Raw genomic sequence first — 124,731 nt, forward strand, 5'->3', positions numbered from 1 at the left:
CAACAATTAGATAAAAAGACTATAGAGCCAACAAGAGAGAGAATAAAATGGACTAAATAAAAATGAGGGAAAAACATGAGGTCGAAAACGAAAGAGGGAGAGAGGGAGGGAGGGAGAGAGAGAGAGACAGAGCAAGCCATTAATGCAACTTGGAGTGCTGTGATGTTGCAGTTTGCTTGCGGAGATTTCTCAGCCAATAGGAGCGCAGCACCTGAAAAATGGGAGGAGCAAAGGTCCATTCACAAAGTCAGCAGCAGCTCAAATAATGGCAGAGGGGTTTAAAGCTATCTGCTGCATAGTGTCGGCTTTATTTCATGATGAAGCCATGCACTGCAGACAGACATATTTCATTTGTATACATTCCAAGATAAACAAAATTTTATAGTATGGTCTGTGATGACACATGAAAAATATGTAATCGGACTGCAAGGCAGTAGCCTATGGGCATTAGCAACTATATTGAAAAAAACAACCCTGAATCAAAAAATCTATACACAAGGCAGATATAGCCTGCACAACATAGCTTAATAAATTGCATGAATATTTATACAAATATATTCTGGTGTCTATGTGTCCATGGAGACATATCTGACAGCTTGATGGGGCTAAATTGAATTTTCCAAGATTAGTCTACGGTCCAAAATACATCAGCGAGTTTGGATATAGCTATCAGTTATTAGTTACAACAGGTCAGCAGAGAAGGTGTGTGATTCAGTCATGCATTCCTCCAAACGCACTCAATGAAAACGAAAAGCAAATAGACAGATACCAGCCGGTCCCTATACTCTCTCTCCCCTGCCTGAAATATACACTGTTAAACTATTCCTGGATCCGAGTCACCACCAAATTTATATCCACCTGGGTGAAAATAGACTCTTCAAAAATAGAGTGCGTATTGCGTAGGTTCATTTTCGACTTTGCTCAGTGCAGACACACTCTCCTTTTTCTTTTTTCGTCTTTCCGTTTCTTCACTGCTGCAGGGGGAAAATGTGTCAGATCCTCTTGCTGCCAATGAGAGAAAGCATCAACGCTTTCTCTCCCGTCTTCATTCTTCCATAAAATTATGAATGAGTGCATTTGCTCCGTTGATTTCATCCTCATGTTAACTATGTGTGCTTTTCCAGTAGAAAATTGAAATTGTATCGTCATTTGAGTATTGCAGATGTTTAATAGCATCCAAAAATAATTCCTGCACAATATATTATTTACAGTGTTATATAAAAACCATTGAACTACTGGCTTTATAAAGTGCACTAAGTCGCTATATTATTGTTAAAATGTCTGAAAATGCTGTGTCAGAACCTAAGCTGGTGGTTCCTAGAACTTAAACAGCATATGGATTTTATGCATATTAAAGTGATAGTTCACCCAAAAATTTACAATTTACTCACTCATAATTTACCTGTGTGACATTGTTTCTGCCGCAGAACACAAAAGAAGATATTTTGAAGAATGTTGGTAACCGAACAGAACTATTGTATGGACAAAACCAATGCAAGTGAATGGGTGCCGGGTAACAACATTCTTCAAAATATTCTTCTTCTTTCTTGTTTTGAGGAATAAAGAACGTCATACATGTTTGAAATGAGAAGAGGGTGAGTAAATGATGGCAAAATCATTGCTGGCTACCAATAGCATAAGTGCATTTTTTCTCAAATGACACAAAGCCCACAACGGAAGGTGTCTTAGTGTATTATGACAGCCATCAACTAGCACTAAAAAATGTTGAACATTCCTGTTTAAACTAATACAACACGCATATCTTTGTTCTGTTTGAACTTTAGTTAAGTGAAACTTCACAATTTGATTTTATGATAATTTATGTTGTGTATGTGTCTGCATTACCTTTGGTTTCTCCAGGGGGTTGGTACTGTTAAGTATAGGTGTGAAGAGAATGTAGTTTGCTATGGATAATGTGATCATATGTAACACTGTCTTAATGATATTTATATATACAGCATATAAAAGGAGCAAGAAGCATTCCAAATATGGAAATCAGATATTCCAAGACAAAACAAATAAAACCTTTGTCTTTTTTGCCCTAACGAGAAGACACAGACATTAGCATTCAGGTGGGCCACTAACCACAGCCTCCCCACAGCGCTGAAAGGTGCAGGGAAAGAGAGGGAGAGTGTGCAAGTTTTCAAGAGACAGACTGAATAGGTGACGAATACCAGGTCTGTCGGCACGGCAGAGCCTGTGACATACGACCATTGGAGTTCTCCTGAAATATTAATTGGGTGAAACAATGTTGCATGATAAGCTCTCCTTGCAAAAGACTGAGAAAGGAGGCAGATAAAGAGAGGTTCAAAGAGATAGAGAAAGAGACATTTCCTCACATTATTCTGTCAGTAAACAACAAATCTGGAACAAGAGGTTCATGTGAAGCTCATGGATAAACTCATGTCATGGTTCAAAATCTATGTTCCAAAACATACCCTACACAAGTATAAGAATGCAGCTGCTTTAGGCTATAAGCTTTACGAGATAATTCAAGATAAAGTCTGTCTTCATTGACTAAACTTTTCTAAATCACAAAAGAAGATTTTTTTTGAACAACGTTTGTAACCAAACAAAGCTGGCTCCCCTTGACTTGCATCTTATAGACACAAAACATTTCTTAAAATATCTTCTCTTGTGTGTAAAGACACCTTTACAGGTTTGAAACAGTTCGTAGATGTAGGCAGGGAAGCAAGGAGGCGGGAACCGGCGAACATTCCACAAAACTTTAATTAAATAAAAAAATCACAGAAGTAAAAGACCGGCAGCCACCTCACGGTAGACTGCCGGCCATAAAACATAAACACCAACTTAACACATGTCCGGGCCCAGTCCTCTCTCGTCATACACTCCTGTCGCTCCTCTCTTATGCTTCCTGAGCTCCTCCGTGAGAGATGCGAGACCGGTGCACACACAGCTGACACTCGTTATCACTCACGTGACCGGCCTCGCGCCTATCCCTAAGGGCTCTTGTCCCACCCTGCTCGCCACAAGGTTTAAAACCACATGAGGGTGAATAAATGACAGATTTTAGGGTGAACTATCCCTTTAATATCACTTGTCCTTGCATTCAGAAAGCACTCATTGTATTCTATGTACTGCCACAAGGGGCAGTATAGTGGAAACATACATTCATTGGCACTTTGGGAAGGGGACGCACATTGAAAGTCATTAAAGATAAATAGAAAGTGACACCGTTTCATTGTAACTGCAGCCAAGTGTAAAATGACAAAATTATGGGAAACAATTGAGCTATTCCTCCCAAAAGTTACACATCAAGAGCGCTGACCTTTGAAGAGAGTATGGATGTTCACTTCCGATTTGAAATCACCCACTGCCGTGAAAGAATAACAATGTAGCAAGTTCATCACAGATTATGGTACCTGTCTAAAAGCAAAGAACTGAGACTTTACAATAAATAAGACAGAAGATTGCAAAGACAACGCGATAATGTCGATATGCCTTATTCAACATTCGAAAGGTTAGACCCTATCTCACTGAGCATGTGGCACAGCTCCTTATCCATGCCATGGTAATCTCAAGGTTGGACTACTGCAATGCTTTTCGTGCTGGTCTTCCTGCAAAGGCTATCAAACCACTCCAGCTGGTTCAAAATGCAGCGGCACGCCACATCTTACAACAGCCCAAAAGGGCTCATGTGTGACACCCCTTTTCATCTCTCTCCACTGGCTACTGGTTGAAGCCCTTATCAGATTCAAGTTGCTAATGCTTGCCTACAGGACTATCACTGGATCTGCACCATCATACTTCCACACCCTCCTACACCCCATCAAGAACATGCGCACTTTATTCCCTGGTCAAAAAGAGAAATCTGGCCCTCGATGCTTGTGGTCAATGCAAGATTTCATGACATTCTGACGTGAGGAAACACGTCATTCATTCTCACACGCTTGTGCAGTGGTGTTGACTCATGACCAGAAGGCAAAGGTTTCAGGACATTGAGACGGGTACGCATTTTCCTTTCATGAAGCAATTCCAAAGAGGAAACACCTGTTACAGCATGAGGCGTAGCGCAGTAAATCTGCAGGAAGTCAGTCACAGTTGTTTTCCATGGTGCTGATTGATATCCCTCTCTTTCAGGATTGCAGCAAAGTCAGGGTAAGTGAACTAAGGCCCATTATCACTGACCAAAGAGTTAAAACATTTAGTAACCTATTTTGTTGCAACAGACGTAGTAAAGGCTACCTCAGTACATTTACTATAATGGTCAGTGAGGGTCAGAGCATATCGACAGTCCCAGACAGTAGTCTCGAACGGGCCCACAATGTCTATCGCCAGTTTGTCCCATGGTGCAGAAGGAAAGGAAACAGGCAGTAGTGGGACAGCAAAGGTTTTCGCAGTTTGTCCAGAGAGAGAGACATAACTGAAATTTTCTCTGTCACAAATGTGTCCATGTTTGGCCACCAATACGTTTCACGCAGGCGTTGCTTTGTTCTCACAATTCCCTGATGACCCTCATGTGCAATACGGAACAATTACTTTTTTTCAGGCACAACAAATCGAGATCCTCCAAATACAAACTCAGCTTGCACACTGAACTCATGTCAGAGCTTGTAGTACGGACGAATCACAGGATCCACAGCAGCGGAAGATGAAGGCCATCCACGTAATGTGTGTGCACAACGCAGAGAGTTCAGAACATTGAGCAGAGGCAGTAGCAAACTCATCCTGTGATATGACTATCGAACAAAGACAGTAAAGCAACAAACTCTGTTCTGGATACGATACTCAACTGTGTAGTAGAAACAGAGCAACCGAGCAGCCCACAAAGCAATGCCCATACCATCTCTATCAGTACGTCGTTAATGCTTGATGGACAGTCCACAAAGTATATCTGCGACCCAGCACGATACTCAACTGTGTAGTAGAAACAGAGCAACCGAGCAGCCCACAAAGCAATGCCCATACCATCTCTATCAGTACGTCGTTAACGCTTGATGGACAGTCCACAAAGTATATCTGCGACCCAGCACGATACTCAACTGTGTAGTAGAAACAGAGCAACCGAGCAGCCCACAAAGCAATGCGCATACCAGCTCTATCAGTACGTCGTTAACGCTTGATGGACAGTCCACAAAGTATATCTGCGACCCAGCACGATACTCAACTGTGTAGTAGAAACAGAGCAACCGAGCAGCCCACAAAGCAATGCGCATACCAGCTCTATCAGTACGTCGTTAACGCTTGATGGACAGTCCACAAAGTATATCTGCGACCCCACAAGTAAGTTCTCCATTTTTCCACCCCCCAGACACACAATGCCAATTTGTGCGAAGACAGCACCTAGTCCTTAAGCAGACGGGTCAGTAGAAATGTCCACGGGCATCTCCGAGTTAAACAGTATGAGCGCAGTACTGTGAACCATCAGCTTCTTCACATCATCCAAGCTTTGTTGAGAGTCATCAGACCAGCGAAATCCACTCTTATCTTTCAAGCACTCATGCAGAGGCATCACCTCTGAAATTAGGAATGATTTTGTTGTACAAGGAGAGAAGTCAGAGCAAAGAACGCAACTGAAAAGCATCCGTTGGTGCAGGTGCATCTATTATTGCAGATAGATGTTCCGGTACAACTGAATAGCCTGCGACGTCACCATGTGGCCTAGAAACTTCAAGCTCTTTTTTCTGAATTGACATTTTGACTTATTCAACACCAACCCAGCATCTTTGAGACGTTACATCACCTTCTATAGTGCTTGATCATGTTCTTGAAGCGAGCGTCCCCACACGATGATGTTTGGTGGTCCAGATTTGCAGATAATTTGCAACGTTCAGGAATCTTTAAGAATGATGACCAGCGGGAGCAGACTACTATGGGCAGTCGTGGACTAATGGTTAGAGAGTCAGACTCATGACCAGACAGTTGCCTCAGGGCCGGCAGGTAACGACTGATGTGCCCTTGAGCAAGGCACCTTACCCCTACTTGCTCCCCGGGCGCTGCAGATAGCTGCCCACTGCTCTGGATGTACGTGTGTTCACCAATCTCTGGATGGGTTAAATGCAGTGGTCACATTTCAGGTATGGTTCACCATAACTGACAAATAGGTCACTTTCACTTTACTATAAACTGCATTGTTGGGCCCTCGCAGGTCCACACACATGCGGATCCAGTAAATTGCAGCTGAAGTCCCTAAATCAGATCCATGTCTAGCAAAGAAGTGTCATTTTCAACAATGAAGTAGTGTACAGGACAGGTAATGCCATATTTAGTTACCGTAGCAGATACATCCTAGTACTGCAGTAAGTAACTAAGCGAGCAGCAGGCACTTGCAATGGCACAGTGGCGAAAATGCACTTCATACAGTTGCTTACCAGAGTCCACGGTAAGTAGAAGAGACACAGGGTTAGCAGCAGGTGAGGCATGTATGGTCACATCACACATCAAACGGTCAGTTGCTCTAGGCAGATGGAGAACACAGACCTTTGGCAATTCAACTGAATGCACTGAATGAGTAGGAGCAGAGCGACAGACTCGTGCAAAATGTCCAATCTTATTGCAATTGTTTCATTTAGCAGATGCTGCGGGGCAGTTCAAATGTCCAGCAGAGCCACAGCGAAAGCATGTTCGAGCTGACGGACACTGTCGTCCAGAAGCAGGAGTGGCATGTACTACTTGTACCGGAGTGAGGTTACTCTTAGCCAGCGATTTCGCCTGAGCATCAGCGATCTCTAACGGTGTGGCACTTGTAATTGCAGTCTCCAGTGTTTAGATTCCACTAATAATCTTTTACGAATGCGAGGGTTAGCAATATTTTCAACAAGCTGATCATGCAGCATATCGTAAAGATTGTCAGCAAATTCACAAGTAGTCGCCAAATCTCTCAATGCAGCAATGTATTGCACTACCGTTTCATCTGTCCTCTGTATGCGTTTCCTGAAAGCATGTTTTTCCACGACCACATTTATTTTCGGAACGAAGTGCTGTTCCAAAGCCATAATAGCATCAGCCAGATCGTCAACGGTATTAGGCAGTGTATAAAACAATCTCCGACCTTCGGTTCCGAGGCAGTGGAGAAGCAAAGCTTGTTTTCTGGCTTCTGACCATAAATCCCCAGTAGTACTGATGACTAGCATGTAGTTCTGGAACATCTTCTGCCATGCGACTAGCGGTACAGCAGGCTCACCGGAGCAGAAGCAGATGGTTTTGATGAGGTACATGCTTTAATTTTGGCCTTTGGACGCTGTCGGGGTTGGGAAAAAGAGCACTTACTGAAGCCATCCTCAGAAAATCTTGCAAAAAAACATCCTCGTCGCCAATTTTGTTAAGTCTTAATGTAGACAAGAAGCTGGAAACTGTAGATTCCTTTCAGTATCTTTATTAACGGCTAACACATTCAGGATAACATTCATGCACAAGCTCAGCATATCTAAACTTCTTCTTCTCTCTTATCTCTGCCTCTCTATGCAACTCAAGTAGATCGAGTGCCACCTAGCGGTACATTAATGTACCAACACCACACTACTCATTCTCCTTCACAACTCCTTCCTGGTGGAACATTCTTCCTAACTTGGTCCGGTCAACCACATCTCTCACAACATTACAAAAACTTAAAACCCTGTGAATACCTGACAAACAAATGCATTTTTTTTAATGTACACTAACCCTCTCTCTTTCTCTCAACAGGAAGTGGCCTAGCTTTTGTTGAAACTAGTAACTTTGTATTAGCACCTATTGTATTATTACTCCTGTATGACATATCGCTTATTGCTCCGTGAACACTTATTGCTCCCTGAACGCTTATTGCTCCCTGAACTCTTTGTAAATCGCTTTGGATAAAAGCGTCTGCTAAATGACCAAATGTAAATGTAAAGATTGCCAGTTGAGACATGTTCGAAACATTGTTCCTGTGAGGATTTGTTAAGTAGTTCTCACCTTTGCTGAGGAAATCTTTATTGTCATCCTTTCTAGACTCAGCAGTTGTATCAGACTAGACTGTTTCTTTCTTTTGAAAGATATTCAAGTGCAAGTTTGGATTCACTGCATACATGACCGACAGCTGCAATCAAGTTACTCCATAACTAAACTTGTGTAGAGTAGTCTGACACAGTAAAGAAAAGGTTTTAGAGAACCCATGATCCGGAGATGTGTGTAAAATAAATATATTTACCTTCACGAATTATGGGGCAAGTTGTCACATCATATGTTAGATTGTATGATAATTTGTCAACATGTGTTAAAAAACTGTGTTTATGTTTCCAGGCAACAGTGGAATTATTTTAATTGTTTTTTGTTGCTGAGGGTCTGTAGAAGGACTGTAGTAAAAACAACGTTTAGAAATATTTACCAAAGTAAAAATGTGTGACAACTACATCAAGAGTGAACAACACTTTGCTCCTCACAACACATGCTAAAATTGTTTTGGATTTCAAACATTTTTATAAATAAGGTATATTTACTCATTCCACAAACAGTTCACAAAAAGTTTTCTATACAAAAGTTTTGCCATCACAATCGGAGCTTACTTCAGAGTTAAATTCCTTTTTTAAAGTAACATGCTAAATAAAACGAGCCTTCTTACAGTGTCTATTTTATGTTTATCTCATTTTATTGATATGCGAATACATTCTCCTTTCTATTACAGACTAACCATCTGACTCTAATAGTGGCAGAGGATAACTCTCCCTGCTAATCATGTGCAATTGAACACAGACTACACAGGAAATACCCCGCAGGTTACCGATTTACTACTGCAAATTTGTCTGCTGGGCCTGGGAATAGCTCTCATAAACAGTCTAATTTGTACTAGCGGTTCTGATAAAACAAGGAGATAGAGACATCTTCGACACAGACCATCAGGCAGGTTTATTATCCTTAAATAAATAGAATATATAAATAAAGCATTTTTTACAGTTACACATTTTACAACCATATTAGTTTTATGAGAGCAGCTACTACAATGATGTAAGAACCCAACTAAAGTTCTTTTCTATTTTTGTCCAATCTGTGAACTATCTGAAGACAGTATATAATGCTCTATCAATATGCTCTATAAACGCTCTATATAATGCTTGATCGAGGGTCACATTGATTCAACATGCACAGCCTCTCAACTTCTACTGTACATTTTATCAAAGTAAGATTGTTTTGAGGCAAGATTTTCAAGACACAGAGATGACATGTGCTTGTAATTGTTAGCATGCAAACCTTTCCATTTCAATTGAGCATTTCGACTGCAATCACATTCTAACCAGAATAATTTCATGTGGATCTCAAGAGATTCTTGACAGTCAAAAGCATCCGTAGTCAGAAGTTAAACAACATTTCTTCTCTAATCAAGACTGAACATTAATCACTCCAAAAGCAACACTTGAGAAAGTCATTGGTAAGAGATTTGAAATGCATGCAAAGTTAAGACAAACATTAAACACGGGTGGTTTGTATAGGAGGTTAAATTCTTTCCATAAAATAAATCTTTTTTACAGTGAACATTGCCAGTTGTCTTGTTGGCCAAAAGCCACCCAGATGATTCGAGTAGTAATTGGAAGAATGTGCGGTAGATGTATAAAATATAACAGTGCAAATTTTTGTCGAAAATTGCTTTCCTTTGGCTCAGTGGTTGGAGCATGGCACTAGCAACGCAAATGTCATGGGTTCAATCCCAGGAGATTCCACATAATCAGAAACAAATCTATAGTACAATACAATGTATTTGGTGAAAGCGTCTGCCAAATGCATATATGTAAATGTAAGAATTTCATACCGGTATGAAGGGCGGGAATTTCCAATGGAATGGAACAGCTTCTTTAAAGGAACGGTTCAGTTTTGGGGCACCACTGACTAGTCAAGGCAAGGCAAATCAAGTTTTTTTATATAGCACATTTCATACACAAGGGTAATTCAAAGTGCTTTACATAGAAGAAATTAAAAATATACCATAGTTTGAGAGTATATGGTGCCCCAGACCTGTTTGGTTACAAGAAATCTTCCAAATATCTTTCTCTGTGTACTTCTGAATAAATCATATGTATACAGATTTGAAACAACATGAGGGAAAGTAATAAATTACAGAATTTATGTTTTGGGTGAACTATCCCTTTAAAGCACATCACAACTAATGCTAATACATTCTGTGGTAATGGTCTGATCATGCTCACCAGACAAATCCTATCAAATGTATCTCAGTCATGTTAATGGTTGCTCTTTTTATAAGAAGATTTTCCAGATAGGGCAACTATGATGCTCATCATCCCATTCTCTTAACCTGTCTGGATGTCTCAATCAAAAGAGAGAGGGGAGAAGCTGTACATGAGAAAAAGTGAAGAGAATGAGGGAGGCGGTCACGGAAGCAATCCCTTCACAAAGCCTTCCTGAAGGACAAATCAGCAAGGAGCATCAAAAGCAAAAGAGTTTCTAATCCCGCTTCAGGCCTCCACGCTCCTCTCCCCCATTTCACATTCATTATTGATAATCAATGGCTAGCTGGGAGATCATTGTCTGGGGGCTGCGCGTGTAGGGAACAGAGTGTAAATGTTAGCGTGTGCATTTCGGAGACGGGAGGGGTGGCTGATGAGTCGACATTTATGTGTCTTGTCTTTGAAGCAAGCCTAAAATGTTAATGTTAATGATGGGTGAGTCACGATTAGCCCCATCTTCTCTCAATCCAGCCTCTAATCAAAAGTAAGACTTAATGAGCTGAGTGTCAAGTTGAGCGGCTCTCTGGTCAAACCATGGCTTAATTGTTACCTAAATAGCTTCATCCACATTATCTATGTCAGAAATGGAGGAAACAGATCAAGTTAATTCAGACACCCTAAATGAGGAAATAAGTAAACCACAAGGCGCTGATGACGCAGTTTTTACGTGGGTACGCGTTAGAGCACATGCCCAAGGGCAATCTAATGGCTCTCGCCTTGGTCAATCAGACTGGATTAATACAACCTTCACAAAGTTCAACTGTAGTTTAAGGGTGAATCTGCAAGCGTAGCTACTTATCCAAGGGTTAATTTTCTTTCAAAAGAAGGCACAAAGAGCGAAGCAGAAATTAGTGATTTTAGAGTTAGAACATGACAGAAACCTTGGTTTTGTGCCAAAAACTGTGCCATACATGGCATACAGAAAGAAAGAGAAAGAGTGTGTGTGTCAGAGAGCGAGAAGGACTTTGACAGGAAGAACATGGTAAAAGCATCAGTAGGTTAGACAGGTCACAGACGCAGTTGGGAGCTCAGGAGCAACACCTGACAGCTACAGAGGCTGCGTCAGCAAAGATTCAACCTCCCTTCACCACACAAAAACTTTACATGCAGTTGCAGCCCGATATAAGCTACATTAGTCCATGATACAGTAGATATAATTTTATGCGCAAACATTAATTACAAATTTGTCGCTACAAAAAGGTGGGCTCGAGTTATTTGCTATGAAACCTGGTTTTGAGGGATTCTTTGTAAACAGCTTTACGCTCACAACAGAATAACAAACAAGAGCAGGTGGAATGTTTCACTTGCCATTCATACCCCGCACCCCCCAGCTGTGAAATAACAGGTGTCAAGAATTAAAATGGCATTACTAATAAAATGTGACTCATTCCTCTAATGCTGCTCGCAGAGTAACTTTTAAACAGTCTCTCTCAAGATGAGTGTTATTCGACCATCGTGCAGAATCTTTTCCGTTGATTAATTGTTGCACTCCTTGCTGACCCATGTCAGCCGGTACATAAATGGTTTCATTTTCCACCGCAGGGCTGGACACAAACGCGTCACATGCTGCCTTGGTAACAAGAGACTGAGCTATAACACCTCTGCGTGTATTCATTACATTTAGTCATTTAGCAGATGCTTATATCCAAAGCGACTTACAGAGAGTTCAGAGAGCAATAAACGATATGTTATACAGGAGCAATAATACAACAGGTGCTAATACAAAGTTACTAGTTTCAACAAAAGCCAGACCAATACCTGTTGAGAGGAAGAGAGGATTATGTTTTTTTTTCATTTGTCTGTCAAGTGTTCACAGAAGAGATTTTTTAGTTGTGTTTTTATGTTGTGAGAGATGGTGGATGTTCCACCAGGAAGGAGTAGTGAAGGAGAATTAGGGGGAAAGCGATTTACTGCCCTTTTGAGAAGGCAATACAAGATGCTGCTCGTTTGCTGAACACAGGGTGCTTGATGGGGTGTAGGAGTGTAGGAGCGTGTGAAAGTATGTGCAGATCCAGTGTAAGTCCTGTAGGCAAGCATTAGTTGATACAGGCTTCAACCGGTAGCCAGTGGAGAGATATAAAAGGGGTGTCACATTATCCCTTTGAGCAGCTGGAAGACGAGGCGTGCTGCGGCATTCTGAAACAGCTGGAGTGGTTTGATAGCCTTAGCAGGAAGACCAGCAAGGAGACCATTGCAGTAGCCCAACCTTGAGATTACCAGGGCCTGGACAGGGAGTTGTGTTGCATGCTCAGTGAGAACGGGTCTAACCTTTCTAATGTTGAAAAAGGGAAATCTGCATAACCGCGTTGTCTTTGCAATGAGATCATTGAAGGACAGCTGTTCATCAAATATGACTCTGAGGTTCCTGGCTCTTTTGGAAGGAGTAATTGTGGTATTGGTAAGTTGGATGGTGAGATCGTGAGATCGTGTCGCACCATAGGGTGTGGCGGAAATACGAGTAGTTCTGTTTTGGCAGGGTTCAGCTGGAGGTGATGCCCTTTCATCCAAGCTGAGATGTCTTTTAGGCAGGCTGTAATGAGAGCTGCTACAGTGGTATCGTCCGGGAGAAATGAGATGTAAATCGGGGTGTCATCAGCATAACAGTGATGGAAAAGCCGTGTGCCCGTATGATGGGTCCCAAGGATGTTGTGTAGATGGAAAAAAGCAGAGGTCCGAGCACCGATCCCTGAGAGACCCCAGTGATCATGTACTGAGCAGTGGACAAGGAGCCCCTCCATGACACCCTGAAGGATCTGCCGGAGATGTAGGATTTGAACCAGCGGAGAAGAATGCCAGGGATTCCTAGAGAATCATTTGCATGATTCAGCACGTTAAACAGTTTGTAATCTTGACGTGTCGAACCAGGCTCACATGGAAACATAACTGTATCAGTTTCAGACTGTGCTTAGAATGGTTCGGCGCAATGGTGGAAAGCGCTCAATACATTCTCTCTCCCAAAGTCTCAATGAACTGCACTCTCCGAGGAATCACAGGGGTCCAATTTTTTAACGGAACAAAAATTGGATGCTGTTGTATTATTTCCTTTAGCTTGTTGGATGAGATTAACAGGCTCATTCACAGGAGTAAAGACATTCTTTGAGTGCCAATTGTCAAGCTTGTTATTTATATTTATATTGTTTGTGTGGATTTTTTCCATCCTTTTATCTCCTCCTGTTTAGCAGAAACGGTTGAATGAGCCATTCATGGGCCCGGCTGCTTTATTGAGAGACCTATTTGTGAGTAATAGCCTCTGTCACAGTGGTGTTAGCCGACACACTGCACTGACAGAATCATTGAGCTGTTGGGGCAATTTGTCCCTCAATGCTGCACTTTTATCAGGAGATTGTTGGCCCTGGTAGAAAGGAGGAAAATGAGGGGGGAAGAAAGAGCGAGAGAGAGAGAGAGAGAGAGAGAGAGAGAGAGAGAGAGAGAGAGAGAGAGAGAGAGATGACTATCTGAAGGAGGCTCTGTGCAGGTAATACCAGAGGCAAAAAGGAAGCAAGATTGCAACCAATGAATTCCTGGTAAGTGATTACTCAAAAACATGTGCTTAGTAGGCTATTCATATATATACATGTTTAATGCAGGATTTCATCTCAGTGTACATGCAAAAACTTGACCACGGTCCATAATGGCAGTTCGGTAAGGTATAAAGGTTGTATACTCATTGGTTGTATAATTCATTGAAACCTTTATGATTTTCTTTCTTCAATGGAACACAAAAGAGGATATTTCAAGAAATGTCTCAGTGGTTAGAAGTCAATAGGGGGCCAACATGGTTTGGCTACCAACATTCTTCAAAATATATGAATTTGTGTTCTGCAGCATAAAATAATTCATACAAAGGTTTGAAGTAACATATGGGCAACTATCCCTTGAATAAATCATAGAGCTCTTATACACACAATATGTTCAGGCTCTGTTTAATGTCATGAGTCACAGATATTCTCTCTCTGTTTGTCAAGATTGAGATATTGGTGATCTTAATGCACCACACACAAAATAAACCGATTGGAGCCACCGGACTGAGAAGAAGTCTCAAAGCCTGAGGGCCTTGTATCGCAGATGCATCTTATATTGCAAGATCAACAATTCAGGTGCAGCAAAGTACCCATGAACCTGGCACATTCCTTTGGATATTTTTAACATTTGCATGTATAAATGCAGCATAGGAGCATCATTCAGGGTTTTTTTTCCACACAGGACCAGCATTACATTCATTATTACTAGCACATTTACACTTTGATCAAAGAGAAATTAATCATTAAATGTAAATTCGACAACCATATCCATATTCGACATCCATAAACAATACAAAAAAACCACTGCAAAATTAACTTATTTATCATTTGCATTTAATTCTTGGTGCAACCCAGACATCATGTGTATATGTAAACACACACATATAAAAAAATAAAAACACCTGTTAACGTACGTCATCACCAACAGACTCTTAGAGGTAATTCCAGCCGTTATATATTCCAATTTACAAAATTTCACACCTCTTTTTCGCTGCCTCTGTCTCTATTTCTGTCCCTGTGTTGGGCAATGAATACAGATTTCCCATGAGAACGGCCAATGAAAGAGAGAACAAAATCTAGCCGAGCTGGGCCAGATGGCAGTTCTAATGGCCACTTGGCAAGCACCTGCCTCTGCCTTGCTACCTCACTTCTTCCCTACAAGTCTGCATCTCTCCAAACAACACAATTCAAGAGCTGAATCAGATACAGCATGCATAACTCAGACGTACGCTTTGACAAAGCCTCAGGTAGGGCTTGCGCAAAGCCATCTGATAATGATGACTAAAATCGCAAATTTCCATTGCCTGCTTCTGTGGCATCTGTGCTGAGTCCTTTGTATGTGTCATTGGTCTCATTTATGGGTTCATGGGCGACAAAATAACAAAATTATATTTAACAGAACTCATTCTAAATTAACTATAAAACAATGCCTCCAGCATGCTAAGCTGAGAACCTGGAAAACTGGCCTTGAAGAACAAACAGTGTGTCTAGTATGTGTGTAGTAAATCTTTAATATATTCACTAAAATATTATAATACAGATCAGGTGAAAAAAAGTCTCCCTCCACATCCCCACCTTAATTACAAAACTAATATAGCATAAAAACCGAAACGCAAATAGGCAGAAAAGTCGACTAGTCGAGGTGTATTGAGGAATGCAAATGCAGATATTTGTGTGTGACGCTGGTAAAGCATTGCAGCCGCAGCCCTGTTTCTGACTCAGCCTCCTCCCTGGAGACCCCTGTACTGACGTCACTTTAGCTCAGCGCCAGGCCAGGCAAAGCTCTTGCCACCCAGAGAAAAACAGGTAGACTGAAGATTTGTCACAGGATCTGATCAGATCACCTCGCAAAATACTAGACATACATCTGCAGTGTGTGTTTCGTGCTATGGGTAAAATGTTCAACCGAACAAGTCATCAAAGCAAACGCATAGCGCAGGTTTATGCCGACAGAAGGCTTTCATAACAAGTATTTATTTATTAATTTCCATTTCAGAACAGACTCGGGGCCTTGCTCACGAGACCGAGCATGTCAGATCGTGACCATCTTATGTTTAAATAAGGCTGAATCAGTGGCGAAACAGTTTTGTGCTCTTTAAACAGATATATACAGCCAGACCTGGTGCTACTGACTCATGTTTTGGCTCGATATATCAGCCCGAGTGATGATATAATTGATGCGTTAGCATAAAATAACACAGAAAACGTGACCTTTCTCCATCCACACAGGGCTGTTATGCACATCGGCAAAAGCATCATCTAATATTAACAAAAGAACGGGAGAGGTTTACGCAGAGGAAAGTTGAACAGTAGCATTTCCATATACGGTAGCATTTTCTTTGTGTGGTTTGCAAATGTAAACCAAATGTAAGCAATATCCTAAATTTCCTGTCTGAATATGAAAATATGTGACTTAAGAGGCATAGCCAATAGAAAATAAGCCTTTACATTCACATCAAAACTGTTTTACATGCTGAAATGATGCTCTTTGCTTCAGTACGTAGCTGAACATATTTTCATTTTGTCATTTATTTCCCATTGAGAGAATGACAACAAACAGCATCGCGAACATGTGAAGTTATTGTAATATCAACTGGATACATCGCAATCTGATTTGCTAAAGATGTTCTAGACAGAACGTATCCACAAATCAACCATAATGTCATCCCATTGAGAACCACAAAAACTCCCATACAAATACTAAGACACTTCGAGATTTTTTAATGGACTGTCTATTTAAACTGAGAACAAATAGCCCGCCTTGTTGGCAGACACTATTTGAACTAGCTCCGCCCACCAATTTTTGATTGGAAAAGAGATAGTATAAGAACGACGCCATTTCAAACAGCGACTTCAGTGGTGTAAGGTTTAAAGTGTCTATAGCTTTGGCACCGGAGGCTGGGGTTTGAATCCACCTCTTGCTGAAAACATGCTTTTTCTTTTCTATCACATTGCAGATGATAAAGGCGCTTGTTTTCAATAAAATTGATTGAAGACTTAAAATTCATTTTGATTCATAAAGTTTAGGTTAAGGGTAAGGTTATGGGTAGATATAAGGCTTTGAAATCTCAATAAGTTGCCATCCTTTTATTAATTTTGATAAATTTAATGAATTGCACTATGTTGTTGTTGCATAATGTTTAAAGCACAACAATAATGAAGTGCAAATAGTAACGTTATCTGACATTATTTATGAGTACTAATAGCATCTAACTTCTATTTCTACTTAATCCAAAGAAGCTTAGCGAATCGCTAAGAAATGCTGCTATTTTCACTTGGTGTAAACAGAATCTACTGCTATTTTTACTTAGAAAATTGCCACTGCCTTTTTTATTTTGTCAAATAGGACAAACGACACTAATCACAAAAACAACTCACACTTTTTCACAATTTAAGAATTTTCACAATTAAAGACTAGAATCTCGAGAGTTGTTTGCCGAACAAGCTCTCCTATCTCTAACCAATGCTTTCCTGTCAGCTCTTTACTATCCTGTCTGAATAAAGGTGTAAAAAAAACAGAGATTTACATTTTCACAACTTTTTCAAATAAAATATAATACCAATGTACTAATGAACTGTTTAAAACTGGTCATATTCTGGTCATAACTGTTGTTTTGTGTCCCTTGCTTTGGCCCTGTTAACAAAGATAATATTAATATTAGATATTTTGAGACAACGTCATAGAAAATAGTGTATCATGCAGTCAGAATTACCAACTCGAATCTATATTTGTACACCACCCAGCCAATGGAAATGAAGTTCACGGGGTCATGAAGCTCAAGAACAGATGGAAATATTAAAGAAGTTCAGCATCAAGAGGTCACATGGTCCCACATGAGGTTTGAATAACTTGACATTGTGGCGGTGTGTGGTGTGCAGCTTAAAAAATCTGAAAATGTTGTAAGTGTCCAGAATGTAACCCAGACTAAAGTTTTTATTTCTCTTGATTGTTGACTTTTCAAAATATGTTTTCTCTCTTTTCAACAAACCTTGATAATTGCAATAATATTCCAATAAGAAAAACTTTATAGTTAGCTTTAAATGGTTTACAAAGCAGGGTAGCCATTGATATTGTAATCATGATAGTTAACAATATTTGTTTTGCCATAGTCTTATAGGCTACACAATTTATGAATGAGCATATTAATTGAATTTTTGCATTTTTTGTTAATCTTTCCAACCTTGTTTGCCACTTTGCATCTTTAAAAACTGCTCATATTCATAAACTGCTTCATATTCATTAATAACCTTTAAATGTCTAATAAGGGGTTAGTGCTTTTGTTGCTTTATCATTGTGGGATTTCATTGGCATACATGTTGCAAATTGATTGTCTTTTTGAGATGCTTGCTACTGCCAATCCAATGAATGTAGCAAAAGCATTTAAAGTTCTTTAATCATAAGTTACAATGGTGTTTTCTTCATTGTTGTGACGAATAACTGAGTAATAGGAAATGAGAAAAAGGATTGGCAGTTGGGAATTGCTTGGGTTTGTTAAACGTTGGAAGCCTGACCATTAATAGGACCATCAACATAGCCCTACTCTCTTTTACTGATAAATCATTTATAATAAACACTGCAGTGTTCCATAACAAAATGGTCAATTTAGGCAGCATTTTCTGAAGGAATGATCCGAGATCAGATCAAATCTACCAGCAATGTGTAAACATTTTTTAAAAAGTTTTTTTAACACTGACTTATGAACATAGAGACATAAAATTGAAAATTGTTGTGCCATTCATCCACGACCATCACCTCATGTTGCAGCATGATAATGCATAGCCCCATGTTGCAAGGATCTGTACACAATTCCTGGAAGCTGAAAACATCCTAGTTCTTGCATGGCCAGCATACTCACCAAACATGTCACCCATTGAGCATGTTTGGGATGCTCTGAATTAGCAGCGTTAATCCAGTTCCTGCCAATATCCAGTAACTTCACACAGACATTGAAGAGGAGTGGACCAACATTCCACAGGCCATAATCAACAACCTGATTAACTATGCAAAGTAGATGAGAGGCAAATGGTGGTCTCACCAGATACAAACTGGTTTTAGGTCCCCAATACAGTAAAACTGCACATTTTAGAGTGGCCTTTTATTTGTGGCCAGCCTAAGTCACACCTGTGCAATAACGATGCTGTCTAATCAGCATCTTGACATGCCACAACTGTGAGGTGGGTGGATTATCTCGGCAAAGGAGAAGTGCTCACTAACACAGATTTGTGAACCATATTTGAGAAATAAAATGGGGCAAAAGTGTTGCGTTTATAATTTTGTTCGGTGGATATTGTAGTAAAATCTAATTTCATTATAGTAACTTACCAGCCATTTTACGGTTATCTCTCTGATCCAGTATATCCTGCATCAAAAGTTTGGATTCGATGTGTATATTTGCACTCGGGAAATCATACTAAGGATTTCTAAACACGCTCCATTAACACAACACTACAGAGTAAAGGCAGAGGGTGCCGGTTCAGTGGCAATATTATTATCAAATTCAATAAGTAATCCCCTTCAGACATGAAAATGATATATAATTATCCTCCCTGTGCAATTACCCATTAGATGTAATTGCAGTGGCACTTGCAACTTGTCTTTAGCAGGCATGGTGCACAATTATAAACGCTTTCAGGCAGTATAGCTCGTGATACTTAATAGCTGCATTCGCTGGTATTTGAGGAAAATATAACAAGCATGAGATACGTAGTTTCACCCTCCCCTAGCTAATTACTCGACATGTTAAATTATAAAACAAATATGCCCCAGGGTTGGCTGAAGGTTTCTGACTTTAAGTCAATAAGAATAACTGATTTTATATTAACTTATTCTTTAAAAAAGCAATGTTTCAGTTTGCTGAAAATCAATAAGCTGATGGCGAGTAATTGGCTTTCTTTCAGAATGGCCAGTCTTTAATTTAAGTGTGCAATGAAAAGATGACTGTAAATCCTTTAAGATTTCAGTCTAGACCGGAGCTCAGTTTACGGAGTAAATTTAGAACCCAAGCAAACTGGATGTCTTTGCTGGTGCATTGCAGCAAAACACATCGTTCGGGCTGTTTGGGGAAGTCAGGTACACCCCATTCATTGGAGGTGAATGAGGCCTAATGGCACTCCTACACTCTGACTCACCCCATGCAATTTCCCCCTCCTCCATCGCTCACTGCCCTGTCTTTGGCACTCTCCCTGTTTCGAAATGTCAACCATGAGGTAAAATAACTGACTGGATGGTAATTGTATTGCTTAATAATTGATAGGCTGAGTGTTGATGCTGCTGCTGGGCTGGCAGAGGGAGCACCTTGCTGGCCTTTCACTGTTCACAGGCAAATTCCTGTAAGACACTCATCTGAACACCTCTTTACTGCGCTGTCCATGATGCTGGTATAAATTTGTGCCCTGAAAAACACCTTAAAGCCATAATGCTGAGGATAATTATTGTTTCATAGGCTATGATTACTTAGCCATAGTGTGTTTGGATTTTACATCCGTGTTTAGGTGCGAGTCAATCTGTTCTGTATATTTAACATCTTACGTCACCATGAAATCAAACAGGAATATTCTAACAGTATTGCAGTGATTATTATAATTATAGTTTTAATTTATCTGTGTACACCTTTATTATTCATTTGCACTTGTAATCTTTAATCAAAAATATTAAGCTTATCTCCCCCTCTCAACAAAACTTTTCACCATTGATGCAAGCAACAAAAAAGACATAAGGATATACTCACTGTCCAATGGCCAGGCATTTTTATGCTTTGGATAACAGCGTCTGCCAAACGCATAAATGTAAACAACAGGCTGCCTGTAGATTATCCTTTACTTGTTGCATTTCCATCATGCAATTCATATATTCATGGATAGATGGAATGGAATGACTAATTAATTAGACTATACTGTAAAAAACAGTTTTACAGCAATGTAAATAAACCTTTTTACTGTTTTTTACAGATATTTTTTGAAAAACGGTTAAATAAACTGTCAAATTACAGAAAAACTATGTTACGGTATTTTTTCCAACAGTGCAGGCCACTAAACAAATAAACAAAATGGGTATGGAAGCACAGGCGGGATACTTGTCACAATGCTATGTGCATGAATGGTAAAATAACACAGTGTTCTTCTGAATTCATTGCTTCTGAGAGTCCAATTTATCTATAAAATTACAACTTGAAACAGGCTGCATGATCTGCAACATCATTGGCAGGCCTGCACTGTCAAAAATATTTACTTTATTAAGAAATAAAGAGTGATTGTACACTATAAATCCAAGCATTATGCTATACAGTAAGATTTCTTTTTAGAAAGCAAAATATTTTAAGAACAAATCTATCATTTATGCTAAACAGCTCTCTGTGTTTCTACATTCTAGGATTCCCTATGAAATTTACATTCTTAATTCAGTTGAGTAAAAAAATTATTTATTTACAGCATTATATTTGAGAATTAATGAGAATTGACCTAAACATGATCGTCCACAGCACTGGCTGCTAAACTAGAGTGATGACATGCAGCACATCATGCAAAAGATGCTACAATAAAGTAGCATAGTAGATGTAGCATCATAGTAGCATCTGCATAGCAGATGTAGAACTTAAGGCAGGAGAGATAACCAAAGCCATGCGAGCAAGAGATACATTAGGTTGGAAATTAATAAGGAACTAGAGAGTGTGAATATATTCCTCTGGGTGGCTTTTGGTGAGTGTGTGGCTTCCGGCTGGACAGCTGTTTAATTGTGGAATGACTCAAGCCTCTGATGCTCTGAGGTTGGGTGGCCATCTGTCCAAGCAAACATGGTAAACAACAGGGAAATGCTGGCCACTGTTTGTTTATGCCACAACTCAACCTGACTGCCAGGCCACACTGTCCGAGTTGTCAATCTGGCGACAGGTTATAGGTTATTTGTTTTTTGTTAATAACTAAAAGATATTAAATATTACTTTTGTTTTACATTATTTTCTAGAATCACAGCCATCACATACAACGCCGCCCCTAAAAATTCCTCATTAATGTTTTGATTGACACATATCCTGTCCTCTTTATATTGCTTCATTCAACCCTTAAAGGTCCCTTGAGATGTAACAATCCATTCATTGGTCCCTAATTTCATTTACCAATCTGTCAAAGGACGCCGTGTTTTCCGATACTGCTCGGGCCTGGTAGCAGTTGTTACCCAGATTAATATACAGAGGGAAGTGGACAATTGCACACCTATTAAGAGCAATTGATTGGATGTACTTGCACGGCTGCCAAGAGCACCATACCTCTTCGAGCAACAGAGGGTGGGTAGAGAGGGGGGTCAGGGGTTTAACAGCCGATAATGGGAGCCAGGTCAGCCATTAAAAACCCAGCTGGCCGTCAGCCAGGAGGAATCTGCCTGTTTCCGCTACTGCCCTCCATCTCTGTCGCTGTCTGCAAAGCTTTAATGTGCTAATGCACAAACACACAAATGGGTCTCAGGGTGGCACTGAGCGGTTTACCGGATCTAGGAGGTGGGTGGATGTGTACTGGAATACCACAGCAGACTGGGGAAAGTATGGGATCCAGATTAGTGGAAAAGAGAGTCACAGGCAATATCCGGAAATGTAAACTCGACATAACTTTACCATAAGCATCTTGAATTCCCTGAAAAGGAAGTCTTTGGTTGGACTGGATGACTGCTTGAACGGGAAATCCAAAGAAGTGTAATTTGTGTGAAGTTGTTGTAAAGTTATACTGAGAAAGTCTAGTTGGAGGTCTCTGGTCGGTAAAGGTTAAAAAACCCTAAAAGAGTGTTGAACCCACCTTAACAATTCCTACGAGAGTCCTTAAGGCCATAATCTCAGCCTCTGCAGTTTCATCTCATCTAACAGCGAGATTCATCTGCCGCTGTCCTGGCTATGTTTCAAATAGAGCTGTTACTGCTCCCCCCCCCCCATCTCCCCAATTGCATTAGTGCTTAACCAGGCAAACCCTGAGAGGCAGCAGCGATAACCATTACTGACAGTCGACAGGGCCCTGCCTCGGCTCTGTAAGTAAACCACACAAGCCGCCTGATAAAACATCCGCAACTGCCGTCCCCCTGCCTCGCCCATGTGAAATACAGCAAGTGAAGAAACAGCTCGATTCAGCCGGCCTGCTCGCATCTTCGCTTGAGCGAGCACAGCAATACGAGGGGTAATTTACACCCCGGCCAAACCTGTCATTACCAGAGGGCACTTGTTATGGCTGCACCCGATGTTTTTCCAATTCACCTCCAACCACTGTGACTGTCAATCTCCTGAGTGGATGTAGCGGGGTGGGCGAGTTGGGGGGGGTGGGAGAGAGGCAATTTTCCTCGACGGGGGATAATGGAAGTGAAGTGGCAAGAAACGTAGGATTGTTTCAATGAGCAAGATGACTCAAAATGAAGTGCTGGTGTAGTTTAAAGTCTTGGGGACTAACAAATTGCATCTTACTGACACACACACTCTCTTTTAAAAAAGCTCACACAGCACAATTCATTTTATCAAGTGATAAACATATTCTGTGTACACTTGCATTACACCTGCTGGTTCTTTTTATAAGCTGGAAAGTGCAGATGGATGTGAAAATCGCTATGTGCAGTGAATCCTGAGATCAAAGCAGCAGCAGCAGATTCACCCACAAGAACACACACACAACCCGAAACAACACAAAACAGCTCAGCACAGGTCTTCCTCTGACGTCGCTTTGGGACTCCCTGAGGTCTCGTCCTCCAGAGGTGGGTCCAGGCTGAGTGTGTCTTTTTCTCTCTCAATGGATGCTCTGCAGAGGAGGTGTAGCAGCCATCAAAACAAATGAGAGCTTACACACGTATATAAGATTAAGCTGTCATTACAAACACTTCTGCAAGAGTAAAGACTAGAAATGCATTTGAAACAATGCCAAAGTGATTCAGACATATTAGCCGTGATATATCTTTGTTGGATGCCCCACCTCCTCAAGCTTTGAAATCTGATATTTGAGCCGCTGCTACGTGCTTATGGGAACGTGAAGCTTGACGGGTTTGTGGAAACCTTCGAAGCATTATCGCAGCTGTTTATCATAAGTGACAATGATCTAGCTGAATGAATGAGTTGCCAGATGGACAAACATCAAAGTGACATTGGTTTTTAACGTCGGATTGTAACTACATTTGTAGTTACAACACATTACACGCTACATTTAACACCTTTACAGAGGATATATTGATTCATTGACCATCCAGAAGTGGCGTAGTCATTGTAAACCATACTGACTACAAAATCAGTATTTTCAGCTAGCAATCGAAATATGTTTATTGCTCAAACAATGTACCTATAGCTTTAAAATATTCTATTAATAGCATATTCTATTAAAAACTCCTTAAGTGCAGCACTTGTTTTAATGCTCATTTACTTCCCAGAAAAAGAGCATTAGAACAGTATGTATGAGTGTTTTAATATTTATTTATTAAGAGCTCAGTACATTCTGTACTGTTTATATCAGTATATGTCTGAGGGGGGGGTTTCGCCTCAAACCTCCGACGGTTTGTTCTATAAAACATTATATGCAGAAACGCACAGCGAGTGCTGAGGCTCCTGCATGACCCTCGTTCACAAACTATAAAAGCCCTCTTTTTCAGATTTTTTGCTTCATTTAGTCTTCTTCCTATTTTTTCCTTCTCCTAGTTATCAAAGTTTTAATTGAAAGTCAGCGAAAGGTGGCCGGGCACCCAGCTGAGCTCTCAACATAGCCGTCTTATCATCCGGGTTTGATCTTCCTCTCATGAGGCTACGAGCCCCTGCGTCATTCACAAAAATCATTCAAATAGCTCCGACCTCAAAGCTTCGTCTTCATTCAGAAATCTTTTTATAGCACAGGCTGTGCCGGGGAAGGGGTGGATTATGAGAACGGTTGGCTGGAGGGGGAAAAGAGGAGGGTAGGAGTCTGTGCGTATGTTTGTGTGTTTGCTGGACTGTTTGGGGTGGCTCATGTGTGTAGAAACTGGCTGTATTTCGCTGCCTCACCTGTCTGTTTAATCTCAGACACGTTTGCGATTGGTGGAAATGCGAGCCGGTGCTGTGACGGACTGCTGTGAATGTCTGATCCAGCAGTGTGGAAGTTCATTGGCCAACAGTAAAGACGTCACAGCACCTTGTTAGAAAGAGATGCTGCAAACAGAACAGCATTGCTGAGGAAACAGGACTCGTCACCGAGAGCAACCTTATTCACAGATACAACACACCCACAAACACTCGATCGGTAAATAACTTTGAATTATGTTGGGCTGCAAAAGCTTTAACTGATAGCTAAAACTGTATACATATAAACAGTGAATACACTCTCTATACATGTATTTATTTTTAAAGCTCAGTCAAGAAAAAAAAACTAGTCTGACGAGATCTGCAGAAAATTATTATATCAAAGATAGTCATCTTACAGTTAGCTGGTTAAAACTGCGTTGGGCACATGCATGTGTCTCAACATTGGCATCATTCAGAGAATGGGAGGTATTTAGGATATTCACACAGATAAGACTGCTGGGAAATTGGTGATGTGGCACTAATCAGCCCCTGTGTGTTTGTTGGGGGGGCATTTAAAACATTAGTTGTCTCTAACATGGGCACATTCACTTACGTTGACACATTATTCGCAAGCAGGGTGTATCCACATGCACGCACGTCCCTATATCCTTCACATCCTCTTCAGTGTGTGTCCCATTCAGCTGCGACTGCACACAGTCAAATTGGTTTGCGGTGGGAGGGGTATTGGTGTATAGACGTGGTTTGTAGTCAAAAGCAGCCGGGCGAGTGACTGATTGTCAGATAAATCAGAGGAGAGATAACAGCATGCGTTATACCTTAGTACTGCACACATGTACTTTTACTTTGTGCATTCTATTTACCCTCCAAAAATGTGTATTGGCTTATTTAACTGTATGTGTCCTTGTTTCAGTTACACTTTTTATACTGCAGCAAAAGGCTTTTAAATAAAAGACAATGCTTTCAAAACGCTAACAAAACTTCTCATTTACAGAATCTAAACAAAGCACCACTGTGCACTTTATGCATGATTATTGTTCTTTAAAATTCAGCATTATGCTTTTACCCATGTATTGTGTTTGTTTTATATGCTAATATTAGGGATGTAACAATATTATCGATATCGTGTCATCGCAATAGCAAAATTGTCTCATAGGTGTGTTCGACCTCATGCTACACAGACCAATTGGTGAGATTATCCGCTTCCAGTCGCGGGAGGAGTTGGAAAAGGAGCAGTCAAGTCAGACACCTGCTGCTTAGTGATGTTCGCACATTGTTTCCTTTTCAAAGCGTGAATGAAGAGGCTCAGGTATGACGTATTTTTGTATGCAAAACCCGGAAGTGACTTAGCTTTTTAGGACTTAAGTTTATCTTTTCACCTACTTCCATACTATAGAGTAGGTGAAAATCAGCTTGAGTCATGAATAGTGGCTGCGACCAAATACCCCTAACTTGCGGTCTTGGCCACTTGAGAGCACGTGCATGCAGGAAGTAAGAGCGCAAGTCTATCCAATGTCTTAAAAAATCCAAAATGCAGATAATTAGAAACACCACATTAATTAACGTTTTTAATTAATGTCCGAAATGTATTCATACTACTTCCACTCATACTACAAAGAGCGTACTGTATATATATATATGATTTCCAACGCAGCCTATGGGTTTCATTAATGGGTTTTTGGTAGATTGCCCAAAATAAGTTCCCAAAATAAAACCTATATATATTTTCACATTTTATTCTATGACATAAAACCCACCAATTATAACCCACTTGTGATTTAAAAAAAGACTATGATATAAAGCTCACATATAATGCTTCATGGGCACACATATCTTAAAACATAGATGCAGATTCATTCACAGTCATTACAGGGAAACATCTTTTTATCAGTTTGAAAGATTTGTCGGAGGCTTGGTGGTGGTGGTGACGTTGATATCGAGGTTCCTTAAGTGTAGTCTGTTTATAGCGATTTACTTCTGCCGATTGTATTTCGGCTTCAATAGTAACAAATGTTGTGTTGATTGTGAAGATTATCTTGATAGGGAAAAATGTGTAAACATCATAAACCTTTATTAAATCACAGAGCTATGGGAAAAATGCATAGGCTAACGGTCGAGGGAACCAGCACGACACTTACTTCCAGGTTAGCCTACAAAATACATAATCTCTGAGCCTCTCTATGAAGTCGATTATATAGTGAATTTGTCCAAAAAACAAACGTTTCAATAAAAAAAGAAGCAACGATAAACACTGCATATTGTGTGTGTTTTGTGCTGCTTAACAGTGTATGCCTAAAAATAAAAAAAGATATATATATTTTTAATATATTTCAATAAAATATTATGATTATACAAACAGAGTTTTAAAAACATGTATTAGTTGAACTGAAGGTGTTAGAATAAACCAGAAACACACGTGATCTTTGTCAAATAGCTACCATATAATGATACCCTAGAATGCAGTTACATTCTCTCAGTGTCTCATAGTGACATCACGTGGAAACGTCCAAATTTGACGCGTGGTTGACTGGAATGCATTGAGGTCAGAAGTCGGATATGTTACGTCATAATATCCGAAACACGAGTTGTCGCGAATGCAGCATAAGATGCTGTGCCGGCTGAGATAGAAACTTTGCTTTATGTATATGGTATTTTACAAGTAGAATAAGAATTTTAAGAATATTATCTATTTCCGATGAACCAGTATCACAATCCAAATCAATTTTTTCAGTAGTATAAATAAACTTGGAAAACGTCTTAGATCAACAAAATGTTTTTCTATAAGAGTAACTGAAAAATAAATGTACAGTTGTTGCTCTCGTGGTACTTTGATGCCACATGTAAAAGTCACGTGGCATCAGCGCTGGTCTCTGTTCTGATGAACACAGAGAACTGTTTGGTTCAAGCATTCTTCCAAATATCCGTGTACATCAGAACAAACGATATAAATAAAACTGAATTGAACTTTCATAATCGATTTAGTAAACATAGAAAAAAGTCCCATGACCAAACTTCACGCAAAAGTTACGTTTTACTATACGACAGAACAGCAACTGTCCGTCTTTTTGTCTCTCTCTACTGTATAATGGTGGACGTGATGCTGTTACTTTTCTCACTTTAAACGGAAACCACCCTTTATCAAGGTGACTCCAACTCCACAAATAGCCTATCACCTGCTGCCAAAACTATTCCCAACATCCGAGGAGGTTCCAGGTAATGGACAAAAAAAAGCTGTAATTATAAGAAATTTGCAGGAGTGTGAGTGTATATGTCATTAACTGTGCTGTACTTCTGTTGACTGAGATTTTTTATTAAATAGATGAAGAGTTTTCCAAAGTCTCTATTCACTATCGACAGAAAATTCTGATGTTGAGGCTACTGTTAGCAGACAGCAAATAGGAAGGGTCAACGGGTCAACACCTACTTGAGCCTTTCCTGATGTTCTCTGCTCCCTCTCTCAGACACGTCAAGCAAAGGAAAGTTTTTTGATCTGAATGAAAAGTTTTGTGAAGTGAATTATGGCACACATGCACGTGACCGTACAGTATCAGCGCTGCCAACGCACACCCCAGCCAGAAGGGTTAGCTTGAAATAAACTCGCACCAGAGCCAAGAAATCCTCTCCAGCTCACTTTCTCAGTGAGAGCTCAATCACAGCTCAGAAACTGCTTGCATTCGTTTTTAGCAAACTGTTTCATTAAAAATATGCGAATGCGTGCAGCTGTGGTGTGATAGCGCTCAGGCCATAACAGGTGAGCTGAATTGACGCTGCTGGGTTGCACAAACATAAGGCCTTTACACCTATATTTATGTTTCCTTCATAACTTTACAGCTGAGAGTAAAGAACGTTTGTAAGAATCAGGGTTTGCACGTCTCATTCTACAACAGCTTTATTGATTCGAAAAAACTAAGAATTAAATATGAGTAATCTGAATTCCTCAGCTCGCTCTACCGATCTTCACGCGGTATCTTTTCGCCTCTCTCATCTCACAGCAGGATCAAAGCTTCACAGTTGACACGTATTAGCATGCAGGCAGCTTGTGAGTGTCGGCGTGACGTCAGTAGAGAAGGAGAGGCAAAAGTGTCTGAGGGAGAGTGGAGTCTTTGGTTGATCACACCATTATTAGAACAGCAAACACACTTAAACACCATTAAGTTCAACATTACATGTGCGTTTAGTTTCCACGGTAACGACAGGGCGGTGTATATTTAGAGCTGACGGAATAAGAACGTGAAGTAGAGCTAGGAGATGGAAAATTTGTGGGGGGGTGGCACACGCAATTATCATCATAAAGACTTCTGACATGTTTTAGTCATGACATGTTTTTATCCATTTAAAGTGATTTAAGTGTGGTTGAATACAAACCAAATTAAATTGAGTTTTTTTTGTTTTCTTTCTGACCTTTAAATAAAGTATTATAAGAAACTCATAGAAGAATAGAATACCTCTTTCTTAATGTTTTGCTTTGTATGTGAATTTGCTTTGGGTCTGTCAATCCTGACCAGTTGGAGGCAGCACTTACTACAGTCAATGCATTTTAAAACCTCATCTCCTTACTTTACTGTAAAGACTGAGTAAGATCAATGGTTCTGGCAACATTTAAATAATACATACTGGAAATCATTTTCTGGGAAAATAGTCATTAATGAATCATCTTATGAAGGAAATGTGATGTGTACAGTACCTATGACATATTTGGCAAAGAAGAAATTGAAGAAAAACCTTTCCTTTGTCTCATATATTATTTAAGTTAATATTTAACAGCTAAAAAACGTATATATTTGACTCACATATGGTTTAACTTTGTATTTAACAGCTAATTCCTATTCATTGCATCCAGTCCTTCTAATGAAATTACATTAGCAACATTCTTGGCGCATCTCTATTTTTTACCATCGTAATTTGATTGGTGGAATGACATGGTATTTTCGACATGATATTTTTCCAACAAAACAGTTTGACATAAACTTAGCACTCTACAACTGCTTACATTGTCATGCAGAGTGAACCGATATACTTTAAAGAGGTGTTAAAACAAGAGGCTGCGAGCTCAAAGAAAATATTTTCATCCTGTTCCATGCTACCGGGGAGGTGTTTGGGTATTTGATTCAGATCTGAGCTCAAACTCAGGGGCCGGCGTACAGTACACGAGGCGATCGGCATTACCATGGCAGCGGAATCCCACCCAAGTCCTGCAGGTGTGTGACTCACCCCCACTAGCTCAACAAAGGGAGAGAGGCCGCCGCATTGAGATGCAATCTCTTCGTCTCTTTCTCTCTCTCCACGTCTGCATTGGCTCTTAAGGTGGCCATGCGGGCACCTGACGCGTTTTTGATGTCCACTCTTTAATTGTGTCAAACTTGTTGCACATATTTCATCTGAGATTAAATGTCTTTCTCCCACACTTTAGAATTGTCTTGACCTCTCGTACGGCTGCTGGGGAGGGCTACGACTGCACACTGGCATATTTGAGCTGTTAATAGAAACTTCACAGGACGCAGTCGGACATCAGCACTTTAGTCATGAATGCAGCAAAACGAGTCGGAAAGACGTGAGAGTTGGATGAAACCCACGTGTGAAGTGATACTTCATTTGGCTATGAGCTGAAGTAACAGAGCCAGTAATGTGGTAAAGTCTATTTATTGGTGTAATTGGGTAGCAGTTACTCAGCAGGTAGGCGATGAACTCAACCTTGAACACCCCCAGACCATTCAGGTCGGTAGTTTCTCTTGAATTGTTTTAGGAGACTTTGGGTGTGACTTTAGGAAATTTACAGTACATAGAGATCAGTGATCGTCAATTTTATTATTGTTTACATGAACTTATCACTAATTTTATCCCATACAAAATGTCTTACTTTGTGTACTTTTAAAACGACGGTGAACCCAAACATGGACACAAGTTTCTCTGAGAGAATATCTGATCTCAATTGTAACAATATACAATTCTCTATCGCCTTACAGCCGTTCTTAGCTTAGCCGACCGCGCTCTCGGGTTCTCCTGCACTTCTTCTTCACTCGGCTTCATCACCTTCTTCTGAGGGATGACCCAATAGGCGCCCTCTTGTCCCTTCTCCTCTTTACTTTCTTCGTCCTCCTCACCTTCCTCTTCCACTGCCTCACGTCGAGCTTTGGCTCGCTGGCGAACGCTGAGGCGCGGAGGTTCTGCCAGGTCCTCTCCACGGATGAAGCGTTTGGTCAGCCGATCCTCCAAGGAGTGGAAGGTGAGAACACAGAGTCGCCCCTTGGGACGGAGCAGGGTCTGCGCCGTACGCAGTCCGGCATGCAGCTCGTTCAGCTCATCGTTCACAAATATCCGTAAGGCCTGAAAGGTTTTGGTGGCCACGTGTGAAGGTCTCTGCAGCCGGTCTCGGCGGGCAAACAGCGCGCTGGCTGGAAATGCTCCTAGAATGGGGGAAAAAAGATGAAAGGATCACTTTACAGTTCAAGAGAGATCGTTCTTTTGCAATGATTTCATATAATGTTGAAGCTCGAAATGTTACAGCCACGTTTAGAAAAAATGGGATACAAAGGAAGGGTGTCTATAAGATGTGGCTCTGAGCTTCATGTGATGTTCTTTTTGTGAAGCTCCATTTAAGTTTGTAGTTTCAGTTTATGTCTAAATATGAACTGAATAAAACCTATACAAAAGACTAATAACTTCGCAATTTACATGTTTTTGCATTTGATCATTTTTAACACAGAAAGAAAAAGCCTGACGAGGCAATGTTTGAATCACTAAAACTAAAAAAATTACATTTTTATGTTTACATTAAGGTTAATAAATATCAAGGTCCAACATTCAAACAGACATCACCATAACTTGTGATCAAGTGATGATGCTTTTCTTTATTAATTATATAAGAGATAAAGGGCATAAATAGGTGCTTTTTGTAGGAACAATGAAGATAAAATGTTGATATGAAGAACAAAAAGGTGCAGTGCACTTTAATACAAGACCAGATAAACAAAAAAGACAAAGCCACTGAAAGATGCACACTGCTGGGGACACACAGGGGCTTATTTCAGATCACTGTGTGATGACACAGTGGTTTTGAAAATAAACAGGCTGTTATACAAAGCTCATGGAGAGATGGGTCCGTGCTGTATATTGTAACTTAAATTTGGTTAGCTGGTTAAAAGAGTATTCAGGATTCAAAAAATATTTGGGAGTAAAATTACAGTGATTTGCTTGTATTTTTGTTTTAAACGCTTGAAAGATTCTTAAGTTCTTAAAACATAAAAGGAGCTATAAGGCTGTTGAAATTGTACTTTTTTTCAGTGGAACTATTGTTCTGGGCAGATTTTTGGTTAATGTTCTACCAACATGATTAGCAAACATAATTCCTCTATATACGATTATATATTCATTTGATTATATCAAATGATCACTAGTTAACTCTTGCAAATCCTTGTGACTATGTTTTTGGTTTATCCAAGAGCCCCAGAGACTTCTATTGTGAGTTTAGTACTTAAAACACAATTTGTACTTGACTTTACATATAATGGGCCATATTTTAACAATCTAAGTGCATGGTGTAATGGGCTCAGCGCAGGTGCACACAGGGCATGTCCGAATCCACTTTTCCTATTTAAACCAATCAGAGTCTCATCTCTCATACCCTTTCAGAGCCAGTTGCGCTCGCACCATGGCAGATTTGCTATTTACATAAATAATGGACGCTTCTCCAGAGGAAACGCATCTGCTCGTGCATGAGGTTAAAGCGCGCAAGCTAACCATCTACATGACAAGCAGGTAATTTGGTACGTCTGCTAAATGACTAAATGTTAATGTAAATGTTTGTGTGGTGCTGAGCTTCTCTCTGTGTAAGAAGTGAAAGCGCGTTGTGGACCCGCCCAGAGGCACATCTTTTAACATGCACTTTAAATAACAAACAAAATTGCACCGGGTCATAATTAAAATGCTATTTTAAAAAAATTCTAACGTCATACATTTTTTTAAAAGTTATACAATGCTAATTTGAATAAAACTTTTATTTTATTTTAATTAATGCTTAAAAATAATACAACCACACAAAACTGTGTGACATTTTTCTTTTTTCGGGTATTTAATAAAATAAATAAATGTTTATGGCTGTTTAGTATTGCCTATAGTCCTTGCTCATATTAAAGCACAGGTCTGCTGCCTTTGATTTCATATCATGAATTTTTATTCATGCCTCTGAACTGCATAATCACATATGTTGAATAAAATACAGCAATGCCTCAATTCATATTCTGTTGTCGTGTGAACCCGGACAGTTTGCTGTTGTGCAGGAAATACATTGAACAATATTTTATAGTATTAATTGTTTAATAGTATACAGTAGTATTAATTAGAGATGCACCAATTTACAGACCAACAGTCGGTATAGTTTAATAAAAGCATTTTTTTCTGATGAACGGGCCGATATATCCTGTCAATCAAAAAAAGGACAAGAAAATGCAATTAATTTGTGCTCTGTATATAGATAATGTTAAGAAACATCACCGCTTTGATGTTCTATACAAATAGTCATTCGAGTAAGGTCCATATAGATTAATAACATTAAAAAAATAAAGAAATATTAATTTAAGCTTCTGAATCAGTGTCGGCAGATATCACTAATAATCAACTATTTGTATCAGTGCATCTCTAGTAATAACATAATTCTTGCTATCATGATTTAGTTATAATTTATAAAAAAAAATATATACATTTATAAATTAAAAATAAATAAATAAATCTGTACAACTAAAAAAAAATAATAATCTTTAACAACAAAGCCAGTTGATAGAAAATCACAGTATCAGTGGAGCAGCTCTCTAAATGACAGTTTAAATTCTTTAACCTTTGTGTTAGCCTGTTTAAAAAGTAATTTGACTGAAATTATGCTAGCTGTCAAAAACTAAGATTTTTTATTTTTGTGTGTTAACCGCTGCTGTTATTCCTGAAAATGACTGAGTGCAGGAGATGGAGAGACATATATTTGTAAGAGAGGTGTTGCATCTCACAAGTCTTGCACTTCTGGACTTTGAGAGTGAGACACCAGCCAATCAATAGGACCACATGCCTTACCCAACAATCCCAACCAAGATTTGACGAACAGCAAAATATGAAGAAAAATGAAAAGACATAAAAAAACAAGAAAAGAATGAATAGAAAGATAAACAACACTAAGACTAGAAATAGCTAGTCATAGGAAAATCTGCAAAATATACACATAAAAACATAAGCCAATAATGCACAAACAAATAAAATCAAGTTTGAGTTTAGCAGACACAAAAAATAATAATACAATTTTATTTTTCTTTACGACAGCAATACAGAAAATGAAAATATCCTCATTTTGGAAGAGTGTCAAATAATGACATTTTGCACTACAATAAAAGCCTAACAGATACTGTGTCAATAAAAACACCAATGAGTTTTTTTCTATTACCTCAAGGGTGCTCTCATCACATTCAGGCGGCAATCTCTATTGATTCTCTGGCCTTGAATCCTGACGGGTGTGACAGTGGAGACAGCCTCTGTCTAATTACCTATAAATTTACAATGAACTCCCTGTGTTAAAAAAATTGTTAACATACAAGCCTAATGGGCTGTATATTGTACGAGCCAATGTTTTCTGTCAATTGTCATTTAAAAAAAAAATCAATCAGATAATTTACATTTTTACACCAACCTTAATGCACAGAAAAAAAACACTTGCTTTAAACCACAGTGAATGTTTTACACATGGTAAGTCATACAACACATATATTTGTTGAGTGTATGTAAATGAATGTAATTGCTTGTCAGTCTTTTATGACGGGAAGGATTAGAGGGTAACACCCAGCTGCTCATGGATTTCATAATGGCAGTATGTCTTTGTTTGGATGTAAGTGATTACTGCATGACACCCGTCTGTAATCATGAGAGAGATTGCTCTTCAAGCAGTCTCTGCACAAACACATTTCAGTTAGAATAGAGGGATAATTCTTTGTCTGGCCGTGAACTGAATTACAGATTTCCTTTTGCAATCCCTCTCTATTAATGAAAGCTCAAGAATGAAGCACTGTATGCAGAGTTATCATTTAAAAATAACCTCTGATTTGGCAAATCCAGAAGTGAGATCTTTAAAAGTATGTTTAGCAGAGAAATAACTGCAATCTTGTATTACAAATACCAAACACTTTCTGATAAAATACACATTTGTTGGATGTCTTACCATTTTTAGCAATACATTTTAAATCGCTATAGCAGTGTAGTTTTTTTTTGGTATCATTGCAAATTCTCTTTCCGCTTATGTTCCAGCTGGATGCCTGTTAAGATTTTTATTTGCAATAATACTATGTATTGTATATTATTCTTATCTGTATGCATTAAATACATGTACTGAAATAATTTTCCACTTTTATGATTACTTTTTGTGTAAAGCTGCTTAAACAATGCAACCATGTAAAAAATATCTATATAAATAAACCTGAATTGAATCCATCATTCTTATTTATAACAGCTAAATGTTTTTATTTACAATATCCTGTATTTCAACCCTGATTTCTTTAAACGCTATGTCTGAAAAGTAAAATCTATACTGCTTCACATGTAATACTTGGCCACGAATGTCCTGAATCCTTAACCCTTGAGCTCTATTTTAGCACAGGAGAACACATGAAATCTTGCCCTCTGCGGTCATGATCCTTTTAACAATTCCAAATGCAATCCGCTGTGATCAAATTCTAGTAAAGATTGATTAAGACAGCTAAATACTTTATTAAATTTTCACGCCCCATGTTTGAAAATGACGCAGGACGGAGCTGTGAGTCAGTAGATGGTTTATTCCTTTAATTTATTCCTCATTTGTCATGAAACACTGTTATGGTTGAAGGGTGAATATCTTTTGCAAAAAAGACTCAATCCTGTATGCGCTATGACAACAAGATGATGACTCATCTTCAACAAATGTGTCTCACGGACACTTACATATTTCTCCTTGTTCACCTCTGGGAAAGAGAAGAGCAATACATACAGAGAGAGAGAGAGAGAAAATTAAAGCCTTCCATCTTCTTGTTTACCCTGAAGAGTTAACTAAAATTTGCAAAACACTTCCCAATCTGTGCAGACAACATCAGGCGTCCAGTAAAAAAGCTTATAAAGTGCTCTAGATTATTATAAAGAGCCAATTTATGCTGTTTTCTTTAGAAGGGCTCAGAAAGGGCCATTAAAAAAATCCTATGTATCTATGCTAAGTCTAAAAGAATGATACTTCATTATTACACAGTAAATCCCCTTTATAAAACCAAGAAGCCGCATAGGGACACTGAACATCAGGACTGTTATTTGAGGTTTAAAGGGCAGTGCTTCTATTGGCTGGTGGAAAACAGAAAAAAGTCTGTTGACTGTTCACAAAAATGACTCAAGGCTGCCGAGAAACATATAAGATGAACCTTTCGCTAAGGTTCAACATCTAGGCCACTATATACTAAGGTTGCAGGTTCAAATTTGACCATGGTAGAATTGGGCCGCTTTCATATGATAACGCTTAAGTGTTCTAGGGCTGAATCGATGTGTTAAAGCTATTTTCCAAACTTAAGCATCAAGCAATGTACCTGAAAAGGTATCTGCGGATATCTTTGTGTGAGATCCCCTGTGGTTTCCAGTAGATGTGAAATCTCATCTGGAAGTCCAAAAAAGGATTACAGTTTTCACGAAACTACAATATTTTATCACTTCCAAATGAGTGTCAAAAAACCATGGCTAATAAACAATCTAAAGATTATTCATGTCTAGTAAAATTCATACTGTATGTTAAGCAAAATCATTGCTAAGTTTAATAAAAAGTGCACAGTAAAGCAAGAAATTCTGAGACCACTAGTGAAAAGATATTCTATTTTGTAACACAACTTTATATACAGACATATACACATAATATAAACTATTGTTTAGGGTAATTTACTCACACGTTCAGTCTAGTCACCATTAGGGATGTACCGATCCGATACTCTGGATCGGATTTGGCTCCCATCCATACCTTTTTGAAAGGATCAGGTATCGATCATGCGCAAGTCAGCACGACCGATCCAAATCGGATACCAAATTACCAGCGATTGTTGAACGGGGAGCTGTATTTAAGTAAATAGAAAACGTTCGTTTATTTTGAGAAAAATGCATTTACTTAAAAATAATAATTAAATACTTAGATTTTTTTTGCGTAATTGCCTGACAGGCGAGTTTAGCGGGGAGACCTTTCAGGACCCAACTTTATGCCTATATGGAAATTAACTTCAGCGCGTCGTAGATGTGGAAATATTTCACGCTTGAAACAACAGAAAGCAGCACTGGAAGAGGTGGAAGTACTGTTGCGCGTTACAATACGACACATTTAATCAAACATCTTCAGAAGCATCACGGAAAAGATCACAAAGAGTTTGTACAAGCGAAACGCAAAAAGGACGAATTAAAGCAGCAAACCTTGCAGGAAGTATTTCAAAGGCAAGAAAAACTTCATAAAGACGACAAAAAATCTGTAAAAATCACAGAAAAAGTTGTGGAATTTATTTAACTAGATGATCAGCCTCTCTCTGTTGTGGAAAATGTAGGCTTCCGTCGCCTGAACCGCGTTAGTTTACCATCGCGTAAATACATTTCAGAAACAGCTTTGCCCGAGTTATTTTATAGTGTCGTCGCATGTTGCGGATCAGTTAAAAGATGTAAAATCTTTGAGCTTCACTACTAATATTTGGAGCTCCGACGTGTGTCCCATGTCCCTTTTGAGTTTAACCGCGCATTAGATGGATTCTGGTTACGCATTGCAGAGTGCTGTGCTACATGCTAAAGAGTTGCGAGGGTCACACACAACAGCGTGATTTCAGCTTCAATCAAATAAATGCTGAATGGTTGGAAAATACAGATTGTCATTTGGATGACTCCATAGCTTGATTAAATTTAATTTATTTCAATTACAAGTTTAGCACAGTGTTCTTAATAAAGATGTTAGTCATACTGTGTATATTATTTATCTAAGTTTTGATGTATTTCATGAATATACAAAGCTTGACTTTAAGCAGATTAATGTAATGACTGTGTGAGTTACAGACATTCTAAAACTTTAAAAGGTCAACAATAACTAATATCGGATTTGGATCGGTATCGGCCGATATTTGTAAGTTCAGTATCGGAATCAGATCGGCAGAGAAAAACTGGTATCGGTGCATCCCTAGTCACCATTTGCCCAAAATATGCAGTAATGTTAGCTTGGAATTATATCAACCAGCTTCTTGAGATCTATGCCATGCTTCTATTGGCTGCTTTAATTTATCAGCCATTTATCAGTCAAACACTTCTTCTTCAAAAACATAATATAAATATATTATTCTAAATTGTTTTTGTTTACAAAAATGATCTCAGACATTTAAGAATATGCCTGCAGATCAAAAGATTTGCAGGGTCATGAGAAACCCTTAACCCTTTTTTAAAATCCCTTTGAATCGGCATTGCATTGCGAACGTTCGCTGCAGTTTCAGACATTTCGATAATAAAGGAGCAATTTTGCCATTTCACCCGTTTGTGGAAAATAGTTCTGTTTTTACAGCATCACGCACTAGCCAGTCCCCCTGTGAAAAGTTACCTACAGTATCACCAACACGTCGAGACCCATCGTGACTTTGTTCCTCATATTTTCATCATGTTGGCTGAATGTCAGAAATGTGTCGCTGCATGGAATTATGGAGCTGAATGAGACACTAAATCCCAAGTTACACAAAGAGGACAATTGACAGTTTTGGATGAAAAGCTTCCGCTAAATACTAATTGAATAGCTAGATGCTAAGCTCCACCAGGCTGCATTCCCTCCACTCCTTAAAGACGACATTTATAATCTGCATGCTGAATGCGAAAAAGAAAGAGATTCTCACACACATCCCCACACAGATATTAAGCAGAAATCCAAGTTTGGTTTTGTTTAAAACAATCAGTAAACAAATCAATTAATAATACAAACAAAGCTAGGTCCCGACTCAAGTCATTTTAGTAAGTCACTCTTGAAACAATGTGTCAACTGTAGTAAAACACTGCCAGATAAAGCTAGAGTGCTACGGTGGAGGGAGAACTCTAACTAATAGGAGTACGGACTCTAAGGACAGCCTTAATAGTAAAACTGTGATGTGGGCCTGAGGAAATTCTGAAGAAAAACCCAAAGATCAATTTTCATCAGAGCTCCAACAAGTCTGCAATTCAGCCAGTAAATCAATAACGTGCTAATTAATGTCTCTTACAGTGATATTAAAGCATGACCGGCAGCTTGAGCAACTGTTTAACAATACTGTCAAAACCTGTGAATCTCACTTTGATTTCAAATGAATGTGAATGTTGATGCAAGATTGATAGGTTGACAGTCATTTGGCCGGCTGGGGTCGGTGAGGTTGCGAGTGTCTGGCCTTAAGCCAGTTTTGTGCTGATGCTCATTATGATTCAAACTGGTATGATATGTAGAAAGCTGATCTGTGCATTGGGACCCAGGCACGCTTTCCTTGGGGAATCTGTATAATCTTCTGTCACGCCAGCTGGGTTCATACTGATGAGCACATTACACCGGCATGACCTCGGCTTTTCACTAATTTATTTCAACAGTACTGGCAAAGGACCATGGTCGGGATTCCCTGTTTTTTTATGGCTCAAAAAGAACCCTGATCGAGTCTTCAGAGGTGTAGCTGAAAGCCAAGAAGTCAAACAAAGCAAACATCTTCATAAAGAGCGCCGTGGCCATTGCAAAGAGAGAGAAAACGGAAAGTAACGACCAGCGCAACTAACAGCAGAGATTCATCTCCTGAAAAATTTGAGAAAATAAACATGGGGGCAAATGGAGTGATTGCTCCGTCCCCAAAACGCAAGGGCAGAAAGGCATTGTGGGGCTCATGTAAGGAAACAAAGAGCTTATAAGAGAGAGAAGTCCCCTGATAGCCATTGTTATGCCGTCTAAACCCCTCCCATTCCCTCATCATCACTTCCAATAAATACACAAGTATACAAATCCGCACACATCATCCCTCCCTCCGGCTCCATCAATCGCTTCCCATGGCAACGGTGATGCCAGCAGCCCACCGCTGACCCCAGGGACCCTCGAGAGTCAGAACCTTCCCGATTGATTGGAATAAACATTGTTGTTGACTTGCTCTGCTCTTCAAAGAAGATCAAACAACTGCCCTTAGTCACACCTGTTCTCCAGGCATGACGCATGTGCTCGCCTCGTGCTACCGTCATCTGAACTGACTCTCGATCTGTTTCTCTCTCTCTCTCTCTCTCTCTCTCTCTCTCTCTCTCTCTCTCTCTCTCTCTCTCTCTCTCTGTCTCATTGGCAGCATTAGGCTATGGAAACAGCGACGGCAAAAATAAAACTGCCGATAAATATATTATCAAAAACCATCGAGCTGCCGCAATGTGGTGCATGCGTGATGCATGTTTTTGGAGTAGCGTGTTGGTGGGGGTGCAGAGAAGGGCACGGAAAGGGAGGGAGCCGTGGATGGCGGGGAGAGTGAGAAACAAATCAAAGCATGCGGGGGGCGGGGGGGAGACGATGGGAGTGTGAGTCTAAATACGAATTAAGGGGAGAAAAAAAAACACACGGCACCACACCTGCATCTTTCACCCTCTCGGTTCTCTTCGATTAATTTTTTTTTAATACTAGCCTTTTCTAATGCGAAGGATGCGCTGCTGATGGAAACTCAGACAGATGAAAGGGGGTTCTGTTTTTCCAGAACAAATAGGTCGCGTAGGGAGACTTTGCATTAATATCTCTCACTCTCTCTCTCTTTCTTTCTTTTTTGTATTCCTCTGGGGAGGGAGATGGTGTAGGGAATTAATGAGGGGGGTACCTGCTACGATGCTGGCCAGTTGCAGGGTCCGGCCGATGGGGTAGACGCTGCGTGCTTGTGCGATGGCCACCGCAATTTTCCTGGTGTGCCGCTCCTCCCCGTACGCGGCTAGCACGGATACAAGTGCCTGTTGATCTAAGGCGTTGACCACGTCAGTCGCGCAGGGCATGTCGGGGTACCTACGCACAAAGAGGAGCCCAATTAAGCAGCTTGACGTCACAAGTTCCTGGCTGACAGAAGCCAAGCCTGACAGCTCTAAGACACCAGCGAAACCCCTCCCACCTTCCCACTCTGGGTTTGAGATCTATAAAAAGAGTGTGTGTGTGTGTGTGTACATACGAAAGAACTGGAGGGAAAAACGCTTGGTGACAAATATAAAAACATCACTCAATTATGCATTCATCTTTGCTCGCTTTTGGAAAACATTTATGTGTGCTCTTGGAAAGAAGTGGGATCAATAAGACAAAGTTAAACACAGATAGAGACAAATCCCTGTAAATATATAAACCTGTTAATATAAATAAAACATTTAATGTGAAATGAAATATTAATAAGCAGTGGCTAATTCAGTCGGGAGGTTTTCAATAGACGCATGCAAAGTCGATTATACTGATTTATATGTTCACTTAATATCATGATACACATCTGAATATGATTAAGTATGAGCATTTTTTTCCCTGATACTTCAACTACATTTATTCGCATCTGAACAACCTCATATACTTTGAACCTTACCAGCACTGATAATACAAAACAGCTTTCGAAATCGAAATGAAGGATTTACAGTTAAAATGGATAGTTTAAACAAAAATAAACATTTTCACATCCTTTACTAAGCCTCATGCCTTTCAAACCTGTATGACCTGCAAAAAAAACCTAAAGAAAATATTTTGAACAATGTCTGTAACAAAACAACATTGGTCCCATTGACTTCCATTGTGTGGACACAAAACCCCTAAGACATTTCTAAGAATGTCTTCTTTTGTGTTCCACAGAAAAAAAAGAGTCTCATATATTATGAATGACATGACGGTAGATAAATGATGACAGACGTTTTATTTTGGGTGAACTATCCCTTTAAGTAATTTATCATAGTATCTTCTGAGTTTCTAAGATATCCATTGCAATTTACATTTACGCATTTGGCAGACGCCTTTATCCAAAGCGACTTTTATTGCATTATCCTATACATTTGTTTCTAAGTATGTGCAATCCTTGAGATCGAACCCACAACCTTGACGTTGTTAGAGCCATGCTCTTACCACTGAGCAAACAACAAATTCCAGCTGATAAAGAAAAATCCATAATATCTTTTGCAATTGATGTCATTGAGGATTATCCTTGAACAATTATATTTCTAACTGTTTTTTTTATTATGTGGGCACAACAAAGCGCACAGGATGAGTAACTCAAACGGAGACATTGCTGATTAATGCAAAGTATGTTCTGTTCGTCTTGAAGGCCCACTAGAGTTGGCTGACTGCGTCATGCTGTCGTAAAGTTTAATTCTTGCATTGGTTTTAGTGACAGAATGAGGATAAAGTGTTTTCAGATACTGTGGGCTGGACCTGGATCGACCTGCTCTACATCGCGCCCTTTCTCTTTTTCCTTTGGGTCCCTCTCACTCCCTCTCTTTCTTCAACCATTTCATCTCGCCCCCAGAAAAGTTCACAGTCAGTTATGGTGGGTGGGATTTCCACCTCATTATCACACTGAAAACTTTGACAAAACTTCCTAATAAGAACCTAAAGCCTCTCACTTTTCTTTAAATAAGAAAACATATTTGTAATAGAGGAGAAGAATGAGAGTTAATAACACAGACAAAACACTATGCTAGGAAAACAGGGTAGGAAGGTGTTATCAAATATTCCCAAATCAGGCCTAGCTGCTGTCACAGTCTCGTCTGCTCCCGTGCCTGTTTCTCCTGTTTCCCCCCATGGACTCCATTCCCCATCATCCTCCACATTCCCGCACCAGCTCCTTGTTTGCCATCATCACACCAGCCAGTCCTCCCTCATCAATAGGCTCTATATGTACTCACCTCTGTCCCGTTTTCCTTTGTCTTAATTGTTGTTCACGTATGTTTTTAGTCCTGTTTATCCTGGTTTTGTTTATTAAAGTGTATTTGAGTTTAAACCTTCTTTCGTCCTTGTTCCTGTGGTGAGTTTCGTGATAGAGGACTAGACCTCCTTAATGGATTATTACTTCTGCTTCACCTCTCCAGAGGAAATTTTCCAGTTCCAGCTCTGCCAAGACAGCCGTCATTGTGACACAACATTATAATACCATCTTAAAGGGACAGTTCACCAAAAATGAAAATTCTTTCATCATTTACTCCCGCTCGAGTTGTTCCAAATCTGTATTTTTGTGTTCTGATGAATACAAAGAAAGATATTTGGAAAAAAATGCTTGTGATCAAACAGTTCTTGGCCACCATTGACTACCATAGTAGTCAAAAGTGCCCAATATCGGTTAATTTTCCTACATTCTTCAAAATCTCTTCTTTTGTGTTCAACAGAACAAAAAAAAACGATACAAAAATTTTTCCTTCTATGGTAGTCAATGGTGGCCAAGAACTGTTTGGTTTATTTATCCTATAGACCGAGAGGAGCCCACTGTCACAGCGCTGTACTCACAATACACAGACCCTCAACTGCTCAGGCTCTCTTCCTCTTTGTCCATCGCCTACCAAAATCGTTCTGTCCATTCAAACAACCATTTCTTTCAGATACAACACAATAAAATGTCCTGCAAAACCTGTCTATGCATCACTTGGCTCTGCAGTGCTTAGTCATCTTCATATTGTATTAAGCAGTAATTAGGTTATGCCTTACACCTTTTGAGAATTAGATTTGAACAGCTATAATAGAGAGGCGTGGACACTCTGTAGATGTAATCAATAATGTGGCTACACATCGAGTGAGCCAAGAATAATAACTGTGTCCACTAGTGTATATCTAAAGTGAATCAGGCATAATAGTACAAATGATGCTTAGAATAATAGGGATAATGAGACTTGATGTAATAATCAAACCTGTCTCCGTCCATCCTCATGTCTAGGGGTCCGTCTTTGCTGAGGGAGAAGCCTCTCTCTGCTGTGTCCATCTGCATGGAGGAACAGCCAGCATCTAGAAGGGCAGCATCCACACCTCCTGGGCCTAAACCCAATGCTGGGAGCAGGTTATCCAGCTCACTGAACCTTCCTAGAACGGCCTTTACCTGGCCCCTAATAAGAAAGAATAAAAAGACAAAAACATGCTGTGTTGGTACTGTTGATCAGTAAAAATGGTTCATGTAAAAAGAAAAGAATATTGATATTGAGGTAATTTCAGCTTCATGGATGTGACATTTTTAGTCAAAACCTAAAAATATAAATTCTCAGAGAATGTAATTTGTTAATGGTGCTGTGTGTATTTTTTTGAGGATATATTGACAGAAATGCAATATAATATACATAGCTGTCTTCGGAGGTGCATACAGACCTTACATAATGAAGCGTTATGTTTTTATTAACTTAGAATGAGCTATTTCTATCTACATACACAGTGGGTCACCTTACATGGAATTCACCATGTTGTTTCTACAGTAGCCCTAAATGGACAAACTGCTCTACAGAACTCTAACCTCTTTCGGCAAAGACAGGCCCATTGAACAACAAACCTTTTGGCTGAATGGTTCCATAAAGAACCTTAAACAGATTAGGTTCTTCATAGATTTTTCAGATTATTAAAAGGTAATTAATAGATGTTCTTCCTTTGACTGAATGGTTCTTTGTGGAACCAAAATGGTTCTTCTATGGCATCACTGTGAAAAATCTTTTAAGCGTCTTTATTTTTAAAAGTGTAGATAAGAGAAAACATTACTTCAACTGCACACTGTGGTGAGGAAGGCGGGACGAGAGCCGTGACGCGGGGCCGGTGGCGTGAGTGGTAAGTGCAAGCAGCTGTGCGCGCACCGGTCCCGCATCTTATCACGGAGGAGATTGGGAGCTTAAAAGGACGATCGGCAGGACTGTTGACGAGAGAGGACCGGGCCCGGACATATGTTTAGTGTGTGTATGTTTTATGGCCGGCAGTCGACCGTGAGGTGGCTGCCGGTCAGTTACTTCCGTGTTTATTGTTTATTTAATTAAAGTTTTATTGTGCAAATGTTCGCCGGTTCCCGCCTCCTTCCTTCCCTTCTAACGAACTTTATTACACACACAAATAGACAAAATTACCTTTTAAATGCGGGTTACATGTGGAATCCATCAGTCTGACGTTCTAAATGTTTGCTTTTCACTGTGTCTACAACGCACGTGGCATGACAACCAGCTTGTTCTTAATTGGTTTGTTGCGCCGCATACAGTGTGGTCAAAATTCTAATGTGCTTCTATGGTCTTTTGTCGTGTCATGTCATGCCCGGTGTAGAAACTGTGTTAGACTTGAAGAATTTTAACTGTAAAAGTCACATAATTAATTAATTCAGGCAAAATTATGTTTCAAGTTCCATTTTAAGCCAAAAAAAAGATGTGTAAAACTGTAGAAGAAACAAGCTTTTGGTCCTTGAACCTGGGAATTTCCATTCTTTTATAACGAAAAAGAATGAAAAAGTTGACACAAAAATCCACGATTTAAATTTTGCAGAGCTGAACAAACAGGTGTTCTGCCTCTGTGGGGCTGGTTACCTAGACACTTAGTTCTTAGTGGGTGTCCAAAGACAGCTCATAAAAAGGAAAGAGATGAAGGAAAGAGATAGACCAAATAATACGGGTCCCACAGGGAAGGCAACAAAGTATAATTTATTTATCACCTTGGAGACCAGAAGATGTGTGTGAGAGAGAATGTCGTGAGAGAGAGAACGCTGTCACAGCTTAAACTTAATTGAAAAACAGACACGCAAACTGTCAAACGCATGTGAACCCACCAGAGATAAACAACGCAGTTCAAAGGGCTCGGCAATTATTCTGTGTAGGGGAGTATGAATGTTATAGTATGATCGTGATGAGCGTTTCATTCGACTTGAAGTGGAGGTGTTGGGTTGACGCGAGTATTGACGATGACTCTTTAATCCTCAATCATTCCGATGGACTCGTGGGTGTCAATGTGTAATTGCCTAGTTTTTTCTATTTCAATAGTGCTTTAATCCACTTTCTTTCATCTGAAGGGACTTCACAGCTATGACTAACAAGAGATCCGTGCAATGTGGCTCCTGACAGAAATCACGACTGATGTTTCCAGAAACACGCATATAGGCATTTCACCATCATCTTCGTCCCTCAGATCACTCTTTCTCTCCGTATCTCTTCCTGAGATACAGAGAAGCCATTCATTTTTCATGTGACCTTTAGACAGCCTGTGAGTGGGGGACAGCTCAGGTATGCAACTATAAATCAGACGGTACAGAAGCAAATGAGGTGTCGGAACAACAGGGTTTTCACACGGAGTCATAAGTGCTAATTTGGCCATGTTCATGGGAACACAGAACGGCTCTTTGTAGTCATGTTAAATATTCAGATTCTGCTCCTCGTCTCCACCTCAATTCCTCACAGATGAGAGTCTGAGTGGAGGACATTATCTCCACCTCCAAGATTATCAAAAGCCTTCTTCCTCTCCTACTCACGTGGCCGGCCAAGAGCTATACCCATAGGACCCGGGGGTGCCTGTGTCCACACACCCACGCCAGGCAGAAAGATCAAGAGGTGAGGAAGCCACTCATCTCCCGCCCCCGCTGCAAGGGCTTCCCTCAGTTTTCTGTGCCGTGAAAGGGGCTTTCTATCTCTCTCTTTCCCTCCTCCTCGTTCGCTCAGTACCTTCATTAATTTGTTGGAAAATCCATAGTGAGGCATTTTCTTGCCCGCCCACACAAACACATACACTCCGCAAAAGCGGTATGCCCCCGTTCCACCCACCCTGTCCATGGGTTGGGGAGTTTGGAAGGAGACATACAGAGCTTCTGAAAAGCAGAACGCTGGCTGCGTCGATACACAGTCAATATAGGGCCACAAAGGTTTCTCTGTGGCTTTTAACAAAATATTATCATAAGTGGGTTTTCCAATATCTGATTAAAGCACTCATTATATGTATTGAGGCATTTTTCTACGTAATTTTCTTCTTCATGTAAAATAAACCTCATATAGGTACATTTGCTATAAGCCACAACAACATATTCTACGATAACAACCAACGTGAGCACATACAACAACAACTATTCTGACCACTCAAGCTAATTGAGCTTTGGCACAGCAAGATTGTGACATGAAATATACAAAACACTTTCAGATATTCAGTTTAAGCGGGAAAATTTACTGTCTGAATATATAAACCAGCAGCGGGTGACTCTGCAACTTGGATTTTTATTAATGAATCCTCACAATATAGACAATATACACATTGGTTAGCTTGAGAGCATGAAGTTGGCTCCGAAGAGGTTTGGGTTAGATGAAAGCGTGTTATGTTTGCTGACTATTATTCTTAGATTGGTGGACACGTGCTCCATATTTTATTATAAGCTTGAGATAAAAACCATAGCTGTACGCTTGTTTTAAAGGGGTCTCTTCAAAAGAGGAAAACCAAATATCACTTAATCTTTCAATAAGATGAAGACCGGTTAAGAATGTTTCATGTCAGTTGTTCATTTCACAGAGTGAAAATGCAATGATCATATCATCAATCCTTCAACATCAAGCAATAGCATCAGCCATCGTGGCCATGTATTACATCGGAGCATATTATTTCCCTTACATTTTCTCACACATGGTAGTTTTCTATGGAGGATGAGAAATGACTTAATAAAGGGTATAAATAAAGAGCATGAATAAAGAAATTAATGAATACATACATAAATACAAAAACGATGTGATAAAGGTAATAAACACTGAATTTAGACATACAGCCATTCCTACACAAATCTGCTCCGAGAAGAGTACGAACTGGTGATATGTCGGACTTTGACACGAAAGTGTGACATCTCACAGTCATCACTAGAGCACTGATGGGGATTTTTTTTATCATATCTGTTCTTTTATTTAATTCATTTAACCATTAATTTACTGATTACATTTGTATTTTTTTTATTTTTTTATTGGTACATTTATCTATTTATTAAGCACATTAGTAAATCCCCTGTATGCAGAGCGGAAAGTGTGCCTCGCTCTCAAGCGCTTTCTGCCACCATGTTGCTTTTTCTTCTGTGCCGTTGCCATGGTGAATCATAATATCGGAGCTCTATTGATCATGGCTTGTTGTCGTGGTGGTACACTTGCTTACCTCAAGGTAAGCCTACCCACAGTTGATATAACTACCTGAAATCAGATGTTCTGAAAACAAAAATTTCGCATCTCTGTGTAAATAAACTCAAGAGTTCACATTTTAACTGTGTTAGTTGAACCTCCTTATTGAAACGGGCCTCTGAGGACAGACTGTTGCAACACAGACTATCATGGCTGGTGTTCTATAATGTTAACGACACATCTATGCAGGGATTACGTCAAATGGTAATGCGTGGAATGACAATGATCTGATGCGTTAACAACTGCACCAAACACACATAAACACCCAAACGTATGTCACTTATCTCACGTGTCAATGAGATTGAGAACAATAACTCACCAATGTTACAGTGACCCTGACGCCTTGACCAAAGACGAGCTTCACTTGACCAATTCTTGAATTGTGAATTGAAAGATGTTCCTTTCAAGAAAGAATATTTACACAATAATTGATTAAGTCAATAATTTGAATAATTTCTGGTCTTTTAATTAGCCAGATTTTACTCAGGAAACTCACAGTCTGGAATTACAATAATAGACTAAAGTTTCCCTCTTGAGTCTGCTCAAATATAAAAAGCTGATGGTGCAGTTGAAAGTTTGCAGAATGGAAGGAGACATAACTCAGTGCATGACAATAATGCCTAGCAACCCAGTCTGAGTGGGAGGTGCTATGTCAGAGTGTCATTAGGTGTGGAAAAGTGAGCGGTTTTCACAGTGGCTGATATCAAGTGCCGCACGAAGGCAAGTTCAAACGTAATGAGTGCAACACCAGAGCTGCTTAAGACTGTGTAAAGCTCTACTACACTGCTTGTGATAAATTGTTAAATGACAATTATTTAAAAGTTGGTGAGAGTGAAAAGATTCCTTACGGGTGGTTCAAGAGCGCTAACAAAGTGATGAATATTTAGATGAATAAAAAAGGTTCATCATTGCAGATGTTCATCATAATAATAGAGTTAAAATTTAATATAAGTATTACAAAAATCTGTACTGATGGGTGTGAAAATTTTGAAAGTCCTGGAGTGTTGATGGGTATGATTATTATCGGTGTTGCTTTTCCAAGCAACTACGGGAGTCAAGGGTTTCAAAGATGATGTCATGGTAACTTCTGGGCAGGTACATACATGTTATGATTCGATTTTGATGTATCACATCTTTACCCAGCGTCTAAAGGGAACTATGCGGCATCTAATTCCGTTTTAAAGCTGTTGTTTACTTTAGTGGTTTTCGCTATTGTAACGTTATTTACTCTGAACTATAACATGTTCTCACAGGTGAATGACACATGATTTAATTGGAATTGATCCAAGAACTTCTGGTTTGTGCGCGTTCATGTGTGTAGAGGGTATGGACGTGTCGTCACCTCACCACGTGAACTCCACTTGAGCAGGCCGTAGCGTGCCCTGTCATAATCTATTCAAATTGATTCATGAAGTCATGAAAAACATTTTTGGCTGAATGGTTCCATAAAGAACCTTTAAAGTCTGTTTCACAAATGAAGTGAACAAAGTTATCTAGATTATAATAAATAGAAATGGTTCTTACAAGAAACTTCGAGTAAATGGTTCTTTGGGGAGCCAAAATGGTTATTCTATAGCATCATATCTGTGAAAAAACCTGTTGATGCACCTTTTTTAAAAGTGAGTCTATATTACCTATATCTTTTAACATACTCATTCATCATGCTTACGTGGCACAGGATCCCCCAGAATTATTGGATTTAAAATCTGTTATTCTGAGCTGTGACGTAAAGCAGCAGGCACGGGAAAAATACAGTTTCATACTTTTAAAAGCCATCTAAAAATAACTCCATATCTACTATAAAATAGTGTGGGTCAAAGTAACTGGGTCGTGGTAACCTTAATATCTTCCGTGCAATAAGGGCACAATAACCCTAAAAGAAAAAATTCTCAAATGTGACTTGAGGTTAAAAAGTGCCACTAAAATAACAGAATCCACAGAATATATTTTTTCAGTTGTTGTCATTTTTCTAGTCTGCTTGAACCCTGATCATTGCTGTTTGTGACTATACATATTTTATAAATGTAATTATTTATTAAACAACAGTATCCTATCAAATCACAGTTTCCGCAGCTTTACTTCACATGCTTTATTAGAGCTCTGTCAAGCCTCAATACATTAATTCAATCAGCTGAGTGAAAAAAAGTGCAGTAGGACTGTGAGCTAGTTAATGCTACTTCAGCATATTTATTCCCCCTGCCTACATACATTAATGCTCTCCCCTCTCTCTCTCTCTCTCTCTCTCTCTCTCTCTCTCTGTGTGTGTTATTCAGCAATCTTACTCTCTTCTCTTTTGCCTCCTAAAGCACTGTGGGGGTTTCCTAAGCTTCTCTGTGGCTCTTCTACCCACAGAATGATTTGAGAATATGCAAAAGACTTACATAACAATTTTAAATTATTAATGTCTTTATGTAGTTTGAACAGAGCACTGGAGATAGCAAAGTCTTATGTAAGGTGTTACATTATTAAAAAAAGTTTAATGTGTGTAAATATGTGTGAGCAAGCGTGCATGCCCTGTGTCTTTGTAATTGCTGTAAGAAACCAAACTATTTATAGTTTACCAACCCACAATCCTGACATCATTCAAACTTAAAAGGGCACAGCAAAAAATATATATAAGTCAACTGGCACGCTCCGTTTCATAACAATAGAGTTGGCCTCAGATCCTTTAACTTCTAACCGAAAAATTATTTAACAAAAAACGATCTGATGAACCTTGCTAATTGTATACTTGTGCCAGGGACATGCCGACTCTAAATGCTCTGGTATTTCGGTAGGACAGGTGAAGTGTCTGTTTTTGTGCAAACATGAAAGCTGACTTAAAAGCAGCCATAAAATAAAGCTACCGATAAACACTTTTCCAGCACTTCATCTCAGAACAACCTGTAAATGATGCTGAACAGCCCAAAAAAACCCATTACGTAGCATGACGTAGTAGACCAATGTCAAAATTCCTCTATTGGACATTAAGCAAAAACAAGGATTCAGATAACAAGGAAAACAAAAGCCAGCTGGCCTTTTACAACATATTTGCAATTTCTGAAACTTAACCAGTTTTAACTTGCTTACAACTCATGCTTAAACTGAGCCCTAACCAGGCACAACATGAAAAAGAGACGTGAAAAAGCATAAATACAGCCTATCAGAACAGTGTGTGGGTGATGTGACGAATATTACGACGTCACCGTTACAGACGGTTAGAACAAAACTCTGGAAGTGATTCCTTTGATTGCTAGACACTTTTTTCAGCCATGTCTCATTAGGACACGACATAAAGTCACATAAACCTGTTACTTCTTTCATTCTTTGCCCATTTTTTCTGTCTGGACGTTTCTGACACAAAAGTGCCTGTTCTACATTTAACTTCTTGAGCTAAATGTCATTCGCGCTATTCGCGCCGCAACCGCGTCTGTCACGTCTTTGCATTGACTTAACATGTAAATCACTTGCGCTTGACGCCTCATTCGCGCTTGGTGTGAACACACAGTAAGGATTTTGATAGAGGGAACCAGTGCTGCTTCCAGCGATAATCTCTGCGATATTGTATTGCATTTAGCTATACTTTTGTTTTTCAAAAAAGAAAATTAAAGTGATATGACTTAAAGTGATATGTATGTTAGACCATAACATACTTCTAGATCGCTTACACAATTATACCTGTATTGAGGGACAGGCACTACAATGGTTCAGATCTTACTTGTCAGACAGACATCAATTTGTCCATTTAAATGGGGAATCATCAAATCTAACACAAGTAAATTATGGATTACCTCAGGGATCGGTTCTGGGACCCGTGCTGTTCTCCATATACATGCTGCCCCTCGGAAACATTATTAAAAACATGGAATTAGCTTCCATTGCTATGCAGATGATACTCAGCTATATATCTCATCAAGACCAGATGATTCCTCCCAGCTATCCAAATTGGCAGAGTGCATTGAAGATATAAAACATTGGATGACCTGTAATTTCAATCTTTTAAATTCTAATAAAACAGAAATATTACTTATCAGACCAAAGACACGCAAACTGAATATTTCTGATTATAAACTGCAAGTTGAAGGATGTACTGTTACTCCAACAAATACAGTAAAAGATCTAGGCGTTATATTAGACAGCAACCTGTCATTTCAAAATCACATCTCAAATGTCACAAAAACAGCCTTTTTCCACCTAAGAAATGTTGCCAAGTCACGAAATATTCTGTGTGTTGCTGACGCGGAGAAGCTTATTCATGCATTTGTGACCTCAAGACTTGACTACTGTAATGCGCTACTTAGTGTTTGTCCTGCATCATCAATAAACAAACTATAGTTAGTTCAGAATTCAGCTGCCAGAGTTCTAACCAGGACCAGAAAATACCATCACATAACCCCAATTTTCTCAACCCTTCACTGGCTACCCATTAAGTATCGTATTGACTTTAAAGTTCTTTTTATCACTTATAAAGCCTTAAAGGGTTTAGCCCCTACCTACCTAACAGAGCTTCTATCATACTACAACCCATCACGCTCTCTAAGATCTCAAAATGCAGCACTTTTGATAACATCTAGAATAACTAAATCCACCAAAGGGGGTCGAGCTTTCTCATACGTAGCACCTAAACTCTGGAATAGCCTTCCTGATATTATTTGAGGATCAGACACACTCGCCCAATTTAAATCTAGATTAAAGACGCATCTTTCCAGCCAAGCATTCATTTAATGACTTCAGACCAAAATAACAATGTAAACTTAGATCAGAGGTGGAAAAGTGAATCAAACTTGAGCTTGCACCACCCAAACCAAACTATTTCATATTGACAAAATCGCACCTAAACCTAACCTATGACCTCCTTGTATCTACGAGTCACTAATATCATGATTCATTGTAAGACTAATTTATTTTCCTTTTGCTAAATCTATTAATGATGTGTGTAAAACCAACTAGCTAGAGTAAAAACAGCACATTTTTCTGAAAAATAGAGCTGTTCTTATGCTGAGACTATCCCTTAGAGATTAGAGCAGTAACAAGTGGAGAGGAAGAGAGTCCACTGTGACCTGACGTTCACAAACAAATGAAGCCTGAAATATTCCCCAGTCCCTTGCTGCCTGACCTCACTCCTGTATCTACGTCACTGAGGTTTAAGACAAGATGTCAAGTTGATCGACTGCTTTCAACAGGTGCAGAGATGGAAATGTACAGAAAAAAGTGTCAAGGTCCAAAACAGAAGAATGCATTCTTTAATTGGTAAACCAAGGCAACCAGGCATCTAAAACAGAAGACAGATACAGCCATCTAAACAAATATTTTTCCTTTTTTACACAAATGTACAAATGTAGCTTGTGTTTGGGGTTGTTGTCTTTTGAAACACCCGTTTTAGGTGAAATGTCATTCCTGGAGAGAGCGTCTCTCATGATAAATGATCTCCGGTATACAAAAAAACGTAAGTATTAAACACATTCTCATACCATAATTTATCTTGTTTTTATTAATTTCCTTAATAAGTGACAAGTAGATACTGAGGCAACAGACGGTATTGAAATCATCAATGACGTGGTTTCCTTGGAGCATGACTGTAATTCTGTGTGTGCGTGTGTGATTAAGACTGTTTAAGACAACAGACGCCAATGTCTTAACACCTTGCCATTTCTATAATTTCCCTTAGGACAAACATTCGATGAGAACTGCGCAATTGAGGAGCTGAAGAGGAGAGGAGCTGGAGAGGAGCGAAGAGGAGAGCTTTGCGTGGGCTGCATGTTCCTCTAACACAGGCATCCAATAATATCAGCTAATTGCATGATTTCTCTAGCTTCTACAGCCTCTCTCCTGAGTGGGAGTCAAAGGGCTTATTGGCAAGTATATCTACTGACAGAATTGCTTGTCCTTATTCTCTCTCTCTCTCTTTCTCTCTCTCATTGCTGTCTCCTACGTTCGTTTCTGTAGCAGCAGTCCCTCTGAGACAGGTTTCCCCGGAATCCACGTAAAGAGGTATTTCTACCCACGCTGCAGAGTCAGGAACATCTCATTTCCAGCTTGCTTCCACGCAGCCTCGTGCGCACGCACACGCCCTGTCGCAATGCCCTCATGCCTTCTCCTCTGTTTCTCTTTTATTAAACACTATCTCTCCTTCTCTCTCGCTCATCCTACACTCTCTCACGAAGGAATCAGGGGAACCTGCGTGGGCAGTAGCGTCTCTCCCTGTCGTTGAAGCCTTAGGCCCCGTTGACAAATGAGACGCCGGGGCCTTTCGGCTGAGCGTGGGTGAGAACGGGGATTCTGTATCTGCTTAGGAGATTCTCTCACATAAAATACAGTGCCCATGACCGGCACCCACATGATCCTAACAAGGATGCAGCAGGTAAACAGGTCTGGATTCAAAAGTAAAATGAAAATCATGTCAATGTTTACACTCCCTTATGGCATTTCTGAGCCGTGTAAATTCACAAAGGTGAATTTTTGAAGAATGAATATAGACAGTTTCAAAGTAACGACATAAAGAAACGTTAGTGCGAATGCATGCTTTTGTGGCCCAAACCTCGGGTACACAAGAATACAAAGAAAAATCCCTGCATATTATTTCTGAAAACAAGCAAAAGAAATAAGTAAATTAAGTAGTTGAAAGTATCTTTTCAAGACTTTCCAGTATTATTTTGAGTTACCAGTAGAAGAACAGTTTCTTGGCTAGACTAAAATGCCACAAAATAACTCATTCAACAAATTGTTTATTTAATACAATTATTATACAATAAAATATGAATTAATAGTAGTATAAATTAAATATAATATAAATTGTTGTATTATTTGCCACTAGCCAGACCGATCAATAAACACAGACTGGAAGTAAACTTCGGGCCAGGCATGTGTGTCCAATGAAACTATATGGAAAAGAGTGACAAGGATATTTTCTAAATGTTTGTGTTTTGTTATTTGTGTTTGAGATGACAAAATGGTTGGCAAATTATGTTTGGTCATGATGCCACTCTGAATGTGGTACAATGCAGTCAGTCAAAGGGTAAACTCACGGGTATTCTTGAGCTAAATGCTGAGCAAGTTGGAAGGCCAAGGGGTCACGATCTGCAGCCACCACTGTTACACCCGGCACTGATTGCAGAATGGCCTTCGAATGACCTCCCGCCCCAAAGGTCAAGTCCAGGACCACCTGTTGAAAACCAGAAGGGGCTATTATATATACAAGAAAAAATATTATAGATCACAGATTAAGAAGATAAACATTTATATGTTTAAAGCATAAGGATGTTAGCCATGTAAGTAAGTGTGCTATAGTGACAGATCATTGAAAATAGTACAGAACACGAAACCACCACGCACAACGTTCGCCTCTACTTTTCAAAAAGGTTAGAAAACACATTTGCGCATTTTCTCTCTCTCTCATCCTTACAAACAAACACGCTCACACTAGAGACACTCTTCTGTGTTCTCACTCAAAAGTCAATGCATGAGTCATCGTCTCTCCTGTTGAAAGCGTCTCAGTGGGTTCTTAGAGACACAGTGCCAGCTATACCTCGGGTCCATTTCCCAAAGCCATCCACCCACCTGAACGTCATACCCTCAACAATACAGATCCATCCTCAGCAGAGCGGTCATTAAAATATTTACATTTAAACTGCATCGGAGTCTACAAAATAATGATACTGTCACATCCTTGACTCATTGTTCTCACAAACAAGCGCCAATGAGAATCTGTTGGGGTCAAGCTGATGTTTTTCTTGTCTGTTTTTTTCAGCTGTCTTTCACCTGAAGTGCCAATCCATTATTAACTTCATCTCTTCTCTCACTCTGGTCACAAAAGCCTAGAGCTTCAAATCTGAAAGAAAATGTGAAAACATGCCAATGCTTTGCATGGTTCATTATGGTTTCTCTCATTTATGATCTTACATAAAGAAGCGTTACGTTTTTATTACCTCAGAATGAGCTATTTCTATCTACATCACTGCGGGTCCACTTGCATGGAATTCACCATGTTGTTTCTACAGTAGCCCTAAACGGACAAACTGCTCTACAGAGCACGTTTCGTATGTAATGCGACAACATCTTAGCACCGTGTCAGCCACTGTAGTGTTTTGAAAGGGAGGAAGCCGTTGGTTGAAATTTGCAACCTTACCACTAGATGCCGCTAAATTGTGTATCACCATGCTTCTGATGAATCATAATAGAAACACTGTCTGTATTGCATAAAACACAGAAATCCTTGTAGGCAGCACTTGTTTGCATTGTAGCAAACAGGGATTTTTGCTCCCTCTTCATAGGCCAACAGTTCCACTGCACCGCTGGCTGAAGACAGAGTAATAAGTGCCTTCTAATGGATATGTGTCATTGGTATTAGCTGCGGAAAACACATTGGGGAGAGCAAGAGGCACGACGGCGAGTTAGAATGTTCTTTTGGTAGCTGTATAATTTAGAAATGGACTAGCTGTGGAAGGATGTATTGTTTTATGCACCATTCCCTCAGCTTTCTGCTCAGTTTGTCCATAGCAACCACAACATCTTCATCATTTGTGCTCTTCTGTCATGAAAACCCATAAATTAACTTGTGGTTTGAGAAGAATTGGATACTATAAGAAAATTTAATTATAGAATCAAATCATTTAAAATGTGAATCTTGTTTAACTGCAGCTGTTTAGCCGATTCAAGGTACAATTTTCTATTATTAAATACAAGTGACTTTGATTTTTTACATGCAAATGGCTAAACATCTATTAAACAACGACTAAGACATACATTCTTTTTAAAACATGTAGTGTTTCAAATTGTGCTTTATAATAACGCATTATAAAACCTAAAAATAGAGGCAGATTTAAATTATGAATATTAGTAATAGTATACATGTATTAACAATATAAATAAAAATTGAGTTATGAAGATATTGTTTCTATTTTTTTCTCACGTCTGGTGACTTCAATGTTTATGATCTGCTGTTCTCATTCATGTTTGTAATCAGTCAGTAAAAATGAAGAATTTTTACAACTCTTACTCATTTATCACTGGAAAGATGAACATCGCAACTACATGTACATATTATTGGCTATCTTACTAACAAAAATATTAACAGTCTTAGATCTACGTAAAATAGCGGCAGCCTATTGCAGTGTTGATTTGCTCCAAAGGCAGCAGGAAAAAGCTCCTGTTCCAGAAACACTGGAACACAGATGGAGCTTTTTGGGGTCGTGTAGGCTTGGAGATAAAAGCCAGAAGCATGCGGATCGATAATGACGTAGACGGAGGGGTGCGAGCGTGCATGTGCAGAACGGGAGGTCATCAATGGTGGAGACGCTGCGTCTCCCTCTCCCTTCTGAAAAGCAGGTAGCGCAAAGGAGAGGGAGGACAGGACGATACAAGGAGACACAGCAACCAGCATCAGTCCGCCCGGTGTGCCATTCAATACTAAGAGACGCAAACACAGAGAGAATGAAAGCATGCAAAAGATTACAAAAATGAACAGATACCCTACGCCAGGTCGACCTTTCCTGAAAGGGCCTCTGTAAAAAATAAAATTACTGAGAACAATTTAATAATAATTGCACGGATATCACATATTTATACACACATTTGAACTTCTCAAGAAAATGTTACGGCTAATTCACAACATGTGCACATGATTTTTTTCTTAACATTGTCATAATGTTGGTGAATTTGGAGTATTCCAAAGAGAGAGAGAGACATTGGTGATTCTGAACAAACAGCATTTTTGAAAGTTCCCAAGATGCATTGCAGCATGTTCATTTATGTGTTTCTAATTTTAAAGATTAGTGTTTTAGGTCTTGCTGGCTTAATTTATGCTTTAATGTCATTGTTACTGTTAGTTATCTGCTGTGTTTCGAGTTTTTTTTAAATGAATGATGGTTTTTGATTGTTTCCATGATTTAGGTTTGTGTGTTCAATGTTGAGTTGCATGACACAATGGCAAAACAGGTATAAATGCACTCTACACAAATTGTTACACAGTTATTTGATCAAAGTTTTAGTCTGCTTGAGGCAGAAATCATGTCCAATTGGAGTAAATGTCAAATAAGTATATTCTAGGGATGCACCGATACCACTTTTTAAGGATCGAGTACGAGTACCGATACTTTTTCCCTGGTACTCGCCGATACCGCCGCCTGTTGTACAGTTTTTTTGTTTGTTTGTGGCAATTTTCTAAGAACCACACAATGAGACCAATGAACATATCAGCATCTTTATTTTTAACAACTTCAACTCATATTATGAAAAAATAAATCAATCTTATGTGCTTATCAAAAATTTTCAAAGCACAAAATTCGCAAAAGGGCAAAACCAAGGACATAAGCATGCAGATTGGCATGCGTGGGTCGTCATCATTGATTTTGAAATATTTCCACACTGCTAAGTGCGAATGAAGCGTTAAGAGAGAGTGATTTACATATTAAGTCAATGCAAAGACGCGATAGACCTACTTGTGGTGCGTTTCACGGGACTGGAGCCGCCTGTCAGAAGCCCCTCCCATGACGCGAATGAAGCGAGTAAACTCAAAATGTTCAAGATTCCAACTACACACGAATAGCACGATTTAGGTGTGAACACTCTATGACATTGTGTCTGCTACGGCAGGTGTCTCTGTGTGCACTGGAACGTTCTGTCAATTACGTCACGTGAGGTATCGGTCTTTGGTATCCGGGAATTTTTACGAGTACGAGTACACGAGCTTGGTATCGGGCCCGATACCGAAACGGGTATCGGTGCATCCCTAGTATATTCTCTATATATATATGTTCAGCCACCAAAAATTATTTGTTCGGTTATTCATTAGGTAAACTTGACGATGTTGTGACAACTAATGACTTCAACATAGTTTTTCAAGCTGGGTGAACTTCAGTCTCTGTTTGTTGAGTTAACTCAAAAATGTGCTTTCATATGTTGCCTTAGTCAAAAGGTTATTCCTCCCATGAGTGTAGACCGATTTTATTATTTGGGTTCATAGATAACTATTGCAAAAAATGTTTTTGCCTTTGGCTTGAAAAGATACAATGATGTAATGCTGGGTTATGTTTAAACCAATTGCTGGGTTGTTTCCTTTCCTCATGGTTTGGTTGAAATATCACAGCATTGGTCCAATTTTTACCCAACATGGGTCAAAAACCACCCAGCACCTTTTAGAGCGCAATCATTTTATGTGTTAACTTTTCACTGATTATTTCATCATGATAGGACCAAGTTGTGAAGCACGAAAAGAGTTCTTCAAATGTGCGGCGTTAAAGGATTAGCTCATCCAACGATATTTCTGTCATCATTAACTCACCCTAATGTCATTTTAAATCTACAAGACACGAGCACAAAGGGAGATAGTTGAAAGAAATTATTTTTTTGGGGGTGAACGATTCCTTTAAGTCTCAGTCTTGCTGAACTGAGGAAACTTCAGCAGAAATAAAAAAAAATCTAATTTTGTTGTTTAAAAACATCAATAAAACATTTTTTTTACAATTTGATCCTCAACAATGACATACACACAGGACAAAAAGATATATGGATGTTTTAACAGGATCAGATGCACCTTCTGGTATTTAGTGATGATTCATCTCTTTGTTCCTACAACTTCTTTGGTCATGACTCTTCATTTTCCACATGAAAAAAACATACAGAAGCGGGTTCCTCTGCTTTATTTGCTTTCAGTAATTCATTACTTTTTGTGCTCTGAAAGATTAGCCTCTCCCCTACGCGGTAGTATCAATCAAAAAGGCCTTCCGTAGAGCACCAGACATCAATGGATGTCTTCTTTTATCTCTGTCCCAAGGGAAATGGAGAGGACAGGAAAGAGCCGGCAGGCCACGTTTTTTTCCAAAAATAGAACATTCAAGAAATAAAGAAATAGACAGAAGTACAGAAAAAATAGTGTTATAATTTACTGTCAAGTCATGCATTTGAGCTATATGCAAATCATATTTTAATTTTACTAGGATAAAAGCACACTTGAGTCAAAGCTACATGGTTTAGCATTACTTGAGTTTAATGAATCAATTTCAAGTAAATTAACTTTAATTATTAGGGAAGCCAAGTATCCAAGTTCATTGAATTAATTCACAATATGCTCAAATTCATATTTAATCTTTTATTATACGAATGAGGTGAACTATATTTATATGCTTAAACAGTGTTTTGTATAGTTTGCATCCTATCAATGTAGGTTGTTTAACATTTCTATGATAAAACAGGTAGTCAACCTTAAAGGTTTACAAACTTATAGTTCACTGTAAATTGCACTCTTAACCCTTGTGCTGTGTTCAATACCCTATAACACTTGTAGTGTTCATGGGTCAAAACGACCCGGTTACTGAAGATTGAAGCTTATAAATCATTTGTTATGCAATATTATCACCAAATACTGGATTCAATCTTTTTGTTAACTTGTTTTCTTTCATTTAGGACTGGTTTTGTGTTTCTTTTTCAAACGGATAAATCGTAGGCCTAGTTAATTTGAGCAACACTGTCATTCCAGCAAGATATATTTTTTTACTTGGGTGAAAAAGGACCAATGCTCAAGAAAAATCAATGAGCACCTGGCTGTGTCTGTCAAATCTGGCCATTGTGACAAAACAAAAAAAGAACACACTGACAGTGTCATACAAATTTTTTTTATGGAGCAACAAAAACTGTACAAATTCTTTATGCACACAGTGGGCCCCAAAAGTCTGTTTGACAACATTAATGTGTTCTGAGCTAATGTTTTCGATTCTTATGGTCAAATTTGAAAGGGTACAGCACACAAATTTCTTTAGACCTTTTTCGGAAAATAAAAGCATTTCCAAATAAATTACCTGTTTTTTTAATATTTTCCTCTTTATTGATTTAAGCCAAAACTGTAAGCACAGTAGTGTGATAAACCGTGATTTTTTTTCATATTTTATTTAATATTTGCAAATGTATACAAAAAATGTTTTTGCAAGCACAACTAAGGTGCATAAGCACAGATCAATGAGGCTTACGATTAATCGATTAAAAAAGACACACAAAACCAGTATTAGCTGAAAGAAAACAAGTGATAGGAGATTGAATCCAATATTTGGTGATAATATAGCATACTAAGTGGCTTATAAGCACTGTTTGGTAGGCGGGTCATTTTGTGTGATTATCTGCCATTATGTACACAATTTAAGCATTTCAAAACAAACTTCCTGGTTAAACAAATTAGTCTAGATAAAAGTAGGCTAGTGTCAACATCAGCGCAAATTTGGGTCATATTTTATGTAATTTTGCAAAAGCTATTTGTCCTGCCACTGTTGGAGGCTATGTGCAAGTTATGATTGATATTTTTATAAAAATTTTATATTCTGAGTACGTGTCTACTTTTATTTAAATTCCTGTGCGCCGACTTTTATTATGAAATGGTTCTTTGAGGAGAGCATGCCGGGAAGCAACGATCGCAAGGTGCAGCGAGCACTCTACAAGCATTATGTTGAATCTGGTAAATCCTTCTTCTAAACCCTGTCGTAAAGCAATGGCTGTCAGTTTATTAATTCCATCCATCTACGTTGTATATATAACTAGGAGTATTTTCAGTTTATATGTGAATTGATCACAATGTTTATGTTATTAACGATTGGTGCTAATACGCTATATTGAAAATGTGATATGCTTCTACCTTACGATGTTAGCAATGTATTTGTATGTTTTTAGCTTGTTGTACTGCTATTAAGTAGATTTTAAGTAAGATTTTCTTACATTTATTTACAGTTTTATTCAGTTTAATGGCTGTTGAGTTTGCCTATGTAAACCATACATTGGATCATTAAAGGAGCAAGGCCCTCATATCCTGGCTCTTGAATGGAGTTTGGCTTGCTGTTTATTCATATTACAGAAGCAAAACATATAAAGAGAACAGTACAGTAAAACCGCAATGGACATGCGGGTGCAAAAGAAAGAAAAGGCATCTTCTGAGGTCAGTTCTAAACTCTCTTCATCTTCCTCTAAGTCTTCAGTTGCTAGTGCTGCTGTTAAAGCTAGAGCCTCAGCCGAAGCTGCACGTGCCAAAATGGGGTTGGACAGCTGGAAATGAAAAAAGCAAGCCTGGAACAGGAAAAGGCTACAGCAAATCTAGAAGCATTGGAATTAGAAAAGGAAGCCGCAGCCACTTTGGCAGAAGCTGAAGCATAAGAAACAGCTGCGACAGCAATGGAACGTGTTGATGGTCGCAGTGAAATAAAATCACTTTCATCACATGTGATTTCAACGTCTCGAAACATGAGTGCTGCATGTGATAGCGACCCTAATGCTGTTTAAGAGGGGAGTCCAATTGGTGGCACAATACATCCAGAGTCTCGGTACGCTCTACCTACTTCCATCCCAAATGTTGCATTTAAAGAATCGTCAGTTCAAAGTCTTGCTTCACAAAGGTATGCAGCCACTTCAGATATGCAACATGTTTCTCAAAGCCAAGCAACGTCTATATTAGACTTTGCTAGATTCTTAGCCCAGGGAAGTAGATACCACAGGGCTTACCAAGTTTGACTAAAAACCAAAGAATTTTAGAGCTTGGGAGTCTTAATTTTGTAATGCCACGCAAGACTTACAGCTCTCAGCCAGGGAAGAGTTGAATTTGTTAGTTAAATTGCTAGGGAAGGAATCGACAGATCACTTGAAAAGAATTAGAGCTGTTAATGTCACTAATCCACAAGCTGCTCTTCAGCTGTTTTGGAGGAGACTTCAGGAATGTTATGCTACTCCGGAAGTGATTGAGAGTGCCTTATTCAAGTGCCTGGATAACTTTCCGTGTCTACCCCCGAAAGACAATGTGAAACTCAGGCAACTGGCAGATTTGCTCACAGAAATACTGGTCGCTAAAGGAGACACACATATTTGCCTGGACTGGCTTATCTCCATACCCCTGGTGGCATAAATCCCTTTGTAGAGAAGTTGTCTGCAAATCTACAAGAAAAGTGTCTATTCGCTGGTTCACGATTCAAAAATGAAAAACAGGTCAGTTTCCCCCTATTTTCGTTCTTTACCGGTTTTATTTGCGGTGAAGCTAAAACTAGAAATGATCCCAGTTTCAAGCAGTAGCCATACTGTCAAAAGAGACAAAAGACCTCTTAACAAACATGGTGTTAGCAGAATTCCTGTGTCTGTGCATAAGACAGATGTGTCTGCAAATGAATCGGATTCGGTGGACCAGAAAGAGACTGCTTAGAGAGATTTGGCAAAGTTCTGCCCTATTCACAACAAGCACACCCCCTGGCAAAGTACAGAGCATTCAGAAAAAATGTTGGTAATAGAACGCAAGGGCATCCTGAAAGAAAGAAAAGTTGTTTCAGGTGTCGCTCACCAATTCATGTAGCCAGAGAAGTTCTCACAACTCTCAAATGTCCTAAATTTGATTCTCATAGACATTGCACAGTCATGCATCCTGATATAGCCTCGCTGCTCCTCACACCTCCAGTGCAAGAACCGAACACTGTACAGCAGGGCCTCACCACCCTAGAGGTAACTGCAAAGTGTACTTTGTGGAGAAAATACTGCTATGTGATCCTGAGCAAAAGTGTTTGGTTTGAGTATTTCCTCGAGAACAACGAGCTGTCAATATGTATGCTATTATCAATGACCATTCGCTGGCTAAGGGAGAGTTCTTTCAGCTGTTTGGAATCCAGAGTAGCCCTTCACCATATTTACTGAGAACATGTGGTGGTTCCATGGAAATGTCTGGATGGAAAGCAGTAGGCTTCCAAATAGAAACGCTGGAAGGTAAGACATGTCTTGAGATCCTATCTTTGATCGAGTGTAATGAGTTAATGAGCAACAGAGCTGAGATACCCACCCCAGAGGTTGCGCTTGCCAATACCCACACTTGAAATCAGTGGCGCTGAATCAATGGCAGCAGTTCATTCCGAAGATAGATCCTGAAGCTCAGATCTTAATATTTCGGGTACACAAAGCAAGACCTCACCCATAAGACCTATAAATCAATGGGCCTCACGATGCACCATTTGCACTGCAGTTAGACTTAGGCTGGGTCATTGTTGGCTGATGTCTGCATTGACAGAGCCAATAAGCCGACAGTGAGTGTCTTTAAAACTAATATCATACCGGATGGCAACCCGTTCCTTCTCAATCCTTGTCAGAGCCTCGTCAAAGTGAAAGAGAAACTGTGCCATGGCGGGGAGCAGAAGTGCAGTGTTTTTCCAAGTTCAGTGAATCACATTATTCATTGCATACAAGCGGAAGACCAAATTGGTCTCAAAGTAATTGAGAGAACTGAAACGATAATAAACTTGCTATGTAATTTAAGGATGAGATCTCTTTGAAGATCATGCAAACAGAGTTCTGCCAAGATGTAAATAAAAACTGTCTCGCTCCATTGTCATTGAGGTCTCCCAGAACATTGCTCCCAAATAAATACCTGCCCCTCTTTGGAGTGTACCATACGCAAAAGCAGGGACAAATAAGGGTGGTGTTTGGCTCCAGCGCGCAACAGCAAGGCATTTCTCTGCATAATGCGCTGCTCTCTGGCCTTGACCTCAACAACAACTTGTTAGGCATCCTACTACGGTCTTTTTACAATCATAGCAGACATCCAACAAATGTTCTATAGTTTTCTGGTAAAAGAAGAGCACAGAAACTATTTGAGGTTCCTCTGGTCTAAAGATAACGACTTGCACAAAGAGGTGGTGGAACACTGTATGCAAGTGCACGTGTTCGGAAACAGCCCATCTCCTACAGTGGCCATGTACGGTTTACGGATAGCTGCACAGCAAGGTAAGCAAGAGTATAGAACTGATACTACACACTTTGTCAATAAGCATTTCTACATAGACGACGGGCTCATGTCCTTTCCCACAGATGAAGCAATCGATCTGCTGAAATATGCATGCCCTAAGAGTAGACAACGGCAAAGAAACTAATACTTCTAAACACCCAAAAAGACCTGTATCCACAGGAGTATGCTGCTCTGCAGAAGGATGAACAAGTTTCTCGTTCAAGAGCGATGTGGAAACTCGACCCCTACATTGATGACGGTCTCATGAGGGTCAGAGGACGTCTGAAACACGCTTCTCTAGATTCAGAGCTGAAGAATACCATCATCCTTCCTAAACAATGTCATGTTGCCAAGCTGTTGGTGAATTACTACCACACCAAAGTGTATCATCAAGGCAGACTGTTTACAGGAGGAGCAATTGTAGGTGGGAAAAGGTTGATAAGTTCTATCCTGCATCTTTGAGTGCGATGACGAAGACTCTGGGAAAGCAGGAAGGCCAGAAAATGCCAGATCTTCCGCCTGAGGGTCTGAGTTCATCTCCTCCATTCATATACATGGGGTTGGACATGTTCAGCCCCTGGACCATGGTCTCTCGACGCACCAGAGGTGGTGTAGATGAAAACAGGAGGCAGACTATACTCTTCTTCACCTGTATGAGTATATCCTCGTCATGCTTCCCACATGGAACGAGCATGGGAACGCATTGATTGGTGTAACCCGCAGGATTCTAGACGGTATGCGGTTACAAAAATCCTACCCACTTGAATCATGATGGTACTGTACACTCTGATGGCAGATGTATCATCTATCATGTATCCTGTCTCATCAGATCCCTGTTCTATATGCATACTCACGCCGGCAATGCTATTCACCCAAAAATCAGTGGCAGCAGTTCCGATTGAAACTACACTGAGAAAGAGCTCCTGAAATGTAAGTGGAGATGAGTGCAGGCATTAGCCAATAAGTTCTGGAGTAGATGGCGAAAATAATACATCAGTACACTCCAACCTCGATGCAAGTGGCACAAGACTCATAGCCGTTGGAGATGTTGTACTTTTGAAACAAGCTCAGTCACCGAGAAATGACTGGCCTTTAGGCTTAGTTTCGTCTGTCTTGCCGAGCAGTGATGGAAAGTCAGCAAGGTAGAGGTTAGGACAACCTCAAGTGGTAACGTAAAAATATTCTTACGGCCCATTTCTGATGTGATCTTACTGCTAGCCAAAGAGGACTAAGATTCAAAGACCTTTATAGTGGCTTTAATAATGCCTGGCAGGGAGTGTTCTGCCTCCGTTGGAGGCTATGTACAAGTTATGATTGATATTTGTATAAACATGTAATATTCTGAGTACATAAAGTTTAACTACGATAGCAATGTATTTGTATGTTTTCAGCTTGCTGTACTGTTATTAAGTACGATGTCATTTGATCATTGATATATTTAACATTTTCTTACATTTATTTACAGTTTTACTCCGTTCAATATAAACCACTGATACATTGTATCATTAAAGGAGCAAGGCCCTCATATCCTATCTATTGAATGGAGTTTGGCTTGCTGTTTATTTATATTACATGCTCAGAAACAAAACATATAAAGAGAACAGTACATTATTCACACATTTTCTGTCAAAAACTGAGGTGCCTGAGCTCAGATTAACTGGGTCTACGATAAATCCGTTTCAAAATCTCAAAACCAGTCCTAAATGAAAGAAAATAGGTTGAAAAAACATTGAATTCAATATTTTGTGATAAAATTGCATAACGTGTGATTTATAAACTCTCTTTGGTAGCCGGGTCATCTTGACCCGGGAAAGCCACAAGTCTAACTAGGTGGGGAAAACACAAAAAAGCAACAAGAAAATACATAATGTCACCAAATATCAATCCAATCCAATAACATTAACTAGTATTTTTGGGTAAAATATATTTTGGGTTAACTGAAGTCTCTCTCTTCTTCTGTAAACACTGTAAACAGCTTTCTTTAATTGGATAGGCTCAATCATTGACGAAGGTGTTAAACATCTAAGACAGACCAGAGGGCTATGTAATAAAACAAGATTACGAAATAAGACAGGCAGTTTCATAAAGCTAATTTAAAATAGTTCGAACTATGTTACTATGGCAACTTATCCTGGGAAACTAGTCCATGGCAGGCTAACTGTTAGGCTAAGTTGTTGCTTAACTAGAGGTCAGTTAACATTGACCCGCCGGTAATGTCAATGACCATAATATTTTGCATACCTAAGTCACTTGTTGCATACCTAAGTCACTTGTTGCATGCCTAAGTCACTTGTTGCATACCTAAGTCACTTGCACTATTTTAGTCTAAATTATTATCTGTTCATATCCACCTGTACATTAATGTTCATAGTATATAGTCATCTCTATATATTGTTCATAGTATATACCTACTGTCATATTTTCATAGAACATTCCTACTGCAAAATATTTTTATAGTCCATGCCCACTGTATTATATTCTCTCATATTGTATTCTGTATTTATTCTAACTGTATATCCTGCACTTGCTAACTGCACTTCTGGTTAGACCTAAACTACATTTCGTTACACTGTACTTATATATGTGTAATGACAATAAAGTTGAATCTAATCTAAGCTAATATTTGGAAAATACAAAGAGCACCTCACCACACAAGTGGGCCTTTAATCTAATATACACACAGTGATTACTGTACTTTATAACTCTGAGAACATATATACAGACATAGATACAGTAAAATGGTTATCTTTAACCAAAATTAAAACTCTTTTTATTGACAATATATCAGAGCTTTAAACTCTTATACTCACTGGGTTTCTGGTTGTTTTTTGAGGTGAAGATATCATTATATATGCACATTACACCATTGCTGAAGTCTAATGGTAACCTAAAACAATTACACACCACTGTATTGTAATACATTTTATAAAACATAAAAAGTAACTAAGGTTTAATATTTTTGTACAAGATATTTTAATAACCCTTTTCCTTGCTTACTGTTTGAATATATTCATATAGCCCATTTTAATACAAATAAATTAAATTACACTAAATCTTTTTTACAACAATTTATTTGAATACTTTAAACTAACTGCATGCATCGAGCCATTTAAGAATATCATGCCAATCTTTTCCTCTGGTTATTTGCAGCAGTATTACCTTTGATAGTTTCGTACCTTTGATGATTAAATTCTTCACACGTTTTGCAGAGGGTGGCGGTAATGCACCAATACGCTGGATGTAAACCGCCTTTTAACACATACAAAGAAGAGCACCAATCGTCGCTCTCTTTTCCTTAGCGGGTCGATTTGATCAACGCATGACTTGTAGGGCTGCTGAATAATAGCGTGCACACAATATTATTTTGACTTACTGAGCCTTGTTCGAAATAGTAAGATTGCGTGAACTAAAGCTAAGCTTTATGAAACCCATTTAAGCCTGAATGATTAATTCAGTTAATTCAAGTCTGGTTTTGGACCTTAATTCCCGCTTTTCTAAGCAACATTTATGAAATGCCTTCAGATGAGATCAGTTATCAAAGCACTGCACAACATTAATAGCACCAAAGTACAGCTCGACCTATTAAAGATGCTGTGTGTAATATTGTGGATGATCTATTGCCAGGAATGCAACATAATAAACATAACTATGTTTTCAGAGCTGTATAAAGACCATACATAATGAAGCGTCATGTTTATTACCATAGAATGAGCTATTTCTATCTAAATACACCAAGAGTCCCCTTACATTGAATTTGCCATGTTGTTTCTACAGTAGCCCTAAACGGACAAACTGTTGTACAGAGGGCATTTCATAAATATCTTCTTCTGCAAAGAAGCGAAAACGTGACAACATCTTACTGCCGTATCACACAGCACGTGTAGGCGAGATGGGAGCAGCGCGTGCCCATTGTCCTTTCACACCGGCACCTTGTGTACCGTGCCCCAGTACAACAATGAATTTTGAATTACGTTATTTAAATTCATCAATGAGCAAAATATCTTCCAGAACTTCTTCAAAGTAGATTTTATAACTATGATTTGTTATATCCGCCTGTTTCATGCTGTTTAAGATCTAGGACTGTAGTACAAGTTATAAATAAAAAGCCATTGTACTTTGAAGGATACGAAGTCACTAAAGGGTTAACTCACCATGGAGTGAGTAGAGGGTAGAGAGTGACTGACTTCGTCGCTTTTCTCTCACGCATACTTAATAAAAGCATTTAACATGTCTATGCAGTTTTTTCCGTTTTTTCAGAAGGTTAAGACAGTACACTATAATGCAATAGAAGCATAACATTTAAGACATACTTTAGTTATAAATCCTTTAAATGTGCTGTTGTGGTTTTGGCCAAAAAAACTCCTGGCAAAAGTGTTTTTGAAAAAGTCATTGCGACTTGTTAAAAACACATAGACCACTTAGCAAAAATAGACTCGGCTAAGGAAAGATCGCTGCACCACTGCTTACACGTGCAGGGTCAATGCTCTCATCTGTTAACATGTGCGCCGAAAAAAATATGTGATGCTCAGTATGAAGTACGAAACGGGTGTTAGTCCCGTTTTAGCCTACGTAGCACTACGTAGTGCTTCCTCACCACTAGGTTGCGATCTTGGCCACAAATGGTAGATATTGCCGTGATGAGGACATCTATACCAGGGTGAAATGTGACTAAACCATGACAGAATAAACACCATGAAAAAAGAACAGTCAGGGCAACCATGTGAAAACATAATGATAAAGCAAAAGTCAGGGGATGTATACAAGGACAATAACAGGTTAATGGAAATGTAACCTTTGGAGTACTGTTTAATAATTCATTAAGAGTAAGACCGGTAACTGTGTAAATCTACCTTGAGCAAGTCGTCCCACAAACCAAGTGATGGTGCAAGAAGGACCAATGTGATGGAGACCACTAAGAGACCGACAGTAAAAAGTTACAAACTCTTGTGGCTGACACTGAAGAGACAATATACAAGCATAGTGCAAATAATGACCAGGTCCTTCACAAATTAAAGCTTTATGGAAGCGTGAAAAGAGAAACGAGGAATACAATTATTATATCTCAGTAACAATTTGGTAGAAGGCATGGGGGAGACAGCTGAAGGAAGGTTCTATGGTATAATGAGGCCAAACTGTACAAGACTACACTTATTTATGAAGTAATATTGAGTAAATTATGTTTCAGACAAAATTAGACAAATTTGGCATAGTTTTTTCCACCTTCAAAAAAGTTCCAAAGGAAGCCAGTGCATCAAACTAAGTGTTGCCAAGCAACACACAAAGTGAAACACAGTATGTGAGTGGCGTGAGCAACAGTAATTTCTCCTCTGTAATGAATCCGCTCCAACTCCACTTTTGGTTTTCCCAAAACAAAGAGACACAAACAATTAAAGGAATATTAAACAATACATTGTCAAAGTTGATGTATGGCAGCACTTTACAATAAGCTTGTATTTGCTAACATAAACAACAATGAGCAATATAGTTTTTCAGTACTTATTATTCTTCCTAAAAGTTAGTTTGTCAATACAAGTATCCATGGTAGTTAATTGTGCATTAACTAATGTTAACGGATACATTTAAGTGTGTTCATAAATGCTGAAATTACCATGACCTAAGATTAGAAATGCTGTAGAAGTATTGTTCATTGTTAGTTCCTGCTAGCCAATGCATTAACTAAGGTGCTGCCAAGTGGAGTATATACGGTCATGTGTGTGTATGGGTGTAGAAAAGGCAGGTCTAAATGGGTTTTAACCTCACCACTGTGATTGTACAGGTTTTTTTCAAGCCCCTGAGCCAATCAGTCATCTCTGTTCTCTGGCTTGGCTACTGTGCTGGAGTCATGAACAGATGAGACAAGGCCAGTGTTGCAAACAATTGCGGGTTAAGTGCCTTCCTCCAGGGCTGAATAACAGGACAGCAGGGATATCAGAATCAGATGCTCTTCTGTACCCCTAAACATTGATTAAAAGGAGGCTGGACTTGAGCAGTTCTTCAACTTAAAGGTGCTGTGTGTAATTCTTTGAAGCACCTATTGATAGAAATGGAATATAATATGCAGTATCTCACAGAAGTGAGTTCACACCTCACATTTTTGTAAATATTTTATTATATCTTTGTCAATTCTTCAGTGTTGTCACATAAAGTTTGCTACAATGTTAAGTAGTGAGTGTACAGCTTGTATAACAGTGTAAATTTGCTTTCCCCTCAAAATAACTCAACACGCAGCCATTAATGTCTAAACCGCTGGCAACTTGGGCCCAATTAGCCATTTTCGCTCCCCGGTGTTATGTGATCCGTAGTGCTACAAGGTCTCAGGTGTGAATGGGGAGCAGATGTTTTAAATTTGGTGTAATCGCTCTCACTGTCTCATACTGGTCACTGGAAGTTCAATATGGCACCTTGTGCCAAAGAACTCTGAGGATCTGAAAAAATGAATTGTTGCTCTACATAAAGATGGCATAGGCTATAAGAAGATTGCCAAAACTTGAAACTAAGCTGCAGCACAGTGGCTAAGACCATACAGCAGTTTAAGAGGACAGGTTCCACTCAGAACAGGCCTCGCCATGGTCGACCAAAGAAGTTGAGTGCATGTCCTCAGCGTCATATCCAGAGGTTGTCTTGGGAAATTGACGTATGAGTGCTGCCAGCATTGCTGCAGAGGTAAAAGGGGTGGGGGTAAGCTTATCAGTGCTCAGACCATACACTGCATCAAATTGGTCTGAATGGCTTTTGTCCCAGAAGAAAGCCTCTTCTAAAGATGATGCACAAGAAAGCCTGCAAACTCATGACATGGATTACAGAAACCATGTCATGTGATCTGATGAGACCAAGATAAACTAATTTGGTTCAATTGGTGTTAAGCATGTGTGGCAGGAACCAGTTGAGAAGTACAAAGAAAAGTGTGTCTTGCCTACAGTCAAGAATGGTGGTGGGAGTGTCATGGTCTGAGGCTGCATGAGTGCTTCTGGCACTGGGGAGCTACAGTTTATTGAGGGAACCATGAATGCCAAACATGTACTGTGACTAGGGATGCACCGATACCACTTCTTTCCTTTGCCGATCTGATTCCGAAACCTGGATTTTGAGTATCGGCCGATACATTTACTTTTAGTCATATAGCAGACATTTTTTGTCCAAAGCGACTTACAAAGAGTTCGGGGAGCAATAAGCGATATGTCATAAAAGAGCAATAGTACATTAGGTGCTAATACAAAGTTACTAAATTAATCGATACCGATCCTGATCCGATACTAGCACTGTTTTTCTTGTTTACCGTAGAATTGCATATAATTGTATCTTTTATTGCCAGAGGTGGAAAGTACTTGAGCATTTTTACTTTAAAGTACATTTTAAAAATTTTGTGCTTCATCAGAGTGTTTTTACTTTGGACAAAAAATACTTTCCTACTTTATAAAGCACATCATACTTTTTACTCCACTACATTTCATAAAGAAAATTTGTTTTTAACCTTTTAATCATTGAGTACATTTAAATCTACCACATTCTTTTACTTAAGTTTTTTTACTTTTAAAGGTAGAAAAGTAGGATTTTAGAACGTAATTGATTACTGTATTTAGAGTAAAAAAACAAGAAAAATGTATCTAACAACGTTGTCTCATAAAGTACAGATACTTAAAAAAAGAACTTGAGTAAAATACTACTATTTATTGTCTCGCTCATGCATATCCTGGACACGGAACGATGCGCAAGCATAATTATGCATCCTGATGATGATCCTTCTGATGTCGCAGGGATCTTTGCTCCCCATGTTCAAATCAGTTATAACACAAAGTAAAGAGATTTGTACACAAAGTGCATTGTATCCATCCAACAGTTTAAAAAAAAAAAAGAGTTATTGTGTACAAATGACACACAACATTACGACCGCTTCCAGTGCTTTAATCTAACACACTCAGCGAGTACGGTCTCTGGCAAAATGCATTTTAAACAAAACCATAGACTAATTATGTAGTGATTATGAAGATTAAAGCAGCCCAACTCAGACAGTTTCTGTATATCTCATGTTAATCTGGAGTACTTACAGAATAGTATCGCACCTTTTAAATATCCATGCAGAGTCTTTAGTGTGATCACATTTATAAAAGACAGATCAGCTGTACGATTATTTCAGAAACCATGCGACCAGTGTGGAGGGAGGGGGGGGGCAGAACTAAAGTACGTGCACACACATTGCCAAGAAAACAGTTTCACTTAACACGTGCGGTTCATGTCCAAAATCTTTTCACGCTGGGACCGCCGCTCCATCTATCAGTTTCAAACTCCAAATCCAGCGTTTAAATCACCGTTTATATAACATTTATCACCCAAATGCAGCGAACTAACAACACAGCTGAACTTTGCCAACATATTGCTCTCTCTCTCTCCTGCACACAAGTGAAAGTGCCTTGTGTGCATACTCCTTCTCCCGCTCTCCATTGTTGATGCGTGGGCGTACCGTGTGCTTTTCCGGGAGAATTGTCCAATAAGGGACTAAGAAAAGTTGTTATGTAACGACTTTTCATGTTAGAAAAAAACCTGTATGAACACTGGAGGAGTTTATCGAGCACAGAAATACTACGGTATACGTCCAACTCGTTGTTTGACAAGTTGACCATGTCAAGCATTAGTTTTATACAGTTAGTTTTATATTAATACAGTTTTATGGTGGTTTCCTGATAGTTAGTCCGTTTTGAAACTTGAGAGTAACATCCACGGGTTACACAATGGATCAGATTTGAATGGAACACGTCAGTCCGATACCCAATCCAGCAAAAAAGACCCGTATCGGCCCCAATTCCGATCCAGAGTATTGGATCGGTGCATCCCTAACTATGACATACCGATGAAGAGCATGATCCCCTCCCTTCGGAGTCTGGGCACTAGGGCAGTATCCAAAGTGATAACGACCCCAAATACCCCTCCAAGACTACCACTGCCTTGATAAAGAAGCTGAGGGTGAAGGTTATGGCCTGGCGACCATGTCTCCAGACCTTAACCCTATTGAGCATCTGTGGGGCATCCTCAAATGGAAGGTAGGGAGCACACAGTCTCTCACATCCACCAGCTATGTGATGTCACCATGGACACATTCTGGTGAACTCCATGCACAAGAGGGTTAGGGCCGAGTTGTACAGTCTCACTTCTGTGAGATACTGTACAAAACTATGTGTTAAAGGGCCACTATCCAGCCGTTATGTTGTTGTAGCAAGCACACTAGGCTAGAACTTTTATCTTTATTTCGTTTACTTAATTCTGAGTCACTTTCACATTATGAATGCTTCAAATGTATATTGCAGACTTTCTTATTGCTTTTGTAAACGTAATTTCAGACATAGAAAAAGTGGCGGGCTTTGCAAAGGGTCAATTCTCCATGTTGTTTCTACAGAAGCCATAAATTAGCTTTGTCTTGTTTCGGAAGGCTGCGTAATACGGAGGTCTCATTTGAAGCCTGCTAGGTCATCTAGGCGGTCTTATTTCATAAAAGCAGATGGACACTATGTATGCACCCTTCTAATGCAACCTACTTTTATGAGAATTCGAAGGAACCATGAGGGTTATCCTGCTTTTCTAGAGATAACCCACAATTCTTTGCGTCGGCCAACGTCTGTTATTTGAATAAACGACAGCAGCTGCACCTTCAATCAAATATGTGGTGTTTAAATGTTAACAAGTTTATGAATGTGTGTCATGTTTTTTTAATCTTAGCAGGCAGATGTAGTAAATAGTTTTACAAGTGTTTAGTGATTTTCAAATTAAAAAAAAAAGTAAGGCAAAAATGGTACAATTGTTTAACTCTCTTGTCATTGTTTAGGGTAGACGTAATCAACTTTTTACCTCTCAAAATCATGTAGAAATAATTTTAATTAATTTGACAGGTGTGCAAGTGCAACATGTTGTCATAGCAACGTGGTACTTCCTGTTCCCTTTTCTGCCAGTATGTCCTACGAAGGACCTTTCATTTAATTCTAAGTTGAGAATCCTCCATATACCGCATCCTTTAGAGGATGGTACCTCTGGAGGACACGAGGACGCAGCCTTACGAGACGAGACACAGCTACTGATTAAACTTCACTACAGAGCGTGTTTCGTAAATGTTGTCTCCTTCATTAAGGAAGCGAAAACATGACAGCATCTTAGTCCTATTTCAGCCACCATAGTCCTTCGAAAGGAGGATGGAGTGAGCCATTGGTTGCAATTCGCAACCTCACCACTAGATAACACTAAATTGAATACACTGGACGTTTAAAACAGTTTGTCAAGTCACTTAAATTTAAATTACTGACTCTTTTCCACAACAATCAATATATGAAACAATGAAAAATAACATAACCCTGCCACCATAACAAAAAAGTCACTTTTTGGGTGTATTTTCTTTGCATTCAAGCGGGCTGACCATAGATAACCATAGATTACACAGGACCGTCAATAGGAAAACGGGACAGTTAAATTTTTTTTCATGGTGTCACTGCGCACGGAAAATTACCCACAAGTGACACCTTGACAGCTCACCTGTGGATTTGTGCAAATCATTGAGAGGTTCCTCATCACCTTGGCTTGAGTAGGCGGCATCCCATTGTGCTCGATGCATCTCTACTCCTACTCCCATGTGAGCGCAGTACACAAAGGCCACACGTGAAATCTTTGCACGTTACACAGAATTGGCAAATCTTCCTCGAGTAAATTTACCTTTTGACACTTGCCACCCCGCTTCATTAATTGACTTGTGTTTAAAAAGAGCTGTTCAGGTGAATCTCTCTCAATGATTCACAACATATTTTTAATTCTGACATTGAAGGAATAAAGATATTCAAGCTTCCATAGACGCTAGAAATAATATGCAAAAGAAAAGCAATGCTGTTAAAATCAATCTGTAATATCTTCCAGCTAAACTTTATAACCTTGACGGCTTTGAAGGAGTTGTCTCTTCTTCTAAAACCATAGTGACGCAACATGCAATATCCCAGCATCAAATGCGACAACCTCTGACTACCTCTACCATGACGAAAGCACAGAGCAAGCCCAAAATAGCGTACCAGTCCCGGGGGAAAACCACTGGGTGTTGGCTCAGAGCATCTCGCTTTTTTACCCAGTTTTCTCCACTGTTATCTTTCTCTTGGTCACTGGTGTTTGTTTTCGTGTGGGGGCGGTGGGTGAAAAGAATTGATGGAACAATCTGTTTTTAGCTGGATCAAATAAAACAGACAAAAAATGTAATGCCTCCTGCAGCATTGTCAGACAGCATCTTTTTATGGGACACCGCCCCTTTAAGAAACCTGCCTTCTCCACTGCCGGAGATGGACGTAACAACTCCCTAAAGGATTTGGCTATAATGGGCTTGGCATTTGCAATGGTGATTGACACTGAAGACGAAGTGAGTCATCTGCATTGATATTTCATACCGAGTGGTGTTGAAGGCCAGGCTCCCTGGTCTTCCTGAACTGATGCAGCTCAGGGAGGATACAAGAGGTGAGAGCTTATAGCAAAGAAGAGACCTGAGATATTGCACTGAAAGGTAATAAGGACAAAGATACAACAGTGGTCTTTCAGAAGGAGAAGAAATCTACAAACTATCTTCATTGACATCTTTGTTGACATGAAATGTTCTATTCATAAAGGCAAAATATACAAAAGTACAAACAGGACACAAAACCACAAACTTTTGCTCTGTATTTTGATATCAGTGAGTGATAAGACAGGTCCTTTGCACTGCAGTTTCTGCCTTCGCCAGCAGAGGGAACATGAGAGTAAAGAGTTTCACTGAATTCTCAAGTACCACAAACGCTCAGCGGGGTCACCACGGCTAAACAAAGAGTCATCTACACCCTATAAGCCTTTCATCAGTCGAACCACTGTTTGAGTTTACAACAAACGCAAAGCACGCATGAACAACAACAGAGCCGTGACCCACACATATCTGCAAACATTGGCAGTCAAGTTGCTCTTGGCATACAGCACTGACAACATGGAACAGATAGATGAGTCAATAGACCTGTCTCTCATTTGCTCCCTGCAATAAGTGAACAAGGCCGGCAACCTGAGAGATACACAAATTCTACCTGTGGCTCCCATGCCCAGTTCAGTTACAGCAGGTCTTCTAAAATGTCAACCGGGGAAGTTTTGGAAATATCTCCTTACACCAACAGACGCACCATTAAGGAGAAAGACTGGCTAGAACAGGATCACTTTTCCTCATCGTGTGGTTGCCATGGCGCAGGGAGATGGGGGTGGAAACGGGTGGCTTGTTACTTTTTTTCCATTCTGTGTTTGAGCTTGACACAAGATTAAGTTTACATGTAATTTGTAGGTGCGCTAATGGAGCGCATGCAGCGTATCTCTCTGGCACCCCACTCGCGGGCTGGTGGTCCAATGTCGGAAAGACATGAGGGTGGCACGCGAGTGGCACCACTTATTCTCACAAGGAAAACAACTGCTAGAGTATCAAAACCCAAGACATCAAACAAATGCCCTATCTGACTGTAACAAGTTATTCATACTCTGCACACTTTCATCTGCATAATCTCAGAGTTCAATCGGGGCTTAGTTCATTGATCAGACTGGGCTTGACTTTCTGCGAAACCACATATATCCGGGACAATGTGCTTTAGCTGTGTTAGTCTATGGGGAAAGGGTTTCCTCTGTTATTACCCCCTTGTCATTCATTTGCATAACTAGTGGAATGATTGAAGGCTGTTGTTAAAATGTTATTAAATATTTGTATACCTTTGTTTTACAACTCTGAATAGCATAGAAAATGTGCCTGTGAGAACATGATGAGTTATTACGTATAAAATTAAACTTATACCTGTAGGTAAAGCATGATGGGTGTGATCCAATGGATTCCTATTTACAGCTTTGTTTGTATAGTTGACAAGGTTCACCCCTCAAAAAAGGTACTTGACAAGAACCCTTTCTGGCTGAATGGTTCCATAAAGAACTTTTAACATCCAAAGAACGAAGAGTGTTCTATGTTGCTGACAAAGGTTCTACGAAAAAGAAAGAAACTAAATAGTTCTTACAAAAACTGGTATCTTTTGGTTCTTCTTTGACATCGCTTTGTAGCACCTTTTACAAAAGTTCTTTGTAGTGGAAAAGTTTCTTTAGATTATGAAAACGTAAGAAGGAAATTCTTACGAATTCTAATAATTCTTATTAGAACCTTTGTGTGGAAACTAAACTGGGATTGCTGTCAAGAGCCTTTTGTATCACTTTTTATTAAGAGTGTAACGGCTCAAAAACAATGTTTTTGCTTAATTCAAACGAGTTTAAGGAGCAATGTGATGATTTTAGAGGTTGCGGCTCATTCGCTAACTCCTACTACGGTGGCTGACACAGCACAAAGATGTCATCACGTTTTGCTTCTTTGCCAAAGGAGATAACTTATCTACAAAATGCACTCTGTAGAGCAGTTTGTCCATTTAAAAGGGGACCCACAGTGTATGTAGATAGAAATAGCTCATTGTAAGGTAATAAAAACAACGCTACACCTCTGAACACATAGTTGTGTATATTTTATAACACGGCTCATTGGAATGCTTGATTCTGGCCAGTCGCAACACTTGCAGTTTCAATATTTCCAGAAAACAACCTCTCAAAACTAACAACATATGGTAACCCTGATGCAGCAAATTTTTCTGACAAAATAAATGTGTGTTTTAATAATAAATATTTCATTATATTCACAAATGTTTAAACCAAATTGCCTGTTCGTGACATTTGAACGCTTGTTTCTTTCCTTAAAACCGAAAGTAAACAGCTTTTCCTTACGGAAAGTCTTTATCAGGTAAAAATTTGCTTATAAAATATTTCAAATTCACATTTCATGTCTATTTGTTTCTCATGTGGCAAGTAGACGTGTAATAAGCAGGATAACGGCTGTTAAGCCCCCTTATTTATGCGATAACAACCGGCTGCCTGTACATTATCTACATATTGCATTTCTGTCAATAGATCCCCCTAAATGACACATACAGCGCCTTTAAATCAGCCATTAATCTCATGTTTATGAAACAAAAAGGTAGTCCTCTAAGAAAGCCCATAAAATAATCGAACTCAAAACATACATATTTACATTCTCTAAACTTTTTTTGTTAACCATTACTTTGCGTCAGGTTAAGATTGGCCTACAATATCAGAATACATGTCAAAACAAGAATACAAGTCCAAGATGGCCTCCAGTTACATACTTGGCAAGTTAAAAGGAATTTGACTGATGGAAATACACCAGGTGAATGCTTAAAATCTCAACCATGTTCTCGAGAAACAAAAGATTGACCCAGAAACACTTAATGCTGGAGAGCGCCGGTGGACCCCTGCCAAATAGTACACTTTAAAGATTCTGGGCCAAAGAGAGAAAGAGAAAGGGCTAAGCAACCAATGAGGTGTCTGCCAAAGGACAGGAAAAGCTTCTGGCAATTACTCTGTCAAGAGGAATTGTGTAGTTGATTGTACCCATTGAAGTAGAACGCCAAGGCGCATGTGTTCTCTTGCTCTACACTGCTTGTTTGTACAGCATCAGAGAGAACCCACCTGACATGCTTCCACGCGTCTACAGAAGGATAGCTGGATAAGAGGCATAACAGTTAAAAAAACGTGCAGCCCCTGCCTTCCATATACCACACGTTGTGTAACGGATTAGTCCGAACTCACACAGACGGAGCGTTTTGTGCCAAGGCTGTTTTTAACTACCTCCTTTATTTGTCAAGCAGATTTGTCTATTGTCAATCTGAACAAATAGTAAAGAGTGAAAAAACACACACAACATTCCTCGGCTATTCACTGAGGGGCAAGTATCCGTGCAGACAACTAAAGTCCATACAGGAAGGTCTGAGCCTGTTAAGGGCAAAACACAGTCCTTGTAGTCAAAACAACACTTTCACGTGCCACTGTAAGGCCTCAGAAGCGAGGCCAATGTTTGCAGAGTGTCGCAGTTCCACCCCGAACGATTGCTGCGAACATTCATGTTGATGCTTAGAGTGTGTGTTTGTGGGCACTTTAAAGTGAGTAGCCTATATCTACCTCGCAATGGAAAAGCCTAAGGCGACTGTGGCCGGAGAAACCAGCCAGAGCAGTTAAAAGTTGTTGAACGATCTGTTGGCTGTCCTATGGGCCACCCCTGGTAGAGGTCTCAGATCGCCTGAGCCTGCAGTAATATATGCTGCTGTCAGTAGACTTTCAAGTATGGATGTTTCTGTACCGAACGTGTGCTCATTTTCTCCCGAGAACACTGCCAATGTCCTATCGCACAGAGTCTGACAGTCTCAACGCCACAACCCGCCAGCTCTGCCCCAGCTCATGAACTTTTTATGAGGTGATGGGGACATGTGTTCATTGGAGGTCTGCAGGGATACTGTACCGGCTCTTTGTTCATTGGAGTCTGTTTGCATGGTGTATCTCAAACTATTACCTTACTCTCTCGCAAACTTGGCCATCGTGCAGCTTTTTTATTAGAGTAGCTCTTACCTGCATTGGCCTCAAGTTGTGTTCATGGCTGCTTTAAACCCAACAATAATTTATGTGGCATTTCAAAGTTGGTCTAATTCATTCCAAACAACCCAAATCATCACCAAAAATTAATAAAGAGGAAAGAATTTAAGCCATCTCTCAACATCCCCCCCAAAAAAGTCATACAGAAAATGACAAGAGGGTGGGTAGATGATGTCCGAATTTTCATTTTTGGGTGTCCAATCCCTTAAACTGCCCCAAATCTATCCTTTACTACTAATCTCTTGTTGAAAAAACTGACATGAAGGTTTATCTTCAGTCACAATGTCACAAAGACATTTAAGAAACCGAGATAAAAACCGAGATAAATTAAGAAATTGTCCTTATTAATTTCTGCCATGCTGTTTCATCTTTTTAACCACTTTGTTGGGTGGCAAAGGCTTTTGTAGGCCACCAGTCAGTCATACCCTGACAGATATTGGGCTCAGTGACCAAGCAGACACTGGGGAGAGCTAGATCTGATGGAGGACTCCCTCTATACTGCAGGGAGAGGAGGTGGAAGGGGATAAAGATAGGAGATGGATAGCTTGAGGAAGGGATTTATGTCTGGATGGACGCCTCCGCAGACGTCACAGGGTGTTAGCTATGGCATATGCAGCTCCCATCTTCACCCACCTCTCACTCTGAGGAGTCCTGCAAAACTTCCCTCAGTGACAGGGCTTCTTTGTGCACCAGACAAGGAGTCAAGTTTTTGCGGGTGTGTTTGAGAGCGAGTGAAAGCTCCTATGAGAATGTTACTATAGAAAAGGTATGTGGCAGGTCTTTATTACTTAAAAATTATTTTCCTCAGAATTATGAGTCTTCAAATGCAATGAATAAAAATAGCATACAATGATAAAATCTAGGCCAGGCCATTTGAAATTGATCTGAAAGGGAAAGTTTGACCAAAAATGACAATTCTTCATCATTTACTCACCTTCATGCCATTTCTGTATAAGTTTCTTTTATCCGCAATACACAGAATATATAATGAAGAACATTGATAACAGAAAAACATTGTCAACCATTGACTTGAATGAAATATGTGTTCAACAGAAGAAAGTCATAGATTTTTACTTTAAAGGAATACTCCACCGAAAAATTCCGTCTTCATTTAGTCACCCTCAAGATGTTCCATATATGACTCTAAAGTTCTTTGTTCTGATGAACACAGAAAGATACTTGGAAGAATGTAGGAAAGCAAACTGTTCGGAGGCACTATTGACCACTATTTTTTCTACTATGTTAGTCAATGGTGGACATAAAATGTTCTATTAAAAGCATTCGTCCAAATACGCAAATTTATTTAAAATAGGACTGTCAAATGATTAGTCATGACTTATCTAAGCAAAATAAAAGTTTTTGTTTCCATATAATTTATATTATATATTAATGTAAATATTAATAAACAAATATATATATATATTTCCTTAAAATTATACATACATAATTATTATACACAGTACACACATATATATTAAGTAAAGAAAAACTTTTCTTTTGCACACTTAGTCATGACTAATTCACTCTATGCACGGCTACTTCCATGTTTAGGCTCAGTTGTTATCAAGTTTCCGGCGTGCTTACAACCAATGTTTGCATGTTATCATTTTAATGAGCTGCCGTTAGGACACAGCAATATTGAGACGTCGCACCTTCACGACGAAGGTATTTATAGCTTCTTGAACTCATTACTACAACGATGTATTGATAAAATATATAAAACAGGTATGCAGCAAAAGTTAATATATACTGTATATATAATATAGTATAATTTAACGAAATCACTAGTTAATCAATATGTGAATATAATATGCGAATATAAGAAAAACGACCACGCTAAGACCTCGTTTTGCTATGGGAGAATGCTATACCGGAAGCCCGCGTAAGACTGAGACATGGGCGGAAATACGTAAGCAGCAGGGCGTGCATAGAGTGAATTGTTTCACAGCTCTAGTTTAAAACAACATGAGCGGGAATAAAGGTCTTTGCACATTGAGTCCGAAATTTGCGTCCAAAATTTCTGCACATTTAAAAATAAAACCGACAATCACATTTTTACACTGCCTCCGATATTCTTGCCCGTCATAAAAAATTTGGACTGGGTTCGATTTTCTGTGTTTCTCCTAACAATCCCATTAGAACAAGCCATGTGTTGCATCTCACCGTTGTAGACACGGTGTAAATGGTGAAATAGTTTTATTACCGCATAAACTATCCATTGTCTCGTTCATTTGAATGATAAGCGCACAAGAACTGTCTCAGGTTCGTCTTCCTGCAACAATCCAGCTATTTTCTCTGGCTACTAAGCAAAACAATCTCTGAGGGGAGGAAATGTAACGAACACAAAGCCAGCAGACACAACCTGAACAGTATGTTCAAACACAGTATGTATAACAACAAATACATGTGCAGAACGGGTCACTATTTGGAGCCCATAGTGACGTGCTGTACACACACACACATTTCAACCATTTTAAATGATTGAAAATCACTGTGTGCGGCATTGGCAATAATGGAATGTTGGAGGATACAGCAGTAGTGTATGTCTGACTTTGGCAGTAGTGAATGACAGCTGATAATGAGATGTTTTGATACTGAAGGTGAAGGAAAGCAGGAGATAGACAGCGCCTGTGTGCCTCTATGACTCACACACCCATCTGAGAAACTCCTTTCTCCCCTCTCTCTCGCTCTCTCTGTTCTTTTTCTCTGCAGGATCTAGGAAGCACTACCTGGGTTCCATCAAAACGCTTATTAATAAGCATGGCAGGCCAACTACATCATTCATCATTGTTTTCATCAGAGATGAAAGAGGATGGTGCAGTATCTGTGGTGAACAATCACTGTTTCCTGCACCAATAACGCTGTAAAAGAGTCATGCATTTGAATGTGATTCTTGGTCATCAGTCTGTTTCAAACACTGTGGCAAAGGGTAGGGCTTGCTGGTTAATATATAACGACATCACAACGTTTTGGACATGTTAAACGGTACTCTTTAAAGTATGTTGGATTGTCAATCCGTAGCATATTAAACTCGGCTATGAAGAAAGCTTCAAAATCTCCCGACTGTAGACATGCTTTTCTTTCTATTTTCTGTTTAACATCCAGCATGTAAAACTGGGCTAAGATTCATCCAGAGGGCCTCCTTTAATATGCCTAAATGAGAGTAAATTCAAAAAAACAAGGTCAAATCTGATCTAGCACCCTCCATTCAGCAGCGGGCCTTGATAGAGCGGGACCGTATTTAAAGAGCTTTGCTCGCTTGGATGAATCAGAGAGTATAACACTATTGTTGGCAAGCTATAGGAGAGAAACAATACATGCTATATTTAAACTCTAATAAAACCAAATTGAGAGTAAACGGTGGGAGTAGGGAAGGGACTGAAGCCTGGAAGTAACTTCTAAAGTAGAAGATGGAATCCATCCTGAAGGTGAATTTTATGCCAGTAGATGTGAACAAAGGAGGCGGTGAGCTGTGACTATTAGGACCTGCAAAGAAAGGCCTAGTTTAATGAACAAAGACAGAGAGAGAGATAGAGAGAGAGAGAGGGGGGAATAGAAATGTAGAAAGAAAGGGAGTCGTTTGATAATGTTAAGGAGAAAGAAGAGATGGATGGATAGATGGATGGATGCATGGAAGGATGGAAGAAAGAGTGTGAATGTGCAGTGCATAAGTCCTCTGACAGATGGAGGCCTTAGGCACTGTGTTTTAAGACAGAGGAATTAGCAGTAGAGGATTTTATACAGCAAAGGCCGCTGGATGGGGGAAGAGCACAGAAATAGTGCAGAAACACAACCTACTTACAGAAAGCTTGCTAAAGGCATGCAAACCTACACATACACGCATGTCTCCTGGAAAGAACAAAAAGAGTGAACCAGACATACAGCCGTCTCTAAGAAGTCTCTGACCACTGTGTTAAGAAGCTCAGGGGATATTGCTGAAGTGGGCTATCATTAACTCAATATGAAGTTCAGACTTCACTCAGTGTACTTAAACTTAACACACTGTTAAAAGTCCTGAAAATCAAGAGGGGTATCATTGCACAAAAGTCTGTTCCCTGTGCCTCATGTTCTTCCGCTATCAAAAACGCAATGACGCAAGAGGCTCAGTGTCTGTCTTATTGTGACAGGCAGAGGAGCCATACAGTTTTAGGTATAATAAACAAACATCTCTGTATCACATATATTGTTACAAAATCTGTATTGTAAACTACTAACAATATTTATCTGGTTCAAGGCTTTAAAGCTCTTTATAAAGGCTTCTACTTTGAAATGCCTGTGCAGAAAAATTATGGGAAAAAGAACTGGATTTACAGCTAAATCAAACTGTTCAACAGCAGGACAATTGTACAATAAAAGTTATAAAATGAATAAAAAAAAACAAGCATGTGTGGGTGCAAGTAATCTGAATGGGACATAGTCACTAATCATTTTGATTAGATTCACTGAAAGAAATGCTCTGTTACAAATAAAGTTTCAATTAGAAAGATTTGACAGCCTTTTTCACATCATAAAGAAACCACAAATAACCTTTTTTCTCTAGCTCTTAAGAAAATCCTTATTTTCAAAGAGGTATCTTGCTGGGATTTATTTAATAGCCGAAATACGATTTATCATAAGAGCAAAGACTCCAGGCTTGATTCACCCGCCCCTCTCTCAGTCAGCCAGTCCATCGCAGGTATAATTTTTTTGGGTCCCAGAACATTTTTAAGGGATTGTTTTTAGGTATCCAGGAGTTTTCCTTGTGGAAAGATAACTTTAGTGTCTGGTTCCCCTTATGTTCAGCTACTGTTATAATACTAATAATAACGTTTTTACATGAAGATAACCAAAAACAAACCATAAAAAATAAAACTTGAAAAAGAATGTTAGGGGAACATCCCGAGTTTACCACTTGTGCAGGTAATTCAGAGTAAATTTCCACTGCTTCCACAGAGTAAAAAGTCCATAACATCTGCACCACGGGAGGAGTTCCCTTTCCTGACAAACTATTTCCTGACAAAAAGCATGTGATGTCAAAGGCATCAAACTACTAAGCAGATAAAACAGCGACATCAATCTAAACTCCAGAACTTGGCAATCTGCTAAATGTTTTTCAGTGTTTTGGATAAATTCAGCAACAGAAAGGGCAGAATATACTTGTTTAAGCCAAATGGAGAAACGCTGATGAATATTTCACAACACGAGAGATCAACACGATTGCTGCTGTGCATCCTTTAGGATCAATATTCTTGAGTAAGTGCAAATAGAAAATGAGGCGTTTCTTTCTTGTCTTCTTTTTCCCCTGGTGAGGTCAGTCAGGTGAAACCAAGCACTGCACAGGGTAATGCATACAGCCCACCTGACCCTTCCGCTTCTATCAGTGTCTCTTGACTGCTTCCATTTCAGGAAAAGCAGATGAGGAGCCCAGAGTAACTCGGACACCCCTCACTTATAATACATAACCAGTCTTTCACTGAAAAATGCATACACATGCCTGCGCCTGGGTGTGTGTACGCTTGTCCGACTGTGTAATTGATATGTATCTACATGTAGTTAGAGGCTATACAAACAGCAGGGACATGTAAGTGGTTCTAAGGCCTCCACGTTTCACAGCGCAGATTAGTATTTAAATCTGTTAAAACTAAATTTAAAAAAGAAACGGAAAATAATGTAAACTCTCAAAGATGAATCAATATATATATATACACAGAACATTTTAGTTTTCAATCTTGACATAAAGAGGAAAGAATTATAGAGGAGAAAAGGGTAAGATGTGTCAGTGCCCTCAGCTTAATCTATCAAGCTGTGATTTCATTCCTGTTGACAGAAGATATACAATAATATAATTAGAAGCATGCATTTAACCTGTAAATATCTTTTACCCGTAAAGCTCCTGAACAAAAAAAAATCTTGACCTACTATTCCCAAATATGTCCATGTCACTTGTGATTATCAGAACCTCAGTTCTTACTTGATTTGGCTTAGCACATTCAATGAATTTGATTTGAATTTCACATACCACGAAGGAACCTGATTTGGAAAAAGATTACAAAAATTACAACAAAGTTTGTCCACCCTTCTGCATAAAATGAATATGAATTTATAAAATAAAATAAAAAAACATCTAAATAAAATTATATTATTCTATCTAAATTTTATATCATGAAAGACAACAGATTATTAACATTAGAAACATCTTCAAGCAAGGTATGGGCATCCGGTACATCCGGGTTAAGTCTTTTGTATGTGCTTTGTTACATTCAGAACCATTTATTCGAAATACATTCAAAGGAACTACCAAAGATGAACGTAATCAGTGTCCATCACATGTACAGATACGTTTCTTATTGTTTCTTTGTCTAACTCATATTTAAATATTACAATAAAATAAAACGGCAAAAATGAAAACAATTAGCAAAGTTAGGTGATTACCTCAAAAATCCATAAATATCACTGTTAGTTAATACTGCTATTAACACTTTTTCTGACAAGCAGATATAACAAGACCTGTTTTCCGGTTTAGTCATGTGACATTTGACCTATACCCTTTTGAGCCCAACAACATATGTCCGTACAATTACGCTTGGCAGATTAAAGCCCCAGTTCACAGTTCTACCCTCAAGGCATCTATATTTCACAGACATCCATAACCAACCAAAACACCTGCTTCACAACAGCAAAACAAGGTGCTATAAATTACAATTAGTATCACATACAAAAGCCCTCACAACTATTACAACCATCAATTTCAGAGTCAACTGACAATCACACGATACCTCAAAGCAGTGTCCATCTCACACGAGCATCAAAACCAACTCTATAAACCTGTACATTTAAACGGTCGACACATTTGAGTATGTCTGACTCAAAAGTGTTCATCAGTCAAATGCATCAGGTGAAAGACATCACTTTAATTCAATCAGAAAAGGGCAGGAAGGTTCTGTGTCAGGAAGCTCACTCATAAAGCACAGAAACTTTTAGTTGTTTGCCCTCTTTCTCTTCGCCTCCCCGCCCTTTAAGGAAAGAAGCGTATCTACCGACTGAGATCCACCAGTGATTAGAAAACGAGAGGGAGACGAGAACCAAAAAGTATAGGCCATCTGAATTCCGGCCCCGGACACAATCCGTGGTACCTATTGACACCTGGCTCCCCAGGTGAAGGAAGAAGCCCGGAAAGCGTCATACTTCGACATTCTATTCTACGTAGATTGAGTGGAGGTTGACTCCAATTTGGATTAGCGTTCGGGTTATGTAAAGCACTGTCTAAAACTAGCAAGTTCAGCAGGTGCACATCACCTCCAAAGCCCACTCAGGCTAAAGCTTGACATTGAGTCTGGAGGAGAGAACAACCTTTCCAAAGAACATAGATTTGTCAGACAGCATTGTGAAACTATATCCTGCGTTACCCCTAACCCCAAAAGCCCCTCTTCCGTCTCACAACAACAGCACCTGCGTTGAACACCATCATGATGTTCCGTATGCTGGCACGTCACGGCCGGACTTCTGTATGGAAATCGGGTGCAATAAATTATGGAGAATCAAAATTCAAATGATGGCATGCCTGCGGTTTCTGAGCATTCATGCAAACCCCAATCAAGGCCATGTTGCTGTGATGAGTCATCGCTCTATCCAGCTGACCACGGGGCATACATCTGATTAGCAAGCCCACGCTTACCCGGTAGGCACAAATGTAAATATTGTAATAAAACCTTCAGTAATAACTTAGCTCCCGTGTCTTGGAGAGGCTTCACTTTATGTATTTTTCCCCACATTTCAGCAATATTGTTTGATGGAGACTGCATACTTAAATATCAGTTATTAAAGCAAGGTTTCAGGTGTGGGTTTCCAGCATCCATTCTTCAACTTTGGGGTTTTTAATCTCCCACGAGAAGCTACTTACATCATTAGTGTAATTATCCTTCACATCATTGTTGGAGTTATTTACCATCAAAGAAGTGGGTGTTTGCTTCACCTACAGAGCGACAAGCTGCACTGTGACTAATACAAAAGGATATTTACACTTTTTTCCCTGAACCAAGAATGGAAACAAAAGAAAAAACGTGCAAATGAAGCGCAAATTGAGATGCCTGTGTAAGCAGTGTATCAGAACAATACATTTACAAATAACAGGAGGCATAAAAAATGACCAACACCCACATTGTCCCAAAGGGGGGTTCAACGGGTGTGTTGCCGTGGCTACGTAGAACGCTTGAGGGCCTCAGATGAGCTCCCAGTAAGAGGCTGTCCCCTCTGTGCCAGCTTAGCCACCTGGTACAGCCCCGATACATTTGGCTAATGATGTCACAGACTCTCTTTCACGCCGCACCCCCACCACCACGGCACAATTGTCTATTCATGAGAGTAATGAGAAGTCAGGGAGAGTGAGGGACAGACAGAGCGAGACTTTGCTCATGGCCACTGATAACCCCAGACTAAACTTGCAACCATACGAGACTTGGGCTTAATATCTGGCCGTCAATCAGCTCTACCATCCCTTGCCGGAGTGTTTAATTACAGAGATCAATTATTCACCAGCCTCGTCTTTCAGCAGGCCATGCTCCTCGAAAAATACTGCCACGGGCTGAGGGGAGGAGACAGCCGCTTGCCAGTACAGAGCGAATTATCCAAAGCACAACATCTCCACCAGGAGAATGCTGTCTGCACCTTACCTAAGCGCACAGACCTATTTGCCATGCATGACCAGTGCGAGTGTAACGTTACATGAAAATTTATTGAGATCCATCCACAGCCCCGCTGCTGGCTCCTGTCAACGTGTTCATGTCTCAGCTTGTTGATAAATACGGCTATGTCGTCATCACCAATTGTCATCATGTGGCCTCGGCATCTTTAATATTCTACAGCTTTGAGACGTAACTAGTAATGCTCAATGCCACCTGTTGCAATAAGAAAAAAGACCTAAAACGCAACTCTGTGCTTGGTTTAATTCTGAGCTGCCGATGTTGGTGGTGTAAACAAAGCAGGCGATGAGATATTAAGACAAGAGACAGCAGGTCTTGGTAGAGGACGAGAAGAGAGGTGTGGCCAGGATCTCCATCTTGTCAACGTGCTACTTATCTCAGAACACCATTTTTTACTATAACCTAGGAGCTCACTCATTCTAAATCACGAAGACAACTGTTCAACTGACCCCAGATCAGCTTAAATGGTAGCTTCGGCCAATTCTAGAATCCTCCTCTGTTCGAAAGACTGAGAGCTCATTAATCTCTCTTGGCTGCAATCCCTCCTCCCTGGCGACAGCGCCAGGGCAGAGGATTCCTCAGAGCCTGGCTGTGTCCATCCCCACTGGTCCACCTGCCTGGATCAAACACTCACAACGGGGAGGGGACAAGGTGGTAAAGACCACAAAGGGGGCGTTGTAGATTCCAACAGGCAATAAAACAGGACAAATCACTTCCTGTCAGGGTGTGTCTTTACTGAGTGGGTGTGAAAATGTGTGTAACCAGGCGCTAAGAGCAGGGCCACTAAATGAGACAGGACATGAATAAAGCAGTGGCTGGGTTCGATTGTCCGTGGGCAGACTCCAGGGGAAAGCCAGCACAGAGGAATCTATCACATGAGATTGGCTAGGTCGTGGGTGGACCTTCACTGAGTAAAAAGGCCTTGTGGTGAGATCTGACACTGGGCCCACCGGATCTAAGTGTTTAAATCAAGCAGACAATAAAACATGCTTCTTCACAAAGAAGGAAAATTCCCACTGCTGTCTGTAAACAACAAAAGTCTTTCATTTTGTTTTTCTTGATCGTCTTTAGACTTTCTAAGGTCATTAAGTTCTTCAGGGTTGAGAAAAATGAGGTTAAAAGCCAATGTAAAGGTAATGCATCTTTGTTACTTTGTTATCATATACTTTGACGCTTATTGGTTTCCCACATTCATCAAAATATATTTTTTTTGTGTTCCTTGGTTTCTATAGCTTTGGAACAACTTCAGGGTGTCCCAAAAAGAGGTGGTGGTTGAGGAGAGACCCATCATATGATTGTAAAGAGCTTTGGGTGTACAGCAATACACAATAAAGTGCTATAAAAATGCCTCATGCATTCATTCAGGGTGAGTTAATGATGACAGAATTTTCATTTTGGGATGAACTATCCTTTAAGCCCACCGGTCACTATACAAAGTAAAAAAACATACCAAGGCTAACCCATATTCCGCCTCCAATTCTGTCTAAGATTCAAAGATATGCCATAAATGATTCCTGTTAATGTAATTTATAACAAAATGATTTGGAATATCTTAGCGTTTATACATTTGTCTTGAACAGTGGTGTAATGAAAAAAGGCAGAGAGACATGGCAACACATGTATACTGGCCTTCTGGCTTTTTCAATTGGCTCTAACATCGTGAGAGACAGCAACAGCATTATTACTGGAGGGTCACATCTGGTTCTGAGATTGGCCTGAAATGGCAAGGAATGAAAACGCTGAACCTGTGAACTTCCTCATATCAATCTGTTACACTCAGTTAAGCTCTATGTGCACTTGAAGATTGGGATAGAAAAGAGATGGCAGAAAATTAAATCAAAAAGGAAATCGGTCGCGCTTCCTTTTTCCCTTACGCAAACTACCCCCTCCTTCAACAAAGACAGAGATGAAAAAATGTCATCTAATTGAATGAAACGTTTAAACCAATTTTCAGCTAATTTCCAAACATAAGGAAGCAAGGCGTGGATTGCTACCTATTCAAATGGGTCATGCACAGTGCAGTGACAGATGGGGTTGGAGGTCTGATATGGACAAGCATCTCGTCTATTCCCTTCAGACATGCAGTTGGTGATTCCCACTCCCCCATCTCTTAGTCAACAGTATACTGTAGGGCTGGGCGATATGGCTTAAAAAAAAAATCTCCGATTTTTTTCACACCAAACCCGATTTTCGATTTTAATCGATTTATTTTTTCTATTTAAAAACAAACTACAACTAACAAAAAATTGCTCAAAACAAATGTACTCTTAATTGTGTTCTGATTTTCCTTTATACAGTTTAATCTAAATTTCCCATTGGAGCATAAGTGTAACAGGAAACAAGTCTTAAAACATGCTTGTAAACGAGATGGCAGGCCCTGGCATTGTAAACAGTGAAAATGTAGCTTATCAGTTTTCTAATAACCTCAAACTTACAGTGATACAATGCACCTTCAAAATAACTTATATATAAATATAAATAAATAATTTAATTGTGTGTCCCTTTTTGGTCAAATAAATGCAACAAAAATGACTAAATTCGATTGTACAAAAATACATACAGCGGAGGTATTCATAAAGTGCAAACAAAACTTTAAACAGCTTTCCTGAATCCCTGAAATTGTAAACAAAATGAAACATCTGCATCCATTACTTTAGTTTCAACATTCTTCATTTACATAGTTTTAGCCAGGAAGACAAGCCTGTCTACTACTACCTCTGGCTTGAGGCATGCCCGGTTACATGTAACAATGCCCTCTCCCATACTGAAAAGCCTATCTGATGGGGCACTTGTAGCAGGGACAGACAAGTGTTTTTTGGCCAGATTACTGAGCCTTGGGAAGTTTGGTTCATGACGCTTCCACCACTGAAGTGGATCAGTGTCTGGGTGTGCCGCTACCCTCTCAACAAAATCCATGTCGCAATTAGACGAGAGCGGCTTGCCAGAAGCCCCTCCCACGCGTGAAAGAAGCGAGTAAACTCAAAATGTTCAAGCGTCCAACTACTCGCGAATAGCGCGGTTTATTCGCGCAACTCGCGTTTGGTGTGAACACTCGGGAGCGTCGGTCATAGAAGTTAAAGAGAAAACCGATTTTCATTTAAAAAAAATCGCCTTAAACGTCAAACTCGAGTTAATCGATAAAATCGATTTATCGCCCAGCCCTAGTATACTGTCATTCTCAAATGGCTTTCACATTACACCCCTGTAATCAAACTGTAGGATTCATACTGCTCATTATTCAATTAGCCAAATGCTACAATCGCATCCTGATGGCTAAGATAATTAGTGTAAAATGGTTACCCGGCTGGCAAAGTGGATCTGCAATTTAAGGTGAATAGAATATCCAATTCTGCAAATGTAATTTTTTTTCAAGGCTAATTCGTTGGGTAATGAGGCTGCTCTAGTATATGGGTGAGAGAGGTGAAAAAGGCCAGAATGAGAGTGAACGGAGTGAATCAACAAAGAATTTTCCCTTTGTGTGTTTGTGTGTGTGTCTGTATATTTCTGAAAGACACAAAACAAGTAAGATCTCCGATCCCTTGGCGTAGCTTTATATTCCCTTTTCAAATATGTACATGCCGATACATTATTAAATTCTTAAGTGCAACAGGTACAGTTCTCAAAGTCAATAAAGTGACTTGAAAATTACTAATTTGAAATAGTTTTACGCTGAACCAAAGTTTAAAATGTATTCGTCATTCTCCATGAGATGAGTAGTTAACAATCCTTACCCATCGTTCAGACTGCTAGTGGCGACAGGAAGTGGGCGTGTCTAGCGACACAACAGAGTTGAGATTTGCCAGAGCCATTGAGAGAGAGAGTCGCAACCAATGGAACTGTTTTTTCACAACCATGATGGTTCATGGAGGCTCTCAATAGTTCCCGGATGTTACAAGTAACACATGGAGCTGCGGCTAAACAGACCAACTGATGATGTTTTAACAACCTATACATGAGCTTTGATAAAAACATAATTTAGTAGAACGAAATTTAATTATTGGCACTTACATTACAAACAGACGTCCGCCTTATAGTTTTCCGCTATATTTTTTTATTTACTTTTGACCGTTGCTCCCGTGGCATAATGGGATAGATAAGTGTCCATCCGATCCACTCTCTCAAATCTCGGTGGTAGTAGTAGAGTAGACCATCCGGGTATTTCTCGCCAACTCCTTTTGCATACTGAGATTTTGGACATCCTATTCATGACTCAAACTCATTTTCGGCGACTATAAAGTATGGAAGTTGGCGATTTCAGACGCAGCACATTTGTGTAAAATGTAATCGTTAAAGTAACAGTTCACCTAAAAAAAAATTATTTACCCTCGAGTTTCTTTGTTCTGATGAAAAACGAGAAAGATATTTGGAAGAACATTTGTAACCAAACAGTTCTTGGCCACGATTGACTACAATAGTAGACAAATTACTTTATGAATTTCTTTGTTCTGTTGAACACAAAAGAAGATTTTGAAGAATGTAGGAACACAAACAAGGCACTTAATTATCATACTCGTAAAGATAACAATGGTGGCTAAGAACTGTAGCATTCTTCCAAATATCATTCTCTCTGTTCATCAGAACAAAGAAATGTATACAGATTTGGAACAACTCGAGGATGAGTAAATTTTGATTTTGGGTGAATTGTACCTTTAAAAATAACATTATAATTGTTTTAATGTTTTTAAGGCACAGAGCTGGTTGGTTTGAATCAAGGTTAAGTTAAATGAACCATAAAAATGTTTACAGAAAATTGGGCACTCACTGTTGGACTATGAGCACTATAAACTCCCTTATTTTATTTCATGCTTGAAATCCCCAAAATGAGAATGTTTCTCACAAAACTAGAGTTTTGTTATTGCTCAGAGTGGTAAGCTAAATATGGTGTACCTTCCCTCAACTGTTTCAACAGTTCCCATGGTAATGGGGAACTTGGCGTGGGCCTCCACACATGTTGGTGACACCTGTATGCAAAATGAAGAAAAGCAAGTGAAGAGTTTATTTCCAAAATTATATAACTAAAAAAAAACAGGTTTTTTTATTGTGCCTTCCAATTAATATCAATCCAACTGCAGTTGGTTTGTTTTGATTGAAGCCATAATAACTCAAAACACCTAACTAACACAATAAAACACAATAAAACATGATTTTAAAAAAATAAGCGAGTTTTTCGCTTTTTGGAAATGAACTCCTCAAGAGTTCCTCAACATTTTATATTGTGTGGTTGAGTAACAGTTACATCCTGCGAGCAAAGGGAAATCGAAAAACATACAGATGGTCTTATGAAATGCTGTCAAAAGCATCAAGGATCAACTGTGTCTCTTCACAGAGCATTAAAGGGCAATCCCACTTACGAGCAAATTGATGCACTGTCAGTGAAACCCCTACTTTACGGCTTCCGTGCCGAGGGGGTGATGCGTTAAAGCCCTTCACCTGTACCGCTATCAATTCCTGGATAACTGCGTAGGAGGTGGCGGCCAGCTGAAAGCCTACATTTACCCACTTTGGTGTAATTGCCGCGTTTACTCTATGATTGCCTAAAAGCTCCATTCCAACTCACTCCCGCCTGGTTTGACGAGGGCTTCTGCAGTGGGGTTGATTGCTTTACAATGGCAGATCAAAATATTAGAGCGATCCCTCTGAGCAGTCACAGTAAGCGCTTGACTAACAGTTATTATTATGCTGTCTGTCAGCGTAATAATAAAGGAGGCTAAATTGTTCAACGGGGAAAAAGGGCTGGTTAATGCTCCTGTAATAATTAGCCTATCAATCTGCTTGTTGTTTTCTGGATTTTGATTCAAAATTCTTCAAGCTATAAAACACATATTTTCTTACTATAAGGCTCTCATGATTAAATTATTTCTGTAACACTTATCATACTAAATTAAACCAACATTGTATGGAATATAATTCCTCCACCTGTCAGTTTACTGTTATGGGCAGCCTCTACATTTACAATGTGACATTGCTTTAGTATTTACAAACATATCGTTACATACAACTACATTATTCTCTTCAAATGGCCTCACCTGTTCCCTACAAATTACTGCAAACAACTAAAGCTCTTTGCCAACAAACTAAGCAGCACATATCTGTGAGATACATTCTCTACTGAAGCGCAGGCTGTGTCATTGTTTCATATTAAACACAGGCGCTTAAACACAGGCCCCTGGCACGCTCTTGCCGCACCAGTTGGCCCATGGGCGGATGGTGAAGTTAAGAGGTGCAAACCTTAGTCAAGAGTGATGCGGTACTGTGGCGCCCCACATTCTGCCAACAAGCCAACAGTGGTGCCATCACTGACTCAGTCACTGACCCGGAGCAGCCACCTGCATAAGCAACCCTTTGAGCTGTAGGACCCAGCGATGCCCATCTCAAGCTGCCCACTAGAGCAGAAGGCCCTTTGACTCACGCCCATCTGGCCTGCTAGCACGTTCAAGTACGCCAAGGTCTGTGAGCACACTGCTAATTTCCCTACCCTTCCCAAGAGGGGACAGTTGACAAATCGGGAGTCCTAAAAGTTTGGGTGACGAGCAACTTTTTTCTTGTCAAGACAGCATGTGGTTAACAGCGGCAATGACAAGTCAACATTCCGCCTCCGGGTTTTCCCACATACATACACAAATACACAAACACAGAAGTTCAATGTTGCACCCTGTGTAGGAGTTTTAAAAGATACATGTTATGGTCTGCGTTAATTCTTTCCATTGAAACGTGCCACACATCGTGTTCTTCTTTCGAGATACTTACATAAGTCAATCAATACGATAATTTTTTTAATGTGATCATTTTGTTATCAGCTTTTTTATAGCTTGCATAGGCTAACTGGAGTAATAGATACACTGTATTAAGTTAAACTCACCAAGAATTCCTGTTCGCAACCTACTTTTCTAATGTGATGTACTTCACAATAAAACTAAACAATTTGAAAAAGAAGGTATTGGGTCATCAAAAGATGGCATCCCAAACCAGAATGTCAGGCCGAATGCTCAAATAGCTATTTGAATTTAGTCAAAATTATACAATATAAGAAAACTGTAATGTAGATGAAGGAACTGATGAAACTTAGTTCTGTTCATTATGATTTTATAATATATTGTTCGTAAAGTTTACATATGAATGTGCTATAAATAGGATTTACAACCAGAACCAGGTAAAGTAGGGTTTTTGTGCATAGAACATCAATTCAATTTAAAATCATCAGCAATAGGTCACACATGATAAACCAACAACTTATATGTAACAAGTCAGATTGTCTGATGCAAACGATGTGAATGTCAATCCACAAAATGTAGATGAAGATATTTATTGATCCTTGTAATATTTAAATACACTGAAAGCTTGATGAATGACTTACCTGCCCTGGTTGGATGTCCAAACAATGCAGCACCTCTTTGAGCATAACCGGTGTGTGAAGGCCTTTCTCACTTTGAGGTGGTACTCTTAGCTCGGAATCAGGGCTTTGAGGCACTGAGCCAGTGTAGGGTCTCCAAGACAGCCACAGCTTCCTACAACCTTTTCTGAGCATTCTGGAGCTTGAGTCAGGATCAGCAGCTTTCCATCGCCCCAATATCAGACTACAGGATGCCAATATGAAACCACTACAAAATAGAGGCATTCCGATTATTGAAAGCTTCACAAACATGTGCCTAAACAATATGTAAACAAGCTTTAAAACCCAAGAGATAACATTTTTTAGATGTAACATCTGTTTTTGGAAAAAAGGTTTATTTGAAACATGAGATATTGTACACAATATATAAAAGTTATATAAAAGACACAATAGGCCTATATAAAAGTCTGTACAAAAAGACGGAAATTTTTAATGAATTATTTAAATTGTTTTCTCTTTTAATCGTTTAAACATGCTTAGTAGATTGGTTCAGGGAGGTAAGAAAGGTGTTGTTTAAATTAGTAAAATACAAGATTCATACAATGCGCTTGTATTTTCTCTCATGCCTATTACCACGTGATGTATTTAAAAGCATGGGGTCCGTACACCACACATACCGATTACATGATGCTCAATGAGAAGACGCCGGTACGGAAACATACAGCACAATATCTTACAACGCAGAGAGTTTAAACAATGTAGCCGGTTACGAGTGACTGGAGCGTCTGTTCCACCATTAAACGATGCGGCGGCTTTAAATAAAAGTCCAAGCAGTAAAAGCAGTTCACGAGTGCAGCAGTACGAACTCCCGGAGGAAATACCAACTGACCATTTTGAGTTCCTCCTGTCACACAGCCTGTGTCAAACGCTATGCGCGTTAGAAACACATACTGGCAATTTAGTTAATTTGATATGACAATAATGTACATTATGTAACTGTAAGACTTTGATTAATGCGGAACTTGAATTATTTTCTTAAATCGTGTGAACTCACATGGTAGGTCACTTCCATCGAGCCCACGCTAATAACACAACCGCTTTCACTAGATATAAAAATAAATGATTGCAATATGCACGAAATTGCCTGCTTTGCAGTGTAAATAAAACTCTACCGTCGTTGTTCAACGTCACGTCATACGTCACTTGACGTACATACGCGCTCGTCCAATCAGCTGCGGGGACGGAACAGCAGCTTGTGTTTGAAATCTACGCGCTTTGGGTTTTGCTTTTGCTTAATATCAGTTCCAACACAGGGTTTGAAAATCAAATTGACTTCAATACGGTTCTTAAATCATTCGTCGTGGATACCTATTGTATCAGATGGTATGTGAATGATACGTATTTGTAGCGTTAACCTAAGCTGTTTGATTGAAGTAAAAGAGATGGGCAGTTAGCTTATGCTCTTAGCTTAACGCGCCCCAATGCTAACACTGGTAAGGTTAAAGTTTGTAATGAACACATATCAGCGGAGCCTTACTGTTTGAGCGGATTGTTTGTATTGTGGAGTGCATTGAATATACATTGTGCTAAAAAGAAACGAGCACCGGTTTAGTATGCAGGTTTTGGTCGTGCCTTGCAATAAAAGCAGTCTATAGTAAAGTGTGTTGACTATTATATGACCATTTTATGAACCGTCCACAAGCTAGCGCTTTATAAACGAATCCTTTATTCGTTTTGTCAGTATGGACAAGATGCATGTAGATTCACTACAGCGGCCACAACAAATGTGCTTTGCTGAGACTGTGTAAAATAAACGAATAACTTATTTGTTATAAACCAATGCAAATCGCTTTGGATTAAAGCGCCTGCCCGATGCATAAATGTAATTGCAGTCTGAGATCGTTGTTGATTTACATCACTGTTGTTTGTTTTCTCTCATCTTCTCCAGGTAAACAAACATAACGTTGCAAAATAAAACGGGACAATGCCAGACGTGGAGGTTTGCAGCCACGTGAAAGTGGTGGTCCGGGTCCGACCTTTGAATGACAAGGAAAAGAGTGGCAATTACAGAAACGTGGTCCATGTTGTTGACAACCACATGCTTATCTTTGATCCCAAAGAGGAACAAGTGACATTTTTCCGGGGGCAGAGGACAGCCAACAGGGATGTGCGGAAGAGGTCTAATAAAGACCTCAAGTTTGTCTTTGACAGTGTCTTTAGAGAAGACTCTTCACAGATGGAGGTTTTTGAGAACACCACCAAATCAATAGTGGATGGTGTCCTAAATGGCTACAACTGCACTGGTGAGGGAATGCTTTTCTCCTCATTCAATCTTTCTGTGACATTTAAATCATTAAGCCGATTAACTAATATTAATGATGTTACTTTTGGGTTTCTATTGATGATATTGTATCACAATTTGAATATTTCATGATGAAAAGCAAAGTCTAACGTGAAAAATAAAAAAAGAGTGCACCCTGTCTTACAATAATTAGATTCAGAAGTGTTTTATTACATTTTGTTCTAAATCCTGGCCTTTTAATAATTATTCAAATAATGCAAGTAAGTTCACTTATGTTTACTATGCTATGTATGTGGTTTGGATTTGCTTAAACCCTGCTAATTCTGGTGTTGCTATTGATGTTGGTTTTTTGGACATAGACAAGCATAAATACTGTCATTTATAGATGTTCTCTTTCTGGGCAATTTAAAGGGCTTTGTGATTCGCCGGTTGAAGTGCTGTTGGTTCAAGTAGCTCTCTTCTATGTTTGCTACTTCTTCAAGCCTTTAAGCTATGGCTCCAAACTAAAAACATGGAGAGGAATGCAATTTATTTGATACTTCTCAAGAGTTCAGACTATTTTTAAATCTGAGATTATTGTTGTCATGGCAGGAGAAGAGCAGCTCATACTTGCCCCTTGAATTTTTCTCTCTTGTGTTTGGCCAGTGTTTGCCTATGGAGCTACAGGAGCGGGAAAAACGCATACAATGTTGGGCACTTGTGATACACCAGGAGTGATGTTTCTCACCATGAAGGAACTTTTTGAACGTATGGACCTGATCAAGGATGACAAAGTTATCGATATAGCCTTTTCTTATCTTGAGGTGAGGTTTTTCCACAGACTTCAAACTCTTAATGAAATCATACTGGTTAGGTGTGCAGCTTAAATTAGCTCTGCGTTATTACACATGAAGCAGTATGAGAAATTGGGTCTTTTGTGTTCTGAGCAGCTGGGTTTCTGCATTCTCACTCGAACAGGTTTATAATGAGCAGATTCGGGATTTGTTGACTAACTCAGGCCCATTAGCGGTGAGAGAGGATGGTTCCTCTGGAGTTGTGGTTCAAGGACTCACCCTGCACCAGGTAAGGTGGCGTTACTTGTGTTATTTTAGCGTGCGTAATGGATTCCCCTCGGTCTGATGCATGTGTTTGTGTGTCATATCATTACTGAACAGCCCAAATCTGCCGAGCACATCCTTGAAGCTCTTGATTATGGCAACAAGAATAGGACGCAGCACCCCACTGACATGAATGCCACATCTTCACGCTCCCATGCTGTATTCCAGGTAAAAGGTTTCTCGCCATTTTAATGCTGTGTTCTTTGAATATCACATCTTGGTTCTTTGTAAGTGTTTTGATGCAGTAAGGCTCCACACAGGGCCTGAGCGACTAATTTACCTTAAGCCCATTAAAAAAAACAATATTGAGCATGCTGAGCGGTCAGAAGTGATTGCAGATGATAATTTTTGTATTATTGTTCAGTGCATCAAGCTCTTTAGCTTCTCATATTGTATTATTGCAAAACCCTATACATTTAATACCAACACAGCTTTGATCCTTTTTTATATATTTTTTATATATGGCATCTCAGCCCCCTTCAGTTGATCTGGTTGTTTTAAAGTGAACCGCAACATTCAAACCAATGATTAAGCAAAAATATAAATATTCAGTCTGATTCAATGACTTTCTTGTTTCATCTTTTTTCTTCAGATCTACTTGAGGCAGCAGGATAAAACAGCCAGTCTTAATCCAAACGTTCGTGTGGCTAAATTGAGTTTAATTGACCTGGCTGGCTCAGAGAGGGCCAGTGCGACCAATGCCAAGGGGGCACGTCTTCGAGAGGGGGCCAACATCAACCGCTCTCTTCTCGCCCTTGGGAATGTCATCAACACACTTGCCAACCCCAAAGTAGGTCTATATCTCCTGTGATGTAAACAGACTAAAGGATTGATTACTCTGATCTTGCTGAAATAAGATCTGTGTTGTGTTTATATTTGAATTGACAAAATGAAGTGAATCTGATGCTGCAAATTTGGGTTTCAGGCTTTTGTATGTTATGGCATGCTTATTGGAATTACCTGACTGAGAAAGGTGTTTAGCCAGAAAAAAAAATCTGTGTTTAATGGGAGTGGTTTTGAAAAGAGGGGTGTGGCTAAACCTTGAAGTTTCAGAATGGCTGATATTGCTGAATTAGTTTTGTAATTTTTTTACATTTTGGCAGTGTAATAAACAGGGGAAGTGTTGCACACCTTGACCCCTTTACAGCTGACATCATGCCTACGTCATGTCATCAGCTGGAGGCAAAATAATGGGAAAACTGGAGGCATTCAATTATAAATCAGCACAGATTCGGCTGTAAAAGGGGTTTTAAATATCATCTTGTTGTGTTGTTAAGTGCCACAATCGACAGAATACAGTCTCCAATTTGATATTTTAACACATACATCCTGCCATTGCCAAGCAAAAAAACGGACGACAGCTGTAGTTAAACACAATAAATCTAGCGGACTGAACAGAAACGATGATCAAAAATGCTCGCGTTTCACATCATTAAAATATTTTTGTTGGTGAGTATTATGATTTGGAAATGTGTCTAAAAATATCTCACGTATGCCCAAATCAGAAATGAGTGATTCACCAAAATGAAAATTGTGGGCCAAAACGATACCAAAAATGTAGGATGCACTTGGCAGAAAACCGATACCAAAACCGAGAATTACTTAACTTTTTGATATCGTTTTTATTTAATTGTACTAATTACACACATTAAAACAAAAAAACTAAGGAGAACATATTTGAAAGTTATAGGTTAACTTTTTCAAAAACAACCGCGGCCCTAGACAGTAAGTGACCAAACATTTTTGTTTTTTTTTCTAGTCATTTTCAAAAAGCAAGCAAACAAAGCTTTAGTTTTGCTGTCTAGCTTTAGTAATGCGGTCTAGTGATGGGGATCTTTCTGCCTCCACCTACTTTTATCACTTTAAAAGTGTTGTTGTTTGTTTGCATGTTTGACCAGTAGTGTAGCCTACAGAGATGTGTGTCGAAATACACATTTACGAGAGACTTGGTCTTGAACAGGAGACTGTGGACTCGGGGCATTCAGAGCAAGCACTCTTCCATATAGCTTTGCTGTAATCCACAGAGCTTACAGTCTCCATCTCTCACTTTGATACAGACCTTTGATACTTATCTTTTCTCTCAAAAGCAGACCTGCAATGATAATGTTCCTGCCGAATGCTTCATTTACCATATTTAAGTCCTTTCCTCAAACCTTTCACCCAATGATTGCAGCTCAAATGCAATAAAAGTTTGCAGATTTTGTATGGGCCTACTAAGGACACATCACCGGCATATTGTTCTGATGTAAACAAACATGTTGTATTACTTTTACTTCAGTCTAACCTTTCTTGGTCTCTATCCATTCTGGGTCAGCTTGGTTCATAGTGTGCTGTGGCCCTGCCATTGGTTGTGATTGTAATACCCTTCATTTCAGATTTTTGCTTTTGGGACAAACCCATGGGCTCTGTGGTTCAATGACTGATGCTATCAGCTGGAATACTCTTTTTGCTTGGATTCTGCCTGCGCTTATCTCTCTTAGGGCTGCTTTTTGTGTTTGTTGGGCTCTTAGTCGTGCATCCGTGCCAACTCCAGTACACCTCCATCGGAGACATTGTGTGAAATTGTATTCAGATTTTCCGTCTCATAAGGTTTAAGGGTAATTTACCACCCAATCCTATTAGCCCGTGACGGATTTAGAACGTAGTCTTGGAAAACGGCTGTTAAATTTTCCTCGCTGTGTTTGTTTAGTGCCATAAACCATGCCTTAATTATTATTGGGTGTTTGGTGTGTATTTGCTTCAGTGTAATCTGAAATCCTGACACTTAGCTTTAACGTCTCATTAGTTTTCAGTAAATGCGAGTGTGTTTCAAACTGATTTCTTAAAATTACTTCTAAGTGAATGAGTTTAGATGCTTCGAATGGAAGGAAATGCTAAATAAAAGGCTTTCTCACCTTTAGTTCTTTTCATTTGGTCAGGACAAATTTGGTCATGGCAAAGAATTATACATTGAAGCATGTTTCAGCGGTGTTGGTTTCTTTTTCACACCACACTGATTTCGTAACAACATCCGCATCACTTGTTGGCGAGAACGTATTTCCTAAACTGCTTTTTTAAACTAAGTAAAATCACGTGTCAGATGTGGTGACCGGTCAACTGTGCTAGCATCAGTCGCATCACTGTTTGGGGCAAAGGGGATCTCAACAGCCTCCACCAGTTCAACATTCGGTTTTGTCCCAAGAATATTATCGAGGTCATCTTACCAGGGGAACTTGTACATCCTGCACTTGAATTTACTGCTGGCTTTGTTCTACAGATCTATTGAACTCCATTCCCTGAGTTGTTTGCCAAGTAATGAAAAGATCGCGCTGTTTTTGTGAGTTTTCGAAAGTTTGGATGTAATATGGTAATCAGACCAAATTTCTATGGGAAATACCAGGTCTGGATTACTTGTAAACCTTTTAAAATCTAAATGTATTCCTATTTTGTAACCACAACAGTGGAAAAGGTTCCTTGTTATGGCCTATGTCCAATTCAATTTCGATAAATATTTTGCATTTATTTAGCATTTGTTTTGTAGTGTAGTCTTACACGGAATCTGCAGTAGAAAATGTTGCAATGGTAAAATGTAGGGCGGTCAAACGATTAATATCATCCAGAATAAAAGTTTAACATAATATATGTCTGTGTATTGTACATATTAATTTTGAATTGATACACACAAAAACTTACATGCGTATATTTATTTATATTTACCAACAAGTGAAATGATATATTCAATTTCATAGCTTTTTTATTTTTCTCAAATATATGTGCGTGTCTGTATATAAATTCATTTTATCATGTAAACACAAACTTTTAATCTGGATGTGATTTTGACAGCCCTTGTTTAATGTGTTTTTTACCACATGATACTGTATTACTGTGTCATGCCCACAGCAAGAAAGTTTATTTCAACTAATGTTTTTAGATAATCAGTAAGAAGGTTGACTATAATGTGGCAATATGAGAATGAGCAGCAATATAGCAATAAAAGTACAGTACAGATGAGAATCTTTCAGAAATCACACTCTTTGCGAGATTTAAACACTGGTCCAGGAGCACTCCCGGTTTCAATTTCATTTGAGTTTTTAAAGATCTTAATTCCTTAAAGATACTTAATATTTTAAATCTATTATAAATGATGGTTGTATTTTGATTAAACTTTGTGTAGTGTTAAACATCTGAAACTGGAAGTGGGTCAGTATTTTTCACGTTGTCCAAAGAAGTCTATATCATAGTTTTAAGTCCTCATATCATATTGATGTGCTCTAGATATCAATATAATATCACCATATTGTATTTGCACTCTGTATTGTTGTTTTTGCTATGTCTATAGGTTACATTTCCTCAAGGGAGTGTGTTTTATTTGTTTATGTACGTTTGTGTTGTGTCTTTTGTGGTATTTGTAGTTGTCGTCTGATGCTGGTGTGTTTTGGCTATTGTGTGTGTTTGTAAGGTGAGGAGGTTTGGCCCTGTCTGTGGGCCCCTCCACAGTGAAGCTTCATGGGTATTGTTTTCATGCCATCCGCATAAATTAACCTGTCACACAGACGGCTCTCCTTACCCAAATTCTCTTGGGAGGGCCCGAAACGGGCCACTCGCGCACTGCTAACGCAGTTGTGCCAACAGAAGGAACATGCCGCCTTCAGAGAAGTGATTGCTAGCGATAGCGAGTACTGTGTGTGGTGTTACGTAAGCTGGTATTACACCGCTAAGTCCGTTTTTACTCTTGCTTTTCATATTACTTCAGTTATTTCTAACAGAACACAAAAACTCGACTGAAAACTGGGACACGCTCTTCGTTTCATCCCAGAGAATTGCTGTGTTCCCATCACGCCACTGCTTGGTTTTGTAATGAAAACATTACCACACACACACAGTCTAGATGTAGGCTATAGTTTGGGACATCAGCTGGACCTACTCAGATATACAGACTTTAATATGCTTGTGTTCGTGTTGTCAAATGATGTTAACAGTTTCAGATCACCTAAGTGTAAAGTTAGCTTTGATGTGATGTGGATGCACACCGGTCCTCAAATCCTGAAATTCATTAGACAGTTGGTTCGTGAATGCTTTTATTCGGAGGTGTTTGAATTGAGAAATGGCCCGAAATGAAATTTTGAGCCTAAGTATCCAATCCATGTTACCCTTGTCTCGTAGATGTCCTTTCATGATATTTTTGGATTAGTTTTTTATGTTGTTGTTTTTTTTCTTTTCTCAGTGTAAGAAGACGCACATTCCTTACAGAGATAGCAAGCTGACACGGCTCCTCAAAGACTCTCTGGGTGGAAACTGCCGAACTGTGATGATCGCTAACGTCAGCCCGTCCTCTCTCTCCTACGAAGACACGCACAACACGCTCAAATATGCCAACCGTGCCAAGGAGATCAAATCCACTGTGAGTCCCACACACACACACACGCAGTTTCAGCAGTCCAACAGCATGCCTTAAATCACCAAAGACTGCACAATTTGATCTTGACAGAATTGAAATGCGATTGTAACCACAGCGGATGCGTCTTGTTTGTGTTTTCTCTTGATCTCCCTGTGTTTCAGCTGAAGAGTAATGTCATGAGCTTGGACAGTCATATCGGCCAGTATGCTATCATCTGCGAAAAGCAGAAAGCGGAGGTAACAAAAATAAAACCGGTTTACAACTTGACTTATCGTTGGTTATGGCTGTGTTCGAAGAAACGGAAAGTATACAGAAGTAGTAAGACAATAAGGTGCTATATATTTTTAAAGAGTGCTTATATGTATATAATAACAGATATGCCACAGTCCTATGTATGTGATTTGATTGTTGGTGGAAAAAAATTCAACTCAACTTTGTACACATTTTACCCTGTTTAGTCCTATGGGATACAGCCTCTCCACTCTGTGGAACTATTTAGTTAGTAAATCTGGTTTGTTTCTCCTGATAGGCGAGATGGGTCTAATCTGCATGAGACCCAATTGTGTAATGAGACCAAGGCTAAATGTGTGTGTGTGTCCTTGTAGATCATCATGTTGAAACAGAAACTCGGAGAGTATGAAGAGCGGAAGCTGGAGGTTCCTGCCCTCAATCCAATCGCTGTCAAGAGAGGTGCAGAATTTGAGAAGTAAGCACCATGTACACGTGTGTGCAAACAAGACGGATACGTTTGCTCTTTTAAGTGTAGCAAACTTTGTGCAGGCATCATTCTGCAAATTGCGGCCTGTGTTTGTATTTGTTTACATTTTATTTTATGCCATGTGTGATCTGCGGCTCTTTATCGCTGTCCTTTGAAAGTTTGAATACGTCTCAATTATTCATAAGTAAGAGTACACAGGACAAAGCCAGACACCATCTCAGGTGGAGGTCTCCTTACCTCTGCATTTTTTATCAAGCCCAGTGGAGAGTCAGAGCCTTGTGCTGCAAGTTCTCCTATGTTTCTTGAATTTTTCAGAGTTGTTTATTTGTTGTAATGTTTTTTGCATGTTTTGGATAGAATTATTTTCACGATACAGCCCAAGCCCCACCCTTGACCTCAACGTGTCGTTTTCTGTCAGTGGTTTTTATTGTCAGTGGTTCTCATCAGATAACTGCAGCAACGTCCAGCTGGGAGGGAGAAAATCTATGGGCAAGGAAGCAAGGATGGGCACAGGGAAGCGAGAAAGAGGGAAAACGCAAGGGTTGGAGGCATAGAGCGGGGAAGGAGGAGGGGGGAAAAGCTGAATGAGTCTCACTCCTACGTGTTTCATTCACCGGCATCAGAATTCACAACTTGCAGAGAGGGGGAGAGAGATGCTTAGCGGCAAGGAGGGGCTGCATGCTCCCGCCCGCATTAAAAATGCAGGAGTCTGGCAGTGTCGGCTGCTGCATCAACATTACGGCCCAGATACGGCTTCTGCACTCTCTCTCAATGGGTTTAAAAAAAAGAAAATAAATAAAGTAAAACTTGATAGCGCCCACACGCAGGTGATATCTCAGCGTTCATTGAGTCAGCGTATGCAGTGGCTGTGTGCAGCATGGAAAGCCCTCACTGGAAAACATTTTTGTTTGAATAGAAGTGCAATGCCCCTTGGCGTTTAATGGTATTATATAGAAGAGAAAAAATGCAGTAAAGTTTGCTTTGGCTATGTTCCTAGACAGTTTACTGAGACACTGTTTTGGGTGGTGTGCATGTCTACATACAGATGATCTTTTCAGATTCATCCAATATTTAGAATTTTTTTGTAATGCATGAACAGAACTAATCAGACGGCTTTCAGATCCTGCTGACCGGGTGTGTACCGTGTACACAAAACTCAATTAGAGATATGTTTGTTTATATGCAAGGAGATCATCCCATCCATTAAATAGGGACTATGACTGAATAACTGCATGCCTCTTTCTTTTTGCAGAATGTCTGAGTCCCTGCATAGCGTGTTTGCAGCGCGTCAGCTGGTCCGTAAAGAGCAGTTGGACTTTGAAAAGCAATTGTATGAAAGCAGGCTGACCATGAGACACAGGGAGCAGTGGCATCAACAGAGCCTGATCTTCTTCCCCGACAACAGGGCCGAGAGGGTAGCGCCACCAATTCACACACATATATGCAACCACTTGAAATAGATACTGCTGAAGATGCTTTGTCTCTTAAAAGCTGGATTTGAAAACTTTATCTCCAGGCTGAGCTATCTTAGTTTTCGAATGAATATACGTTTCTGTAGGTATACTTTGTAGGCAAATGTTTCCTCTTGAGTTTAACTATAGACAAACTCAACTGGGTCTTTGTGAGTGACCCATTCTCAGCGGGTCCTTTGCTCTAATTTATTAAAGGGATTGTTCACCCAAAAATGAAGATTCTGTTCATCAGAACAAATACATTTATACAGTTTTACTCGCCCTCAAGGCATCCTAACTGAATATGATTTCCTTCTTGAATATAATGCAGAGTAGGAGTTGTAATACCACTTATCATTTAACTTCCAAGCGGTTGAATGGTAGTGAATGGGTGTTGACTTTTTGAAGCTCCAAAAAGCGCATCCAAGAACATATCAAAGAACTGCCCGACACAGCTCCGTGGTCTTAACAAAGGTCTTCTGAAGCGAATCAATGCGTTTGATGTAAAATGATACGTGGTATTATAACTCCGACTGCATTATTCTTAATATAATTTTTATAAGAAAAGTTATTCTGAATCTAATTGATCTGAATTTCTTCATTGTTTTTTTTAGTAAAAAGCGAAAGGACCAAAATGAATGCTTTAAATACATTGGTTAAAAAGTGTGCACATCCTGTGGGTGTAAAACACTCTTTCACAGAGAAGCGATTTCAGTCATGCTGTGTTTTTGTATTTCAGGCCACTTGTAAGTACGAGCGTAAGCTGGCCTCCCTGAAGTCTCACCAGGAGCACCTGCAAAAACGTTTGCTGGAGAGTGAAAAGCGCTTTCAGGAAAACGAGGGATGGCTTCACCGCATCGAGAACGAAATGAAGCTGCTGGGACGTGAAGGACAGTCCCCCGAGGTAAGAGCAGGGTCAAGAGTTTAGTTTTATCCCGCCGGAAAATATTTCATGAACTACTTTTTCCTAATAGATTTCGTATACCAATCAGTATGAATGACTCATTAGCTTACTTCAAAAATTCCAGTAATCACATACAACTGGAAATGACACGGAAGTGACATTTATTTGTCAGAAAGTGAGGGAACCCTTGGATATATGTAGGTTTTTTTACCCTTCACTTTCACAACCATGTGCGACAGTGCAACTAGCGGCTCCCCCGGAACAGCTGTTACATATATGATAAATGCAAAATACATGCAGTTGCAGGAAGTCAACCTCATTATCATTCAGTTCACTGCTGTTTGGTTTTGACGTGGCCATGCTGTGAGCCCCTCCACGCCGGCAATTACAGAATAGTTCAGGATAATGATTTTAATTAGAAAACTCTATACTCCAAATCTGAGTCATTTCTTTTTTTTTTTTTCTTGTTATCCGTTTCATTATGAATGTTTTCTAGCCAGGCCCTGAAGCACTAGGGTGCCAGTCTGTTGTCAGGGTTTTTCCTGCATAGAGAAATTGGAGGCGGCCGCCTTGCCGAACTTCGTGCCGCCTCTGACTCTCCGCAAAATTATGTCAAGTGTTTTCACAAAAAACACTGCTCGCATTAAACGGTAATTTGAAACTGCAGTTACAGCATTACGCCACAATTAAGGCACTGTTTTCGTTTTCAGCACAGTGAGCGCAGAAGAGTCCGATAGAAGAACTATATTTGGAGCTGTGTTAGCTGTGTTTCACGGCTGTTCAGATGTTTAATGTTCAATTTCTTGAAAAGGTTTCTTAAATGAACGTGCTGTATTGTACATCATTGCACTGTTTTCAGCTGTGAAGTTGGCTCGTTGAATCAGCGTTATACTGTATGTAGCGAGTTCGCCTATATATTCGAACGACTTGCAAAAGACTCCATTGAACCGAGTCTAGAATGTAAGAGATCAGCGAATCATTCGAAGCTCAGTTTACTTCTTTAGTAAGACTGGTTAGTTATGGGCTGAAAAGTTAGTTGAAAAGGATAAAAAGCTTATATTATAATTTCGGGAACATGCGCACGGTTCAGTGGTCCTGCTGTTGGTCGTGATTCATTCATCTATGAATTGACAAAAAATCTACGATTGTTATATCGATGTTTTCTTACATTTATGAGCTGTCAAATTGTGGCCCTTCGATAAACACTGACCATCACTGTGTCTCTCACTAGCCCCTTCTTTCACTTCATCTCTCCATTTGCCCACCAGAGGATGTCTTAATAAAAGGAAAATCAATTCTTTTTCTTCGTCACTCCCTACAGCTGCTTGCCTAAATCCACACCTTTTTTCTCCCTCTCATTTTTTCTCTCCTGTTTTTTTTCTTTTCCTGGAAGTAGAACGGAGTTGTGACGCACCCGCCCGTCAAATGTTCTGTGCTCTGCTGTTTTGCGTTTTCTTGCGTCAGAGGGGGTAGAAGGCTCCTCAGAAGGTGCATTTTTAGCAAGACACAAAGACAACAAGGAGGTAGACTAAAAACAACATCTGAGCCGTTTCATCATTTTTGTAGCATCTCGCCTCCGTTGCCTTGCTCATTATAGCAAACAGATGAGATGGTTTAATCTCATCATCCTCTTCTTCACCTGCAAATCCATGCCGGTCTTTTTCCTGGTCATGTTGTATTAAAATGTGTTATCTAATAGATGAAGTGAGGACGAGCAGCCCTACCTGTGTGCTGATGGATGCTACTGTTAATATCATTGTCAGGATGGACTCTTAAGAAGCAGTCTTAAGAGACTGCTGGAAAACTGTTTCTGCTCATTTATTGTCATGGTACTCGCCCCAGCAGGCCGGTTTGAGTCAATTATGTAGCTGACAACAGATTTATTGTCTTTACAGGATCACAATCAAATATATGAAATCTCTAAAAGTACAACTCTGTGAAATTTGATGCTTAAATTTGTCAAAACTTGCTGGCCATATTTAGCATTACAATGTTTCACAAATTAACATATGTGAAAAGTATAATTAGATATTTTTGCCGTACTGGCATCAAAATGGAACATCAGATCATGCAAATTCTAAATTTTTAAGATGTTAATATTGTAGTAGAAATATGAATTTTTAGCATTTTATATGCTGCCTCATCTTAACACATCCAGGAAGGACCTTTCGAGTAAGCCTTTTGTGTAGTGGAGGCCTACCTTTTTCATAGAAATTGTGTAAATTGAATGCTGCTGATAGCCTTTCATTTACATCAAGGGGCCAGAGTAAGAGCTGCTAGGGTCTTCCCACTGACTTGATTGTGTTAAGATGTCTTTCTGCCTGCAGGAGCTGAAACGAGAACTACAGTGCCATCAGATGCAGGTGCAGATCAGTGACCTTCAGCAACGCATCAAGCACACAAACCACCTCATTGGTGTGCAAGACCAGGAAAACATTCACACACACAAGTATGAGTCAACACTCGTATATGGTTCATGACGGCAGGCTTAGTCACCCAGAATTTATGCATTTGTGGAAAGCCGCACGCCTTTTTACATGCACTGGAGCATTTTTTTGTCGACAGTTCTTTGTATTATTCAGATTAATTTGAAATTTGCAATGTAAATACCTCCATCAGTATCATTCAACTAGCTCACTTTTGTTCTTCCACCTGTCCTGTCAGGTTGGTAAACGCCCTGCTGTCCACCTGCCGCCGACAGCACCTGGCGTTGAAGGCCGCGAGTGAAGCCACAGATGATGCTGAGTGGGAGGAGCTTGAGCGCCTGGTGAACAGAGAAAGGGGTGTGGTCTGGGCAGACCAGGAGAGACCAGAGAGGAACGATGGTGGCACAGGAAGCACTCATCTACAGTCCATCCTGTCTTTCTCGCACCTTGTTTCTCACCAGAGCACGCCGTGCAGTGAGTTGCGAAAAGTCATACTACACATTAAAGGCTGAAAATGTTTCCTTAATTGAGTTCCCAACAAAGCGCTGATTTGCAGTAAATAGGACCGTCACAAAATCAGATTTTTACTTCACGGTTATTGTGGCCAAACTATATCTTTATCAATAGTATTGCAATGTCTATTGAATTTGAAAAAAGAATTCAGTCCAGTTTAGCTAGGATTGTCTTTATTTCTTTTTGTCGGGGTGAAATGTTAAATGGGTGATATAAGGGCTGTAACAATTCTTTGAGTAATTCGAATACAAAAAGTCATCGAGGCAAATGATTTGTGTGTGTGTGTGCGCACGTTAGGATGGTGAGAGAGCATTGTGCTTGGTACATTCCTTATTTTTAAACCAAACTTTTAGTACTTCAGCGGCAAAGTTTATTCTCTCTGACTAGCGCGTGTCACAGTACTCATTATGGCCAAAGGCTGAAAGCGGTCTTTGTGGCTGTTTAAACACATGCTGGGCTGTACAGTGCGACATATAACTATGTATTTACCAGTTTAGCTTGATGCTATACAGTTTTGCAGGTGCATTAAACAGAGCCACTTGTTTTTATAGCAGTACTTATAGCACAATTATTGTCAAAGTGGTATAGGGATGCATAACGATCATTTGCAGAATAGATTAAAATAATTTTAAGAAAACATATTTATATATAATATAAGATGTGTATATACATTGTTATATTTATACATATGTGAATTTTTTTTAAATGTATACATGCATGTATATTTATATATGCACAGTATACCAACATATATTGTGTAAACAAAAAAACATCTATTCGGCAAACATTCAGTCGTTTGAATCCATTGTGACTCCATTAGCTGTAATACAGAATACCACCTTTTTTATTGCTGCCAATATCAACAGTTTTTGCGTGTTTTTTGCCTCTCGAAAGAATTTTCATACAACAACAGAAAATCTATTTACTATTTATTAAATGCCCTCACTTTGTTTAAGGAGTTAGACATTTTGTATCCAAATTAAGTTAATTAAGAAAACTGCGTGTAACATTTAAATGTTTCACAATTATATTTTTATGTGATTAACACAATTTAGTCATCAAAATAAAGATCAAATTAATACATTAAGTTATAGAATTAAATAAAACAATAGATACAAAAATGACCAAATCCAACGAGTTTTTTGTTGTTAAATTTAACTTTAGAACTTACATGCTCTTCAAGAATGGAACATAACGTTAAACCAGCCCAGAGTAGTTTTCTCTCTTTCCCTTACGTGTTCTTGTTTGATTAAATATAATCAGACAATACAAAATGTCAACATTTTAGAATATATAAAAAACTGATGAACAGTTCTGTTGTCACTCTCATTACTATTGTGACACATAGGCAACTGGTAAACATCAGGAGGCTCCGGTGTCAAGCAGCTCATGGATGCGTTTAAAAATAAGACATGATTTAAGCTCAAAATTGCTCCAGTGACATCATTAATGTCTGATTTGTTTACACTCTTGATTGGGTTCAAGAATGCAAATGACTAATAATGAAAGCCTTGCAGGATGAGGGATTCTGTGATCTCAGTACCCTAGTGCAGAATAAACTGTTATTGCTGTGACGGTGTCGAGCACTGACTCTAGTGCTTGTTTGTATAATGTCAATATTGTTCAGGAGCTCTAGAAAGGCACTATAGAAATTAGATTTATTAGTATTATTATTATTATGAAGTAGAATTGACTGAGTAACAGAGTGCTATTTGCATGAGACTGATAGCGTGTGTGCACAAGCTCTTCGCATGCTGACTGCAGGCACTCGTGTTATGTCAAGTATACTCAGATTTGTATTTGCAATGTTCTTGTTTAATTTAATTCATTATTGGATCTGTTGGCAGTTTCCTGTGTTTTAGTGCAGCCATTTAGTAGTGGAGAACATTCAACTCTTTAAAATGTACACCTTTGTTAAAATTCATTAATATTTAAATGAAAGGTATCATGAGGTTGTTGTATAATCTTTTTAAACTGCTTGAGGTGATGTGCATGATTTCTCTTAGTTTTAATTATACATTTTGCTTTATTTACATGCATAGATCAACACAAAGACAACAAGGAGGTAGACTAAAAACATCATCTGAGCCGTTTCATCATTTTTGTAGCATCTCGCCTCCGTTGCCTTGCTCATTATAGCAAACAGATGAGAATAGTTTATTAAAAATAAATTTATGGTTTAGAGATAACAAATAATCCCAAAAAGTGTCTTTAGATACTTGAAGAGTGAGATCATCTAAACCCCTGCAGGGAGGATTTTTACTTAAAAGCTTTAAGATGAGGCCGCTGTTTTACTCTTCAGATACTTTTATGTCGTGCTGCTGCCGTGACTTGCTGTTTTCAGCTTCAGTGTAATCTGATCTGCATTGTTTGAGTGTTGACAGATGTATGTGCCTTGATTAACACATGTTTACTTCCTGTGCGATGTATATATTGGCTTGAATAGATTAGAACATGGCAAATAAATAACAATGCTTTCTTGTCATTCAGGTTCAGAGAAACGCACACGCCGAAGCTCACAGCGTCTCAGACTCGCACACTCATCTAAAGGTAAACTCATCTCTGGCTCCATCTGCTTTAACATACTCTGCTTCTGTCATCAATCCAGCTGCCCAAGTCTGTGTCATTGCTCACACTGACAGGCAATGCGTGTGCCTGTGTGTTCCTTACAGGTGGGCTGTGCTGTTAACATGTTGGAGCGATGCTTATTTTTTACAGATGTGTAATCTGTAATGTGTAATGGGTTGGGCTTTTAGGTTTCAACATTTTTTGTTTACAATTGTCTCCTTTTAGGCAAGCTTGTAAGGCACAGTCGTACATATGGCATAGTTCATACCCAGGCGTATTTTGATTTCATTTTAAAAGGAAAATAATAAAGACACTTTTCACAATTAGATTACCGATATTTGATATTAAAGGCTTGATTGTAAATCAATAACACAAAATGTCTCCTTTCAGTGTTTTTCAGCAGTTGGACCCTGTGAAACATTACCTGCAGGCTTCAAAATAAAAATTGTTAAAAGCTAAATCATATTAGTGCCTGAAGGACATAACAGGGTAAAATTGAGTTTCGCTACCAGGATTATATTGGTAATTCTTACAGAACAGCAACAACAGTATTAATGGTATAGCTCAGGAACACACCCTGTGTTCACAGAATGAAACACAAACACATTTTACAGGATGGAGGGAGTAGAAGGGTGAGAAAAAGGGGAAAGGGAAGAGAGGAAAGCTTTGGGAAATGTGAGTTATTGCTCAGTAAATGGAGAGTAATGATATTTGCTGCAGAACAGGTGTTCCTCATTTGATTGAGACACGCTGTGGGAAAACACATTTCAGGAAAATTCGGAGACCTGCTTGAGGAAGAAAAAGAGAAAGCATAGACGAGTACTGTTAAAGATATTTTCAACTTCTCCATCTGTAGCATTATGGGGATATTCTCAGTGAGTTGCTTTGATGCACATTTGTATTTGTTAGAGAAACAAATTTCCTGTGTGTATCATTTCTCATTTTTGACGGAGATTGGGGTGTTTCTTTTGTTTGGTATAATTTTTTCCCCTGTCCACTGCTTGTTTAAATTTTAATGATTAATTTTAAACACCATATGGGATTTGACCAGGTCAGGAAAATGTAAAACATGACTTCATTTCTTTTTTTTTTATTGGCGGTGAAGCAATCTATTTAGAAAGGAGCTTACTAAAGATGAATAATGATTTGTTTACTGGCCTATAAAAGCAAGCGTGTTTTGTAAACGTGCACAGGCATCAGTCAGGTGATGTGTAGCGACGGCACGTCTACAGACCGTTCACGCACCGCCTGAGCCATATTGCATTTATAAATTGTGCACAGGGTTTTATTAGACCGCTGGGGAAATGATGTTATGTTTACAAGTTCCCAGGCTGCTACAGTGAAATCCATGGGTTTGTGAGGTTTACGGCATTGTATCTTAAAGAGGAATATTTGTTTTTGACCAGAAAGTCCTAAGACTGTTTCCTGCATGCTTTGTCAAGTAATTATGATTTGACCATTTGGTTGCGTACCAGCTCTTTAGTTTTCTACTGATAACGTGTCTGTACAACCATTCTGGAGAACTGTCTCATTATTTTAATAAGATCAGAGTTTGTCACCGCATTGAATCCCGCATGTAACCACATTTTGAGTTTGAAGTGTCTTGCTTACTTGAAAAAACGGCACTTGATTTTCACTTTTTTAGAGTCAAGACAAAAAAAAAATATATATATATATACATTTTCATTAAAAACTACTAAAATAATTTTCAAAGTTCAAAACATTTTGCAGTAGTGAGCTGCGTTCAGTTCACAACCCACAGCGTGTTTCCAGTTTTCTTCCTAAAGACAATAAAGACGGAGCCCTGTGTGCTAAAACTGAAAGATACAGAGATTCAAAGAAAGGGTTATGAATGAACCTCCGCCCCACCCCCACCATTGATGCGCTTCATGACGCTATCGTCTCCGCACTTGTGCTCAAGTGCTCGATGGAGAGATGAAGCGAGAGAGTGAAGGCATGGAAAATAGTGATGGAAGAGAGGAGAGACGCAGGAGGGATCACGTGTCACCGTGCACGAGGCTGCTGGCTTCCCATGTGTCAAACCTGACCCTGGATTTTGTTTTTCTACTCCGCTCATCACCATTTTTGCTTTGTGCTTTTGCTTCTGTGTTTGTGTACAATTTCATTTATTCATTTTTCTCCCCATCTTTGCCACTTTGTCTTTTTTCAATCAGATTTTTCTCTCCGTATCGCTCCATTGTCTGTCTCACCTCGTCATCCACATCTAGCCTGTTTCCCTAGCACCGACCCTCCTCCCTTCCAAATTTCATTCATAAAATGACTCCTCAGCGCAGGGAGGGGGAGCCATCACATATAGTATGAAATGCTCCTGGATTGGCTGAGGACGATTCTGCAATAAAAAGAGAGCGAGGGATGAGCGTGAGAGAGAGGCGGGGAGCCAGGCGACCCTAATCCGCAGTAGCTTCCTCTAGAAATAGCGCCTCATGCATGTTTTAATCCTGACAGCCAAAAATATGCCATCTGGAGCACTCTGCCGCCAATTAATGATTGCGCCTATTCCTCTGCCTCCGCTCTGGGCCATACATCGCTGTCCACCGCTCAAGCTCTCGTTCTTTTAGCATTGTCATCTGATCAGCATCACCCCACGTCTCCTCTGTGAAGTTATATTGCGTATGGTGTTTGTGCACTGGTGATGTCTACATTGAAAGGCCATCAATGAGTGATTTTGTTTTTACTTCTCAAACTTTCTTTTGCTGTTAAAAGTTAGTCATTAACAGGATGTCAGGTTCTCCCCCATGCACTCCACATTTCTGAGAATCAGCACTGACTCAGAGAGAAAGAGAGATGGCTGTGTGTCAACACTTTGACCAGCAGGAGCTCTGAAGCATCACAGTTGGTCAAGAACACTTAAGATGCAGCCGCAGTGTCTCTCTCTCTCTCTCTCTCTCTCACTTGTCTGCATTGTGTGAGTCAGTGTGCGGCCAGACTGCGACGTGCTCCAGCATACTCCGCCACTCAATATCCAACGTCAGACCCCTCCGACAGCTTCCTGGAGCCTCCCTTTCCTTCCCCACCCACATACACCCACTTGCACAAGCACACACGTACTGGCTGTCTTGACGAAGCAAAGATGCTGCTCTTTAGTATAGCTCTTGATGTGCCCTCAGAAGGGCACGTGACGAGCAGGACTAAATTATTCACTCTTGTAGGAGTAAAGTATGCGTGCGCATATGCATCACTGATGGGAATTTGTGTGTGTGCGTGCTCGTTGTATATGTCCAGGTTTAGACCTGGAAATGTGCCTCACAAATCTGATGGTAAAAACACTTTTATTATTTTACTTTTAATATAATATAATATCAAATTTGTACTTTTAATATTATATTATGCCTCATTTGAAGACAAAGAATGCGAGTTATGTGCTTTTAGTGGTACAAATGTATTTTCCTGAACAAGTTTTTAAACTTGTTTTTAAAACAAGTTTACAAACGGTCCGGCCTCACGCCACTGATTGAGCAAAGTTCGGCCATTACATTTTAAAGTTGCTGCTAAAAAGAAATGAACTTCTAATATAGATACATTTTGTGCTTACTCTCTCAGGTTGTAACCCTCAACATCAGGAGCCAGAGGCTGAATGTCCTAAAAAACCCATCCGGAGGAAGCTATCTGTATCTCCAGCAAACCCAGATGAGGGCAGAGCCGTTCCTGTGCCGTCCCATTACCCACCTGCGCTTCAGGAAGTATTAAGACAGGAGGGCATGTTCCCACTACAGTGCACTCCTCAGGGCCAGCCACACACCTCCAGCACCTTTGATCCGAACTCGACGTTCGACATTGGTAATACAGAGGACACAAATACCGCCAGTGCTGCTAATGTCACTGTGATCCTATCACCTGAGCCACCCAGGTACACAACGCTCCAGGCGCTACGAGCCAACAATGGGAATGAGCCAACTAAAAGGTATCAAAATCGGTATTGATTGATAGTAAGCATGACCCAACAACACTTTCTAATTGTATTTAATAATGTGGACCAAGTAGACTTGTTTCGCCTGGCTGAAGTATCCCCAAAACTGTTCCTAGGTTGGAAATTCCGTCGCTTTTAGACCTGCGACGATCCAAACCGTCTTACATGGCAATGACCTCAGCTGCTCAGGGGAAGCGCAAATTCTGGTATGTGTGTGTGTTTATTGGGGAATGTGTTCACTGAAGCGTTAAAATGGGCCATTTAGATCATGGCTCATTGACATTTCGCACTCTTGGTATTTGCCAAAATCTCACTTAGTGTGTGTGTGTGTGTGTGTTTGCATGCAACAGTCCCAACAGTGGGAAAGAGGACCTTTCTCAAGCCGTAGCTGCAGCACCCAAGCGTATAAAGAGAGATTCCTGTGAGGCATCTAAACCACTACGAATCCGTCGTTTTGGAGGTTAGTACAACCGCATCACTCTCCATACGTGAATAATTTCAGGTACCCTCTACAAGGCTTTCCATTTGTATCTTGAATGCGGAACATAAGTGTCTCTTATTATATTCCTTTTATGAAGTCCTCACATAATCCATTTTGTTTGGTAAAGTATTCTAATAGTGTAATGGGCGGGCCGGCTGACAGCTGTGAAACGATATCAGGCTCACAGCCAGAAGCACACAATCTCTTCCTCCTACTCCCAGTGGTTCTCTCACACTTCCCTTCTCTTTAAATAATAGAATGCTGTAACTTCCCTGAAGTTCCGTACTTCATTAAGCAGCCTGCAAAGTAAAATGAATTCCAGTGAATGTATACTAGAAAATGCTTAAACTTTTCCTGATATAGAATTTTTTTTATTAAACTGAAAATACAATTAAAAAAATAATATAAAATCATTTCTAAACGGTATAATGAACAATTGTTTAAATACAACTAATTGTTGAAACTAATCGTCTTAAACATTTTATTCCCTTTCTCTTCCATCACATCTAGTTTCTTCTGAGAATGAGCCGAGCCGTATAGTAGTACGGAGCGTGTCAGAAGGAAACCTCAATCAGCTCGACCAGCGCAAGCCCAATTCGAGCTCAATGGGGCCTGTGGCACTCTTTAAAAAAGTCACCAAGAGGATGTGAGAGATGTCCACTGCTGTTAAAGGCACAATTTCTCTTCTTATTAAATTAGCTGTAGAAAAGGCTTAATCAAGGTTCTGGGGAACAGGAACAAAAACAATTTTAACCTTTAATATTTCTAGGATGTTTGAATTTTTTTATGTTAATTTTTAAAAAGAAATATGTATGTGCATAGAAAACTTGTTCGGCCTACCTTGAAGCACACATTAAAGTATTGTATTTCTACTGATGTTTGGGTGTTGTAAAGTAACTTGGCATTATTGTTACTACAGAGTGAGTGAGTAGTTTTTCTACTTTTTTGACTGTTTTAATTAAAATATCTCAATTTAAAGATGAAACCAGGTCAATTGTGTTTGATGTTTTAAAAAACTCACAATGCTTTTTTATCTGGACTGATTTGTTCGCATTGTCACATGCATGCCACTTGTTTACTAAACATCTAATGCATTCCACCTGTTTATTACACATTTAAGCAGAGGCGGATACAGAAAGTAGATGATGGGTGGGCCTGACTAATTTGCATTTATCTTTCGTCCGGAGAAAATTTATTTATTTTCTTAAATGATAATGTTTGTAAGTATAAAATTAGGGGAATAAATGAAAGGTTTGAAAATGATTTGGTATAAAAAATTGAATTAATTAGTAACCAAGTTGCACAGTTATATGGATATTCAAGCCAAAAATTCTGTTGTTCCAAACCCGTAAGACTCTGTGGACAAAAATGTTTGGCAGAATGTTAATGAATGGAAATCATAGAAGTGTCAAAATAATTTCAGATTTTTGTTTTCCATGGAAGTAATAAGTTTCTTTGTTTTCTATAAAATTCTTTTTTAAACAGAACTGTTTCAGAAATATATATGGTTTTGGAAACAGGTGTGCAAAAATTATTAACTGTAATTAATATAGTTAATGAGACCATTATTAACAGATAATTATGTAACATTGCCTGCAGGCTAATGGCATCTATAAAACTCTTGTGATAGCTTTAAAATGGCTTTCCAGTAGGTAATGAAATTATAATCAAATGTCATTGTTGTTCATGTAAATGTGGCTGTCTTGCACAAAACAGAGAAACTGCATCTTTCTGGAAACGAACAATATTTAACATTAAAGATTTATGATAACTTAAATAATCGCAGCATACTGCATAATAATAGCCACTTTCCTTACAGCATCTGATCTATGAATTAGAAGCCTGAAAAACAAGTAAAGATACTGCAGTTATGGTTTGATACATTTTTCTATTGATTTGCACTCAAACAGCATTGTGCTTTTGTGATATTGATCATTTGTGTTTAAATCATCATCATTTTCCATTCATATCCCAATGAAAGCATCTGCTAAATGAATACATGTAATAAACATGTTGAGCTCTAACCGATAATCAAAGTACTTACATAGTAGTCTTTACATATTTCACAGCAATGAATTGTTGATGAATCCTATATAGTAGTGTCAACACCAATGAATTTGCCTTAATTTGGACAATTCATTAATATATTTATGTTTTAAAGCAGCCTCACAAAAAAAAATCATGCCGTAGTGTTGTAAATGAACACACATGTCTGGCTGATCGTTCTTAATATAACCTGATAAAATTGTGTTAGAATGGTGGTAAGGTTTAACCAGATAAAAGCAGCATTTATTTAACAAGCATCAACTCATCTGAGTATTTGGGGCATTTGTGGCCTGTCGTGTATATGTGTACATTTTGTTTACGTTTTACTAGAAGTTGTGACTGTAATTCACACGACGCATCATGGGGAAAAGGTGGATGGAATAGCATAACTGTAATGAAGCTATCAGTAACGCATTGTGAGGAAGTCTGTGAAATTGATGTTTTGGGTTTGGTCCTGGCTTAACTCCTCTCAACACCTGGAAAGCTACACTTTACTCCTCTCTAGGCTGTTCTTGTGGCTTTTATGCGATTTATTTTATTTATTGGTGTAATGAGCAGAACACCTTTCCTGTAGCTTAGTGGTTAGAGCATGGCGCTAGCAACGCCAAGTTCAGGGGTTGACCCCAGGGTATTGCACATAGTCAGAAACAAATGTATAATACAATGCAATGTAAGTCGTTTTGGATAAAAGTGTCTGCCAAATGCATAAATGTAAATGTAACACCTGGCAGCTGTGAAACTTTGTCAAAGGCTTGCCAAAACACAAATCTTTCTTCCTCAGTTAATGATATAATGACAATATGTTACGTTAATAAGTTCATTTTCTACCATTGAATACATTTCGCCTCCTTTTAAAGATTTGTTTTTTTACATTTGAATAAGCAGATTGTTTATTTTTATTAATATTTTTGAGAAAAAAGGAAATAATGAAATGGTCCCAAACGCTTTTTATAAATATCAATCGTAAAATCCAAATGCAGTTTTTTTCTAGAAGGGTAAACTGGTTCCCAAAGGAAGTAAAAAATGGAATCCTCTCACGTTGGGCCCTTTCAGAGAGCTGTTAGAGACAGTGTCCTTTACAGAGTTTATTAAACCTATTTGATTATTTTCATTCAGGTTTTAAAGTAAAGTAACTTTTAAAACTTGTATCTGTGTTTACCATAAGGATTCACATGGTCATTTACACTAGAGCTCTGTTTGTTTATGCACCTTTCACATCTAATTTGTGAAAGCATGCATCTCTGATATAATTATTTGTATTTATGGACACTTGAAAGACTTTAGGATAAATGTTATTTTTGAACAATTTTAACTGGATATTTTTTGCTATATATTTAAAACAAATGAACTTGTACAGTTACCAAACGAAAATGCTATTGATTATTGTTGGCAGTTTTGAAATGCAGACTAAACAGTAATGGAATCTACTTGCTAAAGCCCCCCTGAGTTGCTGCTTTCATACTCCCACAGCCAAACATTACAAAAGACTGATGTTGAACATGCAATTGGATACCCGCCTCCCCTTCTATTGTTCTTTAAACTCTCCAGGGTGAAAGACAGTGCTAGCTATAATAATGAAAGCATCGCTTCTGCAAGTTTGATAGCGGCCTCATCACTGACAGTTTGCTTTCATTATAAGCCTTATTTTATTTAGCTTTAGTTTGCTCAAATATGCATCACGGAAATATGTGCACCGACGCTCTCTGTATTTCTGGGTCTATCTTTTCTCACCCTCTCTCTCTCCCTTCTCTCCTTTCATTCACAAAAATCTGTTCACTGAGCATTTTCACCAGTTTTTTTTTTAAAGGGGAGGGTCGTGACCAAAGTTTATTAACTTCCTCTGAGCCAATGAGCTGACTGCCCTGTTTCTAAGATTGTCCAATGAGACAAAGTGAGAGGTTGGAGGTGGATGTTGCTTAGCAACTGCAGGTAGAATCTGGTAACACGTTGAAGTCATTGTCTTATCTGAGGCCCATATGAGACATCACATGTATTGTTTTGTGATATAAATGGTTACAAAAAGATAAACGTGTTAAATGCGTCAAAAGTTCCAAAGTTGTTTTTCTTTATGATTGTTTTGCTGCACCCCCTGCATCAAGGCCAGTGAGATAACCACACTTGCATTTTGTGTCAGCAGCGTTTGTCGAGTTGACTCCTTTCATATTCACAATAAACTTATATCTGAACTCAGGACCTGATCAAATCTACCAAACTTAGTGTGGGGGAATCTCCGCTTTGTATTGAAATGAACACTGGATATTGATCATCTTTTGGGATTTCATGGACCTCAGTTTTGTTCCCAGTTTGACATTTATTTTTTAATTTGCGATTTTGGGTGGGCGTTTTAAGAATTTCAAGCCAGATTGCACCTCGCAGTTTTCATGACAGGTGAGTGGCGGAAAACGCCCCCACCTCAGCGTAAACAAACACACGCAGTGCCTCCTACAGTGCAATGTAGCATCTCTCCTCCACCAGCCAGCGCATATCACAGATGCCATACTTTTGTCTTCTGCTAACTACAGATTTCAGGACCACTGTACTACTAACACGAAAGAGAGAAATTAAAGTTTGCCAGTAAGACCTCGCATTATGCTTCAGCTGTGATAGGTTCCTGTACAACCCCGGGATCGTGCATTTTACAACATGACTAATTTTACATTTGACCTAAAGTTATATTACACAGATTTATTTGTAGGCGTGCAATGTCATGATGCATCATATTTTGAGTACATGTGCAGATGGCAAAACACAAAATCGAAACAAGATTAATAATTACTTTGTATTATTTTTCCTAGATGTTAAACAGACCACTGCCGGAAAACACTACTCTGTTATTACTAGCTAAAATCATGTTGAAATTATCCAAAAGACAAACACGCAAGTGGGCGGGAATGACAGGCTTTTAAATTCTGCAGGAATGATTCTCTGTTGATCTGCCTATATCTTATAATTATTATCATTATGTTTTTATCCAAACCTAAAATTTGGCATTGGCAATAACTTCAAAGACTTCAGGGAATACATTGTGTTGGGGTAACACGCTATAAAAATGAATCATTCAGGGCAAATTATTGATTTGAAAGGAACACACAGTGTTTTTAATTGAAAAGAAAAAATAGGCTGAAGGGAACATGCCAAGGTGAGAGTGACAGGGAGAAATGTAGAAAAAGCAGAATGATTATAGTTGAATGGACTGAAAGGGTGAAGCTAATGAATAAGTGTGATTTAATTAGGAGGAACACCTGAGACTGGACCAGAAATAGATGTTGACTTAATGATGGCCTTAACAGTAGTTACATAAAATGCCCCTGATAGCCACAAGCCTGAGCACGCAAGAATAGAGACCAAGGATAAAAATGATAAAAGGAGGACCAGAAAGACATTTGAGGCATTTCGTTATCTTTTTTTGATCATTGAAAGAACAATGATGATGAACAGTGTAACATCAGGGTGTGATTACCTGTCAGTCAGGTACATGGCTGATGTGAGAGAAACTTTTGAAAAGGCTTTTAAAATAAGAAATAGACTAAGTGTGAATGAGGCGAATTGCTTTTTAAATAAAGTTTATTAGTCTGTTTCAACATATTACAACATGTCACTTTTATCTATTACAACTATGTGAAAAGACTGACAGCTTGACAAGAAACATGAAAACAAATACAAATCGTTCTTCACATGCAATCACATTTATTTTTTACTTTTCCAACATACATGTACAAATATTTCTGTTTGTTTTGCTTAACTTGACTTTTTTGTAATATTGACCTGTAATATTTAAACTGGGGAACAGTTAAAATTTTCTGCAAAAATAAACAATATTCAAATTTTTGATTTGGGGCAAATATTGTTAGTAGTTCACAGGATGAAACAAAAATGTTCATTTATATACTGTTCACCTAATTCATTGGAAATTCAGAAAAACTGAAAATAATCTTAACAATAATTTTTTTCCACAGCTGCAGCCTTAAACTTTGCTAAATGTGCATTCAGGTTATAGCTCATAAAAATAAATGTATGTTTCTATGTATTTGGTGGCTGCAGGGGATTTTTTTATGCAAACCACAAACAGGTGTGCATGTAACAATTATCATGATGCATAAGCTTTCTGGAATTCGTTTATAAGACACAAAGCAATGTGGAAAAAAATAAATTCAGATTCATCAAAATGTATTAAAAACCTTTTTGTAAACAAAATACAGATATACATATGGATATACATTTTTACATTGTTAGACTGATCATGCAAAAATGCTTCCTCATATTTAAGGAGACTTAATGCAGTTCACTGTATATGTATATCAACTTTATAATATAAAATCTTTAATTAAAAATGGCATTCATATTTCTCAAAAATATTTTATTTACAATAAATAAAAAAAATGACAAAACGTATTATTAATATTATTAAAATAATAAATTAGACTATTATTAAAACAATTATAAACTAAGTGAGTTTGTATTATTTTGAGGAGAAATGTTTGAATTCATATTGAAACCTTGCATAAATCTAGCTATTTGTTAAATTCTTTGCAAGCCTAAGCACTTTTTGTATGGAGAAAGATCTGAGAAGGTAGGGATTCAAAAAATCTGCCTTTGATCTCCATTAAATTGAATTGCTATCTATGCAAATCAGTTTGAATATTAAGAGATCACGTTAATGATTCTTCCTTATTAGGTATATGTTGCGGGGAATTTATTATCACCTGAGTTTGTGACTGTCATATAAATGTTTCAGCACACTAAATCCCAGCTTTCAGAGTGGAAAATATTCAAATAGATGGTATGGAAATCCTTGGATAAGCTAAGATTTGAAATGTAAAGCAGGGAACATGGGAGATCGACCTGCTCCCTAATGCTCACTGCAAGCTCCACCACTCAGACGAATATCAAAATTCCTGGAGTAGGGAGAGAATCTGCGGATCTGGCGCGTTTACCGAAATCAGACCCAA

At 39.2% G+C, this 124,731-nt stretch overlaps 2 protein-coding genes across 8 annotated transcripts; one reads left to right on the forward strand and one right to left on the reverse strand.

The window, feature by feature from the left end:
- Positions 1–27,966: 27,966 nt before the first annotated feature.
- Positions 27,967–97,169, reverse strand: mettl15 (methyltransferase 15, mitochondrial 12S rRNA N4-cytidine). Of its 4 annotated transcripts, none has more exons than XM_079466796.1 (6): positions 96,649–96,880; positions 95,996–96,239; positions 54,780–54,916; positions 43,540–43,731; positions 40,506–40,684; positions 27,967–31,079 (listed from the first exon to the last, which is right to left on the reverse strand). In XM_079466796.1, the coding sequence occupies exons 2-6, from the start codon at positions 96,164–96,166 to the stop codon at positions 30,625–30,627; spliced, it is 1,134 nt and encodes a 377-aa protein (XP_079322922.1). In that variant the 5' UTR covers positions 96,167–96,239; positions 96,649–96,880; the 3' UTR covers positions 27,967–30,624. The 4 variants fall into 4 exon arrangements, with proteins under 4 accessions (XP_079322922.1, XP_079322923.1, XP_079322925.1 ...); XM_079466797.1 differs by lacking the exon at positions 96,649–96,880 and adding an exon at positions 97,026–97,169 and having other exon boundaries at positions 29,605–31,079; XM_079466799.1 differs by having other exon boundaries at positions 29,605–31,079; positions 96,861–96,935.
- Positions 96,645–119,471, forward strand: kif18a (kinesin family member 18A). Of its 4 annotated transcripts, none has more exons than XM_079466761.1 (18): positions 96,645–96,679; positions 97,920–98,274; positions 98,919–99,076; positions 99,231–99,335; positions 99,428–99,538; positions 99,963–100,160; positions 104,574–104,750; positions 104,909–104,983; positions 105,353–105,453; positions 106,718–106,880; positions 107,656–107,820; positions 110,148–110,269; positions 110,485–110,720; positions 113,250–113,309; positions 116,889–117,249; positions 117,372–117,461; positions 117,606–117,715; positions 118,247–119,471. In XM_079466761.1, exons 2-18 carry the CDS (start codon positions 97,956–97,958, stop codon positions 118,384–118,386), a joined length of 2,691 nt encoding a protein of 896 aa, XP_079322887.1. In that variant the 5' UTR covers positions 96,645–96,679; positions 97,920–97,955; the 3' UTR covers positions 118,387–119,471. The 4 variants fall into 4 exon arrangements, with proteins under 4 accessions (XP_079322887.1, XP_079322886.1, XP_079322884.1 ...); XM_079466760.1 differs by lacking the exon at positions 96,645–96,679 and adding an exon at positions 96,814–97,028; XM_079466758.1 differs by lacking the exon at positions 96,645–96,679 and adding an exon at positions 97,161–97,354.
- Positions 119,472–124,731: the final 5,260 nt, after the last annotated feature.

The sequence above is a fragment of the Barbatula barbatula genome, assembly GCF_947034865.1.
Source record: "Barbatula barbatula genome assembly, chromosome: 1".
NCBI lineage: Eukaryota > Metazoa > Chordata > Actinopteri > Cypriniformes > Nemacheilidae > Barbatula > Barbatula barbatula.

Bases quoted from the DNA above. Each gene is read 5' to 3' on its own strand.
- mettl15 (XM_079466796.1), bottom strand. From the start codon at position 96,166: ATGCTCAGAAAAGGTTGTAGGAAGCTGTGGCTGTCTTGGAGACCCTAC. The intron at 54,917-95,995 runs GTAAGTCATTCA...GGTTTTCAACAG, and splicing joins TGGACATCCAACCAGGGCAG to GTGGTCCTGGACTTGACCTT. The intron at 31,080-40,505 runs GTACCCCCCTCA...CCCCCATTCTAG, and splicing joins ACTGGCCAGCATCGTAGCAG to GAGCATTTCCAGCCAGCGCG.
- kif18a (XM_079466761.1), top strand. From the start codon at position 97,956: ATGCCAGACGTGGAGGTTTGCAGCCACGTGAAAGTGGTGGTCCGGGTC. The intron at 99,539-99,962 runs GTAAAAGGTTTC...TTTTTTCTTCAG, and splicing joins GCTCCCATGCTGTATTCCAG to ATCTACTTGAGGCAGCAGGA. The intron at 107,821-110,147 runs GTAAGAGCAGGG...TTCTGCCTGCAG, and splicing joins GTGAAGGACAGTCCCCCGAG to GAGCTGAAACGAGAACTACA.